At 45.6% G+C, this 102,440-nt stretch overlaps 1 protein-coding gene across 2 annotated transcripts; it reads left to right on the top strand.

Annotated features, from left to right (window-relative positions):
* Nucleotides 1-5,482: 5,482 nt before the first annotated feature.
* On the top strand, nucleotides 5,483-78,776 carry CLCN4 (chloride voltage-gated channel 4). Of its 2 annotated transcripts, none has more exons than XM_020901293.2 (13): nucleotides 5,483-5,626; nucleotides 6,883-7,010; nucleotides 35,252-35,406; nucleotides 42,013-42,112; nucleotides 46,428-46,615; nucleotides 49,385-49,507; nucleotides 54,878-55,084; nucleotides 55,185-55,265; nucleotides 56,340-56,885; nucleotides 58,309-58,495; nucleotides 59,386-59,784; nucleotides 66,512-66,728; nucleotides 75,549-78,776. In XM_020901293.2, exons 3-13 carry the CDS (start codon nucleotides 35,263-35,265, stop codon nucleotides 75,637-75,639), a joined length of 2,283 nt encoding a protein of 760 aa, XP_020756952.1. In that variant the 5' UTR covers nucleotides 5,483-5,626; nucleotides 6,883-7,010; nucleotides 35,252-35,262; the 3' UTR covers nucleotides 75,640-78,776. The 2 variants fall into 2 exon arrangements, with proteins under 2 accessions (XP_020756952.1, XP_020756953.1); XM_020901294.2 differs by having other exon boundaries at nucleotides 6,758-7,010.
* The last annotated feature ends 23,664 nt before the right edge of the window (nucleotides 78,777-102,440 follow it).

Here is a 102,440-nt window from a genome sequence, read left to right as displayed (position 1 = left end):
CACATAAAAGAATGTGCTTCAATTACCTGGGTACCGTGGAGATATATATAATGCCCCTGTCCAACTACAGGCTCAGTAGCTTGAAGCTGGCTGTGGTGGAAGAATTTACACCCTTGCCATCTGCAACTGCTACAAATCAAGCCTGCCAACCCCTCCCATCCCCTCCCTTGGAGAGCTGGGTTATTGAACTTTGACCAGCATACCACTGTGTTTATGCTAATTTGAGGAGCCGAGCCTACTGAATTGCCTTGGAACAATCTGAGTCTATTGGCACCCAAAGAGAAAAGGGAAAAGCTATCAACTAACAGTTCTTTTCAGAGAGGACAAGGATTTACTTAGCCTTCAGGGGTGGCTCAGATGGTAAAGAATCTGCCTGCCAGTGCAGGAGACATGGGTTCAATCCCTGGGTCGAGAAGATCCCCTGGAGGAGGAAATGGCAACCCACTCCAGTATTCTTGCCTGGGAAATCCCATGGACAGAGGAGCCTGGTGGGCTATAGTCCATGGAGTTGCAAAGAGTCAGACACGACTGAGCGACCAACACTTTCTTTCAGTGCTACCCAGGATCTTCTCTCAGGCTTCCTGGAATGACAACATCTTTGACAACAGTGCTGCTGTAGAAGTGCAGAAGGCTTTCAAGGCTGATGTTTGTCACTACAAACAGGGTAATCTGGTCCACATTTGTAGCTTTCAGGTGTGCATCACGATGTGTGACCACAGCTCAGAGTGTCTGGGGAAGGTTGGATGGCATCTTCCTATCAGCTACCTCTTTCACTTATTTCCCAAATCTTCTGTGAGTTGGCCATGTGCACAGCACCCAGCTAGGTAAGGGGGACCGCATGCATTTGCTCACTTGGACAGTGTGATTGGATGCACATGAGCTCAGGACAAAGAGATGGAACAGGTCTTCACCTCCAGGTTTTATCAGACACCCCACTTACAGTACAGTGTACCAGCTACACAGGGCTAGAATTTGCAGGAGGTGAGAAAGGCACTAGCCTTGGAGGCAAAATTTAAGTGGGCATCAAAAGATTTTGTCATCAAGATAATAGATTATTCATGAAAATAAAAATTAATGCTCACATTCACCATGAGCAAAATGTCACCTTTTACAATAAAAACAGGTTGTGTGTTTAATGACCCCGTATTACTGTGCCAAGGGCACAGTCATTTCCAACTGGCTGGGAGTTCTAAATGTTCTCTTGCACACGCCCTGCTTGCACCTGTGGGTGCGTTTATGTGAGTTGGGAATGCTGTGCAAATGAATTGGGCCAGTTCAGTTCAGTTCAGTCGCTCAGTTGTGTCCGACTCTTTGCGACCCCATGAACCACAGCACGCCAGGCCTCCCTGTCCATCACCAACTCCCGGAGTTCACCCAAACCCATGTCCATTGAGTCAGTGATGCCATCCAACCATCTCATCCTCTGTCGTCCCCTTCTCCTCCTGCCCTCAATCTTTCCCAGCATCAGGGTCTTTTCAAATGAGTCAGCTCTTCACATCAGGTGGCCAAAGTATTGGAGTTTCAGCTTCAACATCAGTCCTTCCAATGAACATTCAGGACTGATTTCCTTTAGGATGGACTGGTTGGATCTCCTTGCAGTCCAAGGGACTCTCAAGAGTCTTCTCCAACACCACAGTTCAAAACCATCAATTCTTCGGCCCTCAGCTTTCTTTATAGTCCAACTCTCTCACACATCCATACATAACTATTGAAGGAAACATAGCCTTGACTAGACGGACCTTTGTTGACAAAGTAATGTCTCTGCTTTTCAGTATGCTGTCTAGGTTGGTCATAACTTTCCTTCTTATTTACATTTTTGGCTGTGCTGGCTCTTCACTGCTATGCAGGTTTTCCTCTCTAGTTGTGGCTAGCAGGGGCTACTCTCTGGTTGCAGTGTGTAGACTTTTCACTGTGGTGGCTTCTCGTGCCGTGGCGCAAGGGCTCTAGGGCACACGGGCTCAGTCGCTGCAGCTCGTGGGCGCTAAAGTGCAGGCTCAATGGTTGTGGTGCACGGGCTTAGTTGCTCTGTAGCGGCAAGTGCGATCTTCCCAGGCCAGGGATCGAACCTGAGTCTCTTGTGTCTCCTGCATTGTCAGGTGGATTCTTAACCACCAAACCATGAGGGAAGCCTTGATTGTGAGTTGGTATATCTTTTTCTACTCATATGCAAGGGCATTTTGATAAGCATATATAGGGGTACACATTTTTCCTTGTGTCTCAGACTTTAGGAAAGCTCTACCAACACTGCTTACTCTTGCCAGATCTCTCATGTAAGCCTTGAAACTGTGGCAGGTGGTGGATACTGTTACTACCCCTACTGCTCCCCACTTTCCGGAAGGAAAAATCCAGGCTTGCAGAAGCTTGGCAAATAGCGCAGACAGCAACATGTAACACAGTCATGTATTACTTTAAGGTAGTGTCTGAGAACATTTAGAGACCATGTTGGTTCTAGTATAACACAGTATCTCAGAGACAGTTTTTTAAAATTTTAAACCGTGTTATGTGTTCCCATGTCTATGAAAACTTCCCTCTCCTCTCGGTGCCCCAGCCACTAAGCTCTGCTCTCCAGAGATGACCACCATTCACAGCTTCCTGTGCACTGATTCTGAAATAGTTTATGAATACACAGGCTTCCCAGGTGGCGCTGTGGTAAAGAATCCGCCTGCCAATGGAGGAGACACAAGAGATGTGGGTTCCCCTGGGTCGGGAAGATCCCCTGGAGTAGGAATTGGCAACCTACTCCAGTATTTTCTTGCCTGGAAAATTCCATGGACAGAGGAGCCTGGATGGTTACAGCCCGGGGCGGTGTCACAAAGAGTTGGACGTCACTGAGTGGCTGAGCACAGACACACACATACAGGCAATTGGACTTTCCCTGTGCCAGCAGTACCACATTTAAGGGATTATCATGAAAGAGCTAGCATGTTATATGACGGTGAACAGGAAGGGGAACTTCCCTGGTGGTCCAGTGCTAAAGGATCTACCTGCCAATACAGGAGACATGGGTTCGATCCCTGGTTGGGGAAGATCCCACATGCTGCAGAGCAATTAAGCCAATGTGTCACAACTACTGAGCCCGTGTGCCTAGAGCCTGTGCTCTATAACAAGAGAAGCCACCACTCTCCACAACTAGAGAAAAGCCTGCACAGAAAGAAGACCCAGCATAGTCACAAGTGAATAAAGAAATAAAGTTGTTTTTTCAAAAAAGAAAATGGAGATAACATTATTAAAACAAATGACTGGAAGGGCCTTCCCTGATGGTCCAGTGGTTAAGATTCTGAGCTTCCAATGCAGGGGCCTGGGTTTGATCCCTGGTCAGGGAACTAAGATCCCACAAGCCTTGTGGCCATAAACAAATAAATAGGCTGGGAAATGGAAGATTTGGGGCATCAAATTATACTTTATACCCAGGGTTCCTTGGCAACCCCCAACCCCCCCCCCCCCCAATTGGGACAACCCCAAATGTCCCCAGGCATTACCAAATGTCCCAGCAGCAGATAAGAGGGGGGAAATGTAAAAGATTCAAAGGGATTAACAAGTAGAAATGTGTGAAGAAAATAGAAGGCACCAATATGGAGAAATTAACACTCAAAGGTTATCACATAAGTGAAGAATCTTTTTAGGAAGGATCAAAACGGCTAACTTAGAATCTTCACACAGAGCAGAATAAGGAGTGACTTTAAATGGATGAGAAATTAAGGCTGGACCTACAGAGGATGAAAGGGTAGTTCCAGTTTCGAGTTGCCACCTTCTCTCCTAAACATTTTTATGGGCAGAATAAACTCAGATGACTAGGAATTTTTCTCTCCTGAGGTTAAAATCGATAATCTTCAAGTAATGAAATATGCATCAAAAAGTAGCAAAATACACATATTCCATGATCATGTCTCCTATGGTGCTTTAAAAAAAAAAACCAAGCAAAAGCAATTTCTTGTTACAAACACATTGCAGGTTAATTGTAGGAAAATTAGAAAACCAGCTAAGCCAAAAAGAGGAAAAGGAGGAAAAAACCCTTAATCTCACTAATGAGTGAAATACTAAGGGTGATAATTTAATGGATATGCTTCCCAGTTGTTTTCTATGTTCATATATAAAACATGTAAAACTTTCCCCTTCTTCCCAGTTTTTTGACTGGTCTAATAATTAAATTGATACAAAAGGATTAACAGGCGAAAAATAAACTTAGTTTCCTACTGTAGGGGACTCCAAGAAGTCATCAAAGCAGGCAGATTTTATACCTTCTAGACAGGGAAACAATGTGGCAAAATGGAGAAACAAGAGGGTCCCAGTAGGCTAGCAAGTTAGAGAAGTTAACAAGGCTTGTTTATACAGCCTTCCAGGACGTGAATTCCTTTTATCCAATGGCACAGGGAGGGTAATTTCACATGCTTTTAGGGGGACCAAGGAAGGTCAGTGTCTATTTTGCACAGACTGTTTAAAAATCGAAATGCCAAGTGACATATTTGGGGTGGCATATTTTGCTTCCCTTCAACACTTACAGACATACATTCATTCCATCATTCAGCACATAACACTTTGGAAGTTGCTTCTTTTCATCTAACTGACCGTGGATGTCTCTCCAGGTCAAAAAATATCTACTACTGGATATTTTAATTCTTCCATTGTACTTGTGTCTTACAACTGAACCCACCCTCTGGTTTTGGCCACTTAACTTGCTTCTGGTGCTTTGAGGTCATAAATAATATTGCAGCAGTTTTTCCTTTCACAATTCTTTCCATTCCTTCATATTTTTTCCCCCTGGAGCAAGTTCCTGGCCCATTGAATGGGCCTGCACTTATTTGCAAGGGTTTTGGTAGGAATTGCTAAACAGCCCACCAGGAAAATTGATCAATTTACATTTTTATGGGTGGTATCTGTTTTTTGTTTGTTTGTTTGTTTGCTTTAGTTGTGTTGGTTTCTGTTTTTGGTTTTTTTTTCTTTTTTTTTGGTAAACCTCTGCCTAAAGGACAATTTCATAGGTGGGGGTGGAGGATGTCGGAAGTGACCTCATTCTGTTGAAAATTACTGCGCCCTGAATCGCCTGTTTGCTGTAATGTTTTTTACACTTGAGCAATCACCTGGAGAAGAGAAGGTGAAACCTACTGACAAAAAAAAAAAAAAAAAAAAAAAAAAAAAATCGCCCCACGCCGAGGAAGGTGCCTCTACTTTTAGTCATTTCCGTTAAGCCGGAGCACTAAGCAAGTCATTTCAGACCTCGGAGGGCATAATATAGATTATCCCGGGCCCCACTTCCATTGATTCTTGGAAGGTCCATCACTGTCGTCCACGGAGCCCAGTCCCAGCGGGTAGCGCGTCCCGTGTCGGGGACGCGGAGTTCTCTCTGGACCCGAAGGCACCGGCTGTACGAGGCGAACAAGATGGGCAGGGCCAGCCGCCGAGGTGACCGAGCCGGCTGGGTAGGGTTGAGTGGCTGGGTGGAGCACGTGACACTCCCAGCCGGGCTCTCCGCGGGGGGTAGTTGGGGGTGGGGCCAGCCCTGGGAGCCTGAGGCTGAAATCGACATTTGCCTCTGGCAGGAAAATGAACTTGTCAGCCCCTCAACCCAATGGAGCAGGGGATTACGGTAGCATTTAAATTTTATATCCCACGAAGCTGAAAGCAGAAGGTAAGTTACTTATCCCTCAGAAAAACAGATGAGAGGAGGGCCCGAGAATACCATGCGGCCACTTTGTTGATTTTTAAAATCGAGTTGAAAATAATCGATTGCTGTGAGAGGCAAGGGCCAAATTACAGACTGACCTTATTAACAGAAATTCGGTTAATCCGGAGGGAATGGTGGTAAAAGAGTCCAGGGTTAAATATAGAAGGACATGAAAGCTGCCGGAATAAATAGCAAGTAACCCTGGCCTGCTCGTGAAACAATCTATTTCACATCTCTTTCAGGGGCGCCAGCGAAGGGAATGTTAAAATTGCCATTTAAACTCAAACGAAAAGAAACTAATCTATATGAAGCTGGAAATCAAATAAAAACAGTTCCTGCTTTTGCCCTTTCACATTTCGAAAACGTTTATGCAGTTTGGCAAGAAAGTTGATATTTTCACAGTTTAAGTTTGAAATATGCCATTTCAAATTTACGAAATGGTCACAGTTGGAATTTTCTAAGTCTTTCTAGGCAAGGCTGTTTCAGCTGTGAATGAGCAATATTGACATTGTACATATTTTCTGAAATAGTGAGATGATTCACTTCTGCAGAATGTGATAAAAATTAGAAAACGTGAAATAATGAGTTACTGTGAATTAACTTTCATGTCTGAGATTAAATTTTTTGCCATAAGATTTCCGAAAACAGACACAAGTACAACAACGTTCATGCAATAGCAGTTTATTTTAAATCATCAAATGTTCAAGTATAAATATGTGATAGCACAGTTTTCAAAACCACATTAATATTGGCATGCATTATTTGTTATGGAGTAATAAAAAGCATTATTTATAGTGAAATTAGTATTATATGCCACAACGAATATACTTCAGATTAATGCTTTTGATATACTATTTGAAACATGGACCCTCTGTGCAAAGTATGTATATGCACCCCATATTTTAACTGTCATTTTGATTTGCACAAAATAGATTTGTTTAGTTCTCCATTGCATTTGATGAAGACTGAAAAATAAAAGACTAAATCATTTCCTTTCATTACTAATCCCCTTACTGCTAACTCTTTTGAAATCCTATTACCTGCGTGGAGCCTGGAATCATTTGGGTCTTCCTTTGTGTGTGCTGTTTCCCACAGTTCGTGCAAGTCTAGGCCAGCTGCCCACATCAAACAAACCGCCCAGAACGGAGGCCAGAGCGGGGCTTCTCGGCCACTCCCTCCTCACTTCCAGGGTCTTCCCACCCTCCCCTCTTTGCCCCTAGGGCGTCACGTGGCGGTGTGGGCACCGCCTCCCGATGACGTCAGCGCGCTCGCAGCCGTCGCGCTGAAGAAAGGATGCTCTAGGATGCGGTGCAGGTGGGCGACCGGCCTGCGCCATGCGGCACTGCAGGTAAGAGACTCTGCAGGCGGAGCCCCTGCAGCCCGTCGGCGCCCCAGAAAACGAAAGTAGGGTCTCTGGCTGTTGGGGCTGCTGCAGGCATCAGGCGTCAGGGGGACGCGGGGGCAGGAGTGGGGGTGACTGTTGTAGGCTCACGCGTGACTTGGGTCTTGTCATGCTCATCCATCCCGGGAAAGTGGCCTGGGGCCAGACAGAAAGACCCCGGCCTCCTGCACAGGAGGGGAAAAAAAATCAGGAATGATCACAATACATGCATTGTAAGAGAGAGGGGGGCCTGTCCGAGAGAACTGTCAACTGTTTACCGACTGTCAGAGTGATTCTTAAATAATGACACATTTACTAATTCTTCTTACAGGGGGTTGTTTTGTTCTCAGTATTTAGCCTGATTTCTTTCAAAGCCAAAGCTGCTTTGCTTGAAATGGAACGGAAACTTACTGGTTAGCCATTGAAGAGCTAGATGTGCGGTCTAAATTGTTTTGCATTATTTTGCAAGGTTGTAGCATTTAAAGGGTATATGTCAGAAATGTTTGTTTCGTCCTGGTGTTTTAAATAGATTAAAAAACATTAGCATTATCCAATAAAATAAAGCTTCCAATAGGCGGGTAAGAGAACGCAAACCAGTTGTATCTTTTAAGAACAAAATGGTCTTTAGAAGGGGGTGGAGCTGAACACCAAACCCTATGATTTTTCAGTGTTCTTTTTAATTCCCTTGCTAAATAATTTGCTTGCTGGAAGAAGAAGCTTGATGATGCAGCGACAGATGAAGGGGGAATCAGGTGACTTCAGTTTTAACAGGACAGGGCCTGGTATTTTAATGAACACTTTTGAGATTTCCCACCTGTGTTTGCATTCCTTTCTCTCCTTCACATATGAGGCCAGGATATATGCAGTACCCTTAGGAAGAGAATGTGGTCGATCTTACCTGTAAAACGTGACCCCCTGGGAAGCCTTGGTATTGCTAAATTGTACTGGAGCTCACACCATGTATCCTTTGATCCATCCAGCAATTGTTGGAGACCAGTAAAGCAATGCTGTTTTAGTTGATAATTGAAGAAGGCATTTCTTTCAGCGATTGGACACCCTGATGTTTTGCTACAGTAATTTAGTAATTAATTTACTGCAGTTTTCTTCATTTGGCTCAGGTTGACTACAAGACTTTTACGATCCTCTTGTTCCCATGCTCCTTTCTCCTCCAGCCCAACACTAGACAGAGCAGGGCAGATGACAGATAGCAGAGACCTAGCTCCACCTCTGCCTTTGGGACTGTGCAACTTGGGACAAATCACTTTGTGCCTTTGGGCCTCAATTTTCTTGTCCTCAAAGTAACCAAGGAGTATTGGGGTTTCTCAGCCTTGACACTATTGACATTTTGTCGTTGTTTAGTTGCTCAGTCGTGTCCGACTCTTCGTGACTCCATGGACTGTAGCCCACCAGGCTCCTCTGTCCATGAGATTCTCCAGGCAAGAATACTGGAGTGGGTTGCCATTTCCTTCCTTCTCCAGGGGATCTTCCCAACCCAGGGATCGAACCCACGTCTCCTGCATTGGCAGGTGGATTCTTTACTGCTGAGCCACCAGGGAAGCCCCCTGTTGACATTTGGGGCTGGAGAAATCTGTTGTGGGGGTGTTCAGCTGCACCTCTGGCCTCTACCTACTAGATTCCCTAGTTGTGACAACCAAAAATGTCTTCAGACCCTGCCATTGTCCCATCGTGGGACTCCATTGCCCCTGCTTGAGAATTGTTGATTCAGATGACCTCTCAATGTTCTTCGGGCCCCAGTATTCTAGAATTCATTTTCCTGTGAGTTGTTTCATGCTGAGCCCTCGGTCGGAGATCTGATTCCCTTTCATGATGTTGTATATATTGGGAAACACAGTGTGAAGGCTTTTTTTCTGCTGTGGGGTTCCAGAAATAGCTTCTGTCAAAAAGGGGAGGCCTGTGTGTGTGCCAGTTGTAGCCGGGAAGCTGGCTTGGCAGAAGGGAGAGTGTCAGGGAGAGAGGGAAAAAACACAAGCACTAGATCATCATGTCTGGAATTGGAGTAGCCCAGAGTCATCATCCTTATCTGCAGAAGTGGGAATAGCAGGACCGGGTGGAGATGTCACAAGCAGAGAGGGAGATAATGGGGGTGCTGGCACCCGCTGTGGCGGGGAGATGCTGGCAGCATGTGTGGCTGGTCCAGGAGGCCAGCACCAGCTGTGCCCAGAGCCCCCGTCTGGACCCCGAAGGTGGTGGTGGTCACGGTCTTGCCCTTCAAGCTTCAGTGCACGACTGACCACTAAAGCTGTGGTTCTGACACTTGGCAGAGGTGGCTTTGCCGCCTCACTTCTGCTCCCAGAGCTGTTGCCGAATCCATAAAATAGGGCTACTGTTCGTGCTGGTCCTGCTGCTTTTGAATTTTCGGGGGTCAGATGGATGGTAAAGGGTCAGCACACTGGGAACTCCTGGAAGACGGGAAGCGAGGGTGGCAGTGACATTGCAGGATGAGGGTCATGTGCAGTGGGTTTGGGGAAGGAGGCTTGGAATGATTAGAAAAATCATCCTTGTCCCTCCGAGGGCCTGGCACTGCAGTGTGTCCCTCCTCCAATTCACTTGCTCTCAGCCTCTTTGTGGCCCCATAAAAATGGCTCTCCTGGGAAGAGGGTTGGTCTTTAGTGAGAAAGACCCAGTGTGCAGAGGTCAGGGCTCAGACAGCCTCCTTTGTCCACTTCCAGCCATTTTCTTTGCAGGTGGCACCCACAGCTGGCCAGGAACCTCGTCCCCAGAATGGCTTGGCACCCTGGGTGGGCTGTCGGGTGCTGTCTTTTCACGCAGGCAATACTGAGAAAGAAAATGAAAAAGGAGGAGGGTTCTCCACCAACTGAAACATAAGACATAGAATCACTGTGCTAGGCAGCTCTGGTGCTATGACCACTCGCTAGGTGCCTTATCAACAGCAGACATTTATTTCTCGTAGTTCCAGAGGCTGGAAGTCTGAGATCACGGTGCTAGCATGGTTGGGTTCTGGTGAGGGCTCTCTTCTGGACGCAGAGGGCCATCTTCTCCCTGTGTCCTCATATGGTGGGAAGAGAGAACGCTAGCTTTCTGGTCTGGTCTTGTCGTTGTTCAGTTGCTAAGTCATGTCCGACTCTTTGCGACCCCATGGACTGCAGCACACCAGGCTTCCCTGTCCTTTACCATCTCCCGGAGTTTGCTCAAACTCATGTCCATTGAGTCGGTGATGCCATCCAACCATCTCATCCTCTGTCATCCCCTTCTCCTCCTGCCCTCAATCTCTCCCAGCATCAGGGTCTTTTCCAGTGAGTTGGCTCTTTGCATCAGGTGGCCAAATAGTGAAGCTTCAACTTTAGCATCAGTCCTTCCCATGAACATTCAGGGTTGATTTCCTTTAGGATTAACTGGTTTGATCTCCTTGCAGTCCAAGGGACTCTCAAGAAAAGCATCAATTCTTCAGTGCTCAGCCTTCTGTATGGGTCAACTCTCAGATCCGCACATGAGGTCTCTTCTTATAAGGGCACTAGTCCCATCATGAGAGCTCCACCTTCATGACCTGATCACCTCCCAAAAGCCTCACCTCCTAATATCATCACATTGGGGTTTAGGATTTCAATATATAAATTCTGGAAAGATACTTTCAGTCTATGACAATAACCAAATGTAACTTGTGCCCTTGACTGGATCCTGGCCTGAACAAGCATCTATAATAGGTGTTGGGGATACCTGGGTTATTTTTATGTGACTGCCTAGTTAGTAGATGATATGAGGAAACTATTGTAAATTTGATTAGATGTGACAATCTTATAGTGCAGTAGGCACCCAGCTCAGTCACTCCTGATTCCTGATATAGAAACAGTGAGATGAGACATGGTGGTTTCCTGCTGTCCTGTGTTGGGGTAATTTGTTACATAGCAGATAACTGACACATGTGCATGTAGAAGAGTCTTATTTTTCAGTGGTGCATGCTGAAGTATTTAGGGGTGAAGTGTCATGAGAGCTATAAGGTACTATTAAAGTGTTTTTTTTTTAAACGCCTTGTAGCTTTCTTTTATGTACTTCTGAATAGAAGATAGATGAATTCTCAAACCTGCTTTTGCATTCAGTGCTGCAATATCACATGTCGTGTTGCCTCTGGAAAATTCCACCATACACTTCTGAGAGAATGAGAATGGAAGAAGGCAAATAATGTAAGATTAGTATAAAAATATTTTTGACAACACAGACCTCTTTAAATGTCTTTGGAATCTCAGTGTATCCCTAGACAAACTTTGAGAACCACAGTAATTTATTTTTTCTTTTGAACTTTTTATTTTGTTCTGAAGTATAGTTGATTGCTTCGGTCAATACTTTGGCCACCTGATGCGAAGAACTGACTCATTGGAAAAGACCCTGATGCTGGGAAAGATTGAAGGCAGGAGGAGAAGGGGATGACAGAGGATGAGATGGTTGGATGGCATCACTGACTCGATGGACATGAGTTTGAGCAAGCTCCGGGAGCTGGTGATGGACAGGGAAGCCTGGCGTGCTGCAGTCTATGGGGTTGCAAAGAGTTGGACATGACTGAGCAACTGAACTGACTGACTGATAGCCGATGACCGATGTTGTGATAGTTTCAGGTGGAAAGTGAAGGAAGGGACTCAACCATACATATACATGTATCCATTCTCCCCCAAACTCCCAATCCAGGCTGCCACATAACATTGAGCAGAGTTCCATGTGCTGTATAGTAGGTCCTTGTTGGTTATCCATTTTAAATACAGCAGTGTGTACATGTCCATCTCAAACTCCCTAACTATCCCTCCCCCCATCCTTCCCTCTGGTAACCATAAGGCTATTACAGAGTATTGAGCAGAGTTTCCTGTGCTATATAGTAGGTCCTTGGTTATCATTTTAAATATAGCAGTGTGTACATGTCCATCCCAAACTCCCTAACTATCCCTTCCCCCTCCAGCAACCATAAGTTCATTCTCTAAGTCTGTGAGTCTCTGTTTTGTAAGTTCATCTGTATCATTTCTTTTTAGATTCCACATAAAATGCACCTATGGTAAAAGTAGTTTACTTTTAAATGTTTCAGTTGAATGGAGAGACAGTGCGAAGAGGCCAATATGGTCAAATAGGAACACTGATTGAGTCTGATTGGTGTTTTTCATTGGACTCTTCTCCATAATGTGCTGTGTATTTGAAAATGTGCCCAATAAAAAGTTAAAAAGAAGCTAGAAAAGAAACACAGACTCTTGGGTTTGTGGGGGATTCTGATTGAGGAGATCTGGGAGTGAAGCCCAGAGGGAACATTTTTAACCTGAGCTCTAGGTGCCCTTGACTGCAGGGACCTGAGGTCCCAGCTGAGACCTGCTGGCTTGGAAGTTACCAGCTCACCCAGAAGGCTTTCTGAACCAGACCTAGGAGGGCGAGTTAGCAACGAGGAGGGGATGTGTATGAGCACTCTGCAAACTCTGGCAAGTGGGCGGTGGGAAAGGCCTTATTATCAAACCCTTGCTTGACTGTTATTTGCAAGGGATGACCGGAAGTGAGTTTTCCTTTCTAAGAGCAGGGGTGATTTTCTTTCCAGAACATAGTAGTTTTTGAATGACTTGTTTTCTATTGAAATAGTAATACATGCTGGTTGTGTGAACTTCCCATGGGCTCAAGGTTATGAAAATGAAATGAAGTCTCTTTCTCATTCCCAGTACCTCATCCCCCTTCCAAAGGCAACCGCTAATAACTGTCTTATATATTGTTTCTGAAAATGTCTGTGCAAGGACACCCATGTGTAGAATGTGTATAGCACTTTCCTTTCTCTTTTTTTCTTCATTGGGATGTAATTTGCAAGGAGGGAAATGCATGGATCTTAAGTTCAGTTGATTTTGACAAATCAGGATTCCCGGTACTCCCAGAGGGCTCCATCTTGTCCTCTTTTAGCCAAATCTTCCGGCAACCACCATACTGATTTCTGTCAGCACGGTTTACTTTTGCCTGTTCTTGAACTTCATATACCTCAAGTCTTGTGATCTTTATACTTTTACATCTGGCTTCTGTCATTGGCATGATGGTGAGATTCATCCATGTTGTTTCATGTAGCAGTGATTCATTCATTCCATTTTATTGTGAAAGTACTTTTAGAGAGAGAATGGAGGCAGTTGGTATACTTTGCTTCTCTTCATTGTTTGGAGGCTGTTTACATCATCTTGCTTACAGTTGAGTTCCAGAGTGTGGACGGTATGGAAGTTTACTTAACCAGTCTCATTTTGATGAGTATGTGGATTCCTCAAGCTTTTGTAATCTGTGCTCATGGTATTATGCTCATGTAAAAATGCCAAAGAGGAGAAGACCTCTCTAGGATTAGTTAAATGCACAGAGTATAGATGTTGGGACTTATCTTCAAGATCAAAGCAACCCTTATATTTTACATGTGACTAAGAGATGTCCAGGAAAGTCAGGTGACTTGCCCAAGGTCACATGACTGATAGTAACTCAGTTGGGGAACCCTCCAGGTCCCCAGATGCCTCTAACAGAGTGTTTTCTTTGGCCATGCCGTGTAGCATGTGGGATCTTAGTTTCCTGACCAGGGACTGAACCTGAGTCCCTTGCAGTGGGAGCGTGGAGTCCTAACCACTAGACTTCTGGGGAAGTCCCCAGAATGTTCTTTTCTGCACTATGAGCTCTGTGAGTGCAGGAACTATGTGTGTTTTGCTCACCAATGTAACCCTAGCACATAACTCGTGGCAGAGTAAGTACTCATTAAGTATAAATTAGATGAAAAATTAAGGGAACTATTAGTCCCCTGAGAAAAGACCACTGCTATCCCTGAGAACTGCAGGGACATTCATATGAGACTTGAACCTTCAAGTTCTTTTGTTCATTCACTCCCTCATTTACTTCTTTATCCTGCCAATGTTTGTTGGGTCCCTGCTGTGTGTCTAGGACAGGGCTCCTCACCCTGGACTCTATGGGCTTTGGGGCTGGAGGACTCTCTGTGGGGGACCATCCTGTGCCCTGGAGGATGTTGAACAGCGTCTTCTGCCCTCCCCCACTTGATGGGGGTTGCAACCATGGCCCCAACCCCCACTTGTGACAGCTGAATTCGAGACATTGCCAAATGTTCCGGGGTGGGTGAAATTGCCTCTAGACTGGTTGAGACTGATGCGTCTAGGCACTGGGGTTTACTGTGGAACCAAATGGACAAGGTTCATGCCTGCATGGGAGTGACCTTCAAGCAGAGGAAAGAGAAGGTAACTGGATTTGATAGGTTGTGCGATCGTGTGATACAGTGAGAGGCAGAGGGTGGGCAGCAGTGGATTCAGAATCCTGGTTAGATGGGGTGGTTACCCAGGCCCCTCTGAGGGCTCGCATGTGACCAGGGACTGAGGGGGAGCCACGTGAACACTGAGGAGATGGAGAGCTCAGGGCTGAGGGAACAGGTGTGAGGTGGGCATGTCCAGAGAAGAGCCAGCCAGAGAAGTGTGCTGGGGCAAGTGCTCGGAGGGCTAGCCAGGGCGGCGCATGCAGGGACTTAGCGGGAGTGGAACCAAGCCTGGGTGACTCAGTGTGGCGACAAGCCACGGAGTGCTTTTGGGTGGGAGAGGAACACATCAGGACTTGTGTTCAAAGGCCTGGCTCTGGCTGCTCTAAGAACAGTCAGAGGTGGGTGAAAGAGGAAGCCAGGTGGCCAGTGAGGAGGCTGGGTGGCCACGTGAGCTGTAGCTTAGAGGACTGTGCATGCGTGCACGCATGCTCAGTCGTGCCTGACTCTTTGTGACCCCATGGACTGGAACCCCCAGGCTCCTCCATCCATGGGATTCTCCAGGCAAGAATACTGGAGTGGGTTGCCGTTTCCTTCTCCAGGGGGTCTTCCCTGATCAGGGATCAACCCCGGGTCTCCTGCATTGCAGGCAGGTTCTTTGCTGCGCCATCTGGGAAGCCCTTGGAGGGCCGTGCCCCTGACTAATTGAGCAGCCGTGTCATGCTCGGCAGCAGGCAGGCCTTGGCTATCACAGGAGCGCGTGGGTCGGGTCACACTGTAACCCCGTAACTATGGTGCCTCGAGGTGGAGGCCACCTGCACAGCCTCTCAGGACAGTGTCACCAGGGTTGGGTGGCAGTGCACAGGGACCGCAGAGACAACAGCTCTTGCATTCCACATGTGACATCAGCAAGACTCACCTTTCGGCTGCCTGTTGTGGATGAAGTTGCCCAAGCTTTCTCGAGGGCCCTTGAGCCCGTCACCTGCCCTGCGCCTGTGAAGTGGCTCTTCTCTGCCTGAACTGCTGTCCCCCATCCCCCATGCTGGCCAGCCTGGGTCACCCATCAGCAAGCACTCTTGTGCGGGTCCTTGTGTGGCCCTGAGAGCTGGGAGGTGGCCATTAGTCAAACTGATGGAAGTTGGAGACCAGAGCCTTCCCCGTTGGTGGTGACTGTTCCTGCTCCTGGGGTCCTTCGACCCCCTGAGGATGCTGTCAGGCTGCTCCCGCCAGCGGCAGCACTGATGCTGGGATGGCTATGGGGTTTGGCTAGAGGGAGCCTCACCGAGATGCCATGTTCCGTTTGTCCCCTCGGGAAGTCTGCTCCTCGCCCTGGTGGCCGCGGACCTGCTGACTCATTTCTTGTGGCGGCTGTTGCTTCCCTTATGCTTGCCAAGCACTTTTTAACCACATCCCGGCAGATGAATGGAGGTTAGCTCCTTCTGGGATCTTAGCCTCCCTTCTGGGTTGTGATATAGCTCAGGGTGAAATTTTCTTTTTCTGTCCACTGAAACCCTTGGAGGCACTGATCAGGTTAGGAGGAGAGGGGCCACCTCAATGATTACAGACATGCTCTTTTCCTCTTAACTCAGTCTGGCCTCCCACCAGCACCCTATTTGCCCAAAACATAGGAATCGACTGACGTTTTGGCCCTCCCCGGGGTCAACCCCACTGGGATACGCTTAGGTCACCCTGTGGCCGTGATCCTGCTGTGGCCTTGCTCTGAGGACACAGGGGAGGACAACTCAAGGTTGTGCTGGAGGACTCCCTGCATTTAACCTTCACGGAGGTGCAGGTTGTGTCTAAGATATTGTTTTCATCCACGAGGGGGCGTAGCCTACATAAGCAGAAAGATTGTTGTGGTGGAAGATGGTTTGCAGAGCTCTTGGGAGAGGGAACCGTACTACGCAGGATTTCTCACCAGCATTGTCTTCAGCTGCTGTTATGGGCTGAAACCGTGTGTCTTAAAGTGCATCTTAATTCCTAACACCTGTTACCTCAGAATCTGACCTTATTTGGAGATTTTGTTCTTGTTGTTCAGTTGCTAAGTCGTGTCTGATTCTTTGAGACCCCATGGACTGCAGCACGCCAGGCCTCCCTGTCCATCACCATCTCCCAGAGTTTGCTCAAACTCATGTTCATTGAGTTGGTGATGCTATCTATCCATCTCATCCTCTGTTGTCCCCTTCTCCTCCTGCCCTCAATCTTTCCCAATATCTGGGTCTTTCCCAGTGAGTGAGTTCTTTGCATCAGGCAGCCAAAATATTGATAGTCTTTAAAAATTTTTTTTAAATAATTTTTATTTGTTAACTTTTGGTTGTGCTGGGTCTTCATGGCTACTTGGGCTTTTCTCTAGTTGTGGAGAATGGGGGCTGCTCTCTAGGTGTGCCTTCTCTTGAGGTGGAACAAAGGCTCTAGTCTGTGCAGGCTTCAGTAGTTGCAGCTCCCGGGCTCTAGAGCACAGGCTCAGTAGTTGTGGCACATGGGCTTAGTTGCTCTGCAGCATGTGGGATCTTCCTGGACCAGGGATCGAACCTGTGTCTCCTGCATTGGCAGGTGTACTCTTTACCAGTGAGTCACCAGAGAAAGACCGAGATAGGGTCTAGGTAATCAAATTAGAATGAGGTCATGAGGGTGGCCTCAGTCCAGCCTGACTGGGGTCTTTATAAGAGGAACTTTCTGCACAGACAGGTGCAGAGAGGAGAGGATGCAAGGTGTACCAGGAGAAGATGGCCGTCAACACTCTAAGCAGAGAGGCTGGGGCTGGATCCAGCCCCCAGGAAACCAGTCCTGCTGTCACCTTGATCTCAAGCTTCTGGCCTCCAGAACTGAGAGACAAGTTTCAACCATTTGAGCTGCCCAGTCTGTGGGGCTCGTCAGGGTAGCCCTGATGAACCAGTCCAGCAGTGTTTCCCAGGGCATGCGTGCCTTTGTCCACCCGGTGGAATGGAGGAGAGCCTGGCAGGCCTTTGCTTTGGTGCTTTCTGCACAGTTTAGGAGAAGCTTGACAAACAGGACCTTCTCTGTGGGAACAGGTAGCTCTTGCTTCCTGAGAGGAACGAGACTTCTTCGGTCCTCCCATGACCCAAGAGGAAGGGCCCTTGGGGTCCTGGTGGGAATCTGGCTCCCCACTCACTGTCTGGAGGACTTGGGCCAGGGACCTCACCCCCTCCTCTGCCTCAGTTTGCCAATCTGTCAAATGGGCCTGAGGCCGATGGTGTTTAATTCAGAGAGTGTCAGGGGCCCTGGTGACTGATATGTGTGAAGTGCTTAGACCAGGAGCTCTACTGGATTGTTGTCAATTATCACGAGGATGATAAATTAATTGAGGACTTCCCAGGTGACGCTAGAGGTAAAGAATGTGCCTGTCAGTGTAGGAGATGAAAGAGACATGGGTTTGATCCTGGGGTCTGGAAGATCCCTGGGGGAGGAAAAGGCACATTTGTCCAGTATTCTTGCCTGAAGAATTCTATGGATAGAGGATCCCGGTGGACTACAGTTCATGGGGTCGCAGAGAGCTGTACACGACTGAGTGACTGAGCACACGAGGATGAGGTCCTGGGGACGTTCTCCATCCTTGATCCTGGGCACCGGAAACGCCAAGACCTCAGGGCCCTCTCCCTGCCCTCTGGAGTGGGGGTGTGAGAACACTGAGTCCATTGTGTCACCCGGAAGAGGCCGATTGCAGTTGGCCTTATTCCCTTCCCACACGCAGGCTGTGTTCTGAAAGGGGACAAAGAGCCCTGGGGCCACAGGAACTGTGCCATGGCAGAGGGGTCTGCTGGGCGGGGGCCGAGGGCGAAGCAGGAGCTGGAGGCGGAGGTCACCCTGCTTGACTCTGCCAGTGCCAGGCAACAGCTTGAAATTGACAAAGGTTGATACTTGTGTTTCTGTCTGGGCGTCCTGTGGCTTTGAGGTTTTTTTCTCCTGGGCCACCAGGGGGCTCCTGTGACTGTTGGTGCCTCTCTGTGTAATCCCCTCTCCCTGCCCAGGGAAAGGACTGGGGCGTCACTCTGGGGCTGGAGGATTGGCTAGAAGGGCGGACAAAGCATGGCCCCTCACTGTCCTAAAGGTGTCTACATTTTATTTTATTTTTTTGGTGTCTACATTTTAGAAGCGAGACTCCATTGTCTCAAATGGATTTGAAGTTGGTAGGCTTTCAGGTCAGATGGAGAGGGGAGGGAAAAAGCTTTGGTTGGGGAAGTGACCAAAACATTGCTTTACAGAAAAAGGACGAGGACTCTGCCTCCTGCGTTCATACCTGAGTGCAGTCTTCATCCACACCGAATCCATCAGGAGTGACTCTGCCACCAGTGGGGGCATGCTGGGAGGGACAGCATGTCTTGAAGCAGGAAGAGCAGTCTGGCTTGTTGGTCGGCTACAGGAACTGCCAGCTTGCAGTCCATTCCCTCCCCCCTCTGCTGTAACAGGTCCAAAGTCCGCTCCTTTGGGCCCCTGCGATTCTGGGTCACAGCCTGTGGTCGGGTGTTAGCCAGAATGCTGGCCAGCTGCTCAGAGGAGGAAATGTGTCTTTATATTTGTCAACCCAGTTTTTTTCCGGGGTTTAAAGCAATAAGGGAAAAATCGAGATGAACTGAGCAGTTAAGGAAACCCCTGGAGCCTAGTAGGGGAAAGCAAGCCATGCCTTCCAAACTCACATTGTGCCAAAGTATAGAAAAGGCATGCAGTTAAAAGAAGTGTCTCTCAACCTCTCTCGCTTTCATCTAGTGACTTGAGTATGGTTTACATATTCTTTTTATCCTGTGTATATGCACAGATAAGCAATTTTTCTTGTATTTTTGAGTTTGCCTCTGCAGTGATGTCCAAAGCATTTATCTCACTGCTTGATAGAGTTTTTCTATCTTTTGACGGATGTAATTTTTTTGTTTTTTTTTGAAAAAATGTTTATTGAAATATAGTTGATTTGCAGTGTTGTGTTAGTTTCAGGTATATAGCAAAGTGATTGTTTTATACTTTTTTTTACATTTTTTTCCATTATAGGTTATTACAAGATATTGCATAGAGTTCCTTGTGGTAGAGTAGATCCTTGTTATTGATCTATTTTGTATACAGTAGTGTGTGTATTTTACTCCCAAACTCCCAATTTTAATCCCAAACTCCCTCCCAAACCTTTTCCCCTTTTGTAACCATAAGTTTGTGTTCTGTGTCTGTGGGTCTATTTCTTTTTTTATAATTAAATTTATTTATTTTAAATTGAAGGATAATTGCTTTACAGTATTGTGTTGGTTTCTGCCAGACATCAACATGAATCAGCCATATGTCCCCTCCCTCTTGAACCTCCCTCCCACCCCATCCCATCCCCCTCTAGGTTGTCACAGAGCCCTGGTTTGAGTTCCCTGAGTCATATAGCAAATCTGTGGGTACATTTCTGTTTTGTAAATGTGTTAAAGTGGATCATTTTTAAAGATTCCACATATAAGTGATATTATATGATATTTGTCTTTCTCTAACTTTCTTCACTTAGTGTGATCATCTCTAGGTCTAGATGGATGTAGTTTTTTTTTAATTTATTTTTAATTGGAGGAGAATTGCCTTACAGTGTTGTGTAGGTTTCTGCCGCATATCAACATGATTCAGACACAAGTATACATATGTCTCCTCCCTCTTGACCCTCCCTCCCACCCCCCACCCTATCCCACCCCTCTAGGTTGTTACCGAGCCCCCGTTTCAGCCCCCTGGGTCATACAGAAAATTCCCCCTGGCTATATATTTTACATATAGTATCTGTTTCCATGCTTCTCTGTCAGTTCGTCCCACCCTCTCCTTCCCCCACTGTGTCCACAAGTCTGTTCTCTATGTCTGCATCTCCATTGCTGCCCTGCAGATAGGTTCATCAGTACCATTTTTCTAGATTCCATATATATGCATTAATATATGATATTTGTTTTTCTCTTTTCTGACTTACTTCACTCTGTATAACAGGCTCTAGGTTCATCCACCTCACTAGAACTGACTCAAATTCATTCCTTTTTATGGCTGAGTAATGCTCGGTTGCTCAGTCATGTCCAATTCTTTGCAACCTCATGGACTGTAGCCCACCAGGGTCCTTCGTCCATGGAATTTTCCAGGCAAGAATACTGGAGCGGGTTGCCATTTCCTTCTCCAGGGGATCTTCTGAACCCAGGGATCAAACCTGGGTCTCCTGCATTGTAGGTGGATTCTTTACCCTCACAGGGAAGTAAGTGTCTGCTGCTACTGCTAAGTCACTTCAGTCGTGTCTGACTCTGTGCAACCCCATCCCTGGGATTCTCCAGGCAAGAACACTGGAGTGGGTTGCCATTTCCTTCTCCAGTGCATAAAAGTGAAAAGTGAAAGTGAAGTCACTCAGTCATGTCTGACTCTTCACGACCCCATGGACTGCAGCCTACCAGGCTCCTCTGTCCATGGGATTTTCCAGGCAAGAGTACTGGAGTGGGGTGCCATTGCCTTCTCCTGCATGGTAGGTGGATTCTTTACCCCCACAGGGAAGTAAGTGTCTAAAAGGCTCCTTTGATCCACTTTTGGATTAAGGCAAAGAATTTCTCCACTTCAGTGCTGTTGGCATTTGGGCCTGTCCCATGCATTGTAGGATATTGAGCAGCATTTTACACTAGATGCCAGCAGCATACCTCGTCAAATGTGCCGAAAGGTGCCCAGTGTCCTCTGGGGACAGGAGCCATTGGTCTGTCCATCTCTGGTCTGCTGCCCAGCCTCATCCCTTCCCGCAACCCCAAACCTGCCCTAAGGGAGGTGGCTCCCAGGTTAGCTACTCCCGTCGAAGGAGGCACCTGGTTTTCCCCATCATCTGCACGTGGCTTTGTATGGGTCCCTTGCTCACCTCCCAGTCAGTGGCTGTGCGTGGTGGTTGGAGACTGTCGTTGGCCAGCCTGGGTCATGTGCCCACATGGCAGGGCATGGGGGAAGCTTTGGTACCAAATGGGTGGAGGGACAATTTTAGGGGGTGAGAACGGCCCACTCTTGCATCCCTGTGTGGAGCTAAATGCTCAGCTGGGCTGTCATCCACTCAATAACAAGCTCATCTGGCAAATGCCAGGTGCCATCCTTTCCTGACCCATCCCCAGGCCACCCTTGGAGGGTGCTCAGCCCTTTTTCAAGTGAGCAACCTGGACTCCGCTGGGCCGAAGGTGGGCCCACATTGGCCTGCAGGGCCCCGGGGTCCTAACCCCCTAACCCCCCTTCAGTTTCTTCCCCTCTGGGTCACCTTCCACAGGACTGTCACAGAGCTGTTTCGGAGCGTCCTGTTCTTCTCCAGACACTTCTGCGCTTCGAAAGAAAGTGAGCAGGACCTCCCTGACAGTCCTGTGGTTAAGATTTTACCTTCCAGTGCAGGGAGTATGGGTTCCATCCCTGGTGGGGAGCTAAGATACCAGATGCCTCAAAGCTAAAAAAAAAAACCCTGAACATAACAGGGAAACAATGTTGTAACAAACTCAGTAAAGACTTTAAAAATGATCCACATCAAAAAACATCTAAAAAAAAATAACCCCCAGAACATTATACAGAAATAACACTGTAACAAATTCAAGACAGACTTAAAGATTATCTGCATTGAAAAACAACAACAACAACAACAACAAAGCTTGCTTTAAAAAAGAAAGTGAGCATTTTTTAGACAGCCCCAGAGTACCTCCCATCGAACAGGAGCTTCCCTTCCCACCATAGTCTCTTTCGACCCAAACCTCCCTGACCATGAAGAGTGGGGAAGGGCTTGTGCTCCAAGGAAAAATGACACTACCATCACCAGAAGAAGGAATAGATGCCCTGAGCAAAAGCCACAGATGAGAATCACGCCTAAGGATCTGCATTTATTGATGGGCGGGTCACATTTTCAGACACTTCCTCAAATTGCAAAGTATAGCAAACACTCCCCAAAGTGTGTAACACCTAAGTGCATGGCTTAATGGATTGTACAAGAAGCATCCATGCCTTCACCCCATTTGTAATGTATATAATTCCTTGTAGATGGGATCACTGGAGGAGGAAATGGCAACTCACTCCAGCATTCTTGCCAGGAAAATCCCACGGACAGGGAAATCTGGCAGGCTACAGTTTGTGGGGTCTCAACAAATTGGACCCAACTGAGCGACTGAGCACTCACAGATGAGATCACAGTGCAGATTCTAATGGGTCCCAACTCTGATCAGCAGGCTTGTGAGAGCTGCCCATTGCAAGTACATTTAGGGAAGCACTGGGGTCAGAGGGTGGCTATTGAGTCAATGGGCATGAGTTTGAGCAAACTCTGGGAGTTGGTGATGGACAGGGAAGCCTGGCATGCTGCAGTCCATGGGGTCGCAGAGAGTCGGACATGACTGAGCGACTGAACAACAGAAGCCGAGAAGCCACTGAAGGTGACAGAGGAGTGACCACAGGTCGCAGTGGAAATTGCTCTTGAGTTGGCTCAGGGCACAGAGCCGAAGCTGTGGGCTGTGGAGACAGGAGTTCCCGTGACCTCAGGCAGGACTTAGGGCTTAAAGGAAGCTGAGGGAAGGATGGCAGGGAAGGCAGGGAAGGGTGCTGGTTGCAGCAGATGGAGAAAGGAGGAGGCAGGCCCCGCCCAGCAGACTCATCTGCTGGTGGCAGCAGGGCTGCTCACAGAGCACCCTCTGGTGGCCTAATGTTGCAATGACACCCTCTCTGAGCCCAGGGGCGCTCAGGCTGGTGGCCTTCAAAGGAGTGGCCGGCAGGCATCAGCCCCGAGGTTAGTACCTGGTGTAATCCACGCAGGTTGCAAGAAAAGTGACTTTGTAAAGGCTGCTTGTGGTTGGTTGGTGTAGCCTCTGGAAAATCTGTAGGACTTGCAGTGTTCTTGCAATTTTTTTTTTTTAGTTGCCATCCAAGCTCTGGCTCTGAACTCAGTGTTCTTCCCTTTCCACTGTGTCCTGTGAATATGGGTGACCTCTAGCCCTGATGACCTTGACCACTTTGTCAGAGAGGTGCTATGACCTTACTTTTATTAACATGCCAGGTGCATCTACCGTCTTGAAGCATTAGTACAGGTAATTAGTTGGAGAAACTTTTCTGATTGTAGGATGTCATAGAAATGTGTGTGTGTGTGTGAAGAAACCTTTTGTTTCCCAGAAGCTTTCAGGTTGAAATGTTGGTAGTGAGGTCCTGTGGTTGCATTTCTGGGGTCTCATCCTTCCTTTCCAGAATCCTGTGTGAGATGGCTGCTCTTCTTTATCTTTGTGCATCCCCAGTGGATTTTGATGCTTCTTTTGCTGCTTCTGTTGGTAGGTGAGGCTTTCAGGCCTGCCAGTGACTCTGACAGCTTGGATAGGGGTCGGGCCGGTAGCAGATGCCCCATGAGTACTTGTGTGAAGCAGGGCCAGCAGCCACCAGCTTACTGCCTGTTTCTGTAAGTCACATGTCGGGGCACCGGGGCACACACCCTCTTTCTGCTCTGTCTGGGCTGCTTTGAGCTTCAGTGAGCAAAGGGCCGACTGGAGCAGTTGTGACCGAGATTGTATGGCCCCCTGAGCTGGCAAGAGTCCCCATCTGGCTCTTTGTAGGAAACATTTGCCAACCACTGAAGAATAGTTATATTACTGTGAGGGGACAGGAAGGAGAAAGGGGGTGAAGCTGGACTGCTAGAAGGGCTTATGAATCCAGGCAGAGAATTTGGTAGCAGTTTCTACCATGCCCACACTGCCAAAGGAACCTGCTGGAACTCCCCCTCAAGTGACCAGCCTTCCTTGTTGACTGGAGACTTTTAATCTGAGTTACGACTTTGCATTCCACCTGCTCAAGTCATCTGGGGATTAGCTAGTAGAGCTGATAGGCAAATAAGTTGTCATGGCCTGACTTGGGACAGAAAGTGGCATGAATGTTGTCAGGGTCTCATGGCACCCAGCCCTGCTGGGCAGAGAGAGGAGGGGATGGGTGGAAGGGCTTTATGTAACTTCTTGGAGGGGGTGTGCATGGAAAATGATGGCGGCACCATGTGTAATTGATGGAGGCACCATGTGTAATGGTTCCAACTGGGAAATCAGCCCAATGTCCATCCACAGGAGAATAGATAAACTCATTGGGGTTTGTTTCCAGCATCGAATATCATAGAACAGAAAGAGGCAAAGTACGTCATCCCATGGACCAAATCCAGCTCATCCGTTGAGCCAAGAATGAGCTCAGAATGGTTTTTACATTTTTAATGATCAAAGGAAACTGAAAGAAGAATAATTTTTTGTGACAGGTGAAGATTATATGAAATTCAAACTTCAGTGTCCGTGAATCAAGTTTTATTGACACACAGTCCCAGTCATTCATTTGTGTATTGTCTCTGGCTGCTTCTACGTGACAGAGGCAGAGTTGAGTAGTCCTTGTCAGGAGCCACGTGGCCCACAAACCTCCAAACCTTTGCTATCTGGCCCTTGATGGAGAAAATTTGCTGTTGAAGAGCACAGAGAATGAACAAATGATGATTAGATGAACTCAACAACATGGATAGATCTTATAACATAAAACAAAAGCTGGAAACAAAAGAATCCATTTATGTAAAGTTCAAAAACAGGCCAAATTAATCTGTGGTATGAGGATAGTGAATACCTTTAGGGGTGAAGGAGGGCCTGGAAGGGGCCACGAGGGAGCTTCTGGAGGCTGGTCATATCCTCTTCTTGATCTGGCATCCGCCAGTTACGTGGGGGATTTCAGTTTGTGAAAATTTGTGGAGGTGTATACTTAGGATTTTTGCCTTTTTATAAACAGATGTTTATTTCAATTAAAAAAACTTCACTAAGAAAAGTGGTTGCAGTATGGCAGCTCCTCAAAGAGTTAAGCATAGAGTTTCCATATCACCCAGTAATTCTACTCCTAGCTGTCTACCCAAGAGAACTGAAAATACATGTCTGCACAAACACTTGAATGATCATAGCAGCATTAGTCACAATAGCCCCCAAGTGCAAACAGCCCAAATGTCCATCAGTTGATGAATGGATAAACACAATGTGGTCTGGCCACACAATGGAATATTACTCAGCCATAAAAAGGAGCGACGCATTCATGGTCCAACATGGATGAACCTTGAAAACATTATGATAAGAAGCCCAGCACAAAAGACACATATGACATGACTCTGTTTCTACGAAGTGTCCAGATGAGTGCTTACCAAGGGCTGGGCCAAGAGAGTGACTACTCTGGGCATGAGCTTACTTTTAGAGAAGTTCTGAAGTTAGATAGTAATGATGGTTGTACCACCTGGCGAATGTATTAAATTCCACTGTAAAAGGGTGAATATTATGGTATGTGAATTATATCTAAAAATGTGTAGAAAAAGAACAATCACTATCACCCCCTGTGCATCTCTGCAAGCCAGAGGGAAAAGGTTCCAAGACGGCAGCCACCTTGCCTGCTCTTCTGTGCTCCTCTTCCAAACACAGGTGACACAAAGGTTGACCAGGGGAAGGTCTGACTTTTCCACAGGGTAATCCAGACCTGCCCCCAGGCCAGCTGAGTAGCGCAGAGCAGTTTCCAGAATGTAGCTAAAATGAGGACTTTAGATTTGCTGCTTCTGTTTACTAAAAGTTCAGTTCTCTGAAAACCAGGGCATATCAGAAGATTGTAAATAACTTGCTTCCTGGACTTTCCTGGTGATTATGCCCAGCCCCACACCCCACTTTCCAGATCACTCTTTCCATCTGGTCTGATTGGAGAGAAATTAGATTGCGGCAGCTACTGGTATGCGTGCATTTCCATCGAAGAGGGAAACATGGACTCTTGGCTTCTTGCAGGTTATAATATCCCCCTACTTACCCGGGGCTCACTTTTTCTGTGTGTTTAGTAATCTCTTGTGCATTACACTTCTGGATTCCCATTTGTAAGTGTGAAGGGCAATAATGCTCACATATATCACTATAAGTTTTGAGGATGTGAGATTATCACTCAGATGATCTCATTTTAACTTTGCCAACAGGAAGAGTCCGTTTTTTTAAAAGATGCTTTTCTGCTCTGTAATAACTGATATAAACAGTTGGTGGTGAAGATAGCTCTGAAATTTCTGGAAAGTCCCCTAGGCTTAACCAATATCTGTACAGAGACAAAAAGTTTTGAGGAATTCAAAAATATTTGCTTGTCCCCACGCATGTGAAAGGGGCTAGTAGTAAGTTTCAGGCTCTGTGTCATGCGCGTACGCTCTGGAGTGGAAAGCACCTGAGAAACAGTTCAGCCCAGGACTCTGGTTTTTGAGAGGAGGGCAGTGAGAGTCAGCGGAGATCAGTGAAGGTCACACAGCCAGATGGGATTAATGCAGATTTCTCGGTTAGCAAAAATAGATGTCTTTCATTTGAAAGAAAATAGTCTCTGATAAATGTAAAGACTTTGAAGAGTTTTCAGGAAAAGATATTTAAAATGCCAGGCATGGGTTCATGTTTTAATGGCCTCATGCGTTCTTGGTAAACAGAAATCACCAAGGGTCCCCCAGAAGTTCAGTTTGACTTTGCTTAATCTCCTTGAGCAGAAATGAGATCCATCAGGTTGCTTCTGTCAGCTGCAGACATCAAAGGACAGATTAGATAAACCGTGGGAACAAGGGAATGTGCAGGGTGGTAAGGAAACGTGTTTTCATGAAACACTTCAGGTTTTTCATTTGACAGACAGTTGTGAAGCCCCAGCAATCCTGATTCAGGAGTAAAGTGCTTCACAAGTGTCTGCTCTTTAAGTGTGCTAACAAAATTCGGAGATAGATGCTGTTAGACCGCCCCTACCACTGCCCCCTCCCCCAAGTTCAGAGATGGGTAGACTGAGGCATAGTAAGGTTAAGCAACTAGCCTAAGGTCACAGAGCTACTCAGTGGCATAGCTGAGATTTGAACCAAGGCAGTGCTGTTTCAAAGCCTGTGTTTTTAACCACTATGCCATGGTGCCTTTCCAGTGGTGATTATTCAAAATGTAGAGGGGAAAAGCATGAAATTAAAGAGCCAGATAAGTGATACTTTGAATTCTTTTAAAATATATCTGTGAAGAAAATATACCAGCATGTTACAGCGATTCTTTCTCTAAAGTATTGAAAGGTTGCTGCTAGGAGCCGTGAACAACGCTGGGATTCTTGGCCTCCGGAGGAGAGGAATTCGATCCAGGGCCAGTGACAGGCTTGATCACTCAGAGCTTTTTGTGTAATAAAGTTTTATTAAAGTATAAAAACCACAGATTTTGACCTGTGGTGCTAGAGAAAACTCTTGCGAGTCCCTTGGACAGCAAGGAGATCAATCCAGTCAATCCTGGAGGAAATCAGTCCTGAATATTCATTGGAAGGACTCATGCTGAAGCTGAAGCTCCAATACTTTGGCTACCTGATGTGAAGAGATGACTCATTGGAAAAGACCCTGATGCTGGGAAAGATTGAAGGCAGGAGGAGAAGGGGAAGACAGAGGATGAGATGGTTGGATGGCATCACCAACTCGATGGACATGAGTTTGAGCAAGCTCCGGGAGTTGGTGATGGACAGGGAGGCCTGGTGTGCTGTAGTCCATGGGGTTGCAAAGAGTCGGACACGACTGAGCGACTGAACTGAACTGAAAGTATAAAAGAGATAGAGAAAGCTTCTGACAGACATCAGGAGGGGACGAAAGAGTGCCCCCATGCTAGTTTTAGCAAGGAGTTACATACCCATTAGTCAGTCAGTCAGTTCAGTTGCTCAGTCGTGTCTGACTCTTTGCAACCCCATGAACCGCAGCACACCAGGCCTCCCTGTCCATCACCAACTCCTGGAGCTTACCCAAACTCATGTCCATTGAGTCAGTGATGCCATCCAAACATCTCATCCTCTGTCATCCTCTTCTCCTCCTGCCCTCAATCTTTCCCAGCATCAGGGTCTTTTCAAATGAGTCAGCTCTTCGCATCAGGTGGCCATTGGAGTTTCAGCTTCAACATCAGTCCTTCCAATGAACACCCAAGACTGATCTCCTTTAGGATGGACTGGTTGGATCTCCTTTTGCAGTCCAAGGGACTCTCAAGAGTCTTCTCCAACACCACAGTTCAAAAGCATCAATTCTTTGGTGCTCAACCTTCTTTATAGTCCAACTCTCACATCCATACATGATTACTGGAAAAACCATAGCCTTGACTAGATGGACCTTTGTTGACAAAGTAATGTCTCTGCTTTTTAATATGCTGTCTAGGTTGGTCATAACTTTCTTTCCAAGGAGTAAGCGTCTTTTAATTTTGTGGCTGCAATCACCATCTGCAGTGATTTTGGAGCCCCCCAAAATAAAGTCAGTCACTGTTTCCACTGTTTCCCCATCTATTTACCATGAAGTGATGGGACCGGATGCCATAATCTTCGTTTTCTGAATGTTGAGCTTTAAACCAACTTTTTTCACTCTCCTCTTTCACTTTCATCAAGAGGCTCTTTAGTTCCTCTTCACTTTCTGCCATAAGGGTGGTGTCATCTGCATATCTGAGATTGTTGATATTTCTCCTGGTAATCTTGATTCCAGTTTGTGCTTCTTCCATTCCACCATTTGTCATGATGTACTCTGCATACAAGTTAAATAAGCAGAGTGACAATATACAGCCTTGACATACTCCTTTTCCTATTTGGAACCAGTCTGTTGTTCCATGTCCAGTTCTAACTGTTGCTTCCTGACCTGCATATAGGTTTCTCAAGAGGCAGGTCAGGTGGTCTGGTATTCCCTTCTCTTTCAGAATTTTCCACAGTTTATTGTGATCCACACAGTCAAAGGCTTTGGCATAGTCAATAAAGCAGAAATAAATGTTTTTCTGGAATTCTTTTGCTTTTTCGATGATCCAGCAGATGTTGGCAATTTGATCTCTTGTTCCTCTGCCTTTTCTAAAATCAGCTTGAACATCTGGAAGTTCATGGTTCACGTATTGCTGAAGCCTGGCTTGGAGAATTTTGAGCATTACTTTACTAGAGTGTGAGATGAGTGCAATTGTGTGGTAGTTTGAGCATTCTTTGGCATTGCCTTTCTTTGGGAAAGAAATATTCCTATTAGCAAGCTGCTAATTAGAGAAAGGAAACACCTCAAAACTGAGAGAGCTGCACCAGGCCCTCACCCACAACATGCATTTTGAGATAGCATTGGCACAAGGTGAGTCATCCCAGGCCATAAAACAATTGACATGAATCTTGAAGAAAGGCAGATTTCCAAGCAAATGCATAGTTCATTCGGAGAAGGCAATGGCACCCTACTCCAGTACTCTTGCCTGGAAAATCCCATGGATGGAGGAGCCTGGTAGGCTGCAGTCCATGGGGTTGCACAGAGTCAGACACAACTGAAGCGACTTAGCAGCAGCAGCAGCATAGCTCATTAACGTAACTTAAGAAAACATTTCCATAAGGAAAAGTGCTGCACTCAATATGCCAGCAAATTTGGAAAACTCATCAGTGGCCATAGGACTGGAAAAGGTCAGTTTTCATTCCAATCCCAAAGAAAGGCAATACCAAAGAATGTTCAAACTACCACACAATTGCACTCATCTCACACGCTAGCAAAGTAATGCTCAAAATTCTCCAAGCCAGACTTCAACAGTATGTGAACTGTGAACTTCCAGATGTTCAAGCTGGATTTAGAAAAGGCAGAGGAACCAGAGATTAAATTGCCAACATCTGTTGGATCATTGAAAAAGCAAGAGAATTCCAGAAAAACATCTACTTCTGCTTTATTGATTATGCCAAAGCTTTTGACTGTGTAGATCACAACAAACTGTGGAAAATTCTTAAAGAGATGGGAATACCAGACCACCTTACCTGCCTCCTGAGAAATCTGTATGCAGGTCAAGAAGCAAGTTAGAACTGGACATGGAACAACAGACTGGTTCCAAATTGGGAAAGGAGTACATCAAGGCTATATGTTGTCACCCTGCTTATTTAACTTATATGCAGAGTACATCATGAGAAATGCTGGGCTGGATGAAGCATAAGCTGGAATCAAGATTGCCAGGAGAAGTATCAATAACCTCAGATACGCAGATGACACCACCCTTATGGCAGAAGGTGAAAAGGAACTGAAGAGCCTCTTGATGAAAGTGAAAGAGGAGAGTGAAAATGCTGGCCTAAAGCTCAACATTCAGAAAATGAAGATCATGGCATATGGTCCTATCACTTCATGGGGAAACAATGGAAACAGTGAGAGACTTTATTTTCTTGGGCTCCAAAATCACTGCAGATGGTGACTGCAGCCATGAAATTAAAAGACGCTTGCTCCTTGGAAGAAAAGCTATGACCAACCTAGACAGTGTATTAAAAAGCAGAGACATTACTTTGCTGACAAAGGTCCATATAGTCAAAGCTATGGTTTTTCCAGTAGTCATGTATGGATGTGAGAGTTGGACTATAAAGAAAACTGAGTGTTGAAGAATTGATATTTTGAACTGTGGTGTTGGAGAAGACTCTTGAGAGTCCCTTGGACTGCAAGGTGATCCAACCAGTCAATCCTAAAGGAAATCAGTCCTGAATATTCATTGGAAGGACTGATGCTGAAGCTGAAACTCCAGTACTTTGGCCACCTGATGGAAGAACTGACTCATTGGAAAAGACCCTGATGCTGGGAAAGATTGAAGGCAGGAGGAGAAGGGGACGACAGAGGATGAGATGGTTGGATGGCATCACCGACTCAATGGACGTGAGTTTGAGCAAGCTCTGGGAGTTGGTGATGGACAGGAAAGCCTGGCGTGCTGCAGTCCATGGGGTCGCAAAGAGTCAGACACGACTGAGTGACTGAACTGAACTGAGCTCAAGGTTTGAGATAAAGTTAAGTTCGGGTGGAACCAGGTGTTGCCAACAACACAGGATTAGAAGAGAAAGGAAGAAGTCTTCCACTTGCAGTTTTAGTTCCTTCTGCTGCTGGGGACCTCTGGCCTCCCTACCGATGCTATTAACACTCTCTCTATGATGACAGATAATTGCTGTTTTCTTCTTGCTACTTTTCTGAATTTTCCAAGGGTTTTTTTTTTGCAAGTTGGGTGGTAAGTTGTACATTTGAAAAATGGTACAATATTTCTGATTTTGAGTGCTCTTCTAGAGCCTTGCCATTCCCTTAAAAAGTAATGGAATTTCCTTCCTTTACCTTGAACCTGAGCGGTGTTTTGTGACTTCCTCAATGAAAGGAATGTGGCCAGGGGAACTCCCTGAAGGTCCAGTGGTTAGTGGGGCTTTGCAGCTGGCTCAGTGGTAAAGAATCCGCCTCCCAATGCAGGAGACGTGGGTTCAATCTCTGGGTCGGAAGATCCCATGGAGAAGGAAATGGCAACCCACTCTAGTATTCTTGCCTGGAGAATCCCATGGACAGAGGAGCCTGGTGAGCTACAGTCCATGGGGTCGCAGAAGAATCGGATATTACTTAGCGACTGAACAACAACAACAACCAGTGGTTAGGACTTGGTGCTTTCACTGCTGGGGTCTGGGTTCAATTCCTGGCCAGGGAACTATGCAAAGTCACCCCCTCCTTCTGAGTCCCCTAAAAGGCCCCCAGTTAGATCTACAGATTAGGTCATATTTATTTTCCTTTACCAATTATGTCTGATTGTCACGACCATGTTTTGCTCTTTCAAAAAGTTTTAAGTTGCAGTTGTTCTCCAGAGTGACTTTTTGTTTCAACCGTTATTGCCCAGAGTTGTTGCTTGTTTAGGGATTTGGTTAAGTTTCAGGTAACATGAACTTCTTTATAATAGAACATCCAAGTGTCTGCAGTTCTTCACTCTGCTGCTGTTTAGGTTTTTCTTACAGGGGCTCCCTGTGGTGAGTTAACAGCCTGCCGCCGCCTTTTTCCCATTAGAGATTTTCTTTACCGCGTATAAAACAAGGCTATTACCATCTTGTTTTTGTAAAAGTGAGAATGAAATCTTTGCTTTCTAACTTTATGCTTTCTCTTTTCTTATTGGTTGCTACTGACTTCGGCAATATACTTCTTCCCTGGGCACTCATCGGTGGGTATAGTTTTCAGCTTGGCATGGTTCAAACCTCAAACTTTTAGAGTTTTAAAAGCAGCTAAGTTGCGCAGTCAATAAATCTGTTACTATGGCCACTTTACTGTGTGTAGGGTGATTACTCCACTTTGCCTATAGCGACTTCTCAATTTGATCAAAATGCAGTTTTGTCAGGTCATGGGTGAGTCCTCCAGATGTAAAAATACATAAAGCAGTGAGAGCAGCCTGTGCTCAAATATTTTAATAACCACCCTTCCCTTTAACCATCTTATTCTGGCACTTTTGTGGTCTCCGCCTTATAATTCACATTGCCATGCTCTTTGCCAAAGTAATGTTAATTTAGTGCTTATTGCAACCTCTTGTCTTTGTAAGAGTACGTGATTTTTCTCGTTAACTGGGGGTGAGCGTTGGTCCTGCTGCAGAGCGTTTTCTCTGGGTCAAATGAGTTCCTACGTGATCTGTAAATCAGGTTCTAATGGCAGTGTAACTGAGGGAGATGTCTTGGTTTATTTGCGATTGTTTTCCAGATGAGGGGAGCCAGGTTAATGGGAGTGGAATTGTGATCTTAGGCAAGAGAGGAAGAAATATGCAACTTTGCTACTGCCCTGGCAGCAGGCGCCCTTTTGACTGGATTTTAAGGAAAATTAGAAGTGAGTGCCTGCACTCAGGGCAGCTTGCCCAGGGCAGCGTGCCTCCAGCCTGGCATGGCTCTTGGCTTGTCTTAGTCTGTTCGGTTGGCTATAACAAAATACCACAGGCTGGGTGGCTTATAAACAGATATTTATTCCTCACAGTGCTGGAGGCTGGAAGTCTGAGATCAGGCTGCCAGCGTGGTTGACTGAGGGCTCTTCTCCCAGTCACAGATTTCTTGTTGTGTCCTTATGTGGTGGAAGGGGCCAGTGTGCTCCCTAGGGCCTCTTTTATATGAGCACTAATCCCATTTATGAGGACTCTGCCCTTAGCATCCAATCGCTTCCCAAAGATCCCACCTTTTAATACCATCCACTGGGGATTAGGGTTTCAAGATATGAATTTGGGGTGGGGGCACAAACATTCAGACCATAGAATGACTCTCCCACCAGTTAAGTCTTGCCAGCATTTTCACTCTCCCATTGCTGCTACTGGCGTTGTTGTTCAGTCACTCAGTCGTGTCCCACTCTTCGCAGCCCTATGTACTCCAGCACTCCAGGCTTCCCTGTCCTCCCAAAGTTTGCTTAAAGTCATGTCCATTGAGTCGGTGATGCTATACAACCATCTCATGTTGTCCCCTTCTCCTCCTGCCCTCAATCTTTCCCAGCATCAGGGTCTTCAAATGAGTCAGTTCTTTGCATCAGGTGGCCAGAGGATTGGAGATTCAGCTTCAGTATCAATCTTTCCACAGAATGCTCAGGGTTGATTTCTTTTAGGATTGACTAGTTTGATCTCCTTGCAGTCCAAGGGACTCTCAAGAGTCTTCTCTAACATCACAGTTCAAAAGCACCAGTTCTTCAGCATTCAACCTTCTTTATGTTCCAACTCATATCCATACAGGACTATTGGAAAAACCACAGCTTTGACTTGACAGACCTTTGTAGGTCTTGGCTATCCACACTACAGCCCCAGAGGCTGCCTGCCTGCATGGTCCACTTTATCTCTTAGGGGAGCTGGTTACTGGTTTGATTACAGTGATTTGATTTTGAGTGGTAGGCCTCAACCCTATTCCCCACCCCTCCACCAGCTGTCTCATTTTGATGTCCTGCTTTTGCAGAATGTGAGGTTTTCCATAAATGTGTGTAGTCGACTGTCAGTATGACTGGCTCTGTATTTGTGAATTTGCCTTCTCACTAAAATGTATTTGTAAGCCCCAGAGCAATTAATATGTGTGGTGCTTGGCCAGTCATTTGCAGAGTGCACGTGGTGAGCTGCCAGAAATGCATGATCCTTGCTAAGGTTGGAGAAGATGGTGCTCAGCTCTCTTGTTTTAGTTCCCAGACCAGAAACAAGTGTCCTTTTCACTTTAGTACCATATTTTTCCCATTTTTGTTCCTTTTTTTTTAACTGGTAATTTCATTATTTCCAATGGCCCTGAGATGCAGGGTGGGAGGTCCTGTAGTGTTTCTGAGCCTGAGAAGGCTGCACTATGCCTTATGGAGAAAATACGTGTGTTAGACAAGCTTCCTGCAGCATGAGTGACAGTGCTGTTGGTTGTGAGTTCAGTGTGAATGAGTCAACAATATATATTTGATATTTTTGCTGTTGTCATTTAGTTGCTAAGTTGTGTCTGACTCTTTTGCAACCCCATGGACTGTAGCCCACCAGGCTCCTCTGTCCATGGGATTTCCCAGGCAAGAAGACTGCAGTGGGTTGCCATTTCCTTCTTTAGGGTATCTTCTCAACTTAGAGATTGAACCCACATCTCCTGTATTGGTGGGTGGATTCTTTACTGCTGAGCCATGTGGGAAGTCCATATGTATCTGATAAGGTGTCTTTAAATGGAAACACAAAATAAAGTTATATATTGATGTTGTGACTAAAGGCTCCAAGTAACCTAACCTTATAATTCTTTAGGGATAGTGCTTCAGTACTCACTAATTCAGTGGCCATGGTGACTTTATAGCACATAACTGCCTCAAATAATAAGTAATTAATGTTTGGGTTTCCCAAAAATTCATATGTTGAAACCTAATCCCCAGTACGATAATATTAAGAGGAAGGACTTTTGGAAGGTGATGAGGTAATGAAGGTGGGGCCCTCCTGGATGGGATTAGTGCCCTTATGAAAGAGACCTATAGACCTCCATCACATGAAGACACAGTGAGTAGACAGCCACATGAACTAGGAAGTGGACTCTCAGCAGGCACTAAATCTGTTAGTGCCTTGATCTTGGACTTGCCAGCCTCTGAAAATGTGAGAAATAAATGTATGTTGTTGATAAGCCAACCAGTCTGTGGTATTTTTGTTACAGCAGTCGATACTGACTAAGACAGACTGTTTTCATCACAGCAGAACCACTTATGCTGAAATCAGTCTTTCTGGTACCAGAAAATAGAGCACATAGATTGTCCTTCCAGGACTGTGCAGATGCCCTGCTTTCATTTCTAACCACAGATTTTCTCTTCCAGATGTAAGTAGCATGGTCAATACAGGAGTGATCAGTGGTTCTGAAAACCTGATGGATTTCCTCGACGAGCCATTCCCTGATGTGGGGACATATGAGGACTTCCACACCATCGACTGGCTGAGGGAAAAATCACGGGACACTGACAGACACAGGAAGGTCTGTGCTGTTCATAAAGCCACATTGAGGGGAATCACTTCAGAGGGCTTAGTCATGCTTTCACCAGATATTTACTGAGCTAGTACTTGGATTCATGCATCATGTTCTAAGGCGGGTTCTAGAGAAGAAAAGGAAGTGATGTGAACAGATAATTATAGTACCAGGTGCTTTGGGTGGGAGGCTGTGTCATACCAAGGTGTGGTGTGGAGGGCGAGGAGGGGGCTCTGGAACCAGATAGATTGGGTATATCCTGACCATGCCACCTTCAGGCTGGGTCACTTTTGGGGTGCTATTTTTGGACCTTGCAAGTGGACCTTCTCACTTGCAAGAATGAAGTTAATTATACCTAGAGATAAATGAGGCTATGTGTGTATGAAAGCACATATTACAGCACCTGGCATCTCACTGGCTTCAAGATGCATTTTAATGGACTCCAATAAAGTTGTGTATCCAGTGCTGTGGGATCATTTAGGAGGGGCCATGAAGGAGGGACTTTATAGTGAGGGTGGCATTTCAGTGGGGTGTTGATGGATGAGTAAGAGTGTGCTAGGCAGAGGAAGGGGAAAGGGTCCTAATCAGGAGCTGCCCTTTTTTAGGTCACGGGAACATGAAAAACTGCACATTTAGGCAGTTTAAGGAGCTCTGAGGTCTGGTGGCAGAGTCAAGGAAGGAGAGGACTATAGATGAGCTTGGGTGCATGGGCAATGGGGCCACATTGGGAATGACTGAGTAGAAGAGTTGACATTTCCTTTTGATGGCCACAAGAGAGATGCTCCACCAGGGGTTAAACAGGAAGCTTGGAAATGAGTTCAGGAGAAAGAGGAAGAAGATCTGACAAGAGTGCCAACGGAGAGAGGCTTGGGGTCACGATCCTTCACAGGAGCCATTGGCAGGATGGGGGGCAGTACTGGGATCAGGATGATGGCCTGGCTGTGGTCCAAAGGAGGTGAGACCTTGGATGACGAGATGGGAGGAAAGCAGAGCAGCAGATGTTCAGGTGAGGCCACTGAGTTGTGTTTCAGCCGCTGTGAAGTTTGAGCTGTTTGTCCAGCCTGCAGCCCTGTGCCGTTCAAGGGCATGGTCAGGATTGCGGTGGAGAATGAGAGGTCCTTGGCATGTGGGTGGGTGCTGAAGCTTTAGAAGTGATCCAGGTGGCCTGGGTCTGGAGAGGGAGAGATCAGGAGTGTTGCCAGGATATAGCGGGTTCCGTGGGAGGGACTGGGGACCAGGGATGGATGCTTAGGTGAAGGAGGGCAACCAGCAGAGTGGTCGCAAGTGAAAGGGGGAGAGAGTGGTGAGGATGGAGCTCCCTTCACTGAAAGGTCAGGTCAGAGATGCAGCAGCCACAAAGGCGAGGACAGCTTCAGAGAGTCTGAATGAGCTGTCACATCCAGAGTGAGACTGAGTCACATCATATTACACAGTGGCAGGGAAGGGAGGCTGAGAGGTGTGTAGAGAGTGAGATCCTGTGGACACTGATGCAGGCGATTGGCGTTGACCTGGAGGAACAGAGGCGAAGGGGCAGCCTTCCGTCCGGAACAGGGATCGCAGACTGTGGCCCTTGGGCAAATCCAGTGCATTGCCTATTCCCAGAACTCCCACTGCCTTGGCACACAACTGTGCCTGCGCATGCGCACACTCTTTATGGCTCTTCTTGTGTGACAACCACAGACTCCAGTAGTTGCCACAGAGACCATCTGATCTTCCAAGCTGAAAATATTGACTTTCTGTCTCTTTATAGGAAATGTTTGCCAGCCCTTGCTCTTAGGGGTGTAGGGGAATGATGATCTCAGGGATGTAGGATTCTGTTAACACAGCGAGGGAAAAGGGGGCTCCTAATTGCACTCATCTCACATGCTAGTAAAGTAATGCTCAAAATTCTCCAAGCCAGGCTTCAGCAATATGTGAACCGTGAACTTCCAGATGTTCAAGCTGGTTTTAGAAAAGGCAGAGGAGCCAGAGATCAAATTGCCAACATCCACTGGATCATCAAAAAAGCAAAAGAGTTCCAGAAAAACATCTATTTCTGCTTTATTGACTATGCCAAAGCCTTTGACTGTGTGGATCACAATAAACTGTGGAAAATTCTGAAAGAGACAGGAATACCAGACCACCTGACCTGCCTCTTGAGAAACCTATATGCAGGTCAGGAAGCAACAGTTAGAACTGGACATGGAACAACAGACTGGTTCCAAATAGGAAAAGGAGTACGTCAAGGCTATATATTGTCACCCTGCTTATTTAACTTATATGCAGAGTACATCATGAGAAATGCTGGGCTGGAGGAAGCACAAGCTGGAATCAGGATTGCCGGGAGAAATATCAATAACCTCAGATATGCAGATGACACCACCCTTATGGCAGAAAGTGAAGAGGAACTAAAGAGCCTCTTGATGAAAGTGAAAGAGGAGAGTAAAAAAGTTGGTTTAAAGCTCAACATTCAGAAAACTAAGATCATGGCATCTGGTCCCATCACTTCATGCAAATAGATGGGGAAACAGTGGAAACAGTGTCAGACTTTATTTTTTGGGGCTCCAAAATCACTGCAGATGGTGATTGCAGCCATGAAATTAAAAGACACTCCTTGGAAGGAAAGTTATGACCAACCTAGATAGCATATTAAAAAGCAGAGACATTACTTTGCCAACAAAGGTCTGTCTAGTCAAGGCTATGGTTTTTCCAGTAGTCATGTATGGATGTGAGAGTTGGATGGTGAAGAAAGCTGAGCGCCGAAGAATTGATGCTTTTGAACTGTGGTGTTGGAGAAGATTCTTGAGAGTCCCTTGGACTGCAAGGAGATCCAACCAGTTCATCCTGAAGGAGATCAGCCCTGGGTGTTCATTGGAAGGACTGATGCTGAAGCTGAAACTCCAGTACTTTGGCCACCTCATGCGAAGAGTTGACTCATTGGAAAAGACCCTGATGCTGGGAGGGATTGGGGGCAGGAGGAGAAGGGGATGACAGAGGATGAGATGGTTGGATGGCATCACCGACTCAATGGACATGAGTTTGAGTAAACTCTGGGAGTTGGTGATGGACAGGGAGGCCTGGCGTGCTGCAATTCATGGGGTTGCAAAGAGTTGGACACGACTGAGCGACTGAGCTGACTGAACGACACTGTGTGTAGACATAACCATCTGCCTGGGAAACGTGGTCCATGCTGCCTCATTCAGCATTCTTGCTGTTGGTCAAGACCACAGTAAGTTGTCATATCATACAGGTCAGAATGGCCATCATCAAAAAGTCCAACGCTGTAGAGAGAGTCTACAAATAATAAATATGGAGAAAAAGGAACCTTTCTAGACCATTGGTGGGAAGGTCAGTTGGTACAGCACTATGGAGAACAGTATGGAGGTTACTTAAAAACTAAAAATAGAGGTATGATGTGATTCAACAATCCCACTCCTGGGCATATTAGAGAAAACTCTTAACTGTTTACATGCAAGACATGGAAGCAACCTAAGTGTCCCATCAGCAGAGGAATGGATAAAGAAGATGTGGTAATACATACAGTGGAGTACTTTCCAGCCATAAAAAAGAATGAAATAATGCCTTTTGTAGCAACATGGATTCAACTTGAGATTATCATGGTAAGTAAGGTAAGTCAGACAGAGAAAGACAAATATGATGTCGCTTATATGTGGAGTATAAAATATACAAATGTTTTATAGTTTTCTATGTATAGGTCTTTTGTTTCTTTAGGTAGATATACTCCTAAGTATTTTATTCTTTTTGTTGCAATGGTGAATGGTATTGTTTCCTTAATTTCTCTTTCTGTTTTCTCATTGTTAGTGTATAGGAATGCAAGAGATTTCTGTGTGTTAATTTTATATCCTGCAACTTTACTGTATTCATTGATTAGCTCTAGTAATTTTCTGGTAGAGTCTAAGAAATCAAAGAGGACACAAACAGATGGAGAAATATACCGTGTTCATGGATTGGAAGAATCAATATTGTCAAAATGGCTATACTACCCAAAGCAATCTATAGATTCAATGCAATCCCTATCAAACTACCAACGGTATTTTTCACAGAACTAGAACAAATAATTTCACAATTTGTATGGAAATACAAAAAACCTCGAATAGCCAAAGTAATCCTGAGAAAGAAGAATGGAACTGGAGGAATCAATCTGCCTGACTTCAGACTCTACTACAAAGCCACAGTCATCAAGACAGTATGGTACTGGCACAAAGACAGAAATATAGTTCAATGGAACAGAATAGAAAGCCCAGAGATAAATCCACGAACCTATGGACACCTTATCTTTGACAAAGGAGGCAAGAATATACAATAGAAAAAAGACAACCTCTTTAACAAGTGGTGCTGGGAAAACTGGTCAACCACCTGTAAAAGAATGAAACTAGAACACTTTCTAACACCATACACAAAAATAAACTCAAAATGGATTAAAGATCTAAATGTAAGACCAGAAACTATCAAACTCCTAGAGGAGAACATAGGCAAAACACTCTCCTACATAAATCACAGCAGGATCCTCTATGACCCACATCCCAGAATTTTAGAAATAAAAGCAAAAATAAACAAATGGGACCTAATGAAACTTAAAAGCTTTTGCACAACAAAGGAAACTATAAGCAAGGTGAAAAGACACCCCTCAGATTGGGAGAAAATAATAGCAAACGAAGCAACAGACAAAGGATTAATCTCAAAAATATACAAGCAACTCCTCCAGCTCAACTCCAGAAAAATAAATGACCCAATCAAAAAATGGGCCAAAGAACTCAACAGACATTTCTCCAAGGAAGACATACAGATGGCCTAACAAACACATGAAAAGATGCTCAACATCACTCATTATCAGAGAAATGCAAATCAAAACCACAATGAGGTACCATTATACGCCAGTCAGAATGGTTGCTATCCAAAAGTCTACAAGCGATAAATGCTGGAGAGGGTGTGGAGAAAAGGGAACCCTCTTACACTGTTGGTGGGAATGCAAATTAGTACAGCCACTATGGAAAACAGTGTGGAGATTTCTTAAAAGGCTGGAAATAGAACTGCCATATGACCCAGCAATCCCACTTCTGTGCATACACACCAAGGAAACCAGATCTGAAAGAGACACGTGCACCCCAATGTTCATCGCAGCACTGTTTATAATAGCCAGGACATGGAAGCAACCTAGATGCCCATCAGCAGACGAATGGATGAGGAAGCTGTGGTACATATACACCATGGAATATTACTCAGCCATTAAAAAGAATTCATTTGAATCAGTTCTAATGAGATGGATGAAACTGGAGCCCATTATACAGAGCGAAGTAAGCCAGAAAGATAAAGACCATTACAGTATACTAACACATATATATGGACTTTAGAAAGATGGTAACGATAACCCTATATGCAAAACAGAAAAAGAGACTCAGATGTATAGAACAGACTTGTGGACTCTGGGAGAAGGCGAGGGTGGGATGTTTCAAGAGAACAGCATTGAAACATGTATATTATCTAGGGTGCAACAGATCACCAGCCCAAGTTGGATACATGAGACAAGTGCTCGGGCCTGGTGCTCTGGGAAGACCCAGAGGGATCGGGTGGAGAGGGAGGTGGGAGGGGGGACTGGGATGGGGAATACATGTAAATCCATGGCTAATTCATTTCAATGTATGACAAAAACTACTGTAATGATGTAAAGTGATTAGCCTCCAACTAATAGAAATAAATGGAAAAATAAATAAATAAAAAATAAAAATAAATTAAAAAAAATATACAAATGAACTTATTTAATACAAATGAGTTTATTTCCAAAACAAAAACATTCCAAGACATAGAAAACAAATTTACGGTTACCATAGGGGAAAGTAGGGAGGAGATAAACTAGAAGTTTGGAATTGACAGATACACACTACTACATATAAAATAGATAACAATAAGGTCCTACTGTATAGCACAGGGAACTATATTTAATATCTTGTAATAACCTATAATGGAAAAGAATCTGAAAAAGAAGATATATATATAAACTGAATCACTTTGCTGTACACCTGAAATTAACACACCATTGTAAATCAACTATACTCCAATAAAAAAATAAGTTAAACACTTTAGAAAAAAGATATCCAAAAGTCCATAGCTGTAAACACACACACACACACACGTGTTCTTATGCTTGGAATGTACTAGTTAAATAAAATGTATTTGACCAAGATGTTCTTGCTGTTAACATGTAGCCTGAAAACCAAAGAAGGAAATGAAATCTTTGTTGGTCTTTTGTGAACAGGCGTTACTATATAAGCTGAAATAGTGATTCGTTTAGAAAATGCTGACACCAAAGTGATGGCTCCCTTCAGAATGACTTTGGAATAATCAGGGATCCAGTCATGCTTAGTAAGGCTTTTTTACTTAAGTGATTTTTTTGGGGGATTCTGATTTTTTGGAGATCGTCATCTTCATAGCTCTGTGAACGAGAAAGCCCATTTGACCATCATGCTCGGTAACTGAAAGAATCACCTAAGTGGCCATCTAGTTGCTTAATTGCATTTGTTTATTCAGTCACCCTGTTTCCTGAGGAAACAGTTGCAGAAAAGGAAGTTTGAATTGGAACGTGTATCCACATCAGCTCTGATGTCTTTTTATTTCTAGATAACCAGCAAAAGCAAGGAGTCCATATGGGAGTTCATCAAGAGCTTGCTGGATGCCTGGTCGGGATGGGCAGTCATGCTGCTCATCGGCCTACTGGCAGGTACGTGCTGTTTCTCTTGTACTTCATGCCAGGAGTTTGCGGCTTGAAATATGTAAGAGCAAAATAGAAGACTTACTAATCTAGCATTAGTGAAGCAAGGAGACCCCAAGGCATGGGTGGACCAGGTACAGTCATTGGAGACTGGTACCAAGAGAGCTGGGCTTCCCTGGTAACTCAGTGGTAAAGAATCCACTGGCCAGTGCAAGAGACACGGGTTCGATCCCTGGATTGGGAAGATCCCCTGGAGAAGGAATGGCAACCCACTCCAGTATTCTTGCCTGGAGAATCCCATGGACAGAGGAGCCTGGCGGGCTACAGTCCATGGGGTCACAAAAGTGGAACATGACTGAGAAACCAAAAGCACACACTTCACATTCTGTAGGACTTGGCTATTGAGCAGGCTCAAAAGGATGGGAACGTTTTGCTCTCTAAAACATCTTGTGAGAATGAACTTGACTAACACTGGCAGGCCCTGGGATGAACATCGAGAGATGCTCCCAGTAACACGAGACTCTGCAGGGTCTGAGAGAGGCCTGGGAGAGGTACCTCCAGTCCTTGGGCTGTTCTGACCCTCAGGGACTCTGTGTCCTTCATTTTTATAGTCCCAACACCACATCATTGTGACCCATCAGTGTTTTCAGAGCAAATGAACATGTATCTGGAGGGGACACCTCCCCTTTTAATAGCAAACACTCCAGCCCTCCATGGAAATCGTTTCCTGAAATTTCCTTCCTCTTAGGAGGCTGTGAAGGTTAATGTCAAAAAGGAAAAAACTGATCAAGTTAAAGAGATTTCCTTAAGAAAATCCCCTGCCTGTAGTAACATCATAGTTATGGTTATAGGACTGATCAGAGAATGACTGTGATATGGGTCCAGTGTAGTACATGCTGTCTGACAGCACTCCCATGGGGCACAGTGAAATTTTGTGATTGGAGGACTCTGATTTCTGGCCACTTGTCATTTGTTACATTGACAATGGTGGGAAGGGCTCGGTTGCCAGGGAAGGGCTCTGTGTGCCTGGTGGGTCATAAAGCGCCCAGAAAAGTGCTGAAGTGGCAGTCCTCTCCCTCCAGGCACGGCAGCTGCCCATTCGCCCCATCCTGCCCTTCCGCTCCCCATGGTGCTCCCCATGGATATTGGTAGCAGTTCATAGATATACGACATTTGCCACCCCTTTGTTTGACTGCTAATGTGAAGACCTTTAAAGGAAGGCGGAGAAGTATTTTGCTGTGAATTTTGATGTCTTTGTTTAGAATAGATTTATAAAATGCTACCTAGGGTTATTTTTGGCTCCTGGAAAGGAGAGATGGACATGGAAAATGAAGGAATCCGAGGAGATGTTCTGGCCTAGATTTATCAACTGATCCAAAAGCCTAGTTGGGCTGCCTTTAACACATCAGATACAAACAACCTGGCTTCTCTGGTAATCCAATTTCCCTCACTTCTTTTAGGTGGGATCACCTGGGGATTTAAAAATACTGCTGCCCAAATTGCAATTAAATAGTACTCCAGAAATGACGCCCTAGCATTGAGTAAAGCCCCTTCTACCTGTGGTGCCTCCCTCCTCTATTCAGGCGGCTAAAGTGTTCTTTTGATCTGGATGTACTGGGAAGGGAAATCCAGAAAACTCTTCCCCATTCGCCTTCCCATTCCCCAGCTGTCTAATGGTGGTGAGACCCAGGAGTCCCACTGCCTGGCCTGTCACCTCCTTAGTGGCAGCCTGGGTATTGTATTCTGACTCCTAAGATGGAGAGACCCAATGCAGTGCCTATGAAGGGCGTTAACCCAGAGCCACCGCTGGGGGTCGCTGTTGTTCCACACAACGTTTTTGTTCAAAGGTCATCTTTCTTGTCACCTTTTCTAAAAGTACCTTTCTCTCTCGGATCTTCATCCCCCTCGTCCACCATTATGTATGTATGTGTGTATGTATGTAACAGCTTTATTGAGCTGTAACTCACATACCATACAATTCATCTTTTTTGCAGCCAACACCAAGATCGATTCTAGAACATTTTCACCAGCTCCCAAAGAACCTCCCTACCCTTCAGCTATCAGCCACAGTGCCCCCAGCCTCTTTTTAGTCTTAGACAGCCGCCGATCTACTTTCTATCTCTGTAGATTTGCCTATTCTGGACATTTCATAAAATGGAATCATATAATATGTGATCCTTTCTGACTTGCTTCATTTAAGCATAATGTTTCCAAGGCGCATCCACACTGTCCCATGTGTCCGTACTTCATTCCTTTTTATTGCCATCCTAGGTGGATGACATTTGGTTCTTCCCTTCAACAGCTGATGGGCATACAGGTTGTTTCCACTTTTTGGCTTTTGTGAATATGCTGCTGTGAACATCTGCGTCCACATCTTTATGAGGATATATGTTTTCATTCCTCATGGGCAGACACCAAGGACTAGAATTCTTTGGTCAGATGGTGACTCTTGGTTTAGCTTTTTGAGGATCTGCCCACTTGTTCTCCGGCACCATTGTGGGAGATGGCCGCCACTGGAGCACACTGTATTCTTCTCTCCATCACTTACACCTGTTGTCAGAGCCCCTTACTTGGTGGTGGTTTAGTTGCTAAGTCATGTCCAACTCTTGCAACTCCATGGACTGTAGCCCACCAGGCTTCTCTGTCCATGGGATTCTCCAGGCAAGAATACTGGAGTGGGTTGCCATTTCCTTCTCCAGGGAATCTTCCCAACCCAGGAATCGAACCTGGGTCTCCTGCATTGCAGGCAGATTCTTTACCAGCTGAGCTACAAGGGAAGCCCCCTTACGTATGTACGTACTTAGTCTAGTGTCTTTCTCCCTGCATGAGGTGGGATTCCGTGAAGGCAGGGACCTGAGTTTGCTTTATTCAGTGCTGTACCCCAGGGTGTAGAGCTTGCTTCCATAGTAAGTAGGTGCTCAGTAAGTAGCCCTTGAGTGAATGGATGGACCTGAGTTTTCTGATTTTCATTCATTTGTTGCTCTCATTCATTCAACCTGATATATATTTCCAGCTGTACACCTGATATGCATACAACAGTGGACAAGGCTGGGGGCCCTTGCCCACTTAAAGGGAACACAGGGTCTGGATACCTAGCCTGATTCCCATGGTGGCACATGAACCAGACAAGAGACTCTCTCCCTGCCCCACTAGACTAGTCAGACTGTGTGTGTGTATGTATCTATACACACACACATATAAATATAATCTTATCAGGATGTGATAAGTATGGGGATGGTGGGATGCCTGGGAAATATAGACATAGGAAATCAGGGAGGACTTCCTGAAGGAGGTGATGGAAATGCCAGCATTTGGAAGATAAATAGGAGATTAGCCGGTTAGGGGAGGACAGCGCTGTCAGAGGTGGTGCAGAGAGGAGGGCCTGGTGTGCTCAAGAACATGGTGTGGGCAGCGTGTGGGGTTAGTGGTAGAGAGAGAGGAGCCTGGAGAGAAACTCGGAGACTGAGGAAAGAGCCTGTGTGCTGCTGAGGATTTGGGCAGTTCTGGAAAGAGCAATGGGTGAGTGCTGATGAAACAGGAGAGTGGCAGGGCCAGGTGGCCTTTTGTTGGTATATGGCTGCCTTTGGTGTTGATGCTGGCAGAGAAATAATATTGTAGTCAAGACTAGTAAAAGTTTGAAAACTTTGGTAGCTTGAGAGTATTCTCTGCCTTCACAAAGGACTGGAATGGATTACTCTGGTAAGATGGCCTTCTCTGACCCACTGCACACTCTATTTTATCCCACTTCTATTGGCCTTTAGAGTAGTTATTTACTTAAATTGCTCCTCAGTCCTTCAACCAAAATGTAAAAATTCAGAAGATTCTAATAAGTGACATTTTTCAAGTTGGGTTCCATTTAGATATAAAATTTGATTGAAATGATGAGGCTGTCATAGTTGATTTCTCTCCATTTTGACTGAATTGTCTTTTCTGGAGAGATAAGTTTGTGATTGCAGCATCCTGCCCCAGAAGTCGCTGAGGGGGTTCCATCTTTTATTGGGTGTTGGTACCCTAGTTCTAAAACTTAGAAGGGCTGCGTTCTGAAAGCCCCAGGGGGTTGTGGTGAGCTCTGCCCTGCAGGTCTCTCCCTCCTTGTGTGATCGAAGCCCCTCGAGGACTGTATATCATTGGCCTTTGTGTCTCAGTGGGCTGGGCGCCACCTTTGCCACACCATGGGCCCTGCCTCATGCTCAGGTGACCTCAAGACTGATGGAAGAGGCTTCTGGGGCATGCGTTAGCCTGGGGCACGGGCATCTCTGCCTGCCCTCCACGCTGCCCGGGCCCAGCTGGCTTCTATCTCAGTGGCTCTTGCTGCTTCTTCCAGGCACTCTGGCCGGGGTCATCGATCTTGCTGTCGACTGGATGACCGACCTGAAAGAGGGCATCTGCCTGTCCGCCTTCTGGTATAGCCATGAGCAGTGCTGCTGGACTTCCAACGAGACCACGTTTGAGGACAGGGACAAGTGTCCCCTGTGGCAGAAGTGGTCGGAGCTGCTGGTGAATCAGTCGGAGGTGAGTGCTTGGGTGTGTCCTGGCTGGGAGGCCCCTGGCTGCTGCTGGGGACTGTCCATGCACTCACCTTCTGCTCTGACCTTCGTCAGTGGCTAATATGAATGCCACTTCCCACTCAGCTTTTTTTCTAGCTCTAGGGTTCAAACTTCCACTGGAAAGTCCTTCCCCACTATTTCACGTGTACAATGTATGTAGTTTTTAAAACCTGGTATTTGGTTTTATTTTTCTTACCAAGCGTGGTCTTTTGATCATGCTAAAGAAATAGGGTTGATTTTTATTTCTTCTAACTGAGGAGAAAAGATATTGTTTTAGAAAAATGGCTTTAGTGAATGTAATTCATATTCCAGAGTATATTCTATGTGTATACATTAACCTGTGTAATTAATATTAACTAATTAATATTAATGTGAATATTCTAATATTCTTTTAGAGTATTCACACATTTGTGCCATCATCACCCCAATCTAATTTTAGAACATTTTTATCACTCCCAAAGAAACCTTGTACCTGTCAGCAGTCACTCCCCATTTCCCCCCAAATCTGCAAGCCCTGGGCAACCACTAATCTGCTTTCTACCTCTGCAGATTTGCCTATTCTGGACATTTCTTATAAATGGAACATACAGTCCGTGGACATTTGTGTCTGGCTTCATTCACTTAGCATAATGTTTTCCAAGTTCCATTTGTATCATACCATAAATTGGGACTTCATTCCTTTTCATGGCCAAATAACATGCCATTGTCTGCATATAGCATGTGTCATTTCTCTACTCAACAGCTGAGGAACACATGTTGCTTCCACTTTTGTGCTTTTATGAATGACTTTGCTTTGAAAGCTTATCTCCAGGTTTTTGTGTGGACATATGTTTTCATTGCTTTGGGGTCCATACCTAGAGGGGAATTCCTGGGTCACATGGCAACCCTGTATTTAACCTTTTGAGGAGCTGCCAGTCTTTCAAAGTGGCTGTACCTTTTTACATTCCAGCAGCAGCGTATGTGGGTTCCAGCTTTCCCACATTCTCACCGACCGCAGTTGTTGTTACCGGGTTTGGATCTTAGCCCTCCTAGCAGATGTCTCCCTGTGGAGACAGTTATCATCTTCCAGTGCATCTTAGGAACACATCAGAGAGGATGTTTGTGGGCCTTCTGCAACGGGAATATCCCAGCCTAGGGGCTGTAGCAGTGAAGCACAGACCAGGCGCTTGCCTTCATGGCACTCTGACTTTCAGATCCGCACAAATCTTTGTTCAGGAAAAGGGTTAATTTCTAACTGAGTTCCGTGGTTACCACAATGACTAAGGGTCATCAACAGATCAGAAACCCAGGTGATATGGAGCTAGGTTGCCAGGATTCACGTTAGGGTACTGTGAGGACTGTTCAACACAGAACTGTTCTTGAAAGATACATACTCTCCTCCTCGCTCCCCCATTCTCCTTTGTCCAATTTATTTACCTCTGCTGAAGACTTCTGGAATGTACTTTGCCATTTTGCTCAACCTTTCTCAGTGGAGTTGAAAATGAATTCTGTCAAATCTCAGAAGTTGACGGGCTCTTGAAATCTTACACATCCTCAGTGCTCTCCATCACTTCCAAAAATAAAGTCTCGCTTGGATGGATGGAGGTGGGTAGGCTGAATTGGCTGGCCGCCATGTTTGGTTTCTTCTTGCCCACTTTGGGGGGAATTATGGCCGTCTAGCTTCTTGACCATCTCAAAGATTTATACTTGGATTCAAAGAATTACTGTTAGCCAGGGTGAGATGTTATTTTTAGTCGCAGAAAAGTCCATTTTTCTCTGGGTGAAATGTATTCCTGATTTCTCACCATATCAGGTACGAATATCTCTGGTTGTTAAAGGCTAGAGCTATCTCCTGGAGCATGTTTTTGTGTTTTACAGGCGCATGTGTGGCTGTGTCAGTGGCCTGGCTTATAGGCACCCTGGTTTTTCCTGCTCATTATGTGAGAGATCCAGATGGTGGCAAGAAGCTGAGGCCTTGGAGAATCGTAGTCTCTGCCTAGCACACCCGGTCCTCAGCCTCAAAGACCCCAGACTGTGTTGTTGGTTCAGAAAGTGTTCTCCACACATCAGATTATTTGGAATGTTGGAGCAGGGCCTGAGACTGCATTTCCACTCCACACCAGCTGATGCTGCCAGTCCAGGGGCCACATCTGAGTAGCAGTATTCTAAAATGCAGTTCCCCCTGGATGGGAGAGGAGTTTAGGGGAGAATGGATACATGTATATGTATGACTGAGTCCCTTCACTGTTCACCTGAAACTATCACAACATTGTTAATGGGCTATACCCCAATACAAAATAAAAAGTTTAAAAAATGCAATTCACACACTTCCTCTTTGGTTTTAATCACAGTGTGGGTTTGGCCTTCACCAAAGCAAAGAGGCTGATCCACCGCAGACGAGACCAAACAAACCTTCTGGGGGCCAAAGGCAGAATTTTCTGTTACATGCCTTTTATTAACTCAAGTGCACAGAGCGATTTAAACCAAGCCTCATTCACAGTTTCCAGGGCTGCTGAGGTGTCACCTGGTGGAAGATGTGTGTACACAGCTCCTGGAAAAGCAGCTGGTGCTGTGTCTGTGTGAACTGCTGTAGCAATAGCAACAGCTGATAAAACTAACCTGCCTCTTTGTTGACACAGGACCAGGCGAAAAGCTGCCCAGTCGGGTCAGAGGGTCCTCTCATTCTAGAGGGGTATGCCTGTTGCTTGGGTCTGCAATGGCTCACGTGTCTTTTCTTGTTCTGTGTCTTGTCTAGGGTGCCAGTGCTTACATTCTGAATTACCTAATGTACATCCTGTGGGCATTGCTGTTTGCATTTCTGGCCGTCTCCCTGGTACGAGTATTTGCACCATATGCCTGTGGCTCTGGTATACCCGAGGTGAGTGGGGGTTGGCTTTTTGTGCCAGTTATTAGAAGAGCAGGCACTTACATGGCACTTAGGTGCTAAGCATGGTTCCCAGCATTGGACATCTGTTCACTCATTCATTCTCACAGAGAGCCTAAGAGGTCGGTACTGTTATTCTTCATCTGATAGTTGGGGAACAGAGAGGTTAAGTAACTTGCCCATGGTCACTAAGCTGGTCAGCTGGGAGTTGAAGCCAGCTGTCTGGCTTCAGGATTTATGCTCTGTTTATTCTCAGATGCTTCAGTTCTTTTCTTTGCAGACAAGGCAGAAGTCTTAAAGCCTATAGAATCAGAGTTCATTAACCACACACACAGACATGGTCCTATAGTAACCCTTAAGTGCATCTAGGGCTTCCTAGGTGGTGCAGTGGTGAAGGATCTGCCTGCCAATGCAGGAGACTCAGGTTCAATCCCTGGGTCTGGAAGATCCCCTGGAGGAGGGCATGCAACGTACTCCAGTATTCTTGCCTGGAGAATCCCATGGGCAGAGGAACCTGGCAAGCTATAGTCCATGGGGTCACAAAGAGTCAGACACAACTGAGCAACTGAGCATGCACGTGTGCAAGTATATCGATGATAAGATGTGAAAAAGGACAACAGTGGAAGTTTGGTGTTCAGAAAGTTTATTGATTAAACTCCCTTGCCACATTTTTGCTCTGCTTGTGAGAGGATAATAGCAATCTTTAAAAAGTAAATTCCATGTTCACTACATGCGCTGTGGATGCACCCGTGTGAGTTTAGAGTTCTTATAAATATTTTTCAGCTCTTTCTGGTAACCAGAGCATGAGGGAAGTGACCTCATCGATCAGGAAGAATGCCCGGGACCAAACTTCAAACCACGGAGGATCTGCTGGGTTCGAAAAACCATAATTGAGCCAATTCCCGAAAAGCCCAGACAGTGCAGCTTTGAGCCAGAAATCATGTTAAAAGTTCTTAGCCGATCACTCTGATCAGTGCTGTTGCATTCTCCTTCAAGTTGGTGCTTTAGCAGCTCCCATAGACAGTGGAGATACTGAGTTTGTAAAGATGTGAGCGGTCATGGCAGCGGACCCACACTGTTTGTACAGTACCGCCAACAGCACCGCTGGTCTGGGCGGTTCATGGGAAGGGCTGGGGTAATTAAAGCTTCATTGATAGGAAAGCTCAGCATTGTCTTGTTCCAGGAAAAGATGTTTTAAGAAGGCGAGTTCATGCTGAGTTTTGGATAGTTTATATTAACACATTGCTGGAGGAACCTAAAAAATAAGCTGCAATACCATCATGTTTCCTCTTACAGCCAGTGCTCCTGCAGTGCACTATGCGTGCGTGCTCAGTTGTGTCTGACTCTTTGTGACCCATGAACTGTAGCCCGCCAGGCTCCTCTGTCCATGGAATTCTCCAGGCAAGAATACTGGAGTGGGTTGCCTTTTCCTTCTCCAGGGGATCTTTCCCACCCAGGGATTGAACTCGTGTCTCCACTGAGCCACCTGGGAAGTTCCTAATGTACCATATGCATGCCAAGTCATAGGACGATGGGAAACTGCATCACCAAAACCACACAGCTTGTCGGGAAGATGGAGTTAGGGGCACAGTGCCCAGAAACCTCATTGGTGGCACATAAAAAAGATGGGAACCACATAGAACCAGTAGCACAGTTTGACACATGTTAAATGGTTAAGGAATGTATGAATACTGCCCTAGTGTGCATGCAAGCTGGGAGTTGTCCGAGACGTGTGCTTGTGTGTTGGCTCGGTTTGACGGCTGCAGTTTTCCGCCTTGTGTTTCTCTCAGAGGAAATCGTGCAGAAACAGACACGAAATTGGCATCATGCTCAAGTTCTGCCCCGACGCATGAATCACATTGGAAAAATTTGTGTTTTCCAAACAAGTATCCCGGCAGAACTGACTGCCTTTTACTGGATATTGAGACAAAGAGAGCAGATTATTGTTGGCATCTTAGTTTCTGATCCCAGTGCCCAGCAACAGGCGCTTTTGGACTCAAGCTGCCTATCAAAATAAGGAGATGGGTAGTGGGGAATTGGTGGGAAATTGAAGGCAGCAATAAAAGGTGTTGCAAGCAGGGATACCATCTTCCTCTTCCAAGAACCAGAGATGCATGGCCCAGCTCACAGACAGGGAACTCTGGGAGGCCGTCTGGTGGACCTGGCGTTCATCCACAGATGGCGTCTTCATTTATGACAGCTGAACCCGAAATGAGTCAAGATATCAAGTTCAGCATTGTTTCCTGTATGACAAAGTGCAAGGAACACATTGATGTCAATAAAGTTCAAAAAAGTGATATCAAGTGGAAAAAGTAAGTTAGGGAAGAATATGTGAAGTATGGTTCCATTTCTGTAGAGTCTCTAAAACAGCCCAAATGAAACAAGCATACTGTTTAGTCATACCTAGATGTGCTAAAGCTATCAGGAAAGGCAAGGAAATGATTGGAGGAGTCCACTGAGAAACAAACTTGGGAGTGGGTACATGATAGTAGGTGCGTGAATATGCTTTCAGCTGTATATAATATGTAACAGATTCATGTTTCTATTTATAAAAGAGTTCACAATAATCTTTTCAAGTGTCAGGAACCCAATGGACATTTTATAATTGAAGTTTAGTTATTATGACTCAGTAGTAGCAGATTTTCATTGTTATTATAATAGAGCTGGAAATTCCTAACACTTACCCCAGTTCTTAGAGGAAAGGAGCAGAGTAAAAAGTAAATGCAAAGAAATCATTCATGGGTACAAATAACACCCTTCCAGTCAAAACCCAACTAACCACACAACCAACTCCACTCAGTTTGAGATACCGGGCTGATCTTCATTTCGGCAAAGACACTAAATGAGCTTTTTAGAAAATATACTTCCCATCATAGGAGGTGATCTGGGGTGCGGTGGTCCAGTGGTTAAGAATCCACCTTGCAATGCAGGAGATGGAGGTCCTGATGCCTGGGTCGGGAACATCTCCTGGAGGAGGAAATGGTAACCCACTCCAGTATTCTTGCCTGGAGAATCCCATGGACAGAGATGCCTGGCGGGCTACATTCTATGGAGTCCCAGAGTCAGACACGACTGAGCAACTAAGCACAGCACACAGCACAGAGGTTTTAAAGTTACCATCATCAAGTCACAAATGTGCTGCAATACATCACCTTAAAGCCCTGCTTGATTCAGTCTCTATTAATTCAAATTAAAGCAGGTGATTAGATTTTGGCATCTACTGGGAACGAATTTGCCTTCTTTAATCCCTAATTTGATCATGACAATTTTCTTCAGTCGTTTTCGAGAATTACAAAATACCTCTCACATTGTTCAGTTCACCACATGTCGTGGCTGGCAATGGCTCGGGTAATTTAGATGCTTGTAATTTTCTGAATGGTATCATGCTCTTCAAGTGTACCCTTGGGTCCAAATCCACATTAACTAACTGACAAAAAATTATAGATAATTTTATTCTAGGCAATACAAAAGGGCAGGATTGTGGCAAGCATAATAAAACATCCCTTAAATAAAGGGATCAGGGCTCCCCAGAGCACAGGCTCAAATAGGCCCACTACCACTAGTTAAATACCAGTTTAACCACTGCTAGTTTGTGTGCCTTTAGTTAAAGGCTAGTTCATCTCATTAGAGAGCTGGAAGACCTCCCTTGTGTTTTCTAGGAAGGAGCTTAGTGAGTTCTTTCAAACAGATGTCCACATGCTTGGTCACTGTTGGTCTTTCTCTTTGAATTAAGAAAAACAGATCTCTGTCAGGAATTCCTGAGATGGAAATGGTCTGTGCAAACCCATGTAAAATTTCCAGTGTTAGCATTACAGGTGATGAATAGCCAGAGAGTGTTTCAGGACTGCCCTTAAATAGTGAGAAATTAGGAATACTTGTATTGCTCTTCTCAGGATGGGAACAGTGCTCCTCTACCTGGACTGCCTTTTAGAATTACCTGTGGGGTCTGTAAACCCCCTGTGCCCATGATACACCTCAGATCAATTATATCAGATTTCCGGGTGAGGCGATTAACTAGTCTTCCTTGGTTTCTGATTCCCCAGAGGATGCCATTGAGCACCAAGCTCGAGAAGGACTGGGCTAGCTATTTGAGAAACTGATTTCTTGGTAGAGCAGTGCCCACTAGGAGGCACTTTGATGTTATATCAACGTCCTGACGGTGACAAGAGCTGAGATTGTCCCAGTGTGCATTATACAATGGGAAAATGGATACTGACCACGAATTTCATTGGCTGGGTCACTCTGTGTCTAATGAATCTCTGATTACAGGCTTGTAAATTGCTAGCTAGGCAGTAAACACTCACTTCATTTCAGCCGATTGTGGGGGAGGTTGAAGATAAAATGTTATTTATCCATTGGTGATGTTTCTATATCCAGTGCATGCATGTATGTTCAGTCATGTCTGACTCTTTGTGACCCCGTGGACTGTAGCCCACCAGGCTCCTCTGTCCATGGGATTTTTCAGGCAAGAATACTGGAGTGGGTTGCCATTTCCTCCTCCAGGGGATCTTCCCCACCCAAGGATTGAACCTGCATCTCCTGCATTGCAGGCAGATTCTTTACCACTAGCGCCACCTGGGAAGCCAAGGCTTTGTGGGTCAGGAGGCAAAATTGAGGAACTGTTCTCACTAACAGTTAAGTTGTGTTCAACTCTGCAATCCCATGGACTGCAGCACGCCAGGCTTCCCTGTCCTTCACTGTCTCCCAGAGTTTACTCAAATTCATGCCCATTAAATCAGTGATGTCATCCAACCATCACGTCCTCTGCTGCCCTCTTCTTTTACCTTGTTTACATATTTAAAAAGATTAAAAGCTTAGGTTTTAAAGATCTTAGCTTGTGGGTCATACGAAAATAGGCTGTGGTCTGGATTTGGCCCACCGGCCATAGCTAGCCAACCCCTATCTAAAGTCCCATTGATATTTTGTTGTATTTCTTTGCAACAAAGCTAGCCAGATGTCTCTTTATCTTGGCCATCTTTTAGTAGTCAAAAATTAACAGTTAAAATCAATAGATACACTTATGTTTTCAACACAAGAGAGGATAACCTGCATAGGATGAAATGCCGTACGTAAAATTAGACTGATAATTACTTATTCATTCCTTGAATGATCTCATTACTCTCGGAATTATTAAGATTTACCGTGCAGTGAATTGTCTCGGGGGTTCCATTAATGTATAAAAGTAGGCATTAATATAAATTCTAATATAAAATTATAGCTAAATTACCAACAAAAGCAGCCTCTATTCCATGCAATTTAGTGAATCTCAACTTGAAAGATGCTTCTCGGAGGAGGCAGGTGTTATTTTCCTAGCAGAGGCACTGACGCGGCTCACTCCCCCACCTTCTCCGTCCTATGTTTCAGATAAAGACCATCTTGAGTGGCTTCATCATCAGGGGCTACTTGGGCAAGTGGACCCTGCTGATCAAGACTGTCACGCTGGTGCTGGTGGTGTCCTCAGGCCTGAGCCTGGGCAAGGAAGGGCCACTGGTGCACGTGGCCTGTTGCTGTGGCAACTTCTTCAGCAGCCTTTTCTCCAAGTACAGCAAGAACGAGGGCAAAAGGCGTGAGGTGAGCATGCGCAGGGTGAAGCCCCGCCCCCTCTGGGCTTACCTGCATCTGCTGACTTTCCCGAAAGACCTGGAACTGATGGGAGCTCTTTGCCTCACAGGTGCTGTCAGCTGCGGCTGCTGCTGGGGTCTCCGTGGCCTTTGGTGCTCCGATTGGGGGTGTGCTTTTCAGTCTGGAAGAGGTGAGCATGAGCAGTGGAGGGGCCCCATGGTTCTGAGCACCGAGGAACACATGGGGGCTCAGCAAGGCAGGGGGCTTTCTTCTTCAACCCTCTTGAGGACTGGATCCAAAGGAGGATGGAGAGATTCCTGCAACTCATGAAGGAGCCACAGTGTTGTCCGTGAAATACCTTTTTTTTTGAAGCCTTGTTTTAAAAATTGCCAGTGTGATTTTGACGGGGGTGGGGGTGGAGATTTGCAGTCTCCTGTCTCTTCCATAAACAACATAATGAATAAACAATTTTTATATTTTTGCCACTGGAATGGATCTAGTCCACTGCTCGGCCCACGTTGTAGGTCAAGAGTCAGATAGTAAATACTTGAGGCTTTGTGTGTCTCAGCGCCTAGTCCCAACCACTGAGCATGGCCCTTGTAGCTTGGCAGGTGCAGCAGACCACATGCACGTGTGCTCCCTGGCTGTCTTCCAAAAAGACCTTCCTTATGAATGCTGAAGTTTGAATTTTCTATCATTGTCACTAGGTATTGTCCTCCTTTTGAGTATTTCCTGTCTCAGAATCTTTTCTCCCTGATAAGTATAGTTGATTTACAATGTTGTGTTAATGTCTGCTGTATAGCACCATGATTCAGTTACATGTATATAGATTTTTTTTCTCTCTGAACCATTTAAAAGTGTAAAAACCATTCTTAACTCATGCGCCCTCCAGATACATCTGCTGAGCCAGGAGTTTCAACCCAGAATCTGTTGTCTGGAGGATCAAATCAAAGGTTGATTTTCTTTTAGGAGGCTCTTTATGCCATAAACAGAATTATGATATAGTGTTCTCATTTCTCTATATAAAATAGCTCAAATGCCCCTTAAATGGTATCTGTTCCAATTTTAGACAGAGTCCTTTAAGATATCTTTGTGTGTTTGGGCCTTATTTACACCACTGATTGAGGAAGTAAGTTCCTCCCATCTTTGATTTGAGAGTGACTTTCATGGCAAATGCCTGCAGGGGGCTGCTGATCAGGGGGTCTGGGGCTCTGGGGCAGCTCTTTTGTCTACCAGTCTCTTATTTTTCACTCGTTGGTCACAGGTCAGCTATTACTTTCCCTTAAAGACCCTGTGGCGGTCCTTTTTTGCGGCCCTGGTGGCAGCCTTCACGCTGCGATCCATCAATCCATTCGGGAACAGCCGCCTCGTCCTCTTCTACGTGGAGTATCACACGCCCTGGTACATGGCTGAGCTCTTCCCCTTCATCCTGCTTGGGGTCTTCGGGGGCTTGTGGGGGACCCTCTTCATCCGCTGCAACATTGCCTGGTGCCGGAGGCGCAAGACCACCAAGCTGGGGAAGTACCCAGTGTTGGAGGTCATCGCGGTGACTGCCATCACTGCTATTGTTGCCTACCCCAACCCCTACACACGCCGCAGCACAAGCGAGCTCATTTCCGAGCTCTTCAATGATTGTGGGGCCCTTGAGTCCTCCCAGCTGTGTGACTACATCAACGACCCCAACATGACGCGGCCCGTGGATGACATCCCTGACCGGCCAGCTGGGGTTGGAGTTTACACGGCCATCTGGCAGCTGGCCCTGGCGCTGATCTTCAAGATCATCATTACCATATTCACCTTTGGCATGAAGGTCAGTGAAGGGGAGGGAAGGTGCCAGGGGTGGGGGGCAACCCTGTCCTTCTGGAGATGGGACCCCAGAATCCGATCATACCAGGAGAAAGGGGGAGCTGAGCTTTGCTGAGTGGTCTCAGGTGCCGGACACTTGACATTCTTTTGACCAACAAAAAACAACACTTTTGATAAACAGTAAGCCTGTGGAGTAGAGATTTTTAACCCCATTTTACAAGCGAAGAAGCTAAGGCTCAGAGTATATCATTCACACGGAGACGTGTCCAGCTTGGTGAATATTCACAAAAGACACTTGTGTGACCAGCACCTCAGACCAGGAGCAGAACACTGGGAACCTTTCAGAACCCAATTGTGTTCCACCACAGTTGTTTTTGTGGTATTTCTATGAATTGTTTCTTTTTAAAAAAATCTTGAGAAGCTGTGTACTTGGGTGCAGTGGTCAAACACAAACCTGACTTTTTGCCTTGAGAACAAGGAAGGATGGACGTTATTAAACAGGTGACTGTCTGTGATGCAGAGGAATTTATTTTCATTCTGGTGCCTGCAGGGAGAAGTCTGCTTTGAAGTCACAGGGGATTAGATGAAGTGGGGTGGGGATAAGAGAAGTTCAAGGAATAATTTCCTCAGGAATGTCACACACTCTTGAAATTACACTGGAGGATCCAAACTTAACTTGAATTTGGTTAAAGACCCACTTCCATCCTCAGATTCATGACAATCAGCCAGGAAGGGGTTGCAGTTCATAAATGCAGCTGCTGGTCAGTTGGCAGCCACATGCAGTCTCTGTGAACTGAGTCAAGTCTGTTCTGTACTACGTGTCTGATGACTAAAGAGATGAACATGTATTCTCGCACAGCAAAATACAAAACATGCTATTACTGAGGCCTTTCGGTTTATATAGTCTCTGACAGGTGTTTGGCCGCTGTATATTCAAGAGGGCAGTAAGTCCATGACAAGGTTTTTGGAAGATGCAAGGCAGGTCCACTGATGTTTTTAGCTTCTTTATTTGACCTGTGAACAGTTGAAGGCCTTGCTTTTCCATTGTCATGCTGTGGCGTGACATTTAATTTTAAAAGCTGATCTGAATGATGGGTGAGGGGAGAGAGAGTGGTGGGTATCTCAAGTGACAGATGCTCACTTTGAATGTTATTTGCAGTGGGGCTTATCATCCTTTAATCCACAGCAGGCAAACTAGGCCAGCTTTTGTAGGCAAGGAAATGAAAGTGTAAAATTGCATTCTCTCCAAGTCACAGTAGATCACTGGTCCACGGTTTCCCAGTTGACCCATATTTTGAAGCGTTGCCCTGCCTTTGAAGACTGAAGGAAGATACCAGCTTGTCGAGGGAGGCCGAGTTTGCTGGGGGGTGTGGCGGCAGGAATGGGGACCCCTTCCCTCATGCATCTTTCTCCTGTGCTCCCTGCAGATCCCATCCGGCCTCTTCATCCCCAGCATGGCTGTGGGAGCCATGGCGGGCAGGATGGTGGGAATCGGTGTGGAGCAGCTGGCTTACCATCACCATGACTGGATCATCTTCAGGAACTGGTGCAGGCCCGGTGCAGACTGCGTCACCCCAGGGCTCTATGCCATGGTGGGGGCTGCAGCTTGCCTAGGTACTGTGTGGGTGTGTGTGGGTGTGTGTGTGTAAGAGAGAGATATGAGTAGCCCAGGGCTTTTCTCTGCTCAGTCATCCAGGGACCCAGGCTGATGGGATCTCTGCCATCTTGCCACTGTACCATCTAAAATAGTGGGTAGGCATCAGGGGCGCTGCTCAACATCCTAGAATCTATAGGACAGCCCTCCCCCACCCCTACCTCAGTGAAGGAAGAATGACCCGGCTCCAGCTGTTTCTCATTGCAAGATTGGGAGTTAGTTTGGATTCTTCCTTTGAATACCAAGGGACACAAGGGTGAGTGCATCTCCTGTCTGTTCTTTGTCATCATTTAACCACTCAGTTGTGCTTGACTCTTTGGGACCCCATGGACTGTAGCCTGCCAGGCTCCTCCATCTATGGATTTTCCAGGCAAGAATATTGGAGTGGGTTGCCATTTCCTTCTCCAGGCCATTTTCCTGACTGAGGGATCGAATCCACGTCCCCTGCATTGGCAGGTGGTTTCTCTACCACTGAGCCACTTGGGACATGGCTGTCTCTAGCCCTTAAAAATCTCTACCATTTCCAGCTTGAGGGGTTTGGGAAAAGAGCCACATGTGCTGAGACAGAAACCTGCAGAGCCCATATAGGATCCACTTATCAAAATGCAAAGGGTGTGGTCCTGGATGAATAGACAGCTTGCTGTCACTCACAGGAGAAGAGACCCAGACAGATGTGACTTATGGTGCTGATGCGAGGCTGTGTTTCCTGAGGTCTGAGCATGGGCACTGTGTAGGACCATCCCTGTAGAACAAGGGCCAGGATGGAGCCGGCTTGTCTGTCTCCACAGTTCATGTCCTCTTGCAGGTGTGGAGTGGAGTCCTGCGATTCCCTTCTTCTCTTGTGTTGCAGGTGGCGTTACCAGGATGACGGTATCATTGGTGGTCATCATGTTCGAATTAACAGGAGGCCTCGAGTACATTGTACCCCTGATGGCAGCAGCCGTGACCAGCAAGTGGGTGGCCGATGCCTTCGGAAAGGAAGGCATCTATGAGGCCCACATCCACTTGAATGGGTACCCATTCCTGGACGTGAAGGACGAGTTCACTCACCGCACGCTGGCCACTGATGTCATGCGGCCGCGGCGGGGGGAACCGCCCCTGTCCGTGCTTACCCAGGACAGCATGACTGTCGAGGACGTGGAGACACTCATCAAGGAGACTGACTACAACGGCTTCCCTGTGGTCGTCTCCAGGGACTCAGAGCGCCTCATCGGCTTTGCCCAGAGAAGAGAGCTGATTCTTGCCATAAGTGAGTAAAGCAGGGAGTCTCCAGGGACAAATGTGGCCCCAAATTCTCCAAGAGGTTGGAGAGGATGGATGAGGGTCAGAGGGCTTCAGGCCAAGCTGAAGGCTTGTTTGTTTCACCTGGGGATCCGGCCAGACTGCAGGAGGTTTGGGGTGGTACCTGCCTGCTAAGTCGCTTCAGTCGTGTCCGACTCTTTGTGACCCCATGGACTGTAGCCTGCCAGGCTCCTCTGTCCATGGGATTCTCCAGGCCAGAATACTGGAGTGGGTAGCCATTTCCCTTCTCCAGGGGATCTTCCCTACCCAGGGATCGAACCTGCGTCTCTTACATCTCCTGCATTGGCAGGTGTGTTCTTTACCACTAGCGCCACCTGAGACCCTGCATTTCTCCCAAGCTCCCTGTTTTTTTCAATCAAGCTTTTAATGAAAAGATCATAAAATAATATCTCGTCACTGTACATTAAGACTGCACGCTCTGAATGGAGTGATCAGTGAGCAGCTTTACTGTGACACTTGAGGGCTGTGCACCTGTAGCTCTGACCTGAATTTATTCAAACTCTTGCGGGAGGCCAGTGGAGTAGGGTGGCTGACAGAAGCAGTGACCAGTAAGGAGTGTGATCATGGCGTCCCCCTTCCTGGGAACGGCACCTAGCAGGACGCAATCCCTCATCTATTTCCCATTCACCGAAACAGCGTAACCCCATCCCCACCTCCCTGGTGAGGTTTTCGTGAGTGGGCTGGCACCCATGGACTTCCAGGGGGCTCCCTGACCTAGATGCTGAGTTCTTTGCCTCAGAAACCTCCCTCGGCACTGCTCAAGCCCATCACGTCACTTCATGACGTCATGTCTGGTCCCAGCGGGTCAAGTCATGTGGGTTCCACGTGGGTCAAGTCAGTCCTATGGGATGTTTTTCCTCCTAACAGGCTAACTGAGTGAGCTGTGCCAAGGGGCAGGCTATTCACTTGGGAGAGGAGAGAGGAAATGGTGCCTAACTGTTATGTCCCAGAGACAGGCGGCTCAAGCCTGAGGTCCCCTGTCGACCTATGGATGAGCACCTTGAAAGGGGAGCAGGAGGCAGAAGGATTACAAAGAGAGGCCTGGGTGTGAGCTTGTGAAGGCCCTGGCAGGGAGGAGCACTCCCCTTGCCCCGCAGTGGTCCTGCTAGACCTCCTGATGCAGCCGGGGCAGGGAGCCACAGAACGCATCCTCAGTGCGTGGTCAACACAAATGCCCTCCCGGTCGGCATGTCCCTCTGTCTCGAAGTATGCTGGGGGCTCATGGCCTAGCTCCCGTGTGCCCTTGATAATTGAACTTCCAGAAGGTTTGTGAAGTTGGCCTCAGGGACTTTTCCAGGTACAATGGCAGAGCGCCTCACCAGGAACACACCTTTGCTTATCTCTGCCCTTTGTTAACTATTTCTCAGGCTCTCTATTTGAATTTCTAGAACCTTTTCACGATGTTAAATAGCTTTTAAAATATTTTTAAAGTATCTTCATCAAAGACTTTATAAAAAGAATTTTAAGCAGGCTATAGTGTCTAATTTTAGCATGTTGCTGAAACATATTTACCTCTTTCCAAAGCAACAATTGATTTTATGTTTTAGACGCAAAAGCACATTTGCTTTCTCTTTATTATAGGTCCTGTCACTTAATAGGTAGGTGCCTTTCGGCATGACTATAACCTTATAAATAATGAAATTTCTTAAAAAGTTATATAGTAGGTTGGGTTTGTTTTAAATTAATGTAATCAGCAGCCTTTAAAAACATTTATTCAATCCCTAAAATCTTTTAAGCAAAGGTTGAAATTTAAAAACTCAAGTAATAAATGTCACAGAATCCATTACCTATTGTGTAGCTGCAGGCACACCTGCTAAGAGACAGCTTACTAATTTTGCTGAAACCCATTACTGTAATCAAGTGGGAAGCAGTAATTGTCATCAACCAGTTTGAGAAGAAATTTCAGCTTGCCAACTGAGTACTCTTCTAGAAGCTATGTTTGAAGTGTTTGGAGAGGCAAAACAGTGTCAATAGTACCTATATGCTTTCCATTTGACGGAAAATAGTATGAAAGCTGCTATTTACATGGTTTCTGGGAAGGTAAGGTGTCTTTGAGTGTGAGCAGTCAGAAAAGCTGTTTTCCTTCCAGAAGAGTCCAGTACCCTGGTGGAATATTTGTGGAATGAGATGCCCTTTTGTGGATATAGAAACAGGACCTGAGCATTGAGCTTCCCAGGTGGCTCAGTGGTAAAGAATCTGCCTGCCAACACAGGAGATGCAGGTTCAATCCCTGGGTCGGGAAGATCCCCTGGAAGAGGATATGGCAACCCACTCCAGTATTCTTGCCTGAAGAATCCCCTTGGACAGAGGAGCCTGGTGGGCTGCAGTCCATGGGGTCACAGAGAGTCTGACTTGACTGAGCTTGAGCACAATTAGGCTAGTAATGATCCCAAGGCAGTTTCGCTTCCAGAGAACTCAGGAGCAGAGATTTTAGATAGATTCAAGATAAGAAAAAACTGATGCATGTGTGCTAAGTCACTTTAGTTGTGTCTGACTCTTTGTGACCCCATGGATTGTAGCCTGCCAGGCTCCTCTGTCTGTGGAGTTCTGCAGGCATGAATACTGGAGTGAGCACCATGCCCTTCTCCAGGGGAACTTTCTGACCCAGGGATCAAACCCAAGTCTTATGCCTCTTCATTGACAGGTGGGTTCTTTATCAATAGAGGTACCAAGGAAGCCCAGTAGATGAGGCAAAGAACAATTTTTTTTCCCTTATGTGTCATGTTTAAAATAGTATATAAGTTGCTCCTGGAAGCTGGGAATGTTGTATTTCCAGTCCATCTCTGGTATGCCAAACCATAGCTGCTGTTTTTGTTGGAGAGCAGCTAGTACACGTGGCCCCCTTCACCATCACATACACACGGGGCAGTATATAGTGCTGTGCAAGGTCCTGGGACATGGGACTTTACTTCTTGGCACTCTCTGCAACTATGAGGCTTTTGCTGTATTCAGCAGGCTCAGGCTGTTCTAGTCTTGAATTCTGCAATTAAGTGAGGACAGACCCAGAGAGGACTCCATAGGAAGCCACAAAGATGATTAAAGGGATGGAAAATGGAAAGTTAGAGTCACGGGCCAGAGTTAAGGGAACTCTCATTTTTTTTTTTTGGCCTGGTGGATGATTTGATGATGTTTCTCCAGCATATGGAAGAGGCTTGCTTACAAGGGCTCTCTGTCCAGAACTAAGCACCAAGAAACATGTCCAATCTGTTGGATGAGCTCTTTGTCCCTGAAGAGATTTCTTCCTGGGAGCTCTGTTAATGGTGGGAGAGGCCATGGGGAACAGTGGTGTCATCTGCTTCTTTCTGCTGGGGATGAAAACATATGTGCAGAGGGACTTCTCCATGCCTTATAAGCTATATGCATGCTAAGTCACTTCAGTTGTGTCCAACTCTTTGCGACCCAATGGACTGTAGCCCACCAGGCTCCTCTGCCCTTGGGATTCTCCAGGCAAGAATACTGGAGTGGGTTACCATGCCCTCCTCCAGGGGATCTTCTGACCCAGGGATCGAACCAGTGTCTCATGTCTCCTGCATTGAGGTGGCGGGTTTTTTTTTTTAAACTACTGATGCAACCTGGGAAGCCCTTATAAGCTATAACTTGTCACAAAATAATCTACTTTTTCTTCTAAAGTTTTTACTTCTTTTTTTTTAACCACAACACCTTTGTACTGACTGCCACTATAGTTGCTTCTAGTTGCTTCTAGTTTTCCATTTTAACCTTTCTTGTTAGTTATGTGTGTTTTATGGAAGCTTTTATTTTTTAACCTTCAATATCTGGTATCTGCCTAAGCATTTTTTTTTGGCTAAGCATTTTTAAAATTAAAATTGTTTAAAATTTTGATTTTTTATTGAAGTATAGTTGATTTACAATGTTGTGTTAATTTCTGCTATATAGTAAAGTGATTCAGTTATACATAGATATACATTCAATTCTTTTTCATATTCTTTTCCATTATAGTTTATCACAGGGTATTGAATATAGTTCTCTGTGCTCTACAGTAGGGCCTCATTTATCTGTGGAATCATTTTTAATGAACAGGATGATAGAGTATTACCTCCCTAAAAATATGATTTGAGTTTCTCAACCATTGACATTGGGACTGGATCATTCGTTGTTGAGAGGTGCTTACCTTTGTGCTGTAGTATTATCCTTGCTCTCTACCCTCGAGGTACCAGTAGCAATTCCATCCCCCAGCTGTGAGACTCCAGAATGTCTCCAGATATTGCCAGATGTCCCCTGAGGGTGGAGGCAGAATTACTCTCAGTTGAGAACCATTGCTCTGAAGCCATTATAGTAACATATTTGTTGTTCAGTCGCTAAGTCATGTCTGACTCTGCAACCCCATGGACTGTAGCACACCAGGCTCCTCTGTCCTCCACTGTCTCCTGGAGTTTGCTCAAATTCATGTCCATTGAGTCAGTGATGCTATGTAACCATCTCAGTCTTTTAAAATTTCTTGGCCTGTGACAGTTTGTGAAATTCACTTCATCAACACTTTCCTCATTACCCTTCGTTAACCTGGCATGATGATCGTACTGCTGCTAGCAAGTGCCTTTTTATTGACCGCAGCTGGTGCCTTTTTGTTCAGCAGCAGAGAGCTCAAGGCTTTCCTTCTAATGCCTCCTTTGTGAGCTGAACTGTGTTGTGTATGGGAGGCAGAGCCAAGGGCATTGATGGTCAGTAGACCTACTCACTCATTCATTCACTTTGAATGATTGACTCATGTGTGCATTTGGCAAATATCTGTTTTGTGTCTGCTGTATTCTAGGCATTGTCCAGACACTGGGAACACAGTGCTGAGCAAGAAATCACAGAGCTCGGTGCTGTTAGAATCAGGGCTTCTAACTCAATCAGTATATTCAGAGGCAATACAAGCTTTTTATTTATTTCAACAAGTGGATCCACAGTTGGCTAAGTTGTATTTGGTTTTATGAGGGGTTCAACAAATCCATGTGATCAGTTCCTGATTGGGGTTTGTGGCGTGATCCAAACCTGATGTTCAATTGGAATGTTGAAATAGGTGAAATTCCTGTTATGTGGGACTCTGAGAAAATCAATTTGTCTATGAAAATGAGTGGGCTTCCCCGGTGGCTCAGATGATAATCTACCTGCAATGCAGGAGATCCAGGTTCAATCTCTGGGTCAGGAAGATCCCCTGGAGAAGGAAATGACAACCCACTCCAGTATTCTGGCCTGGGAAATCCCATGGATGGAGGAGCCTGGTGGGCTGCAGTCCATGGGGTCACAAAGAGTTGAACACAACTGAGCGACTAATGCTTTCACCTTCATGAAAATGTGTAGTAAGTGTGTGTTGACTGTTGCTTCTCACCTTAGTGTTTTAGGATAGAGCTGTCTTGATTTAGGAGAGAAATGTGCAGTGTGCATTGTGTGGCATCTACATCTGCAAACACGTTGTACACCAGTGTCATCTGGTATTTGGGGTTGAATCCTACTCCATTTGATGTAACTCGATTGAAACTGACGCACATACTGTGCAGGCATTTGCCCAGCGGGCCTTCTGTTCCCCTTTTAAACAGAGACCCCTTTTCAAACTCAATCTGACCCCGAATGCTGCCAGTTTTCCATTAGAGTACTCTGTGGCGATAAATGGCTTTAGAGCCAGCAGTTAGAATTTTTATTTTTCAAAGAACAATATAGGTGAATAGTCGTCTTTGAGAAGGCAAAAAAAGTGTATTACAGAAACCAGGATCCATTTTAAGGCAAGCCTTGCTGTACCTTTTCCCTAACCTTTTCCCATGAACCAAAAGAAAGATTAAAATTCCAACAGAAGGAAAATCGCCTTGGAGAAATATCTGGAGACTGATGGATTTATTTCATGTGTGACTTAAAATAGCCTGGGTTTCTAGTACCACATAAAGCTGTATTTCTAATGAGTTCCTGTTACCCTACTTTTTCTGCAGCTTTTTTTCACATGGGCCTGTCTACAGATAGAAATAGGCTAATTGTTACCATAACAGTTTTACTATCTTTCTTTGAGAAATCCACAAAATGGCCCATTTTTTTTTTTTTTTTAGAGAGACAATCCAAAGGATTGGCGGTGGGGGAAGAGTGGGGAAGGCAGCTTTTCTAGGGCTATTTTTTTTGGTCCCAAGGCTTATATTTGGAATTAGGCTGTGTTTCTGGGCTGTAAGCCCAGGATGGTCCTCTTGGTTTCTTGTTTCTTTCAGGATTTATAAATGCCATTTGGGCTAATTATAAGATAGTTTGTGAAAACACAGCAGAACAATGTATTAAGGTCATTGGGCAGCTCATTAGGTTTTTTTTTTTCATGTCAGAGTTCAGCCCCTGATGAAGTGTGTTAGGAAAGCAGGGGTGCCCTGGCGTCGAGGCAAAGGCAGTGCATTCCCAGGAAGGAGCCATCCTGCTCAGGCCCATCTTGCAAGTCTTTGCAATGGATGATCAGGTCACACACAGCAGGGGAGTCTCACACAGCATTAGCCTAAGAGAAAGAGATGCCAGTTCCACTGCTGTTTGGCTGAAGCCCCTCACTAGGAGTGTACAGTTTGCCCTCTGCTCCCCTTCTCTGTGGCATTCGAGGTTGTTGGGATGGAGGAGTCGTGTATGGCTGTGGGTGGGGTGGGGTGGGCTGAGATGGGGAGAGGGACTCCACATGGGAGTCTTGTGCAGCTCACCATCCTGCTGGCCCATTCCAGAGAATGCCAGACAGAGGCAGGAGGGCATCGTAAGTGACTCGGTCATGTACTTCACTGAGGAACCCCCCGAGCTGCCGGCCAACAGCCCACAGCCCCTGAAGCTGCGGCGTGTCCTGAACCTCAGCCCTTTCACGGTCACCGACCACACCCCAATGGAGACTGTGGTGGACATCTTCCGGAAGCTGGGGCTCCGCCAGTGCTTGGTGACCCGGAGCGGGTGAGTGGCGGGACCCTGGAGGGCACAAGGTGAAGGGCCCATGGGGGGCTGATGGGGACTGGGGACCAATCCTCTGAAGAAATGTCAGTAGGCTGTGGTGAGTACAGGAGGAGATGCCGGCAGGCTTGGAGGCAGGCTTCCAAGTGGGACTGCTATCTCTGCCCTGAGGCTGAAATTTGAGTCTAAAGGGGAGGAGCCCGTGGGGAGGGGCTGGGGCTCCCTACCCGAGTCCCCACAGTGGTCCAGGTTCCTGGAGAAGGTTCACCTTCTGCTAAAACGAGCAAGGAAAATCTCAGGGCTGAAGAGAAAAATAGCTTGAGGCACACGATGCTCCAACACTCTGTCAGCGACACACTAAGAAAGAGAGATGGGAATCTCAAAAAAACTGTCACACATTTTTCACACATTCAGTGGTTGAGAAGAAGGATATCAGTCCCTTCACCTTGAGTCCCTTCACAAGCAGTCGGCTTGTGGAAGTGGGCATGATGAGGGCTGCAGCTGGGTTTTCCCATGCCACTGGGCGCTCCATTCTGGACTTTTCTCATAGACACATCACCATACACAAACGTGAGGTGCACATTGTGCTTAAGTTGTTCTTGATGCACCAGCCTGTTGAAAATAACTTGACATTTGCAAGTGTGATTGCAGAGCCGTGAGCTTTGGTAGCTCGTGGCTTGGTCTCCACCACAGCAGTATTGCTTTCGCACCGTATTATCAGGAAGCAGAAAACCAGTGCTATGGAGATCAAAGGTTCATGGTGGTGTGAGAGGTGCAGTGCTGTATGGGCCGTGCCCTGGGCTCAGGGGCTGTCTCTAAATGCCAGGGCCTCAGAATCTTGGGTGGAGGAAGGGATTGGTTTGGTTCAGGTATCTTGGAACCTGGGATTCTCTACCTCGTTGATTGCTTTATGGGCTGGGGGTGGGAGGTAGGGTATGGGCTATGGAGACATTGGTACCTGAAATAACAATTTTGGCCTTTATAGAATCCTGAGGCTTAACTCTGACACAGTTTCCAGGGCTGCCTCGCTCCTCGTTAACCCAGAAGTTCTCAAGCAGGGTGATTAGCCCTGCAGGGATTTGGGGGTGTCATAAGTGGAGGGGGCAGATGCTACTACTGGCATCCAGTGGGTAGAGGCCAGGGGTGCTGTTTAACACCCTCCAGTGCACAGCACAGCCCCTATCAAAGCAAAGACTCGTCAGGCCCAAGTGATACTCCTGTTCCAGCTGAGCGCCCCTGGGCTGGGTGCCTGGGGTAGTCACAGAGCACACCTCACTTGGGCTGCCCAGGTGGCTCATGGGTAAAGAATCTGCCTGCAATGCATGAGACACAGGCAGATGCAGGTTCAGTCCCTGGGTTGGGAAGATCCCCTGGAGGCTGATGTGGTAATGCACTCCAGTATTCTTGCTTGGAGAATCCCCATGGACAGAGGAGCCTGGCAGGGCTACATTCCATGGGGTAGCAAAGAGTCAGACACAACTGAACTACTGAGCACGCAGCATGCACCCCTCACTCGCAGAGATTTCTTTTGCCGCCTTGCTCATGGCGGGCAGCATGGATTTCTGCAAGGGGCTGAATTTGCACTTGACCCAGAGGACGCCTAGCCAACGGGATGAGTGTCCTCCTTAACTCTGACTGCAGCTGGTGGGTGCCTTGTGCTTGAGGAGGGGCAGTCAATAATGAACAGATGAATAAGCATTTGAGGCTAGAGGTCATTTTTCCTGGTGGATTCTTTTTTTTTTTTTTTTTTGGTCCAGCTGTGCAGCTTGCAGAATCTTAGTTCCCCAACCAGGGATTGAACCTGGGCCCCCTGCAGTGGAAGCACAGAGTCTTAACCACTGGACTGCCCAGGATTTCCCCTCTACTGGTGGTTTTTAAAGGCCCTCAGTGGTTCTCAAATTTGAGCGGGCATCAGAATCTGAGAGGAGTAAACCTTCAGGTTAAACCCCGAGTGCCAGGCCCTACTGCAGTTACTTATCCTTCTGATCTGGGAGGGACCCCGAGAATTGTACTTGTAACCAGCTCCCAGGGGCTACTGCTGGTCAAGGTCCCCACTTTATAAATGACTGAAGCCCACTGATGTGCTTGAATTTCCAGTGCTCGGCAGAAATACCACTGTGATCACCCATGTCGTCTCGAGTGTATAGCAGTTTCTCTTTCCCTTTAAAATAATAATCCCATGTCAGTTATCATTGGAATTTTCAGTTCTGGCAGGAAATTCTGCCCTTGACGCCCGCTCACACCTCACGGAGCCCTATGAGGTTTTCCTGTGAAGATCTGGGTGCCGAAATTGGCTCCGAATGTTCTGTGAGAACACAAAATCGCTCTCACTCTCTCGCTATACATATTTTAAACAAACACAGATGCTGATACGTTAGCGCTGGCAGGAGATCCTTGTTTGCGGGGCCTTTCATCTCCTCGGGCTTTGAGCCAGGGCAGGCCTGGCTCAAGCCAGCTTGTGTTTTTGATCTGTTCCATCACCATGTACCGTCCCAGCTCTTGGCCGAGCCCCACAGCTCATACCCTTGACTAGTGTAGTCTGAAGGACTTCTCAGGGCCTGGGCTCTATGGTGATCATGAAACCAGACCAGGAGCCAGAGAAGTCTTTGTCCTCATAAAGTTGAAGTCTTGGAAGTGTCCAGTGGCCAAGAGTGAATTTGGGATTTTTCCCCATAGAGGATCTAGAAAGAAAAAGGGAGCAGAGGAGATGCTAGGTGGGCCTTGAAGTCCTGACCAGGGTGGTCTTCTCACAACAGCCCCAACTGCTCTAATCTGAATTATGTTCATGGTCATAGATGGACTGTTTATCATTCCACAGATTCACTTGAACTGCTACCCAAAGAGGCTGGACAGTGAAACACTTGATTTAGATCAAGTAGATTTCATCCCACTAACAAACCCCCTTGGATTGAATGCTGCCTCTTCCTGGCAGGTTGCTCATCTTTCTTCTTTTTTGATATTTGAATGGCATCACTGACTCAATGGACATGCGTTTGAGCAAGTTCTGGGAGATGGTGATGGACAGGGAAGCCTGGCGTGCTGCAGTCCATGGGGTCGCAAAGAGTCTGATGTGACTGAGCGACTGAACTGGACTAAACTGAATTACCTTCACAGGCCAGGGCACAATTTACGCCTGAACCCAAGGCAGCTCCTGAATCCGTATTTCCCCAAAACTGTTACAACCAGCTTGACTTTCAGACATTATAGTTACCAAGCTTTAAGACAGGGCTGTCAGGACTGCAGATGCCTAGTGTTTTTTTTTGAAAGCAATATTGGTTTCCTCAGCATCTTACTGAGCTTCTATGTGAGGGAGAACTGGAGGAGGCTCAAAGTGTTACAAAAAAGAAAATCAAAGAGCTTATCATCCACCAAGGAACATGGATATCATCCAGTTTGAGTTATGTTCTCCAAGTGTCCTGGAGGGTAGTTTCCTGAGCCAGGCTTTCAAATACAAATGTCCAAAAGGACCAAAGAGACTTTTAAGCTGAACGACTGTCTGCTGATTGGTGGCCACCAGTCTCAGAACTCCTCCCACCTTGGATGAAAAGGTTCTTCCTCCTTTCACTTGTTGCTACTTCTCTGATGATCGCACCTTTCTTAGTGGTGTATTATAGGCATAAGCTGCTTGCCTTCTAACTATTCGTCTTTTATTTTAGAGGGAGTTGAAGGGCTGTTATGGACTAAATTTTGTGCCCGCAATCCCCAAATTCATACACTGAAGCTCCAGCCTCCAATATAGCTGTCTTTGGAGACAGCGTCTATAAGGAGGTGTGTGTCTGCATGCTGAGTCACTCAGTTGTATCTGACTCTTTGCGACCTCATGGACTGTAGCCCACCAGGCTCCTCTGTCCATGGGATTTCCCAGGCAAGAATACTGGAGTGGGTTGCCATTTCCTCCTCCAGGGGATCTTCCCAACCAGGGATCGAACCTGCATCTCCTGCATTGGCAGGTGGATTCTTTACGCCACTGAGTCACCAGGGAAGCCCACTTTAAGGAGGGGGTTGAGGTTAAATGAGGTCATAAAAGCCCCATCCCTAATCAGATGGGACTGATGTCCTTAGGAGGAGAGGAGACACTGGCGATGCCTGCATAGAGAAACAGGCCGTGTGAGGACACAGAAAAAAGGTGGCCGTCTATACACCCAGGAGAAACTAAACTGGCCAGCACCTTGATTTTGGCCTTCCCAGCCTCCAGAACCAGGAGAACATACATTTCTGTTGTTAAGTCACCTAGTCTGTGGTACTTTCTTATGGCAGCGCAAGCTGACTCCGTCAGAACTCAGACTCACCTTGGCAGATTTAGGATAATAGCATCTTGTTTTACGGGGCATCTTTGATTTTACTGCATTTATAAATTTTAGAAATGTGTTTTAGTCACTGATCTATAAAAATGGTTAAAGTCAAGTAGCTCCAAATAGAGGGAAGAAAGAAAGTGTTAGTCGCTCCATTGTGTCCGACTCTTTGGGCAACCCCATGGACTATAGCCCACCAGGCTCCTCTGTCCATGGGATTCTCCAGGCAAGAATACTGGAGTGGATTGCCATTTCTTTCTCCAGGGTATCTTCCTGACCCAGGGATTGAACCTGGGTCTCTTGTGTTGTAGGCAGATTTTTTAATGCCTGAGCTGCCGGGGAAGCTCAAGAATACTGAAGTGGGTAGCCATTCCTTTCTTCAGGGGATCTTCCCAACCCAGGGATAGAACCTGGGTCTCCCACATTGCAGGCAGATTCTTTACCATCTGAGCCACTAGGGAAGCCCTACACAGCTGGGAGGAACAATGGTTCTTAGCTCTGTCATGCTTCACCACTCCTGACCCTTCCATTCAGACAACCACTTTCTTCCCTCCTAAGAATTTTGTCTTCTTGAATTAATAGACTGTATTTTCTGAGCCATTCAGAGTTACAAAATACTTGAGCAGAAAGTACAGAGAGTTCCCTCTCTGGTCCTCTCTGTTTCCCTTTCTGTTAACATCTTACATTTATGGGTTATATTTGTTGCCTCCAATGAGCCAGTATTGAGATGTTGTTATTAACTATGATCCATCTCCCTGGTGGCTCAGTGGTAAAGAATCCACCTGCCAATGTAGGAGATGCAGGTTCGATCCCTGGGTTGGGAAGATCCCCTGGAGGAGGAAATGGCAACCCAACCTCCAGTATTCAGAGGAGCCTGGTGGGCTGCCGTTCATGGGGTCACAAAAAGAGTCAGACACGACTAAACAGAGTGACTAAACAACAGTAATCATTTACTTTAGGGCTCACTCTTGGTGTTGTGCATCCCTTGGATTTGGGTAGATTCATAATGACATGTATCCACCATTGTAGTATCATCAGGAATAGTTTCACAACCCTAAACATCCTCTGTGCTCTGTCTGTCCATCCCTCCCTCCCCTCAACCTCTGGTAACCACTGATCCTTTTACTGTCTCCATCGTTTTGCCTTTTCCAGAACGTCACAGAGTTGGAGTCACACAGTCTGTAGGGGAGGGAGGGATGTGCATTTCAGGTTCCTCCGTGTCTTTTCCTGGCTTGATGGCTTGTTTTTCTTTCCAGTGCTGAGTAATATCCATTGTCTGGATGGACCAGTTTGTTGATTCACTCACCTAATGAAGCACGTCTTTGGTGTTTCCAAGTCTGGGCAGTTATACTTGAAGCATACATTTTCTAAGACTAAGGACATTCTTTTTCATAGCCATGGAGCTGTATGCAAAATTAACAGCAATTAAGTATATCATTCATTATCTAGCTCATATCATTTTCAGTCCAGAATTCCTTCAGCGTTCACACATTGCATTGGTTTGTTTTGCTTCTTCATTCTCTATCTAGAAGAGCTTCCTGTCTTTTTTCCTTGTTATTTATGACCTAGGTTTGTTTTTAAGAGTTCAGACCAGTAGTCCCACATTGTGAATTTGTTTGATTGCTTCCTCATGGTTTGATTTTATTTAAGTAGCTTTGGGCAATGTTCCAACATCAATGATGTCATAATGTCAGCTTTTCTGACTTGACTGGTGATAAGCTCCATCACTGGGATGAAGTGGTGATGGCCAGAGCCCTCTGTTATAAGGGGACATTTTTCTCTTTGTACGTAATCTGTGGAGGGATACTTTGAGACCATGTGAATTTTCTGTTTTCCAGCAACCATTTACCCAGTGGTTTTGGAATCCACTGATAAATGATTGACTAAACTAATTATTGCATTGGGGGTTGCAAAATGTTGATTTTCGAATTCTATTGTGCTTGCTACATTTTTTCTCCAGTTTGTGAGACTATTGCTTTAGTTGTGGTGCTTTCTTTCAGTTTTGTCATCTGTGTTGCCATTATTCTTTTTGTTCAGCATATTTTTAAAAAAAATACCTTCAGCATTTTACCTGTAATATTTCTAAAGTTTCTTAGTCAGTTATTTACTTTCTCTATTGACAATGTAGAAATATTAAACATTAACTAAAATTTAATGTGGCTTGTTATTTTAAACACTTCAAGCAATTTAACATAAATACGTTATACATGTGATTACTATAAAACTTACTACTGTCTTGTTTAGAGGTAAACTGCTGGCTAATTTCCAGTTATCTTCATTTTTTGCAGTTAATAGAAAACTGGGAAAAGCAAATTTGACTCAGTCACACAGAAGTTACTGTCATATCTGCTCTTTTTCTCTTTACCTTGTATTCCGTATGGGTGTTACTGAGAAGAAGGAAGAGAGTTAGCACTATTCCTCTTCACGTATGAAAACTATATTAGATCCTCTGGACGTTCTATTTGTAATTAGTTTAGTATGCTTTTTATTTATTTTTTAATATAAATTTATTTATTTTAATTGGAGGCTAATTACTTTACAATATTGTAGTGGTTTTGCTATACATTGGTAGTATGCTTTTTAAAAAAGAACTTGTTTAGTTTTTGGCTATGCTGGGTCTTTGTTGCTGCACAGGCTTTTCTCTAGTTGCAGTGAGTGGGGGCTCCTCTTTCTAGTTGCAGTGTGTGGGCTTCTCATTGCAGTGCCTTCTCTTGTTGTGGAGCACGGGCTTTAGGTGTGCAGGCTTCAGTAGTTGTGGCACGTGGGCTCAGCAGTTGTGGTTCCTGGCTCCAGAGCACAGGCTCAATAGTTGTGGCATATGTGGGAACCTCCCGGACCAGGGATCGAACCATATCTTTTGCATTGGCAGGCAGATTCTCTACCACTGAGCCACCAGGGAAGCCTTTGTGTATCATGCTTTTAACGGCCCTTCGTGTTCTTTCTCTCTCTCTTGAAGATGTTTCAGTGAGATGGAGGGAAAGAAGTATAGTATCTGCTCTCTGCCCCAGCGTGTGATAGACGGGGAAACTAACACAAGAAATCACTCACTTTTTCAAGGTTAAGGTTCAGTGTGGTCATGGACAAAGAAGTCAGAATTCTGACCTTACAGTTCCACTGACCACTGTCCATTTCACCAGCTATACCTTACTGCAATACTGCTATGAGTACTTGAACCCCTATCTTCATGTTCACTTCCTATTGGTAAGAGATGAGTTTGATACTTTGGCTTTAATTAAATAAGTGACAGTGTAGTACAGTTTTATTTTCATATTTTTTGGTATATCATCATTATACACAGATAGGAGAAACCTGTCATTTTTAAAAAATCTTTTCTTTTTTATGGCTGCACCTTGTGTGGCTTGTGGGATCTTAGTTCCTCAACCAGGGATTGAACCTGCACCCCCTGCATTGGAAGCACAGAATCTTAACCACTGGACCACCAGGGAAGCCCCAGAAACCTTTCATTTTAATAGCCATACAATATTCCAGGGTGAGACTGCCATCCTTCTCTGTTCTCCTCTTCTTGGGGATGATGGAGATGAGGTGAGCAGCATTTTGCAAGTTAAGTTAGCAGTGGAACTTCTTTTCCCCAGAGAACGTGTGTACATCCCCTTCTTTCACTCCTTTCACTTTCCCTAGGGGGCGTGATTTGACCCGAGCAGATGTTCATTTAAATATTTAATAAAATCGAGAATGAGGCAAGGGCTACCATGAACAGTTGTGCAAGTGTGTGTTCATGACCCAGGGACACTGTTTACATTGTGTTTGTAAAAAGTAGGAGTTGGACAGTTTGCACTATAGGTGGCCCTATACCAGGAGCTCTGGGAAGTGGCATTGTTTTTGTAAGGAGACAGCCATGGAATTTTGGAAGAGGAGGTAATTTATATAAATGGCCACACATGAATGTCAAACTTTACCCTTCCAGTAAGATAGATTTAAAATTGAACTAATTGTTATTCATACTTAAAACTTCTTACATTTAAAATGCCTTACACTTGGGATTTCTGCAGTGTGATCAAGTTTTGACATTGGCTTTTGTAAGCCCTTTTTAACTGATTATATTCTTAAAAATTGGGTGAGTATATTAGTCATCATAGGCTTACTACAGTAATAAGCAATCCTGTAATATCAGTGGCCAAACACAATAAAGGTTAATTTTTCTCCCATGTCACTCACATCCAGTATGAGTTGCAGCAGGTGTGAGCTCTGCACCACACAGTCATCCCAGGGCCCAGGTCTTTGAATCTGATGGCTCCTGATTCATCTTCTGTGACCTGAGTCCTTTACTGACTCCTCTGTCTGGAACCGGCAGATGAGAGAGGAAATGTGCAGGTGACTTGGGAGGGGCGTTGCTCACCTCCACCCACACGCCATTGGCCAGAGCTCTCTCAGTTGGCCCCACCCATCTGCAAGGATAGCTGGGAAATGTAGTCTCTCTGTGCGCCCAGGTGGGAAGGGCGCTGGGGATCAGAGAGAGGCATGGACCAATATTGCAAGGCTGACCTTTTTCTCTATTTTGTTTCTTCTCTAGGAGACTTCTTGGCATTATCACGAAAAAGGATGTTCTGAGACATATGGCCCAGATGGCAAACCAGGACCCTGAATCCATCATGTTTAATTAGAAACAAGATGGTAGTTTCTTTGAGAAAAATACAACTGTATCATTGGAAAGAAATAAACAAATGATAGTTATTATCCTATTGAACAGTCATGCACTGGGAGCAGTGGAAACAAAAGCTTTGTTTGAAAGGAAGGGAAAAAAAATGAAACATAAAAAAAATATACATCTATGAGTAGGCATTTTATAGCTTTAACCCCTTACGAGTTTCAAGCTGTGTTGTGAGTTTAGTAACTGCTGTGGGGGCATGTGGGTGGGGGTAAACGATGTGGTTTGTACAAGGATCTGGAACACAATCGCTGAGTCAAGAAACATTTGCCCCTTCTGTTGCAGGCTGATGTTGGTAAAGCTTTGAATCTTAAAGGCCAAGGGGTATTGGCATGTCAGTGTCCTTATTTATTGGTTCCTGAGGTTTGGCTGCTATGTTACTGAATCAGACTAAAGATATTTGCACGCACTTTGTTGGAAAAGAAAAAGAAATTAAATGTGAACATAGTGAAAGCTGCAAGTATGCTAGTGGGTTCACTTGTGACCAGCTATTGCTGGCTCCTGTTCTCAGCCTGTTTTGTTGCTTATCCCTCAGTTTCTGAACCAAGATTGGGTCTTCTGCCATGTTGAGTATGAAGAAAACATTTCTCTATGCAAGACCAGCATCTGGGGACTGCACGAAGAACTGTTCGAGCATTTAGTGCTGCGCTGTTTCCTGCCACAGAAAGAGATTTGTCCTTATTTTGAGGGTATACATACCCATCATTGATTTGCATCTCCATTGCATCTGCTTCATTTATTGCTGTTGCCTGTGCATTCTTAAATATTGATCTGTCTAGTGCTTTCCAAGGGCCATGTCCTATATTCTGCCAGCTTGCCATAGTGACTTGAATTTCCAAATAGCATATACAAGTGTCAAAACAGAATACCTAGTGTTAGTGCTTATTTTTCCTCTCAGATCTTATTAAATACGGCTGCCGAGAGGGTGAGTCAGATGAGTTCTCAGTGGGAACTCCTCCAAATGGATTGCAAGAGAAATACTAAATTGATTCTAAATCTGTTCCATTCTCCTCTCTGTAGGATGCAAAACATCCAGCTTTAATGTATAAGCATGCACTTTCATATTAGCAATCAGAGCACAGAAGGACAGAGTTAAATTTGAGACAGCCAATTTGAGCACTGAGCATCTTTGAATTGAACATAATGATACATTTATTCTTTTAGTCAGGACTTCGGTCGTGTCTGTGGGAAGGAATTAAGCTATGTTTCTTAGGTCCACTGGGTGATCTCAGTAAGATTGATGCCCCTTGTCCTTTCCCTTTCGTCTTTGTTCTTTCCTTTTCCCTGAGTCATCCTCATCCTTTTCAGTCTCATCATTGGCTCTTGATGTATCAGGTGTGCATTTGACTGCAAATAATAGAAAACACACAGTGAAGAGTGGACTAAGAAACCTGGAAATGGGGCTCTCAGGACTGTTTCCACGGTGTCCTTGATGACTCGTGGCCTTTGGTACTTTTTCTCCACCATCCTTACCCCTTACCCATTGGCTTCCTGCCTCGTAGTCACAAGATGGTCACTGACCTGCCAGGTCTGGTAACTGCTCTCTAAGCTGGAAGAGGAATGAAGAGGCAGGTGACAAGGTGTATTGTGTGCGGGGGGAACACGGAGCTTTCCTAGAGATGATTGGCTTACCTCCATTGGCTGAAATTCTGGTGCCCCCCACTGCACATGAGTCTGGGAAGGAGAGTATTTAGCTATGTAGGCATGTTGCACTCAATGAGATTGAAGTTCTCTGAATAAGGAAGGGGGATTGGCCCTTGGGAGGGGGATGGTGTCTACTCTGTTGGATACTGTCATTGTTGTGTGTTTGTCATTGTTCTTCATGCATCTTCCCCCTCTGTCTTGCTGACCCCGTCAAACACTCTCCTGTGACCTTACAGCCCCCTCCCCTCTTGGATTTGACCTGGCACTCCCAATCAGAAGCCATTCTTTCTTAGCCCTAATAAAAATGTTTATTCTGGAGAGAAACCCATCTATAAGAGGGTTTCAGTGAAACTTCTAGTAGATACAAGAAAATATACTGATGGGTTTAACCTGATTGAAAACTTAAAGGAGTTGAAGTCAGACCCCACTGACAAAAGTATGGAAAATGTGTCTGTAATTAACTGGCCTCCTTCCAAATAATAGGAGATAGCCACTTCAGTGTGGAACGGTCAGTCTGTGGTAGAGAATATAATCTTAGGTCCTATAAGAGAATGACATTTGTGGTCGCACTCACAGCACCTACGTACTGAGTGACAGATCATAATGTTTTGTTGCTGTTGAGGTTTCCATGGAACAGTGCAAGTGAAGCTGGATTCTTCTGAACCTCAAAAGTCTTAATATAGTTCCCCTCTTACTCCCATATAGGCTCTCCAAAGAGTTTTAGTCATAGCCTGGATTTATATAATCCAGGATACCCTGTTAGCTGAAACATGGAGCTTCAGAAGGGAACACAAAACAGTGAACAGACAGCCAAAGGTCAGTAAAACCACAGAATTCCCCCTCCTCCAGCTGAGACCTGGAAAGAGGAGAGGAGGGGGAGTTGACTCTGGGCCAAGGTCAACCATGGGGCTCGTGTCCTCTCCCCCAGTGCTTAGCTTAGCGATGTCCATGGGGCTCAGAGGGCCAGCATCAGACAGCCAGGTCAGGGCTGGGATGGGGGGCTTGTAGCGCCACTGCCAGAGCCAATCACCTGCCTCCCGTGGAGCCCTGACTAGCCACTGACCCTGGCCTCAGACAGACTCACAGGGAACATACTGCTGGGCCCTTTGTTGCATGTGGATGGGGATTCCGAAGGTGTTCGCTGTATCCACATGTAGAACTTCGTCCACTTTACCTGGTGATCTGGTGAATGAGATGAGTAAATCTGGAACTCTGACTCTAGTTGAATACTGTTTTTGTTTCTTTTTCCAGAACCAAAGTTTGTAGACATTTGTAGAACTTTCTGGGTTCTCTCTGAATAGATTTTTTTATGTGAATAAAATATAAATATGTAATGGAAAAGGAGTTCCGTAATGAGGCACATTGACCTACTTCTTGCTGTCTTTTTCTATCACTGAGGGAATGTGTTGTAGAAGGACAGATGGCAAATAAAGAGCATCCTGAATGTGACATGTGGATTTCTTGTGTTTTTCAGCACATCCCCTGGGAATGCCCATGTGCATGTGGCTTTTATGGAAAGGCAAGTGTGCTAGAAGCAAATCCATATTCAGTGTTTGCTGTGGCAGTCTCGTAGTTCTCTATTTGATATTTCTCGATGACTTGATAAAGGAGAGGACATGTCAATAGGTATTGTTTTTTTTTTTTTTGGTGGCCCTAATAAGTCACAGAAACTGAAAAAAATTTCCAGCAGTTTGTTTCACTTAGGTGAGAACCGGTTCCTTTAAATTATCAACACATGAGAAATCTGTTCAGCATTCATTGTATTCATTATTCCAATGCTGAGCTGGAAAAGGTGAGAAACTTGAGGAGAACTATTGAATTTCAAGTAATTGTAATATTATGTCTTCATTTTCATTTCATGTGGTCAGTGTTTTATCGGACTCTGCTTCTAACCTTTGAAATGGTTGACATGAGGGGGGAACTTGTCCCTGTCTACATTAGGGAACATGAACCAGACTCCATTTTCACTGACGTGGGTCTAACTATTTATTTGCTGTTCTAGTTGTGCTGGGAAAGAAACATATTCACATTTGGTGTTGGAATGATGACATAGCAATGTGGGTTTTTAAAAAAAAATTTATTGTAACACTCTGTGTAAACATTAGCAAATTACTAAACATTGTATGTTTGAACTCTATATTTTTAAAGGAACTTTTTATTTTATTTTTAAAAATTTCAAGAGTATAATTGATTGACAGTGTCGTATTAATTTCAGGTATACAGCAAAGTGATTCAGTTATACATAGGTTCATTCTTTTTTAGATTCTTTGCCCATGTAGATTATGACAAGAGTGTTGAGTAGATGAGTTCCCTGTGCTAAAAAGAAGGTCCTTGTTGGTTATTTACTTTATATATTAGTGTGTGTATATGTTAATCCCAAACTCCTAATTTATCCCTTCCCTCCACCTTTCCCCTTTGGTAACTATAAATTTGTTTTAAAAATCTGAGTCTGTTTCTGTTTTATAAGTATGTTCATTTGTATCTTTTTTAAAATTAGATTCCAGGTATGTGTGATACCGTATATTTCTCTTCTGTCTGACTGTGTTCAGTACAACAATGTTTAGGTCTATCTGTGTTGTTGCAAGTGGCGTTATTTCATTCTTTTTTATGGCTGAGTAATATTCCATTATATTATTTCTTTATCCATTCCATCTTCCTTACATCTTCTTTATCCATTCCTCTGTCAGTGGACATTTAGGTTGCTTCCATGTCCTGGCTATTGTAAATAGTGCTGCAATGAACATTGGGGTGCATGTATCTTTTTGAATTATGGTTTTCTCTGGATATATGCCCAGGAGTGGGATTGCTAGATCATATATAGTAGTTCTATTTTTAGTTTTTTAAGGAACCTCCATACTGTTCTCCATAGTGATTGTATCAGTTTACATTCCCACGAACAGTGTAGGAGGGTTTTTTAAAAATGAAATGAGCACAGTTCTCAAGCAGCGTGTTGTAAAATGGAAGAGAGGCCATGATATCCCAGCTTGTTGCTACCCCAGGGAACCTTCGAAACCTGATTCTGGTGACTGCGGAAGTGCCTGGCAAGGTTAAAGTTCCACTCTTAAGATTGTCATGCGAGATTGGGACTTGAGCTTGGCTCAGCTTTTAAATCCCTTGTTCTTAGCCTGGTGGGTTTGAATTCCATCTTTCCTGACCAGTTTTATATTTTGAAATGGTCGACTTTACACAAAATGTGAAAAAAAAAAAAGCACCAAGAATGCTCATGTATCTTTGACCTGGAAGAGGCAGTGAGGGGAGCCCCCTCTGACAGGGACAGCTTAGGAGGATCACCCTCAGCAGGGTGGCCCACAAGCAATTGTCCTTGTTAAAGCAGGCCTGGGGTGATGTCAAGGGCCACCAGTGGTGAGTAGCTGCAGGGTATGGTGCCTGGAGGGGCAGTGGAGGTTTTAAAGTTGGTTTTGTTTTTCCTATGGGGGAGGAGGAAACAAGGAGATGCTTCTCCATCATGGAAGGCCAGGGAAAGATACAGAATTCAGAGGAAGGATGTAATTGAATTTGCCTGGTACACAAACCATTCTGGCTGTTCTATAGCAAGACCAGAAGCTATCGCAGATAGGTGAGCTGGGATGGAGGATTGTCCCAGAGAGGTTCTTGAATTCCAGATGTATTTCCAAGGTAGAACCAGCAGATTTATGGTGCGATGGATATGAAATGGTACGGATAAGTCACCATCTACTGAGGTGGGCTAGTGGAGGTGAAGAGCTCCATTTTGGAAGTGGTACACTGGAAATACCTGTTGGACATTCCAGTCCAGAGTTCAGGGAAATCGTTAGACTTGGAGATGGAAAGCAAGCCATTGGCATGTGGTATTAAAGCCATGCCTGGAAATTTCTGTGGTCTAGTGGTGTCTGAAGAGCAAAAAGAACCAACATTCTAACAGAATTTCAACATTGAGTTTTTAGGGAGTCATGCTGACTTAGATGCCGATAGAACTGCCCTTGAATTCTAGCTCTGTAGCTTCCTGGGTGTGTGACATTGTTAAAGAATCATACCTCTTTGAGCCTGGGTTTCCCCATTACTGTAGAGTGGGCCAGTGCCCTTCACTAGAGATGTGGTTGTGAGAGTTAATCAGTGTAAAGCACTTGGCCTGGAATGGACCATGCAAATTGTAGATGTTATAGCCTTTTCATGTTATGTAGTCCTTCCAGTAACTTTAACTGGAACTTACTTTAGTTTTGTGTGGTTAAAGGACATAAGACATTTTAATTATAAGACTGCTAAAAGTAAACGAAAGTTGAACTAACCAATTGCCTTTCCCACCAACTCTTTCAGTCATTACCACCACCCCCAAAACAAAAATGAAACAAAGCAAACAAAAGAACCAAAATCTCAGATCTCTTAAGGGATGTTAAAAAAAAAAAAAACCCTCACTGACTCCAGATTAATGGCAAATTATTAGGAAAGAAACCACTTGATGGGAAATTCCATTTCTCTATGGCGTTATATTGACTTTTTAGTTTGCAGTATAGTTGGTTTACAATGTTGTGTTAGTTTCACATGTACAGCAAAGTGATTCAGTTATACATATGTATATTATATTTTATAATGACTTTTGAGCAAAAAGCATAAATTCACATGGATGCTGAACTATTAATTAGCCTCAGATTTGGAGCAAGAGTTCTTGAAACACAAGACTGTTTAACTTTCTTGTTTTCAGACAGTATAAAACCCTATACCCACGACACTTGCAGACAGAACAACCTGACTGTGGCATGGTGTTAATATAGAAAGAAGTCTCATTAGTAAAACTCATGGAGAGCAGCCTTTTATAGGTTCTGGCTATTTCTCTACAAAACGTGTGTGCTCAATCGTGTCCAACTCTTGGTGATCCTAGGGACTATAGCCCGTCAGGCTCCTCTGTCCATGGGATTTCCCTGGCAAGAATACTGGAGTGGGTTGCCATTTCCTCCTCCAGGGATCTTCCCGACCCAGGGATTGAACCTGCATCTCCTGCATTAGCAGGCATGTTCTTCACCACTGAACCACCTGGGGACCACTTCCCTCAACATTAAGTAGTTAGAAGCCAGAGGGGGGAGAATGAACTACCAGGAGTTGTCTGAAAGGTGACAACCCACCAGTTTTAATTCTAGCTCTAGAATGGCCTTGCAAATAAAGTGTCCGGGTCAGGCAGGCTTCTTTCTGGGCTTTCTTGAGTCAAGACGAGCAGAAAGTTTCATGTCCTTCCAGGACTCCACACTCTGGCTGAGTGCAGGGGAGCCCAGCGTGCCTGTTGTTACAGTGCTTCCCCAGTTCACTGGTAGTTAATTGGCTAGAAAGAAGCTACCATCTGGGAAAGCAGGTAGGGAGCATCTATTTCTGGCAGTTCCTCAGCACTGCATTTCATTAAAGAAACGGCTTTTTCTTTCTGAATGAGCAATAACTAAAGAGCACCTTGTGGGGATTTCCAAACCCCTTTGGTCAGGGTTTGGCTCCCAGAATGAAGGGAGCAATTTCTATGTGATTCCAGCATTTGTGATGGAACACATATTTCAAAGATTAAACAGCCATCCTCAATCCAAACAGATTCTGTCAGAGAAATTGAAAACACACACGTAAATTTTCAGTCCGCAGGCTGCCTGACAGGTTGAGTCCTGGGGATGCTGCTGCAAGTAGAACATCTTCCCTTCCTTCCTTCCTTCTGCATGGCTCCATGTTCATTTCATGCCTCAGGCTCGCTCCCACGGCTCCCCGACTTGTGTCATGCCAGGGATGCTGAACCAAGTGGAAATGGGTGCTAGCTCCCTTCTGATGATTTCTTTTTCTGACATTTCTCAAACTTCTGTTGGTCCCCAGAAAGACCTGAGCCTTTCTAGGACTGGCTGTGGGTGGTTTACATGATCAGTGAGGAACCCTCTCCAGGGAGTTGCCCAGTGCTGAGTTTTTGCTCCATGGAGTGCTAAGTCACTTCAGTTGTGTCTGACTCTTTGTGACCCCATGAACTGTAGCTTGCCAGGCTCCTCTTTCCATGGGATTCTCCAGGCAAGAGTACTGGAGTGGGTTGCCATGCCTTTCTCCAGGGGATCTTCCCGACCCAGGGGTCAAACCTGCACCTTTTACATATCCTGCATTGGCAGGCAGGTTCTTTCCTACTAGCACCATCTGGGAAGCCCTGCTCCATGGAGTAGGGGGTCTCAAAGAGCAGGTCTGCATGTGGTGGGGTTGCCCTTCCCCAAGTGTTTCCAAGATTCAGTGTTTCTGCCGGGTGCCCAAGGGAAAGAATGGATTCTGTACTTAACTAAACTGGAAAGTTCCATCTTATGGGGTTCCGAAGACTAGTCTTGTAGAGGCTCAACTATGGCATCAAGAGTGTCTGTTTTTTAGTTTCTTTTCAGAATTTCTGTGTGAGTGCCCTGGAAGAAGCGAGGCCCCTTTAATGAACTTTAAGCACATTTACTGTGAGGCAGGGACATTTCCTTATGCTTCATAACCTGTAAGATATCTAGGGATTAGCTGAGTGTGGATCCCCACAGCTGGTTAGAAATGAGTTCCAAGTCCCGCCCAGGTCTACTGAGTCAGATCAGCATTTGAACAAGATCCTCGGGGATTTGTGTGCAGAGTCAAGTTTGAGAACTGCTTCCCACTCCAGTATTCTTGCCTGGGAAATCCCATGGACAGAGGAGTCCGGTGGACTACAGTCCATGGGGTCACAAAGAGTCGAACACGACTTAGCGACTAAACAACAGCAGCCCTAGGTGATGGGTCTCCTGAGTTCACTTCCAGCTCTGAGATCCACAGTTCTCCAAGATTCTCTCACTTCCAGAGGAAGAAACAGCGGTGGCTGCAGTGACTGAGGCACTGAAGGAGCCAGTCCAGAGAAATGTGGTGGAGAGAAACTTGGCATGAGGTCTCTGAATCCCATTTCTCAGTCCCCAGACTTTCCCAGTCACCACCGCCCTGAGGGTTTCTCTGCCACAACCCTAGTAGCCTTGGGGGCTCCATCATTCTTGGAGTGGGCCCTTGCACTGGAAATTGTCTGACTGCATCCCTGGCCTCTACCCACTAGGTGTCAGTAGCAGCCATCCCCCTGGTTGGGACAACCCCAAATGTCTCTGGACACTGACAAGGTGTATGTGTTGGGGGGCAGGGAGCAAATCCCACCCCCCACCCCCGCCTCCCTGCAATTGGATTCTGCAGAAGTGAGCATTGACATTTATGAAGCCCAGACAAAGGGACCATGTTTGGTGGTGTTTTGGTGAGTTTTTCATAAAGCTGGAATCGGGGGAGTAGGGGGAAGTGCCTTGTGTCAGGCAAGGATGGGGTGGGGAGTCCAAGGTCTGGGGACAGGCGTTGCTGTACCTGGTGGCTTGGAAAGTGTGCCCCCGCACCTTTAAGCAGAAAACACAGATGAATGGCAGAGGGACTTCTGCTTTTTTTAAGTTTTTATTTATCTATTTATTTATTTTTCTCTCCTGTTTTTAAGTTTTTAAAAGTTTTTTATTGGCGTATAGTTGAATTAACAATGTTGTGTTACTTTCAGATGTACAGCAAAGTGATTTGGTTATACATATGCATATATCCATTCTTTTTCAGATTCTTTTCTCATATGGTTATCACAGAATATTGAGCTTCCTGTGCTGTACAGTAAGTGTTGGTTTCAAAGAACCTAACATGGGCCACTGGCAAAGGCTATAGTCACCTTTCCTGGGCACACAGCTCACACCAGGTGGCAATTTGGAAGCAAGTGACTTGACTTTAAGCCAGTTCTGTCCTTTTCCCTGTCCTCCTTTCCCAGATATCTCCCACTTTCTACACACACACACACACACACACACACACACACACGCATGCACGTGCATTGATAGAAAACAGCTTTTTGCTCATGACATTTTGTTAGAAAGATACTGAGCTGCTAACTTGAACTTTTTGTGACATTGTTGGAAGTTTAGAGAGACGGTTGGCAAACTGCAGCCCACAGGCCAGCTCCAGCCTGGCAACTGTCTTTGTAAATAAAGTTTTATTGGCTCACAGCCATGCCCATTCATTGCGAATTGTCTGTGGCTGCTCTCAAGCCACAAAGGCAGAGTTCAGTAGTTACAGCAGAGACTGCATAGACTGAAGAGCCTCAAAGATTTACTATTTGGCCCTTTACAGAAAAAGCTGGCCAACTCCTGGCTTAGAGTTAATTAGGGTCACCAAACCACTGGAGAACCACCAAGAGTAATTGAACTTTCTTCCTTGCACTGGCTGGAAAACACAAAGACATGTTTTCAAAACAGAAGCAAGGAGAGGCCTGTGTGTTGGTGGAGCAAGATGAATGTGTTGAAAAGCTTTTATCTCCTCCAAGTTTCTCCAAGAGATTAACTTTTGCCAGAGATATCTGTTCTGACTTAGATATTAATAGAGCTATTGGTAAGCTCAGTTAAAATTGAAATGTTTTCTGCGAGGGAAACTTAGCAGCTAGCATTTGACTGGTGCTTTGTCACTTATGAAGGTATAAATTTTCTTTCTAATTTTTAAGAGTTTTTATTGAAGTATAGTTGATTTGGTGGTGGTTTAGTCACTAAGTCATGTCTGACTCTTGCAACCCCATGGACTGTAGCCTGCCAGGCTCCTCTGTCCATGGATTCTCCAGGCAAGAATACTGGAGTAGGTTGCTATTTCCTTCTCCAAGGGATCTTCCTGACCCAGGAATTGAACCCAAATCTCCTGCATTGCAGGTAGATTCTTTACTGACTGAGCTGCGAGGGAAGCCCATAGTTGTTTTACAATATTGCATTAATTTCTGCTGTACAGCAGTGATTCAGTTATACATATATACATTCTTTTTCAGATTCTTTTCCATTATTTATAACAGGATGTTGAATGTAGCTCCCCATGCTATACACTAGGACCTTATTGTTATCCATGCTATACATAATAGTTTGCGCCCACCAATTCCAAACTCTCAGTCCATCCCTCCTGTACCATGCCCCCATTATCCTTTGCAATCATAAGTCTGTTATCTAGTTCTGTGAGTCTGTTTCTGTTTTATAGATAAGTTCATTTGTGTGTGTTTATGTTTTTTTTTTAGATTCCACATACAAATGATATCATATGATATTTGTCTTTCTCTTTCTGACTTACTTCACTTAGTATGATCATCTCTAGGTTTATCCATGTTGCTGCAAATGGCTATATTTAATTTTTTATGACTGAATAATATTCTACTGTGTATATGTACCACATTAAAAGATGCTTACTCCTTGGAAGGAAAGTTATGACCAACCTAGATAGCATATTAAAAAGCAGAGACATTACTTTGTCAACAAAGGTCCATCTAGTCAAGGCTATGGTTTTTCCAGTGGTCATGTATGGATGTGAGAGTTGGACTGTAAAGAAAGCTGAGTGCCGAAGAATTGATGCTTTTGAACTGTGGTGTTGGAGAAGACTCTTGAGAGTCCCTTGGACTGCAAGGAGATCCAACCAGTCCATCCTAAAGGAGATCAGTCCTGGGTGTTCATTGGAAGGACTGATGTTGAAGCTGAAACTCCAATACTTTGGCCACCTCATGTGAAGAATTGACTCATTGGAAAAGACCCTGATGCTGGGAGGGATTGGGGGCAGGAGGAGAAGGGGACGACAGAGGATGAGATGGTTGGATGGCATCACCGACTCAATGGACATGAGTTTGAGTAAACTCCAGGAGTTGGTGATGGACAGGGAGGCCTGGCGTGCTGCAATTCATGGGGTCGCAAAGAGTCGGACATGACTGAGCTGAATTGACCACATCTTCTTTATCCATTCATCTGTTGATGGACATTTAGGTTGTTTCCATGTCTTGGCTATTGTAAATTATGCTTCTGTGAACATAGGGGTGCATGTATCTTTTTGGGTTAGAGTTTTGTCTGGGTATATGCTCAGGAATGGGATTGCTGGATCATATGGTAATTCTGTTTTTGGTTTTCTGAGGAACTTCCGTACTGTTCTCCATAGTAATGGCACCAACTTACATTCCCACCAACAGTGCAAAGGGTTCTCTTTTCTCCACATCCTCTCCAGCATTTATTGTTTGTAGATTTTTTGATGATGGCCATTCTGACCCATGTGAGGTGATACCTCATTGTAGTTTTTGATTTGCATTTCTCTAATAATTAGTGATGTTGAGCATCTTTTCATGTGCCTTTGGGCCATCTGTATATCTATGAAGGGGTTTTAATAATTGTGTTTTTCCCCTCAGTGGTTCTATGGGGTAAAAATTACTATCCCTATTGTTTAGAAGACAGAGCTGAGGCCTGGAGAGGTTAAAGCACACAGAAATCACCCCAAGGTTCTGATTCAGTCCATCTTGGGTGGGCCTGGCATTAACTTGATAAATGGCTGCCAGGTATTCTGTAGTGTGGTCAAGATTGCAAAATCCTGCCCAAGTTGGCTGAACTCATTGGTGGTCTGACTAGAGCCCAGACTTGGTTCTTCTTGTTGACTTTCAGCCCAGGAACTTTTCCCTCAATATGACGACTCACTTTAACTCAGTCTCTGAGTTGAACTGGTTGGTCTAACCCAGTGATTCTCAAGAGTGTGGCCCCTGGATCAACAGCATCATGATCCTCCAGCAGTTTGTTAGAAATGCAAATTTTCTGCCCGAGACTGGACCTAGAGAATTGGAAAGTCTGGGGACAGAACCCAGCTATCTGAGTTTTAACAGCTGATTCAGATGCAGGTCAAATTTGAGATCCTCTGGTCAAAGTGATGGGCGAGTTGTGATGAAGGTAAGATGCTAAAACCAGAACACACACGCCCCCTCATCCCCCACTCCCACACACGCACTCCCCCATCCCCCAAACAGGCACTGCATATGTGCATGCTAAGTTGCTTCAGTTGTGTCGGACTCTTCACGACCCTATGGACTGTAGACTGCCCAGCTACTGTGTCCATAGAATTCTCCAGGCAAGAATACTGAAGTGGGTTGCCATGCCCTCCTCCAGGGGATCTTCCTGATCCAGGGATCAAACCAGTGTCTCTTATGTCTCCTGCATTGGCAGATGGGTTCTTTACCACTAGTGCCACCTGGAAACAGGCACTGCCTCTGGGAAATTAGCCAAGGGTGTGGCCAGGCAAAATGAGTATGAGAAGGGATGTAAAAAGTAAGAATCTATGGGCGTTTGGGGAACTAGGAAAACACCAAGACGGTGAAAAGCAAAAAAAGGTCTCACCATTGTCCTGGGTGGAGCCTCTGCTAAGCTAATGTTACTGTGAGTGACCCTGAAGCTGTCCACAAGAATCCCTGCATTCCTTTAATGTGCTGGCAAATCAGAGGGTGTTTTGCTTTGTTTCCTTTTTTTTTTTTTTTAAGTTTTGGGGTTTTTCTGAATCAAGCACTTTGTGGAGATGAGAATTCTTACGTGATTACAACAAGCCCACTTCTCCTTAGAGCCAAAGTCACATTCCTTGCTTCGATTTCAGCCCAGGTGCTCCTTTTTAATTGCATTTCGTATTCAAGTGTGCAGCTACCCCCTTCCCGGAGAGGGCTGGCCCCCTAATCACTCCAGTTCTTTGGCTCCTGCAGCTGGGACTTCAAAGGCCCCAGAACTCATATTGTAACGCGAGCTCCAAAATGGAGAGGCATCGTCAGTCAAGGCTTATCAAGGGGAAGGGACACCTTGGTGTGGCAAGGGGAAGGGGGGGGGGTGAAGAGTCCAGCGTCACCCTGTCCCTCTCAGAGCCTCCCCCTCTCCAAAGCATCACCATTCCTGATCTGAAAAACCTCACCAAGACGTACGGAATTCAGGGCTATGCGCTGATGCCCCAGATCAAGGAGACAGACGTTCATGCCCCAGGAAAGAATGTTTGTTTCAACCAAACGTTCACAGAACCAGCTGCCAACGGGAGAAGAAAAGCAGAGAGAGGGGGAGTCCCACAGACTGACATGGGAAAGTATAAACAGTGATTACAGACTCTGAGAAAGGGCTGTTGTTGGGTGAAATCACATCATCTGATTTGGGTTTTGCTTTTGCAATTACTGGATCTAGAGAATGAAACTGCAGTGCATATGCTGTTTCCAGGATGGGTGGGACCGTGTGAGCTCCTGATGGTTTCAAGTCTGCGCTTTGACATTCAAGTTGGACCCTAAAAGTTAACAAGAGCAGGCCTCGCTTCATGGGGTACCTTATTTTTATTTTATTTTATTTTTTTAATTTTTTTTCTTTATTTTTATTAGTTGGAGGCTAATTACTTTACATCATTACAGTAGTTTTTGTCATACATTGAAATGAATTAGCCATAAAGAATGTATAGAACAGACTTGTGGACTCTGGGAGAAGGCGAGGGTGGGATGTTTCAAGAGAACAGCATTGAAACATGTATATTATCTAGGGTGAAATTCATGGGGTACCTTAATTTTAAGTTCCAAAGTGCAGTGTCTAGAAGCAGATGCAATCACTTGTGGTTTTGTTTGATTTTTCAGCCCAGACTAATATACATAGAGTATTGATTCTGAAATGGGAATTCTGAAGGTGAAAAACTGAGATTAGCTTTCTTGGTCAAATCTGTGAGTTTCTCAAGGTCAAGGAATGATGTCTCCAAGATCTTTCTTCAGTGTCACTTCTAGTATTTTGTATATTGATGATAACCATTACATGTTTTTGAAGAACAGATAAGTGCTGAAAACCTGTTCCTTACTTGTGACCTTTTAGAATAAATCAAGAAAATGATCCTGGCAGAGTTTTCTAAAGACACAGAGCATTTCCCCAGAAGAGACCCATCTGTCATTGTGTAAAATGTCACATAAAACACTCCATGTCAAAAGAAAATGGTAATTGGCTTAGTGTTTCATGGCCTGAGAAGGGCTGCTGGGTTGAGAGATAGTGAACTTGAAAAGAATGATTTTGAAAGTGCAGTCTGAAGAATTTGTGTCCTGGTGTATCTTTGATCAAACTCAACCTACAAAGAAGCGTGGCAAGTTCTAAATTCCACAGAGACCAACAGCTCAGGAAATCCATGCCCATGGCTTTACTGAACATGTCACATCAAAGGGAAAAATGCCCTAGTGACTGGAAAGTTCTTTTGGTGTTCAGTGTTGAGAGAGAATAAAAAAGAGATTAAATTTCAGTATTTCTGGATTTGGTTAATAGATCTTCTCTCTTAAATTTAAGAACTTGAAGTAATTCTCTTTACTTAGTAGAAAAATTGGGTTTCCCTGGTAGCTCAGACAGTGAAGAATCTGCCTGCAATGCAGGAGACCTGGGTTCGATCCCTGGATCAGGAAGATCCCCTGGAGAAGGGGATGGCTACCCACTCCAGTATTCTTGCCTGGAGAATTCCATGGACAGAGGAGCCTGGCAGGTTACAGTCCATGGGGTCACAAAGAGTCGGACATGACTGAACAACTAAACAGCACTAGAAAAATTATCCAAAAGACATGTCTCATAACTGTGTCTGAAGGGTAATAAAAATAGACCTGTAACTAGAGCATTGCCATCTTTAGATAAATGGTTCCTGAAGTGGTTTTCAGCCGTGGCATTCAGTATGGCTGATACTCACCAGCACACATGCTCCCACAGGGAGACTGTTGAGTTTGTGGGCAAATGCTGACACTGTTTGCACCCTGGCTGCTTTTTTAGGGATTCAAGGAGGCTGAGGCAAAATGTTGGGGAATGATATTGAAGGAGTAAGTATACTAATTTACAGTTTTTAAGAAGAGATACTGTGCATAGATGAATACTTCATATTATTGACAAACTGCTTGGACCCCATGTTGTAGTTGTTGACGCACAGCTGTGTTGGCGGATTATCTGCACGTCCCTCCTGGCATGACCACAAAGGTTGCTCAATGGGGCCCCATCTTGTTCCTGGAAGAATCCATTCCTACTTAAGGCTTACCCATAAGACAAAAGCCAGTGTCTGAAAGTTTCAGTTCTCAACTGTAAAAGACGTTAGTCCATTTCTATCCATATAAATTTGTTGAGCATGGTGTCTGACACATAAATGCTAAGAACATGATTGTGGCAGAGACAGCTGATGCCCATCAAATCCATATTTTCTTCTGGGCACACAGCTTAGACTGCATTTCCCAGCATCCTTTGCAGTTACATGTGGCCATGTACTAGTTCTAGCCAATGGGATGTGGGCAGAAGTGAGATCCAGAAAAATGTCCCATGTGCGATCCTCTGCAGGTTTCTACTGCGCTGGGGTGGAATGGAGATGACCTGGGATGACCTTCAAAGCTACTGAATGACCGTGGAAGAGAACTCCCAGCTCCCTGTTTACTGGCCCAGCACTGGCACATGACTAAGAAACAAAGCTCTGTTGTATTTTTCTACTTTGGGGTCATTCTGATAAGGCAAATAGCTCACCTGAACTATGCAGTTATTACAGTTATAAATTCCTGGAAGAGTGGGCAGTGATGTGATAAAGTCAGCTTGTACCACTCACAAGAACCATGGTTAAATTTGCCAGCAGGTTGATGTCACATTCCTAGCTTGAAACCAGCCATGGTGGGAAAATACACCCCAGAGATCGGTGGGTACCACAAGCTAGCCATTTTTGGGGGTGGGGCTCCTTTGGAGATCATTTATCAAAACACGACTGACTGGGGATATATCTTTTTCCTCTGTCTCATTCAGAACCTCATAACGTACTGTGTTGTGTATGTGTATGACTTAGAAAGTATGTGTGGTTGTGAATCAAGGTCAGCTTTGAATAACTCAACAGAGGAGACATCCTGAAAGGATGGAAGCTGAGCCCAGTTGTTTAGTTGCTCAGTTGTGTCCAATTCTTTGCGACCCCATGGACTGTAGCCCACCAGTCTCCTCTGTCCATGGGATTCTCCAGGCAAGAATACTGGAGTGAGTTGCCATTTCCTCCTCCAGGGGATCTTTCCTGATCCAGGGATTGAACCCAGGCCTCCTGCATTGCAGGCAGATTCTTTATCTCCTGAGCCACCAGGAAAACCTTTTGAAATAGGGATATTTGAGATATTTGAGATAAGGGCTACATTTTTATGTCTTGGGTCTCTTTAGAACTTTCAGGTCTTCTTTTGTTGCACCCTTCCTCCCCACCTTATCTGGTTGTCACTGGTCCACCTGGCCCGAGGCTGTCTTCTGAAGCATGATGATTCTGCTGTCACTCAAGCACTGGGTAATGACAGGCACCAGGGAAATTGTCGTTTGCCTTGCGCTCCTGTGAGGGAGGTTGACGCCAGGACAGAGGGGGCTCAGTCTGGATTCTCCCACCAGCAGATCCCAAGATAAGGATTCAAAGACAAATCATTTATTTGGAAGGTGATGCTGGGAACCAGCATAAAAGAGCAGGAAGAGGTGAGGCAGAGAGGGAGAGAGCGAAGGGTGTGTTATCCAGCAAGTCACCTCTGTGGGCAGCTGGAGACATGGGTGACAGTGCAGACCACACACCCCACAGCTCTCACTGCAAAGGGACAAGGACTGGGGTATATGTCAGCTCTCTCTGGTCATCAACGTGTCTAGGATGCCCGTAACCTGTTCTGATAGCCAGCTTGCCTCTGTTCTTTCCCCAGCTGGCCCCTGAGAATCTATTTACTCTGCTTTATCAGAGGTGAGCCAACTTCCTTATTTTGACCTCTCTGTCTAAACTTCATGTGTTTTCTCTTGGCTGCCCTTGACCATGACTTTGATCATATATGCACCCTGACCTTCAGTCCCTTCAGTGCCTTTGTGTATAACAAGAATGATCAAAAGAATGATTTGAATCACACTCTTAAAAATGACAGAACTGGAGAGTTCTCTTAACAATCTACCATAATTATAGTCATCTTGGTTTAGATGTGTATGTCACCAGAATTTCTGCACTCTGGTAGATACAAAAATTGTCCCCCAAAATGTCCACATTGTAGTCCCTAGAACCTATGAATATTTTTTACCCTCTATGGGAAAAAGGACTTTACAGGTGTGATTCATTTAAGGACCTTGAGATGCAGAGATGAACCTGGAGTTTCTGAGTGGGCTCATAGAGGCTCTTATAAGAGGGGAACAGGAATGTCACAGTCAGAGAGGGTGATACATGATGGAAGCAGATGCAGTTCAGTTCAGTCACTTAGTCGTGTCCGACTCTTTGTGACCCCATGAATCGCAGCACGCCAGGCCTCCCTGTCCATCACCAACTCCTGGAGTCCACCCAAACCCATGTCCATCGAGTCGGTGATGCCATCCAGCCATCTCATCCTCTGTCATCCCCTTCTCCTCCTGCCCCCAATCCTTCCCAGCATTAGGGTCTTTTCCAGTGAGTCAACTCTTCACATGAGGTGGCCAAAGTATTGGAGTTTCAGCTTCAACATCAGTCCTTCCAATGAACACCCAGGAAGCAGATTAGACTTATGCATGACCAGGAGCCAACGAATGTGGGCAGCCCCTAGAAGGTAGAAAATACAAGGAATACCATAAAAGCCATGTGGACTTCTGCTTTATAAACTATAAGATAATATGCTTATGTTGCTGTGTTTGTGATAATTTGTTACAACACCAAGAGGAAACTAATATACCCACATGTGCTCAGTTGCTCAGTCATGTCTGACTCTTTGCGACCCCATGGACTGTAGCCCACGAGGCTCCTCTGTCCATGGGATTTCCCAGGCAAGAATACTGGAGTGGGTTGCCATTTCCTTATTCCAGGGATCTTGTTGATCCAGAGATCGAACCTGTATCTCCTGCATTGGCAGGCAGACTCTTTACCAATGAGCCACCTTTGAAGCCAATATACCCACATAGTCAAGTTTTAAAAATTATGTATTCTTAAATCGCCTTTGGGAATCCAACATAATTGTGATGTTGGGCCATCTATTTTCAGTTATTTTTCAGAATCTGCTTTGTGGGTTAACTGTGATGAAATCAAGGTCAGGGTTGGTGTGTCTTAGATCTACTACCACTCATCGGCTGGGGCTTCTTCAAGCAGAGCCCCTGACCTTGCATGCAGGTAAGTTAGCCGTTGCTAGGAGGGAAATTGCCTGGTGATGGTGGCTGCTGATTGCCGTCCAGGTGTTTCTGGATTAACTGCTGCTTTTGATTACATGAACTATTTGTGGATAATCCTTCATCCAGATAATTGAAAATTTTCTGCCCAAACACCCTGGCTGCTTGGAATCCAGTGTTTTTGCAGCTCTGAGCCTCTCGTATGGTCTTCCAGGCAACAGTAACTTTTATGTTCTCACCAAACTGGTTGGCTAATTCAGGAATGGGCTTCATTCTAATTAATAATCACAAGTATTTCCTTAACACTTGACCTATCAAGCTTCAGGTTGAGCACTTTTTAAGATCATTACGTTTTTGACAGCTCACTCTGAGCTGAGTCCCCTGTGGCCGCCCCCAGTTGCACAGACTGTACAGATAGGGATGCGGGGCTCTGGGTAACTCATTTGACTAGTGCGTGGCAGAACCCACCTCCGAAAGCAGGCGGCTTGGTTCTCAAGCCCACACTTCTAACCAGCACTGATACTGTATGTCACCCTCTTTTTGGAAATGGCTTGAGTTTGTTCTTGGCAATAGAGAAGTCAGCATCTCACCTTAGCTAGTGGTGGAACAGGCCACGAGTCAGTCAAGGCAGCCCTTTGGGAACTGTTTCACTGGCTCCCGGAGATGTGTTTTTGTGAAAGGAGGGGGCTCCTGGGGTTTGATGGATGCTAAATTTCACCTTCCACTTCTCCAAGAAGTGAAGGTTCCAGGTCTCTTAATGTTTTGTGATCAAAATGGGTTAAAAAGTATTCTTGCTTGAGTCCAATGGTGATTCACAGAGAATGTCTGAGCAACAAAAGAAGCACTGTGCCACTCATTCTGCATCTCCAGTCCCTCCATCCAGGTGTTGTCTGCATTTGCCTGGCATGTTGGTGGTCTCTACCTGGGCTCTGTTTGTTCGATACCTGAGTAGCACTTACGGACTCAGCAATCCCTTCCTTTTAGATGGCAAGATCCCTTCCCTTTCGATTCTAGAATGTGTCATGCTGACACAGTGGGTCTCAACCAGGGGCAGTTTTGTTCCTCAGGAGACACCTGACTATGTTGGGAAGTATTTTTTTTTTCCATTTCATTTTTTTAGTCTTTATTAAATTTGTCACAAATATTGCTTCTGTTTTTTATGGTTTTTTTTTTTTTTTTGGTCATGAGGTGTGTGGGATCTTAGCTCCCTGACCAGGGATCAAACTTGCACCCCATGCATTGGAAGGTAAAGTCTTAACTGCCGGACCACCAAGGGAAGTTCTGGGAGGTAGTTTTGATTGTCACAACTGAAGGATGCTGCTACTGGCCTCTAATAAATTATATTCATTTCCTGATGCTGCTGTATCAAACTCCCACAAACCAAGTGGCTTAAAAGAATAGAAATGTCCTGTCTCACATTTCTGGAGGCCAGGAGTCCAAAAGATGTCTGTAGCGTTGGTCCCTTCTGGAGACTTCCGTTCAGGCCTCTGTCCCAGGCTCGGGTGGCCACATCACTGTAGTCTCTGCCTCCAGCTTCCTGGGGCCTTCCCCTCTATATCACTGTGGCTCAAATCCCCCTTTCCTTTCTCTCATAAGGACACACGTCATTGGATTTAAGGCCCACCCTAAATCCAGGATGATCTTATCTCGAGAGCCTTAACATAACATCTGCAAAGACCCTATTGCCCAGCACAGTCCCAGTCCCAGGTGCTGGGGGTGTGGACTTGAACACATGTTTTAAGGGGTATGGTTAACCCACGACAGGAGTAGAGGCCAGGGAAGCTGAGAATCAGGCTACAATGCACAGGACAGCCCCCACCAGAGAGAGGCTGAGAAGCCTCGCTCTGTCATGAGCGAAAAGTTTGCTTGTGGCAGAGAATACCTTTCAACGTGTACCCCATCCTTCGACAGCTGACATGTGCAGGGTGACTCAGCCAGGCTATGCGATCAGATGCCAGCTGTCACTGCCCAGTTCATTTCCAGTGGGTGGAGGCCACTTGTGCCCAGCAGATGGCTGTCAAATACCCATGAGAACCAAGTGTTACTCAGTTGTGTCCAACTCTTTGTGGCCCCATGGACTGTAGCCTGCCAGGCTCCTCTGTCCATGGGATTTTGCAGGCAAGAATACTGGAGTAGCTGGCCATTTTGGTATGCAAATGACAGGAAAGGTAAGAAAGTAATGCATTGCTCAGAAGTGTGTGTATTCTGGTGTAGATGTAATCTGGTTTGTGCCTCTCTGCTGAACACCTCTGAAGAACCTTATTTCCCAGTGTAGGTACCCAAGGCTTCCCCCTCTCCAGCCCCCTCCTCACTGTCATGATTTATCTTTTGGAGTAGACATTTTATGGAAATTTGTGTCAGTGGACTCAACCTTTTTCTGTAAAGGAATAATAAATCTTCCTGATTTGCGGGTCAGGGGGCAAAGCAGAGCCTCTTCTGGAAGTTCTCATAGAACAAGAGAGAGAGAGTTCTGCCATGCCCCCCTCCACTGGCCCAGGTGACTGGGCAAGTTCATGTCCAGTTGCAATCTGCTGAAGCCCTCCAGTGGCTGAGTGGTCTACCCTTGCCTTGGGGCCTGATGCTGTCTGGAGCAGGAGCTGGGTGTGGGGAGGGGGGCATGCCCCCTAATCAGTTTCATTCTCTGCCTCAGGGACCCCCAGGTCCCAGCACACTCCTCTCTCCTGGACATCTGAGTCATCTTAACCCAGACTCCTGGCTGGAGGCCCGGGCTGCTCACCGCCCAGTAGTTGCCCATATCTGTGGCCCCAATGTGTAAGTGGTGACCAGCATGGACCCAGAGTCAGGTTCTGGGTACAGAGGAGGGAGTAAGGGTGGAGGGCAACACCTTGGGCTGGTCTCCAGGTTCTCAGATGTCAGCCTGCTCCAGCCACATCTGCAGCCCACACACCACAGGCAGAGTGAATGAGTGTGTGTATTGGGGGGGACGCGGTGAATTGGGTCTACGGGCCATCCTTGGCTAGTCCCTGGTTTGACCTTATGGCAGATACTTTTCTGCCAGATGGCAGGACTCTTTTTTGGCTTGACCAACTGCTTACCTCATTTGCAAGTTCATGATGTTGAGAGCAGTGAGGACCATCTGACACCCCCGCGCTAAGCCAGTCCTTGGGTTTTTAAAGATAACGCGAGGAGGCTTGGGAAGACAGGAGAGGTAAAGCCTCCCTTTGCAAATGAGTGTGCGACCCGGGAGACCCCCAGTATCAGGGCGGTGAATGGAATGTTTTTGCCTTTTGACATTTAACCTCTCTTCTTCTTCTAATCCCCCAGTTATCTTATTGGAGTAAATACTCCTGGAAAAATGCAGGCACTAGGGGTCAGGTTCTATTTCATCTTGTGATAGGTATTGGGTTGGCCAAAAAGTTCATTAAGGTTTTTCCATAACATGTTATGGGAAAATCCAAATGAACTTTTGGGGCAACCCAATAGTTTAGTTTGGGCAACTAATGTTTTAGGAATGGTAACTGATGAATTTATCTTGTCTTTTACTGGATAGTCCTCAAAGGCACATGTTAGAAGCAGTATGTTTGGAAAGAAAGAGCAGAGAATTCTGCCATCTGAGGTTGTAAATGTCATTATGAAGCGTGTGCTGCGTGCACCAGCCATCTGGCATTTGCAATATGGGCGCATTGGTTAAGACAAAATGCCTTCCTACTCAAGGCCCCAGAAAATTGTCTGCTATCGTAGTAGCGACTACTGTCTGTCAGCAAGTATCCTTTCCTCCCTTAGAAACTTCATTAAGATGCCTTCTCAACAATCAGTTGTCACCTCCCATTTTACTCAGCTAACCTCATACTGTATCGTCATTCTGACACACACTTCCCAAGCCTCTCTAAGCCAAGTTCAGTCAGGTTTCTGGAATGTCAACTCTCTCCCCAGCCCCTCTTCAACTCCCCTTTGATGCAGTTTGAGCATGATTGCAAAGCCCGGGGACCTTGCTGGATCCTCAACTGTGCACAAATTCAGAACTAAGTAAATTTCAGGCCTGCTGCTCAGCCATGGAAGTGATCAGCAACCACCAGAAATGCAGAGGTTTTTTAATGGAAAAATGAGAAATCAAAGATAACAAGTGAGAGATTTGAGCCTAGAAAAGAGAGCATAAATTGGTTCTCTGCCCTCCAAACTGCACCTCTGCCCCAGTCAGTCATCTTCTGTGATCTTATCAGTGCTAACAAGGGAGCTATCTTAGAGGGAGCCTTGGTACTCAGAGATGTGACTGAAGATGGAGACTCGTTTTCACCTCCTCATCCTAGTGATGCCCAGATGAATGGAGTCCATCTGAGAGGAAAGGGGCCCTCAGTGAGGGCTCTGCTGCCTCCTGGGTCCTTCTTTATCTTCTGTAGCACCTCAAATTCTGCTGCTGAGCTTTCCTCTGGACCTGTGTAACATACCTTTAATGTTGGGGAGACCAGCAGTGAACACTGTCCTCCTCCAGTCTGTAAATACGGGCTTGTAGGCTCCAGCCTTGATCCTCCCCTCAGTCAAGATGTTTCAGCAACCTCATCCAGGCTCTTGGTTTTGATCATCCCTCACTAGTATCTGGCCTTGACCTTCTCAGGTACTCCAGGTTGGTTTCTCTACCTTCCCGATCGGGTGCAGCTGAGGTCTCCCAGGCACTTCAGGCTCAAGGTGCTGTCTTTAAGAGACACACTTTAGATGCAGAACACTGAAAGCTTGCAAGGTTTGACATCTGCTCTTATGGGGGAGGAGATGGGTGAGAAGGAGTCAGTGATGATGCTTTGTCTTCCTGGAGCTGACTGGGAATATGGAGAGTACTGGGAAGATGGATGTGGTGGTGCTGTAACAGGGGTGATAAGTGATGTAGAAGAAGAGAATAGGGTTGTGGGACTGAGTCCTTTTTGATCGCAAATCACAAAGACTCAACTCAAACTAGCTTAAACACACACACACACAACAAAGAAAGAAAAATAAAAAAGAAACTATAATTTTATTGATTCAAGGAATTGAGAAGTCCAAGGGACTGGTTTCAGGAATAGCTGGATCCAGGTGCTCCCATACTGTTATCTGTCATAAGCTAGGTTCCTCCATAAAAGAACCTAAGACAAAGGCTTGTGTCCCAGTGGTCTATTTGGGAGCAGCATTGGAAAGGGAAGGCAGCAAAAGATGCAAAAGATGCCTGGCAGGATGGGAAACTGGAGCTTGAGTTGTGGGATTTTCAAGAGAGCCTTCCAAAGCATCTCAGAACTGTCCTTCCCAGAGACAGAAGAGGGAGGCATGGATTCATTGGCTTTCTCCTGAATTCATCAAGCATGGCCCATGGGTGTTGACTCCTCTTACATTGATGGGTGGTGCATGGGAGAGCTGAGCAGCTCCCACAGGTGTCCCACCAGAAAGAAGCCTCTGGGGAGAAAGTGAACTCAGTGCAGCCACAGGGAAGTCTGAGGGTGGCACATATCACAGATTCTGTCTTCACAATGCTGGACGAAGCCTGCACAAAACTGATCTTGGTAGCGGTGGCTGGAGTAAGGGCAGAGGCCAAGAGGATCAGAAGTGGCTCAGGCAGGTGTCTCCCTCACATCAGTGTGTCTCCACCTCCCTGTCTCTTGTGCCATCTCTTGATTGTGTTTGCTTCTGCCTGATCCTCCGACAGACTTATCCACGTGGTGACAAGATACGCCCCAGAAGCAGCAAGCTGCCATGATCCTTGGAGTTCATCCCTGTAGAGAAAAAGAGAGAGACCCTCACTGCCTTTTGCCTAATGTTCAAAAACTGATTCTGATTGTCCTTCCGTGGGGCGTGTGCTCATCCCCATGATCCAGAAAGCAAGGGGTCTCAACTCGTTGCTAGAATGACGTGGAGTTGGGCGTGGGGCTGGGACCCAGGGGAGGGGTAGCTGGCTCTGGCAGACATGGAGTTGTGCTGCCCAGATCTTTTTTCCAGCTTCAGGGGAAAGCTGGTGATGAGTTGCAGAGTCTGTTTGGCTGGCTGCCTCCACTTTGGAGCCAGGGTCATGCTCCTCCAAGGGCAGTCCTTGGCCAAGGCCTGACTGAACAAGGCGGTGCTACAAAGACCCTAGCTATTTCTTCCCAATGCTGGCTCCTCTAAGGGTGGTTTTTGCTCTGGAGCTCGCTGTCAGATTGATGGAGACATTGTCAGGTTAGCAGCATAGTCTGGCATCTTCTTCTGTCCCATCCCTCCTCCTCCCTTTTTTCCTTCAGACATTCCTCTCCAATACATCTTTTGTAGTTCTAAATCCATCTTGGTGCCTGCTTCCTGGAGAACTCAGCTGGCACATGGGCAGATGAAGAAGCAGTCAATGTTCTTTAAAGTGATGAAAGGCCTTGAAGGACAGGGAGGGAGTAGGGAGGCGAGAAGCTTAAACTTTGAGTGGGTACAACAAAAGGCTTCCGATTACCACCTTGTTGGTGCTGCTTTTCAAAACCACTTCCAAGGACTTCCCTGGTGGTCCAGTGGTTAGGAGTTCGCCTGCCAATGCAGGGGACACGGGTTCAATCCCTGGTCTGGAAAGATCCTGCATACCGAGGGGCAGCTAAGCCCATGCGCCATATCTACTGAGCCCATGCTGTGCAACAAGAGAAGCCACCACTAGAAGCATGCGCACTGCAGTTATAAAGTGGTTCCTGCTTGCCGCACTAGAGAAAGCACGGAAAGCAGTGAAGACTCAGCACAGCCAAAAAAAAAAAAAAAAAAAATACCACCCTCCACCACCAAAGCAAATAAAAATAATACTGTTAAAAATACACTAGCAAAACCACTTCCAAGGTGACCTATGTCCCTCTCTGACACTGACTCTGGAAATTCAAGGCAGACCTGGATTTGAAAGCTATGCCTATAGCTTTGGGTGTGCCACCAACTGCAGGGTGTAGACTTTACTTCGATGAGGCCATGGCCTCCATCAAGGCGGGGTGATGAACACAGAGAGCAAGGAGATGGCCTGTCCACCCACATTCTTTGGCGCAGCCCGTGTAGCCACGGCCACTTCTCATGGAGGCACTGACCCTGGGTAGAACCTGAGGTGAGATCACACGAATTCCATAGAGAATCTTCCATGTGAGTCGTCTTCTGCCAGCAAGCACAGTATAGAAAGGGTTGGGGTTCTTTTGTTTGGGGTTGACTTTAGTCTTGCTAAACTGGAAATCCAAGGTCAAAGGAAGAGTCAGGAAACAGGGCATTACCCTAGACTTGAGTGTCATCAGTTCTCTGAGACCACTCTGTCTAATGTGTCTCCAGATACCTAGTTTGCACATCATTGGCCTTGGGGTTAAAAAGCAGGAGTGAATTTTTTGGGAAAGTGGCACATAACACTATGGGTCTATAAATGGCCATCGGAAGCCAGCCAGCTAAAAGGCACGAATTCCAAGTCATATGGTCTGAAAAAATGCAGCCGCAGTCGCTGCTATTTTCACTGGCAGGCAAACAAAAATGATCAAAATCCTTACTTTTCTGAGTGGCTGAGAGTCATAATACATTCCCATAGTGACTTCTCATGACCTGCATTTGAGGGAACAGAATAGAAGCTCTGCTTCACCCATATGACTTTTAATGACTGAGATTTAATGTGAATACAAATAATAGTGGTTTTCTGTGGAACCTTCAGCATGGAAACTCAGCGCGAGTCAGTGGCAGTGTCCTGAAACTTCCCATGGCCTCAAGGGGCAAATTGAAGGCAAATGCTATTACAGGTATGTCTGTAGTTGGGTAAGTTTAACAAACAAAGGGCTATATAATTGCTACTTTGTAGCTGAGAATTGAGCTCTTTTTGTGTCCATTCCTGTTAAATCATAAACTATAACAGAGGTGAGTGACTTCATTGTACCGGTGTCTGTGCATACATCCAGGAAGGTGTTGTGACTGGTGTTGCCAAAGCCAGGAGAGAGATGACATGAGCTGATGAACTGACAGCTTAGGCAACACAGGGGCTCACCATGTTCTGGGTTTTCAAGGACAGAAAGTCTATCTTATCAATGTCATCAGCGATATTGAGCTCTTGGGAATTGACTCAAGCTAGCCAATCACATGAGAGACTGAGGTAACACAGAACACAAATGCCAGCTCTAACAGGTGCTGGCCTGGGGTATCTGTGCCAGCCTTCCTGATGCCTTCTGTCCTGGTATCCAGACATGTGGGGAGTTGGCTTAGAAATCAAAAGACTGGGTGGATGACAAGGAATTAAGATCAAGGCAAGTGGATTGTCAAGGCTACTCTATCCAGGTCGTGGTGATTCTGTTAAACCACTTAACTC

This window comes from Odocoileus virginianus, unplaced genomic scaffold, assembly GCF_023699985.2.
Source record: "Odocoileus virginianus isolate 20LAN1187 ecotype Illinois unplaced genomic scaffold, Ovbor_1.2 Unplaced_Contig_16, whole genome shotgun sequence".
Lineage (NCBI taxonomy): Eukaryota > Metazoa > Chordata > Mammalia > Artiodactyla > Cervidae > Odocoileus > Odocoileus virginianus.
The sequence above is the reverse complement of the archived record's forward strand: the minus strand, read 5'-3'. Positions and strand labels throughout refer to the sequence as shown.

What these genes read in the sequence shown, in the direction of transcription:
- CLCN4 (XM_020901293.2), top strand. Translation starts at nt 35,263, where the DNA reads ATGGTCAATACAGGAGTGATCAGTGGTTCTGAAAACCTGATGGATTTC. An exon ending in GCTCATCGGCCTACTGGCAG is followed by an intron (nt 42,113 to 46,427) that starts GTACGTGCTGTT and finishes TGCTTCTTCCAG; the next exon opens with GCACTCTGGCCGGGGTCATC. An exon ending in ACGAGGGCAAAAGGCGTGAG is followed by an intron (nt 55,085 to 55,184) that starts GTGAGCATGCGC and finishes TTTGCCTCACAG; the next exon opens with GTGCTGTCAGCTGCGGCTGC.